At 40.8% G+C, this 144179-nt stretch overlaps 1 protein-coding gene across 1 annotated transcript; it reads left to right on the top strand.

Moving 5' to 3' along the window:
- The first annotated feature begins 19020 nt into the window (after positions 1-19020).
- Positions 19021-117977, top strand: LOC141199503 (fidgetin-like). Its single transcript, XM_073663222.1, has 4 exons — positions 19021-19206; positions 86857-86981; positions 107013-107114; positions 108384-117977. Exons 3-4 carry the CDS (start codon positions 107111-107113, stop codon positions 110567-110569), a joined length of 2190 nt encoding a protein of 729 aa, XP_073519323.1. The 5' UTR covers positions 19021-19206; positions 86857-86981; positions 107013-107110; the 3' UTR covers positions 110570-117977.
- Positions 117978-144179: the final 26202 nt, after the last annotated feature.

A 144179-nucleotide genomic window follows, 5' to 3' on the forward strand; every position in this document is an offset into this window, starting at 1 on the left:
ACCTCACTGGAAGGGCGTACAGATTTGGAAAATTATTCATATTGTTCCTTAGCTGACCCTGCCACTAAAAATATGTGTCCCATTATTATCGGAAGTATAGAACTTCCGATATTCCATATTTCGTGTCGTGCCAGCGAGACTGTAGATTTCTGTTGAGTAAATAGGGATGCCCTGGGGGTGAGTGAGAATTCTTTTGAAGCCAGGAACTGCATCCTTCTCTCCTAGGTGTAGATTTATCACAGGCCTGTACTACTACAACTACATTCATATGTTAATTAGAATGGACTATTGAGCTTGCCACTCTCCTGTGTATGGCGATTTGCATGGAGACAGCTCCTTAGATTGCTAGCTCCTCTACTCTGACAAATGGTAGATAGGGGAGGAGGGAAGAGAGAGAGGGAGAGATTACAGGGAGAGAGATTTTCAATATTTCTATGACACACAGGTCCATGACCATTACAGTATAAAATTTTATAATACAATGTGTAAAAATAGTTTATATGAATGTAAACATAGTATTGTTTTATCTTCTATGGCGTAGGTGTGCTTGCTCTATGATCCCTAGGCAATGTTCAATAATATTCACGTTTTTGTTGCAGACAATAACTTGGCGTGTAGGCAGTCAATACTAATATTTTACCATATCTCTATACCAGCTATAGAACTGTGCAAAAGTTTTAAGAAATTGTGAAAAAAACTGCAAAGTAAGAATACTTTAAAAAATATTTAATAGTTTATTTTTTATCAATTACCAAAATGCAAAGTGAATGAACAAAAGAGAAATCTAAATCAAATGTAATATTTGGAGTGAACACCCTTTTGCCTTCAAAAAAGCATCAAAGCATCAATTCTTATAGGTACACTTGCACACAGTTTTTTAAAGAACTTGGCAGGGAAGTTGTTCCAAACATCTTGGAGAACTAACCACAGATTTTCTGTGCATGATGCTTGCTCAAATACTTCTGGCTCTTAATGTAATCCCAGAAAGATTTGAAGAGGTTTAGATGAGGGCTCTGTGGGGCCATATCATCACTTCCAGGACTCCTTGTTTTTTTATGCCAAAGAAAGTTCTTAATGACATTGGCTATATGTTTGGGGTCACTGTCCTGCTGCAGAATAAATTTGTAGCCAATCAGATGCCTCCTTCATGGTATTACATAAAGTATAAATATGTGCCAGCACTGAGGACACCAAGAAATAGGCAATGTTGAGAAATGTAGATGCAGTGGTAGGCCAAGGAAACTTAGTGCAGTAGATGAAAGATATATTATGCTTACTTCCCTTTAAAGTTGAAAGATGTCCAGCAGTGTCATCAGCTCAGAACTGGCAGCAACCAATGGAACCCAGCTACAGCCATCTACTGTCTGGAGAAGTCTGACTAGAAGTGATCTTCATTGAAGAATTGTGAATAAAAACTATACCATCGACATGAAAGCAATACATAACAACATATACAAAAATATAGGAACTGTGATGCATAAAAATGTCTGTAGGTGCTCTGGAATGATGAGTCAAAGTGTGAAATATTGGGCTGTAGAAGAAAGGCAGTTTGTTCGCCGAAGGGCTGGAGAGCATTACAATAATGAGTGTCTGCAGACAACAGTGAAGCATGGTGGAGGTCCCTTGCATGCTGGGGTTTGCATTTCAGCAAATGGACTTAGAGATTTGGTCGATAGTAATGGTGTCATCAATACTGAGACATATAGGCACATACTGTACTTATCCATCATGCAAAACCAGGCAGGAAAACAACTCCAAATAAACAGCCAATGCCATTAAAGAAGTACTGCCATCAAAATTTTTACTCTCATAATATATTGCAGTCATCATAGTTTATGGCACTGTGTACTTACAATTGCTCATGTTGCCTTTCCACCCAGCTAATTCTTCTGTTTTGCATTAGGTCTATGACATCACGTGATAACAAACTGACTAGCTGAATCCTTCTAAGCGCTATGTAGAAATAGGAAGTCTCTTTTCCCTGCATGACTCATGAGTCACTGCAAAAGTCACTGGCAGGGGTGTGGAGTACAGTATATGGTAAGGAAAGTTTATAAAATTATATTTTCATTTAATTACCATATTTATATTAAAAAAAATCTCAGTCAATTTGTTTTCCCTAAACCCTTTCAGTTATATATGTGATTTGGTACAAGTGTATTAAAATACTTCCTGATCACCATCTTTCCCAGTTGCCAGCGCCACTCCAGTCCTCTTCTGACCCATATAACTGCTCTTCAGCTTTGCCAGCTCACAGTGTGCAAGGCCGTGTATCTTTTCCAATGTAAGTCTACCAGAACCAAAATGAGGCCCATAGTCCTACACTGAGAAAGCATTTCTGCTCCACAGATAAACTCCTGTTTGAGCTAGCTAGCCTGTATTCAAGTCACGTGAGCAAGCAGAGAACAGGAGCGGCGCAGGAAGCCAGAGAAAATGGCGAACAGTAAGTATTTTAGTACACTTGCACCACATGACGTACATAATTAAGGGGGTTTGGGAAAAAAATACTGAGATATTTTCTTTAAATTTCTTTTACTATATTTGGGATTTTTTTCTATAAGAAGTCAAAGGCTAAGAATCCTTGTTAAGGTGTGGAATTTGTGAAGAGAGAATTTTATCTTTTTTAGTGTTTGGTCTAGACTTGACAATCCTGTTATACAGCTTGCACGCTGAGGAACAAGATCCATGTCTAGGTTATTAACACACACCCTTTACCAAATGACTTGGTTACTCTTACTGGAAGGTGACGGCATTCAGAAGCTATGTTGATCTAGCATGTTCAGCATATACACAAGGAGTTCTCCAGACACACCTAGTCATAGACCTCCATTCACCTGACAGAGATCAAAAGTGTCTCCTATTTTAATAGAATGTTAAAAAATGAGTAAGCTTTCTTTTAATTGATCTTAATGATTGTGGCATATATAGAGGCTGATTCATCAAGACTAGTGTTTTGCACACCAGTTCTGTAAAATGAATGCATTTTTAATGGATATGCTGCAACATGCTAGCATCAGAAATGTATTCCAGTCTTGGAAAGGAGTACATTTGTGTCTTAATTTACACCACTTTTCTGTTAAATAATATGATGTATTTGTCAGGCCAAGCTCTTCTCAATTTACACTACTTTTCTAGCATAAATCATGATGACCTTAACCCCTCCCTTGAAGCTTTGCTCACTTTTCAAAAAGTTTGGGGAGCTATCATAAAAGCTACAAAAGCAGCTAAATTTTTGCACAATTTCAAGTTATGCAAAAATTTGTTAACATTTCAAACAATTTTATACCATATATCTGGCACAAACTGTTGAATGAATCAGCCTCATAATCTTATATTTAGGAATTGTATTGCCTGATAAGCCTACGACTGTAGTAGTTGTCAATATATAATAAATACAGACATGTCTTTTTGGCAAATATACTGTACAGTTCTGTGCAAAAGTTTTAGTTAGGTGTGTAAAAATGCTGCAAAGTAAGAATGCATTCAGAAATAGAAGGGTTACTAGTTTATTTTTCATCAATTAAAGAATGCAAAGTGAATGAAAAAAAGAAAGTGTAAATCAAATCTATATTTGGTGTGACCACCATTTGTCTTCAAAACAGCATCAGAGCATCAATTCTTCTAGGCACACTTGTACACAGTTTTTGAAGGAACTTAGCAGGTAGGTTGTTCCAAACATCTTGGACAACTAACCACAGATCTTCTTTAGATACAGACTTGCGCAAATCCTTCTGTCACTTCATGTAATCCTAGACAGGCTTGAAGATATCCAGGTCAGGGCTCTGTGGGGTCATATAATCACTTCCAGAATTGTTTGATTTTCTTTACACTGATAGTTCTTAATGACGTCAGCTGTATGTTTGGGGTTGTTGTCCTAGTGAAGAATACATTTTTAGCTAATCAGAAGCCTCCTTGCTGGTATTGCTTAATTGATAGGTATCTGCCTGTATTTCTTAGCATCAAGGACACCAGGAAATGCTCAACCTTGAAGACCGTAGACACGGTGGTTGACCAAGGAAATTTAGTGCAGCAGATGAAACATCATGCTTACTTCCCTTCGAAATTGGAAGATGTCCAGCGGTGTCATCAGCTCAGACCTGTGAAAATAAATATCACTGCACTCCCTTTGTAGGTGCTCGAGCAGGGGCCGAACCCTTTAGGACACAGTTCAAGAAACCTCGGCACTCAAAATGTCCTTTATATGTGAAAATGTATTTTAGCATGATAAACACACAGCAATATAACAACAAAACGTTTCGGTCATAATGATCTTCTTTAGTTGGCTGTAGAAGATAAAAAACAATGTAAGGTTTTGTCGGGAAATATGATTCATTATAAACAATAATGATAAGGACAAAACATAGCTTACAAAGATAATAGTAGTAATCACGAAATACAATTGGTAGTTGGAAAAACAACATAGTGCCTAAAGGGCATATTAGATAAATGAATAAAGCAATCTGATGATAAAAAAAGGGGGAAGGAAGGGAGAAACATATGGAAAAGAAGGAGTGGGGGAGGGGGAAGTTTAAAATGGGGAAAGAGATATTTTGTAGAAAGTGTGTGAGACCACGAGAAAGAGCAGGCAAATGTGATATCACTGGTACTGTGCAAGGTGAATATCAAAAGAAATTGAATGTTGCACACAGTACAGGATAGGGAGGACAGGATAAAACAAGGGGGAATAATGAGAAAGAGGAGGGATGAGGAAGAAAATAGCGAGCAGCTGTAGAAGAAAATGTGGAGGAAATGCTAGAGGAGCCGTAGTGGAGGGTATAAACATACCAAAAAGAACTGCTGGTGTAGTTAGAGAGGTAGGGTCCCAAACGGGCTGCCTGTAGATGAGGGGATAGGAAGAAGCAAATAAGTATTTAGGGCAACAAAGATTAAAACTAGCATATCCAGCAGTGGAGAGAAGGTTACCTTAGAGGAGCGTACGTAGGCTTCAGTTGTGCATCGCGGTGTCCACCGCTCGATGTGAGACCAGAGTGAGAGAGGGGGCGTATATAGGGGGAGAGGCTGATGAGTGAGCCAATGCAAGCGCGAGTACAAAAACAGGTGACCGCGCGAAACCGGAAGTGGCAAGTCGTGTGACCGGAAGTGACGGACTCCGGTCATGTGAGCGTTCCAGGAGGCGAAGCTTGCGTTCCACAATGTTAAGTATAGCCAGAGGAAGCGGCAGGATTTCCTAAGGTTGCGGTGGAGAGGAGGGGCATAAGAGGAGGGGAGGGGAGGACCGTAGAGTAGGAGGAGCATCTGTGGGAAGGGCACAAAGAGGCAGGTCACAAAACAATGAATGAGCAGTATGGCATGATAATACAAACACATGAGTGCACCGATGGTATGGACATTATAATGACATTATATGTTGTAACATACGAGAGAAATACAATGGTTATGACATTTGGTAATGGCTTCTGTGAATAGGCGACATAACAGAGATGAGACGCGGTCAGTGGGCTGTGATGAGTGTGAAAGGTGACTAACGGCTAAGGGTATACTATATATGGTAAAATAGAGGAGGCTGTTGGGATAAGGGGCAAGTATACACATGGGTGGGTACTGCAGACCTGTCAGCAACCAGTGGGACCCAGCTACCCCCATCTATTGTTCAGAGAAGTCTGGCCAGAAATGGCTTTCATTGAACTACTGTATATCCCCAACATGGAAACTAGGTCAATTGGCTCAACTATTCACCAAAACATAGGAACTGCATTATTGAAAAATGTCAGATAGTGTCTGCAAGCAACAGTGAACCTTGGTTGAGGTTCCTTGCAAATTTGGGGTGGCATTTGAGTAAATAGTGTTGGGGATTTGGTCAGGAATCAGATTAATGGTGTACTTAATGCTGAGAAATACAGGCAGATGCTTATCCATCATGCAATACCATCTTGGAGGCATCTGATCGGCTACAATTTTTTTTCCAGCAGAACAAAGACCTCAAACATACAGCCAATATCATTTAGAACTATCTTCAATGTAAAGAAGAACATGAGTCCTGGAAGTGATGATATGGCCTCAGAAAGTCCTGATCTCATCATCATTGAATTACATAAATAGGCAGAATGATCTGTGCAAGCCTACATCCACAGAAGATCTGTGATTAGTTATCAAAGATGTTTGGAACAACCTCCCTGCCGAGTTCCTTAAAAAACTGTGTACAAGTCTACCTAGAAGAATTGATGCTTTGATGTTGTTTTCAAGACAAAGAGTGATCAAACCAAATATTGATTTCATTTAGATTATCTTTTATTTACTCACTTTGGATTTTGCTAATAGTTAAAAATAATCTATTAACATTTTTCTTTTTGAAAGCATTCTTACTTTGCAGCAATTTTTCCGCCGCTGCCAAAAACTTTTAAAACAGTACTGTGAATAAGGATCATGTTCTGTTGAAAAGCATACACTTTTCTATACAATTCTATACAAAAAAAATATCTGTATAAAGCACCATATGGTGTATGTTTCTATTTAATGGGCATTAATGGGGACACAGTCTGTGGCATATGTCGAAAGAACCATTTGAAACAATCCTGTTAAATGTAATTGGCGAATGCAGTGCGCTCCTGTCCTAATAGACCGTTAAAAACAGTCTGTAGTTTTTGATAAGCTACAGAGAAGCCTATGAGAACTTGATTCCCCCACCCTCCCTCCGTGAATGTCCAAGATGTAGCGGCAGATCTCTCCTGCCTGCAGGGAAAACACTGATACTATTATGTTAGTGAATTGTACAGAATTCAGTTCCCTAATATGATATTGTGTATTTCTCCATTGGTCACTTTAAGAATTTCTATACTGGACCCCCATCCATAATTCTGCTTGATGTAGGCACCACCGAAACTTCATTCACGATTCATAACACAAGATTTTCCTCATATACTATGTCCTACCTTTTTATATAAAATGTAACAACTGACAGGTCAGCTTAGCGCAAGGAGATCAGGGTTTAATTCTAGTAATATTTTATTGTGCTGATCTGTCTTCACGTCTCTATATATAGTTTTGATACCACCATTATAATATTGTGTAATATTGGATTTGTATTGTGTTTTTGTTCAGGATCCATAGTGTTACAATGAATTATTTCCTAGAACCTTTTCTATAGGAACTACTCTTCTGGTAGAAAAAAAAAATCTATGGATTTCATCCATCCATCAAACCTGACTTAGCAGTTATTGTATATGTTTAATTTTGAGAAACAATGTGATAGTTGTGTGGGTGGGCTTGGGTTAATTATCTTTTTAATTAACGAGAAACTCCAGTGAAAACCAATGTTTCCCATTGGAACTATTGATTTGTGAGCCTTTCTGACATTAATGAATAATTTTCTGAATGCGCTGCATTCTTAGAAGAAGCAGAAATAAGTTAGACTAAACCAGCAGCCAAATTTAGGATCTATGGCACATAGATACAGAAAATGATGTATTGGCATGTTAATAGAGCCATAAATACCACCATATACAATTTGGATTCCATTAGAAGCCATATGTCAGACTGTGTTGTGAAAAATGTCCTTCCAGGCTGAAACCAGGTTATGGAACAGGAAACAATGCATCCCCAAATATGGCCAAGATGCATAGGCTCATCTGAATGATGCAAATCTTCAACACTCTTCTCTAAGGCTGGCCATACACCTTAGGCCTCCTTCACACATCCAAGCTTCCAGTATGGGTGGTATCCATTTTTTTCATGGATACCACATGAACCAATTATTACATACGGTGCTGCTCACATGTCCTTGGTTTTACAGCCATGCGTCCGTGCAAAACACTCTGAGACATGTCCGTGTTTTCCAGCAGCACGGATGACAAGGGCCAATACAAGTCTATGGGTCCGTGAAAAACACGTACAGCACACGGATGTCATTAGTGTACATTCTGTGGGCTATCTGTGTTTAACATTGAAAAGGATAGGAGAAGCTTTGTCATTTCTTTCTTTCTTTATCCATACCAGAAAAACACTGATGACACACTGATGGTAAAGAAGGACACACTGAAGACACACTGATAGAAAACACTGATGACACACTGATGGTAAAGTAGGACACACTGATGACACACTGATGGAAAACACTGATGAGACACTGATGGTAAAGAAGGACACACTGATGACACACTGATGGAAAACACTGATGAGACACTGATGGTAAAACAGACGCATTGATGACACACTGATGGAAAACACTGATGAGACACTGATGGTAAAACAGACGCATTGATGACACACTGATGACACTGGTACCGTTTTTTCACGTACGTGTTTAAACACAGACGAGTGAAGGAGACCTTAGATGCAGGTCCTTTGGCTGACAGTTCACATGTTCAGTATTTGGTCAGTATTTTACATCAGTATTTGTAAGCCAAAACCAGGAGTGGGTGAAAAATACAGAAGTGGTGACGTGTTTCTATTATACTTTTCCTCTGATTGTTCCACTCCTGATTTTGACTTACAAATACTGAGGTAAAATACTGGTGAGTGTACGTGGCCTTATTCCTCCCAAAAATATGCAAGTGTAGCACCCTGAGGATTCGGCTGCTACAGGGGTATTGCACCTCAACCCAGAGGTGTGGTATTCCACTCCCGGGTAAGGATGGAGTGTGGAACTGAGCTAGTAGGCTGCATGCACTACACACATCCCATTTCCGAGGGACAGACCGACGGTACTCCCACTTAATAAATGTGCAGGTACGACCGAGTCTGTCCTTGGCTGGAGTGGGAGGGGGGTGGAACATCCCAGTAGTGTAGGGGCAGATAGGGGGAGCAGCCTGGGTAAAGCTAGGAGCTCATTGGGTGCTGGTCACCTGAGCTCACACATAGAGGGAGTATATAAGGTGGGCACCATCTTAGATCAGGGTCAGTCAGTCAGTCAGTCAGTTGTCAGTCAGCCAGTCAGACAGTCTGTCTGAGAGCCTGAGAAGCAGAGCAGAGGAGAAGGAAGAGGGACCCAGAGGCGCAGGAAGAGGGGACCCCAAGAGCCCATAAGAGAGCTAATAGGGTGAAGGGTCGGCAACAGGGTACCGGATCCCAAGCTGGTGGAGGCTACAGCACCAATCCTCAGCCAGAGACCGGAGGTCGTGGGCAGGATCTGCCACGACCACCCACTAAATCCACCCAGAAGGCAGACCAAGAATAGGGTCAGGGAACCCAGAGACAAGGGTTTACCAACAAGAGGCCCGAGGGAGCCGGACTTAGGTGGATCCCTGGTGGGAACGGCCAGAAGAAGGGAGAGTCAGAAAGGAGCTCAGGACCACACTCCGGAGTTGCCTGGGAGTTGACCGAGTCCAGGACCTGGTGGACGCAGCACGGCTCGGGTGGTCACTGCTGTACACAGTGACCCGAGCAACACCAGTAAGTAAAACCCTGGAACTGCATTTTATGCCTCTGAGTCTCTTTGCTGCACCTTCACAACCACCATCCTCCACGGCTGACCCCCTGAGGCTATACCCCTCCCGTTGGGGGTTATACTACCCAAAGCTGCACACACACCACCAGCCTCAGCGGACCCTGCTGCAGCGGCGTCCGTAGTGACCGCAAATCAACGGGTGGCGTAGTCGACATAAAAGAACATCTAGTAACATCTATAAGGACTGCCACACACTGAGTTTGACACCCTGGGCACGGACCGGGTCACAGCCACTCGGAGACTACAACCTCCATCTGATCCGGCTCCGGGTATCCCTAACAGCACTGGCCCAGGGGGCGCGTCACAAGCATGGCCAGTTCTCAGTGGAGAGAGGGAAGTAAGCTACCACTAGACAAAATTGGTTTATCTTCACTGATGATAAACTGATTAGGCAACATGAGTGACCCGGCAGATATTCAGTGATTGTTGGAACACCCACATACACATTTAGATGATCTGCTGGACCCATCAAAATGGGGTTGTTCAGCTGCCATTCATATGATGTGCATGGTTACTGTAACACAAGAGAGGGAGCCACATACATAGTCTGTCCACTAGGAGCAATAATACCTTGATACATTAGTGATTTTTTTTAATTACTCAAAGAGGAAAACATATGCAGAAAAAAACAACAAAAATTACATACTTGTGAAAGCAATCTTTACAAGGTCTCATCTTCTTGTACAATGTCTAGGTCATACATGTCAAACTCTGGCCCTTGGGCCAAATCTGGTCCACAGGGTGATTTTATTTGGCTTGCGAAACCAGAACCGCCACCCCTATGTGGGCCCATTATTCTGTATGAAGGATTATGTGGGGCCACTATTCTGTATGGAGGACTATGTGGGGCCATTAAACTGTATAGAGGACTATGTGGGGCCATTATTCTGTATGAAAGACTATGTAGGGCCCATTATTCTGTATGGAGGACTATGTGGGCCCATTATTCTGTATGAAAGACTATGTAGGGCCCATTATTAATAATAATAATAATAATAATAATAATAGTTTATTTTTATAGCGCCAACATATTCCGCAGCACTTTACAAATTTTAGGGGGGACTTATACAGACAATACAGAATAAGCATATCTCATATCGAACGGAGTGAGGGCCCTGCTCGCGAGCTTACAGTCTATGAGGAAGTGGGGGAGACACAAAAGGTAAAAAGTACATATATTGTATAATGCAGCCTTGATATACTGAATAGGATAAATAATAATACATGGACTGGTCGCCAGCCAGTATGTGTGCAGTCCTGACAGAGGCTTTTATGTGCATGGTTGGTTTGAACCCGAAGTTGAAGAAGATTTTAATATGGGGGAAAGCTGGGATGGACAGAGTGTGTTTAGGTGATACGCCAGTCTAAAGAAATGTGTTTTTAGGGTTCGCTTGAAACTGTGGGTATTGGGAATTAATCGAACTGTCCTGGGTAGTGCATTCCAGAGAATTGGCGCAGCACGCGAGAAATCTTGGAGACGGGAGTGGGAAGTTCGGATTATGGAGGATTTTAGTTTCAAGTCATTTGCAGAACGGAGGGCACGTGTAGGGTGGTAGACTGAGACAAGGGAGGAGATGTAGGGGGGTACTGAAGCATGGAGCGCTTTGTGGGTAAGCGTGTTAAGTTTAAAACGAACTCTATATTGGATGGGCAACCAATGCAATGACTGGCACAGGGAAGAGGCATCTGAGTAGCGGTTGGCGAGGAATATGATCCTGGCTGCTGCGTTCAGGACGGATTGGAGAGGGGAGAGTTTAGTAAGAGGGAGACCGATTAGTAGAGCGTTGCAATAGTCAAGACGAGAATGAATAAGAGCGACAGTAAGAGTTTTTGCCGAGTCAAAGGTGAGAAAAGTCCTGATTCTTGAGATGTTTTTGAGGTGTAGATGACATGAACGAGCGAGTGATTTGATGTGAGGAGTGAAAGAAAGATCTGAATCAAAAATGACCCCAAGACAGCGGGCTTGTAGCTGGGGAGTAATGGTTGAGCCACAAACGGAGATGGCAATATCGGGCACAGGTAGATTAATGGAGGGAGGAAAGACGAGTAGTTCAGTTTTTGACAGATTCAGTTTTAGGTAGAGGGAGGACATAATGTTAGACACAGCAGAAAGACAATCACTGGTCTTTTGTAGTAATGCAGGGGTGATGTCCGGAGCAGAGGTGTATAATTGGGTGTCATCAGCATAGAGATGGTACTGAAAACCGAATCTACTGATTGTTTGTCCAATAGGAGCGGTGTATAAGGAGAAAAGAAGGGGGCCTAGGACTGATCCTTGAGGAACCCCGACAGTAAGAGGAAGTAGGGAGGAGGAGGAGCCGGCAAAAGACACAGAGAAGGAGCGGTCAGAGAGATAAGAGGAGAACCAGGAGAGAACCGTGTCCTTGTGGCCAATAGTGCGGAGCATAGTGAGGAGGAGCTGGTGATCCACAGTGTCAAATGCTGCAGAGAGATCCAGGAGAATCAGCAGGGAGTAGTGATCATTAGATTTAGCTGTTAGTAGATCATTAGAGACTTTAGTGAGGGCAGTTTCAGTAGAATGTAAAGAGCGGAAACCAGATTGTAAAGGGTCAAGAAGAGAGTTGTCTGAGAGATAGCGGATTAGACGGGAGTGGACCAGACGTTCCAGGAGTTTAGAGATAAAGGGAAGATTGGAAACAGGTCTGTAGTTGGCCGTGCAGTTCTGGTCGAGGGATGGTTTTTTAAGTAATGGTTGTATGCTGGCGTGTTTAAAAGAAGAGGGAAAGATACCAGATGAGAGGGAAAGGTTGAAAATTTTAGTTAGGTGAGAGGTGACAGCTGGAGCAAGGGACTGAAGGAGATGTGAGGGAATAGGGTCACTGGTGCAGGTGGTAGGGCGAGAAGATGCAAGGAGCCTGATCACTTCATCTTCCGTGACTGGTTCGAAGTCAGAAAATGAGCAAGATACAATGTGGCGGGGGGGAGCATGCATAACATTTGGGGATTGGGAGAAAATTTCCTGTCGGATATGGTCAATTTTTTCTTTGAAATAGTTAGCCAGATCGTCAGCGCTGAGGTCGGTGGTCGGGGCCTGTGCTGTTTGATTGAGGAGAGAATGAAACGTGTCAAAGAGTCGTTTAGGATTATTGGAAAGTGAGATGATGAGGTTGTTAAAGTAGGTTTGTTTGGAGAGGTGAAGGGCAGAGTTATATGTTTTCAGCATAAATTTATAGTGGAGGAAATCTTCGGGCAGATTTGATTTTCTCCACAGCCGTTCAGCGCACCTGGAGTACCTCTGGAGAAGACGTGTTTGAGGCGTGTGCCAGGGTTGTCGCCGTCTATGCCGAATTGTTCTTTGTGTAGGAGGTGCGGCTTCATCCAGGGTGCATAGCATTATTTTGTTATAATGCTTCAATGCAGATTCGGGACATGAGAGGGAGGAGATTGGGGCCAATGATGATTGCAACCTTTTTATTATTCTGTATGGAGGACTATGTGGGCCCATTATTCTGTATGAAAGACTATGTGGGGCCCATTATGCTGCATGGAGGACTATGTGGGCCCATTATACTGTATGGAGGACTATGTGGGGCCATTATTCTGTATGGAGGACTATGTGGGGCCCATTATTCTGTATGGAGGCCTATGTGTGGCCCATTATTCTGTATGGAGGACAATGTGGGCCCATTATTCTGCATGGAGGACTATGTGGAACCATTATTCTGTATGGAGGACTATGTGGGGGCCATTATACTGTATGGAGGACTATGCGGGTCTCATTATACTGTATGAAGGATTATGTGAGGCCACTATTCTGTATGGAGGACTATGTGGGGCCATTATACTGTATAGAGGACTATGTGGGGCCATTATTCTGTATGGAGGACAATCTGGGCCTATTATTCTCTATGGAGGACTATGTGGGGCCATTATGCTGCATGGAAGACTATGTGGGCCCATTATTCTGTATGAAAGACTATGTGGGGCCCATTATTCTGTATGGAGGACTATGTGGGGCCCATTATTCTGTATGGAGGACTATGTGGGGCCCATTATGCTGCATGGAGGACTATGTGGGCCTATTATTCTGTATGGAGGACTAAGTGGGGCCATTATACTGTATGGAGGACTATGTGGGCCCATTATACTGTATGGAGGACTATGTGGGGCCATTATGCTGCATGGAGGACTATGTGGGCCCATTATTCTCTATGGAGGACTATGTGGGGCAATTACTCAGTATGGAGGACAATGTGGGCCTATTATTCTCTATGGAGGACTATATGAGGCCATTATGCTGCATGGAGGACTATGTGGACCCATTATTCTGTATAAAAGACTATGTAGGGCCCATTATTCTGTATGGAGGACTATGTGGGCCCATTATTCTGTATGAAAGACTATATGGGGCCCATTATGCTGCATGGAGGACTATGTGGGCCCATTATACTGTATGGAGGACTATGTGGGGCCATTATTCTGTATGGAGGACTATGTGGGGCCCATTATTCTGTATGGAGGGCTATGTGTGGCCCATTATTCTGTATGGAGGACTATGTGGGCCCATTATTCTGCATGGAGGACTATGCGGGCCCATTATTTTGTATGGAGGACTATGTGGGGCCCATTATACTGTATGGAGGACTATGTGGGGCTCATTATACTGTATGGAGGTCTATGTGGGGCTCATTATTCTGTATTGAGGACTATGTGGAGCCATTATTCTGTATAGAGGACTATGTGGGGCCCATTATTCTGTATGGAGGGCTATGTGGGGCCCATTATTCTGTATGGAGGACTATGTGGGGCCATTATTATGTATGGAGGACTATGTGGGGCCCATTATTCTGTATGGAAGGCAATTTGGGGCCATTATACTGTATGGAGGACTATGTGGTGCCATTATATTGTATAGAGGACTATGTGGGGCCATTATTCTGAATGGAGGACTATGTGGGGCCATTATACTGTATGGAGGACTATGTGGGGCCATTATTCTGTATGGAGGACAATGTGGGCCTATTATTCTCTATGGAGGACTATGAGGGGCCATTATGCTGCATGGAGGACTATGTGGACCCATTATTCTGTATGAAAGACTATGTGGAGCCGATTATTCTGTATGGAGGACTATGTGGGGCCCATTATTCTGTATGGAGGACTATGTGGGACCCATTATGCTGCATGGAGGACTATGTGGGGCTCATTATTCTATATGGAGGACTATGTGGGGCCATTATTCTGTATGGGGGACTATGTGGGGCCCATTATTCTGTATGGAGGACTTTGTGGGGCCATTATTCTGTATGGAGGACTATGTGGGGCCCATTATTCTGTATGAAGGACTATGTGGGGCCCATTATTCTATATGGAGGACTATGTGGGGCCCATTATGCTGCATGGAGGACTATGTGGGCCCATTATTCTGTATTGAGGACTATGTGGGGCCAACTATTCTGTATGGAGGACTATGTGGGGCCCATTATTCTGTATGGAGGGCTATGTGGGGCCATTATGCTGCATGGAGGACTATGTGGGCCCATTATTCTGCATTAAAGACTATGTAGGGCCCATTATTCTGTAAGGAGGACTATGTGGGCCAATTATTCTGTATGAAAGACTATGTGGGGCCCATTATGCTGCATGGAGGACTATGTGGGCACCTTATACTGTATGGAGGACTATGTGGGGCCATTATTCTGTATGGAGGACTATGTAGGGTCAATTATTCTGTATGGAGGACTATGTGGGCCCATTTTTCTGTATGGAGGACTATGTGGGCCCATTATTCTGTATGAAAGACTATGTGGGGCCATTATTCTGCATGGAGGACTATGTGAACCCATTATTCTGTATGGTGGACTATGTGGGGCCAATTATTCTGTATGGAAGGCAATGTGGGGCCATTATTCTTTATGGAGGACTATGTGGGGCCCATTATACTGTATGAAGGACTATGTGGGGCCCATTATTCTGTATGGAATACTATGTGGGGCCCATTATTCTGTATGGAGGACTATGTGGGACCAATTATTTTGTAAGGAGGACTATGTGGGGCCTATTACTCTGTATGGAGGACTTTGTGGGACCCATTATACTGTAAAGTGGTTGGCCTGAGACTTTGTCAATGTTTTTCATTTTGGCCCTCTGTGTATTTGAGTTTGACATCCCTGGCCTAGAGTGTCCATATATTCCCTATGCGCTAAGCTTGGACATTGTAGCTAAAGCGAGATCTTTGTTTTCATCCATATGAATAATAATAAATAATGTTATTTCTATAGCGCCAACATATTCCACAACGCTTTACAAATCAGAGGGGGCATGTACATACTATATAAGACATTACACAGCAATACATTATTCAACAATTCAATCTAGAGGAGCGAGGTCGCTGCTTGCAAGCTTGCGATCTAGGAACATGATAAACATTGACATACAAGCATTTTGCATTGACACTCTCAATACTTATCGTATATGACTTTTTATTTTAATGTATATACATTTTTAATGCTTCTTTTTCTTTACTATTGGATTTACATGGAGGTTAAGTAGTGTAACCCTGGAATGCTAAAAAATGCAACGTAATTCTAGTATGCCAAATCTATTACATTTAATATTTTTTAATATTGTGTCATATAATTATTTGATCTCATTTTATACTGTATTATGTAACAGTGCGATGACTATATATTAATAGGAAGCATTTATATAACATGAAATCTGTGCATTTCATCACTGGTTACAAAACATTAGTGTTATATACATTCTGGTCCATCATTTAACTACCTCTCCAAATGGTTAAGTGTTCCTCCTATAATGCTCTTTCCTAAAACAGCACCTCAATTTGGTCCATTGTGCCTCAATTCTCAGAGGCATCATTGAGTGGTAGGGCCCTGTTGGTAACCAAATTAGAAAGCCAAGGAGCTCATTTTGCCTTCAGCATAAGGCAGCACCCGGACAGTGGTGTAAGGTTACTCTCATTTTTTGCAGCTTTGCCTCTTGCTGCCACCCCTCCTCCAATGCTATTTCACCCAGCTACCAGCCCAGCCCCTCCTAACAAAACATGTCCAGTTTTGGAAAGTAGCTGCAGGGGGACTGTCCACTGGATTCCTGAATAGGCAGAATACATTAGGATTCTGCTAATGCTGGAGAGCTGAACAATGTGTTTCATGTGCCTCCATCCATGAAGGCAATAACAGTGCGATCCAACAATGGGGAAAATTACAGGGAATATTAACATCACACCTGTCCTCGGCTGCATTCATTAGTGGATACATTGCTAGAAATCTATAGAAATGGGTGATCCTTTTTTGATTTAGTAATCAGCACAATTACACTTTTTTCTTGTAAGTTTTACACAGGAGAACATACAAACTCCTGACAGATGACGTTGTCCTTGGTGGGACTTGAACTCAGGACACCGGTGATGCAAGGCTCTAGTGCTAACCACTGAGCCACCGTGCCATTAAAATAGTCATCCATCGTTAAATTACATCTGGCAAGTGATCTTTTTGGTTGTGATGATCATATGTTTTGGATAAACTAGGGTACTTGTAGTGCTAACCACTGAGCCACCATGCCACTAAAATAATCATCCATCGTTAAATTACATTCAATGAGTGATTGTTTTGGTCGCTATCATCTGTTTTGGATCAGGGTACGTACAGCGCTAATCACTGAGCCACTGTGCTGTCCAGTCTCGACATTAAATATTCCTAATCCAATAGGAAAAATATTTCAAATGATCAAATTATATCAAATTGCAAGCTTTGGAGACTACTCAGGTCTTTTCATCAGTCATACATGCCTGATGAAGAGACCTGAGTAGTCATGAAAACTTATTATTTGTTACCATCTTTTCAGTTAGCCATTAAAAGGTATTAACCACTGAGGACTCTTAAATATATTTTTTAATCCAGTAGGTGAACTCTGTAAAATGCTAAATAGGTTAATTTGTGTCTGAATACAAGACATATAGATACTTTCTATTCTGCTCTATAGATCTGCGGTTTACTTCTCTATTTTGAAAATATTATTTCACCAATGAATCACGTGATATTTATATCATTGTTTTTCATTTTATCTGATGGCTGCTACTTTTACTATTATGTGATGATAGTATCTGACCATACAGAACAATGTACACTTGCAGATGCCATGGGCTAAAATATTTCTAATTAATGTAAACAGACAACGAAATACAAATATTGCAAAAGGGCAACATTTTTCTTTGCAAATATTTTAGCTGTGGTTTCATTGAGCATTTACTTGAAGCGCACAGTTTTAAAAGCCAATGAATTGTGTGTAAGCAATTAATACACCTAAGTATAGGGGGCATATTATAGACCCTTATACTCAGTGCTTAGCAACCCTAACAACTGTGCCCTGTGATCGATCACATAGTGTAGACGGTCCCATAGAGGCCATCAGTTACACAAGGATGAGACTATTAGTGATTAGACTCCTTCCATGGGTCACAATCTAGTCCAACTTATCCCACTTATATTTAGCTTTTACTCTCACAACGTATACACGAATGGTTGGATTTTCCCACCACCTATTCATTTGTAATCCTTCCTGATGAAGGAGCTTCTGTGCACTGAAAGCTTGCATATATAGTTTTTTTTTTTCTGGTTAGCAAATAAAGGTATCACCCCGAGAATACTTTGGTCATTTTTGGGTATAAAAGTATTTCCACCCACCGGCTATATCATTCGTGTTCCCTTTCCATCTCTCTACAATTTTAATTACAAATGAGCAATCTGTAATTTCCATACAATGCCGTACAGTTTTAGAACAAGTTTTGCATTGATTGCCCATCTGACAGCTATCATACAGAACTTGAGAGAACCAGGGAAGGGGTCAAATTTTGGAAGCTCTGCCTTGGGAGAAGCTTGTCCAGAAACTGTATAGCTTTACCAAAGCAATTCCTTATTATATATATTCTATTTTTATATATCACTGATCCTATTACAAATAGGAAAGAAACAGATCAGTGGCTCACAGGGCTGTGGGGGTTATAAATTCCCTTCTGTCGCCCTGCAAATCTGTCATCAGAAAAATAGCCTGTGTCTGCAATCCTCTCCCTCCATTGCGGTTTTCTGGCTTTATTATGGGATGGTCACCCTGATAATTAAGAGGACACATTACAACATTTCTATATTACTGATATTCTTCAGAATTCCAACAGTTATGCCAATGCATACATTTCTGAACCTTGTACAGTCTTATTTTACCGGACTCCCTGAACTTATTGTATGCTGCTGATAATGTGCTCTGAACGTAACTCGTGTTTAGTAGTCAGTGATCGCCCCATTGATTTCTAGCATTTCTGATGTCTCACCGTTGAAAAAAAAATCACAACTGACCGCTACAACTTGTGCATGCCCCAAGAGGCGGATTTAGCTTCCCTCCCATTCTTTCATAATACTCATCCTGCTGTTCCTTCCCTGAAACCAGCACTCAATAGGACCCTCCATATACCTTCTACATCTCATGTGCTGTCTTTAGGATACCAAGAAGGACACAGAAGACCATACTGTAGGGGTACAAGAGACAGGCGCAATGAATGCATGATTGGTCACTTTTTCTCCCCTGCTGGCTAATATAGTTTTGGAAGGAGTCAAAAGCTGGAGGGATGTGGTAGGGGGAGGGGAGGCAGGGGGATGCCCTAGTGATTGCAGTCCAGGCAGCCTGCTGTCACACTCTCCTCTCTCTCTCACACACATTGTCACAGTAAGAATGGTGAGTCCCACACAAGGCTTCGCTTTGGTCCTCTTGGCTTTGCACAGTGTGGATTACTAAACAGCACATTTGAAGCAGCATGTTCTCAGAACCAGGAGGTAAGGAGAGGCTTCGATCTGGATACATAAATGGTCTTTTTAAGGTCTGGATGTTCCCTGTTGCTTTAATGTGGAAGCAGCAGCTGTCCTGCATCAGCATGATCTGCTTTCAACCCTTTTGTTGCCAATGGGGCTAGCGGCTGCAATCCTACCAGAGGTCAATAGGCATGATTGCAATTGTGCAAGCTCTGGGATTTTCAAGAATTAACAAAGACTGGGTTTCCAGCCATTAGTTTCTGCGCTATTTATGGTTGCGACTTTGATTACCTGATTTATTTATTTTTTATTCCTGATCTATGTATAACATTGATTTTCTACGCGAGGAGTATGGAAAGTTTCAGCAAAGGATTCATTCCCTTAAGGTTTTCATAGTTACGAATACAACGTGAACATGTAAACCTCCTCTTTGCATTATGTGTCCAATGGAAATGTAGGACTTTGTTGCAATTATATGGTAGGCTGGACTGTGAACATATATGTATGATTTTTGTGAATGAGGGGTTGGCAATAGTTAAGAGGAGTGGCGTCATGGTGTACTTTGTACAGTGAGCGCTAGTTCTGATCAATATATTTAACTTTTTACATGTATACACAGCAGGAACAGCATGTATGTATGTCTGCGTGTGCGTGTATAATATGCAGAACATTATATATATGTGTGTGTGTATATACACATATAACAAGGGAGAAAATGTTCCCATAAATATATATATATATTCTCGTGTTTTTTTTATGGTACCTTTCCGTTTTGTCATTCTAAAATTGATAATTTGCTTGTTTTTTTGGGCTGTGTCCTACCCACCCTATATGCCGCCAGCATTTTAGACTGTAATTCTCCTTTATTTAATGTATAAGTTATTGTAAGCTGACTATGTAGTTAGCGCATTCATGGACAATGCTTTCTGCTGTGTCTGCAGGCTAGTGACTACCCCAGCATTGGATGGGGCTAGTTGTTATGGAACCAATACACTACAAGAAACAGTGAATTAGTGGGATGTTGTCATTTATATTTTTGCACCATTTGCAGCTTTGAGACATTTTGTATTATTACATTTAATAATACTACTTACTATTTTACAACATTTTGAAGCCCTTCTGTGTCAAAAATGTTGCAAATTTGTTCTTCATTCCTTATCTCAGGATACATTTTGCACAATTTTGTTAGAGTAAATATTATACAATTGTTTAGCATCCCTGGGGGAGATATCTATGGTGTAATAGTGAGATATATGCACTTGCTCACTGATCCACTAAGAGATTAATATCTATAAGTCCAATAGTGGATCAGTGGATTAATATATTATAAAGGGTGGCAAAAACATCTTTATTAAACCGCCTGTTCTAGGGCATCATTGAAATCATCAATGTATGCATTTACTCACTGATCCACTAAGGGATTAATATCTATTAGTCCCTTAGTGGATCAGTGGATTAATAAATTATGAAGAGAGGCATAAGAACCTTTATTAAACCGCCTGTTCTAGGGCATCAAGGAGATCATGGATATATCCATGTAAGATTTGGTCACAATGAAAGCCAACAGCATTTTTTCTTTATCTACTAAACATTTGGCTTTAATTTGTGACTACTATAATAGGCGACAGAAATTTGGGCCATGGCACATCTTTTATGGATTTTGGGCCACATTTTCGTAAGGTTTAAATGTGGCCTCAGAACCATGTGTTCAATAAAGGCTAAGAAGTTGTGAGTGGGTAGAGGATAGTACTAAGTAAAGCTTTCAATTCTCTGGAACATATAGATGTTTGAGTGATGGCAAGCAATGAATAACCTGGCTGGCTACCTGGTTATAGGGCTACCACACGTGTGGGCAGTGTATATATCCTCTCTTACCTATTCTTGTGAACTAATATGAGCTCAGCCATGCCTACATCTAAATATACTGCACGGATCCTAAGCGTAGGCTACCGATTACACACACTGATTACTCACACCGTGTCTTCTCAACTGTTTGCTTGTAGACGTCATAGTACAATCCTGCAGAACAAACATTAAACATTAGGAAACCGGATCCCTTTAATTTACATTCTGAAAATGTCATTCACAGCTTTAGTATATAATACTCAACGTTAACAACTGGTGTATATGACGTATAGCTATTTTTAGGTTGAGTTTAACTTTTATATCTTGAGGAAAAGTTTCAGGCTGGGCAGTGTTGATGTTGTAGAGTATGTTCTTGTACGCGAAGAAAACAAATATCATTTCATCACATTACACGTTGGGATCTGGAAGAAATCTTTTTATTCCCTAGGGAGATCTTGTGTTTCATATTAAGTCTCCAATTATTGCACACATGGTAAAATCTATTTATATCAACTCCTGTTAGTAAGGTCCTGTTGGAATTCTGAGGCCCTGTGTCACTGAGATTACGCAGATTCCACACCTCCTGCTGGATTATTTGATGTGGGAAAGGCTCAGGGTGATCGCTTCCATTTCCATTACAGCCTGAGACTGCACAGCTTGCTGTCCGTCCGTGTATATAATGCATGAATCGACACCACAAACCCTCCGCTCAGTCATCTGGACTATACCACCCATTTAACTTTACCTGTGCTGCAGACAGAGAACTTAGCTCTAGTAGGTGGACCATTTATGGGATACGTGAAAATCCATTTGTGATATGGTGCAATCCTATTACCTGGAGCATGATTTTACTTGGAATAACCCTATTAGAAGCCAAAGAGCCAAAGCTGAAGATAATGATACAGTCATATATCAAAGACGTGTCTCTTGGTAGGAAAAACGCTTCATAAAAAGCAATACGTTTTTGCATGCGTTTTTTTCTGCATTTTTTTCCCATTCATTAGAAGGGGAAAAAAACGCTGCAAAAATACTGAAAAGTATTGACATGCTGCAGATTTGAAACTGCCTCAAATCTGCAAAGACAAAAAATAAGCAATGTGTGCATGAGACTTCAGAAATTTCATTGACTTTGCAGGAGCAGTAAAATGTTACGTTTTCAAAAACGCGACGTGTGAACATGCCAGCATACTAGTAAATGTTTTCTTTGGCATAAAACTTGCTAAAACATTAGGGCCTGATTCATCATTTCTTGTTATCTTGTCTTTCTTTTTTGGCCTGTTATATTTTTCTCCAAATTCATCAAAATAGTAAATGATTTATTTTTTCTTAAAAGTTGAACGATCCTTTAAAATACTTTAAAAATAAATTTAAAAAATAACTACAAAAGATACGCCATAGGGTTAGTGGAGTACATTTTTTCGAGAAAAAAAAAAATGCTACTTTTAAAAAAATTGTTGATGATGAATTAGGAGAAAACTAAACGAATTAGCTAACCATGCCAACAATGGCAAAAAAAAAAAGAAAAGTGGTAAGGAGCTTAAAAAAGGGGCAAAAAAGTACCAAACAAATAATGGAAAGAAAATGCAAAAAAAAGGTATTAAATTATCCTCATGGATTCATCATATGAGACACATTGGTTCATATAATATTTCTGTATATAGTAAGGTCTGTATTATGGCCAAAACACGCAACCCCCATAGCACTACAAAACTAAACCTGGAGAACTCTAGGGTTCTATGAAGATTGGTTCAGTAAAACCGCAGGAGGTCCTGGCGTTGAGGCTGTCCTAATTACCCCTAAATGTGGCTGTACAATGGTGTGTAAGGAGAATTGTGAGTTAGGGGTACTCCTTTGTTACATTTAGAGTACAATCACATTTGTAGGCTTGGTGTGGATACCCACATTATATACTGGATGGTTTCCAACCTATAATGGTCATCAGTCTTGGATCTTGTTTTTGATTGTGTAGGGGTTGACATGAGATATTCATTTCATGAGCTGCTCGGGATAATAATAAAAATGTTACTGAATGGTGTTATTATAGCAGGGAATGTATTTTGAGCACCACTTGCTTTGCATCCCTTATAGGTTCAAGTGGCGAGTGTGGTAGATTTAATATGCTGAGAGTTGAAGTGGAATTAACCTGCACAAGACTGAGAGGGGCATCTGATCTCTCCATGGCTTTGTTTGTTGGTCTGTCTGCGCTGCGATTACTATATCCTTTACATGCCTTCCCCTGTGTTATGGCTAATTCATGCATTGCTGTCATCGGGCTTGTGCACTGACGGCAAAGAGAGCTAAATGCATAGAAGTGTACCAAGTGTTATGTATCAGCTACAGTGCAGACATGATTTGCTATATGATATATAGCCATGGGGTTCATTAAGTTTAGATGTTCACCTACAGAAATAGAAGTGCTGATGTAGGACAACTGAGTTTGACAGATGACGGTATTGAAATGTATTTGGATTTACATGGGACTCTGCCATGATGCAAAGACAATATATTCCCAAAGAGATACAGATTTGGCTCTGGTCCATCAGCGAGTTTTAGTTGAACAGTCTAAACTTTTGATCCAAATTCTTCTGCCCCCCTCTGCCTGGGAAATGTCTCTCTTTGTGAATTGATACAAACATTTACTATATTGTTCCAGCATTGGGGTGGGGAAAACATTGGGTCCAGGGTTGGACTGACCCACCAGAGAACCGGAGAATCCTCCGGTGGGCCCTGACTTCTCCTTCAGGAGAGTTGATAGTACAGTACAAACTTTGCAGCTGCTATGGGGCTCTTGAGTAGGGGAGAAAGGTGGGCTCTCAGAATCAAATCTTCTGGTGGGCCCAATGTTCTTCAGTCTGACACTGATTGGGTCTCATTAAAAAGATCCAACTGACGTATGGAGACCTACTGTACTTTACAGGCAATGGGCCATAGGGAAACAAGTATGCAAATCAGCTCTCCTACAGAAAGAATACTGGTATGGCTATAAGAGATCATTTTCTTCCTTCTGGATGGAATCTAATTTGCATCCTATATTATTTTACACTTTCAAACTTTGGGTATTCTTTTTATATGCCGACAGCAGATGTGTGATCCCTCCTGCCCCGCTGGTGCCACCACTGACATGTCTTTTTTTCACATTTTAACTACATTTACCCCATAGTAGAATATGCTAATAAGAATCAGCAGTAGCTTTTTGGTTGATATCCGGAGTCACAATACCCAATTCAATATCTTCATGGAGACTTCAGAATTTTCTTTACATTGATTATTAATGCAATTAATCATTATTGTTCACATTTCTTACTTTCTGCAATATGAAGCAATTTTACAGCCTACTGATAATTAATAGCAAAATATATAATGGAGGAAAGGAAATCCAACAGTATAAGGGCTAGTGCACATGACTGTATTTTTCGTTCGAGTGCGATCCGACAAAACATCGGATTGCACTCAGACCAATGTTATTCTATAGGGCCGTGCACAAGTCCAATTTTTTCCTCAGACAGACCCAGTCAGGGGAAAAAAAATCACAGCATGCCCTAGTTGGATCTGATTATTGGATCACACTCGACCATGCAAGTCCTTGGAAAACCTTGGACTGCACTCGGATGATATCTGAGTGCAGTTTGATTTCCACAGACTGACAGAATGGAGAAGATGAAGACATTTTTTCCTTCATCTTCTCCTCATCTGAGAGCATTGGATCACACTATACTGACACTCTGATCAGAGATTGAGCAGAGTGTGATTTTCATAGTCGACCCGATTCTCTCTGATGAGAGAATACACGTCCTTGTGACCCTAGCCTAAGAGTTCTGAAATGTTGAAGTGTTGTCCCTCCACTTTATGTTTTCTCTACGTACAGAATGTGAATTAGAACCTGGTTGCCTTGCACATTTTCAAATATGACATTTAGGTGTAAAATTAGCACTAAACAGAGCAACCAATCAGATGCCTGCTCCCATTGTGTACTTATTATTAGACACGTTAACTGTAATTGAAGATTAGTTGCTGTAATTAAGTGAAAACTTCACATCTAATTGCAACTTTTAATAACTAAAATGTATTAGGTTGCAAAAAAAAAATCTCAAGGTTTCTTCACTCGTGGGTGGGAGAGTTTTATCTTAGGTTCCTTGTTCAATTATTTTTATTGGTTTTGTATAATATAATAGAGACCTAGGCAAAAACTCTACTATATTGTGTCCATTGTATAGTGACCTACTTGTGATTGACTCTGACAAGAACAACAGAAATTACAGGATTAATGTTTCAAAAGTCGTGCAACTTATTTATAAAGTAGGAGGTTTCGAAACCTCAAACAATGGTCATATATGGGCTCTCGAGTGTTCCCAAATTTCAAGCAAAATACTCATTGAATATCGTGGTTATTTAATTGAAAAACATATTTTTGTACATTTTTTTTACTTATTTCTAAAAAGAGGACACTTGAAGATTTTTTTACGATTTATTCTCTTTGTTTTTCTCACACCAGTTACTTGGTACTATGTAAAGTTCAATATGTTGGAAAAAAATTGGGAAATGCATTATCCAGATTTTTCATGTATATGAATGAGATTTACAAAGTAACTCATTCCCATTTTGCATTTTTAAAACACATTTTTGTTTTGTTTCACCGGTTCCATGCTGCACCAGAATGCACAGTGTAGACTTATGCCACCATCTATCCAGACTGACACTTGCTCCATTTCCCATGACTTGTGCAGTTGTATAATCTTGTGGTAATGAAGTGGCAGCCACTGCGATGACTTATGGAACTTATTTAACCTAGCCGTACAGAATCACTTTAATTCACCCTGGAAACACGCTAATAGCGGAGGCTGATGTGTCATTTGGGCTTTTCTCAGAGGAGGTATATGTTATGAGAGCCCATTACAGGAAGCCTGTCCTGAGGGACAAACACAGAAAGCGAAATTACTGTAAACTATGAGTGTTCTTTCTTTATACTGGAGACAGTATTTAAAAAAAAATCTAATGAATGGGATTTTCTGATCCTTTTCCAGATGTACAAATATGTGTAGAAAGGAAATTAATTAAAAAGAAATCAGAGAGCAGGATAAGAATATGTGGAGGATATACCAAAGGACTTGTGGTTTCTTTGGTTTTCATAAGGAGAATATTAAGGCCCTCATACAAATTAAACTAATGTCTGAACCTGCCGATATCAACGGGTTTTGCCTAAGGGCTTCTGTGTATGAGGCGCCGGCCGACCCATGGTCGGGGGAAGATGTTGATCGCGCATGTCCGATTTTGGAATGCCGATTGCATTGTTCTTCTGGAGATAAGCCACCGGTCAACGTGTTAGTAGGCTGATTTCTCTTAGCAAACACAGGAGCCCTCGGCCAAACACGTGCTCCCGTCTAAGAGAGAGTCGACTGCGATGGCTGTCAGCCAAGTGATCAACTGAGGTATCATTTGGCCAGCAACTATCTAATGTGTAGACCTGCTTTAGAAGTCTCTGTTTTGGACAATCTCTGCTTATTAGGAGGATTCCTTTTACAATAAGTGGATCACAAAGTGTCCTCCTGCTGGGACTCTCAGTGATGGGCTGTTACCTATTGGGAAACCTACCAATTAGTGTTTTTTTTTTTCCTTAGTAGCGCCACCATAGGAAAAATGAAGCAAAACATAAAGTCCAATCAAGTAAATGGGATGTCTGTATACTGCAGGACAGGACTGGTCCTCAAATGTGAAAGACACTCTTCACTAGTCCAAGAAATGAGGATCTTGAACAGGGTAACATAAAGATGTATATTCTATACAGGCAATCACTTTATGGAGAGGGGAGGCTTTCTTCAGTTAAACCCATCCTGCCCTCTCGTCTGAACAGTTAAAGCAAGAACAGGCCCAAGACTTAACTGTATCTCCAGGATGGGGATTGGAGGCCTATATTTGGTGACCCCTCTACATTTCGGACACTTCTGTTCCAATATGAGTTTGCAATATAATAGATTAAGAGGTTATTCTTGCTCTGCTCACTCCTGCTTCAAGATGTGAGCGTGCGTGACTGGCAGATATCGTTCACCTGTCCCATGCGGAAATAAGTGAGCAGAACTAAGCCCTTTAATAACAATAGGACAGAATTAACAGTAATTATTATTTCACGTCCATACATAAGGATGAATAAGTCAGGATTTATAGTAAAGAAGATCCATAGGCCCAGGACCTTGGAAGCAGATTGTCAGGGGCACCAGGACAAATTGATTATTTTACAGTGATATTTCAGTGGTCTATGCCTAATGCTGCATTTATTTCATTATTTAATGGCCTTTATATGAATGATACATAACTGAGTGTACACACACTAAGCTTTCTAATTTAGTGCATAGAAAACTGTCCAGTCTGATGCTACATATAGTAAAACAATAACTGATTAATTCTTAAACTGAGGGCAGCCATGGCTCTGTTTCCACAATCTGTGTATTCTGCGTTCAGCTCCTTATTATAGTTTGTTCCTGGGTTTTCTATTGCACTTAGTAGACAAACTTCCCTACGCTTCATGCGTCATTCCTGCCTTCCTCTTCCACGTGGCCTTTTATCTCTAAATCTGTTCCAGTTGTCCCTGGAGCTGGGAATGCAGGAGATTACAGAAATGCTCCTGTATTTTCTCATTTGTTTGTGCGCCACATACCAGAAAAATTACAATGTTAAGGGTAATCTATATGTGAGCTGCTCACATAGCGCCAAATTAGATGATCAAGATCTACATTTCTAGGGAATCTCCTTGCATTTAGCTTTGTTTTTATTATATATGAATCTGTATTTCCCTGGATAATAATTGAATACAGTTATATTTGTATCAAGGAGAGCTGGTTACTATCCAATATGGCCACAGCTACAGTTCTCATCTTTCTTGTACTCCTCAGTGGTGAATCTGCCTAGTTAGACCAATATCCATTCCTTTGGTCTTGTGTTAAAAGCCTTTTACATGAGCCAATAATCGGCAAACGGGTGTTGGTCAGCATAGTAGTTCCCGACTATAGGCCCGTGCAATTTTGGCAATTACTCAACGAAAGACCCAAAACCTTGTTCATCGGTTGACGTGATTTTTATTCATACCTAAAAATCATTGTCATCACATAGCACATGACAGTATAACATGTATACACTATACAAAGTACTATACTAAAAAGTTGGTGAATTCCTTGAATCGGTGCTCGTTACTGGCTTGAAATCAGCCAGTGTAAATGGGCCGTGACTATAAGACTAAGCTCACATCACAATCTCAGTATACTCTGGGCACATGGTCGCACAAAACTCACAACGCATGCACCCATAGACATTAACAGGGGTGTGCCCATAGACATGACCAGGTACCTAAATACCAAAAAGGATCATACAGCCCCAACTATATTGGGAAGTGTCATTTCTAACATACTCCTGACTTAGGCAGGCCATACACCTTAGATGGCTGTCGACCAAAGATGCTTTGGCCAACTCTCCCATACAATGAGCGCTAGCTTGGCCAAGGTCTCCGCTGTCCTCTATGAGAAGGATGCAGGATATGTCAGCTGGTGGCTTGTTTCAAGGAGAACTGTGTGATCAGCAGGCCAAAATCGGACATGCGCGATCGACATCTCTCCTGACCATCAGCTGTCCGGTGCCCCTATACACATTAGACAGTTGGCCGAACTCTTCGATATCGGTGGGTTCAGCTGACATCAGTCTAATATGTATGGGGGCCTTAACTTGGAAGACTTTTAATTTACAGTTTAAATAGATTTTTTTCATTAACTAGTGCTTTAGTGATGTTAGAAGCACATGTTCTATAGTAAGAATATAGTATAATTTCTGTGCTTCGTTCAGTGTGGACATGATGTCAGTGAGGTTTATCAGCAGCTATTAATCCAAGCGTTGTGGGATGGGACAATAGTTTGGCTTTGGTAAAAGTTTTCTTTGAGTGTGCACATTTCCACATCTCAGTGCTTTCGGTAATGACAGTTAATGAGGCTTTTTTGTTTTGTGGACTGTTATTGTGAATTCACGCAGTCACCCCAGCGTTAAAAATAACCTGAGACAGCATCTGAAAGCAGCAGTCCAGCCTCATTTTCTTTTCATTTTTCCACATCAGCGGGTAAAAACTCTTCATCTAGCCTCCCCCCGGAAAGCCAGAGCAGAGAATACAGTTAATGCCATGTTCCTCAGCTTTGTATTACATGAGGTTGTGAAGTGCTGTCTCGGGGGTATGGCACCTCACGGTGTCAGCATGTGACACAAAGTTCAGCTTTCAGTGACATGCTCGTGCTTGACATAGGCATCAGAGGGATTTTTGTAACTGCTGTGCTGCAAATCCCATACACAGTGTGAAGCTTTCTATCAATTGTTCGGCAAGCCATTGCTGGGCTCCATCCAAGCATTGTTTGGCATTATTTGCAGTAGAGGCGCGTTGTGAAATCTCCATAATAAGAAATTTTACCATAGAACCACCAGAAACAGATCAGAATCTGTTTTATTCCAGCCTTAAAGTACATTGACAGTCTGTTTATATTGGCCAGGCTTTCAGAATGCATTTGACGTCTTGTATATTGTTTAAGTGTCACTAGTGATAAAATAGGGTTAGTGCCAAGTCGGTCCTAATTCAACAGAAAGAAAATCTGGCATTGCCTTCAGGAGAGATTTGTCAGACATTTACATTATATTCCTATAAGGCACGCTAACATATGCATGGTTCCTCTATGGCTTAGTCCCTGTATGGCAGCATACAGAGCCCATATAGTGTCTCTGTGAAGTGTCATATTCTCCCTTATGACCATGAGGTCATATTTTAATGTGAATGGTCTTGGACTAGAACCTCCATCTTCAGAAGTGTATGTAGGGCAATCATGGGTACATTTGAATTTTGCAAAAGTCCCAATATATTTCTATATGTTAAGGCCCCCATAGAAATTAAATTAAAGGGAACCAGTCCGCAGGATTTTGATAAGTAAAGTACACATGGCAACGGCAATATTGGTGCTGTGATACTGATTAAAACGATACCTGTGGTGAAGAAATCCATTCCTCCGCTGCTCCTGTTGTCTTTATCATCCTCCTCGCTAAAACTTGGCGCCTGCGCCGTCCTAGCCGCGGGCAGCGGTTCTACACATTAATATCCTGGCAGTCTTCAGGAAAATGGCACCAGTGGCCGCATATGCGCAAATTGACCTCCCAACGGTCTTCAGTAAAAATGTGCCGTGTCAGCGCATGTGCAGATTGAGATCTCAGCTCATTATTGAGCTGAGATGTCAATCTGCGCATGCGCCACCATCAGTGCCATTTTCCTGAAGACTGCCAGGAAATCAATGTGCACAAGCGCCGCCCACGGCTAGGAAGGTGCCGAGGAGGACGATAAAGATAACAGGAGCAGCGGAGGGGCCGTGGCAGAGCCCAAGACCCTACCCACAGTTCCGCCCCACAGTCCCGCCCTGATGCACAAAGCTATAATTATAAGAGAACTTGATTACACAAAATCCACAAAATGGATTTCTTCACCACAGATATCGTTTTCAACAGTATCACAGCGCCAATATGGCCATGTTTGTACATTATTTAGAAAAATCCTGCTGACAGATTCTCTTTAATGTCTGCCGATTTTGGTTACTCTTGCCTGATGATGTCAGGAAAAAGATCATGAATTCTGATACTTGATTCTTTTGTTCTCCCTGAGATAAGCTGCCACCAGATTTACTTGGCAGTGGCAAACGTCCTTCTCCCTATTGAAAACATATCAATGCTTGGCCGAGTGTTCGTGTGTTTGGGGGATCGCGAGGATTGAGTATTCAGCCAACAACTATTTAAGTCGTATGGGCACCTTAAAGACGTTATCCAGCGCCTTACACTTTTGCATTGGAGGCGAGAGGCACTATTGACGTGGAGTCCATCAGCTGCTTGCTGTGTATTAACAGGTATTGTGTATGTCCATCAGGTATCATGCATGTATCCAATTCTATGAGCGATAGGCAGCATGATGGCTCAGTGGTTAGTACTGTAGCATTGGGGACCTGGGTTCAAATCCCAAATCCCAACAAGGACATCTGCAAGGAGCTTGTATGTTCTCCCCGTGTTTGCGTGGATTTCTACTGGGCACTCCAGTTTCGTTCCACACGCCTAAGAAATATTTACAGGGAATTTTGATTGTGAGCCCCAATGGGGACAGTGATGATGTTTATAAACTGGTGTGGAATTAATGGCGCTATATACTGTAAGTGAGTAAAATAATACATAGTTAACCTGAGGTCATCGCTTTTCCATCACACCCAAAAAGGATTATTTGATTTGCTTCCTATTTTCATTTTTTTTTAGATTTTTCCTAGAATTGTTCCCATAGAAATGCACATTTCTGTTAATGCTATATAATTGGGTGTGGGTTTCAATGTCCATTTGGATTTTTTTTTTGTGGACTGCTAAATGGTACAATAAGTAAAAAAAAATCACATGAAAAATGCAAGATAAAGTACGGTATATGCATATTTTCTCTAAATTAGTTACTTGGCGCTTTTTTTTCCTCCGCTGACATCCTCCATTATGACAGCTGACATAGTTGTTACTTTATCACCCTCATTGTGAAAGTGTGCAGCGGTTTAATATGTTATAGATAGTGATTATAGTGATGAAAGACATTTCATGGAAAAATAAACCCAAGGTAAAGGCTTAATTCTGAAAACTGCAGTAATGAGCGCTTGGCCTGGTGATCGTCAAGTAGACTTTTCCATCTCTTTTCATTGGGTTGCCTATTACATAGGGTTAAAAGTGGACTTGTCGGGCTGGGTGCAGAGTTGCTAGTCCTGGTTCTACTCACAAACAGCCTGTGAGGATTGACAGTGGAGGGGGAGGGGAGGCCCTATCAAAACTTTTTGAGATGCTGAATGCTGTGTGTGATCCTATACTTTTAGAGCTGCAATATTATTCAGTTTCAGGACTGCTTGCAAACAGAGAAAGATGATAGCGTACTGACGTACATAGGAAATGTGTAATCATTATGCCATTTCTATATTTGTAGTTTCCTTTCACAGTTCCATAAATTCATTCTCAAGGTTTGCAGGGGATGAGTTTCCTGTATATTCAGCATTTCTGTTTGTATGACGTGGCTTGTTCACGTGCCCGTATTTTAAGTTTGGCTTTAGTTGGCATATTTGTTGCCAGTAAGGGAAAGAATCCCAATGAATGGAAATAGGAAAACCTATTGTAACGGCCTTCTATCTGTGTCAGCTCAGAGAACCACTGATATGTAATAATGTCAACTCTGACCCATATTTAGAGGTCAGCTTGGACTGGCCCACAGGAGAACTGGAGAATCCTCTGGTGGGCCGGTGTGCAGGAGTGGGCCACCACCCTCTTATATCAGCAGTACTTGGCACTATATACTTGAATCACTATTTACAGACAGAGGCAACATCTTATTCATTTAGCAATCTACCCAGTTCATTGTTACATAAATTTGTGATTGAGGATAACGTCACATTTGCATGTAGGTGAAAAGTAGGGCCCTGGAGATGGTTACTGGTGGGCCCTTGGCTCCCTAGTCCAACACTGTTTAGAGGGATCATATATGTATGTAATGGTTGAGAATATAGTTGAGAACCTTTAACACTTTCAGAGCAGGAATAAATGTGTCGCATGGATTTATGTCATTCTACATCAACTAAGGAATGTGCTCCTCAGACTTGTGAGGCCTTCATAACACTGGACCTAGTCACAGGACAATAAAACCTTCACACTCCTTATCTATTAACTGCTAAAATATTTATAGCCAGAACTGTTTATCTCTTCCATAATAACTCTGCTTTTCATCACCTGTCTTACCTATTGCATTTTTTGTGTCTTATTGTGTATAAATATGTGACTCTTTAGATTTTGTGGTATACTAGCCTGATGAAGAGACCTGCGTAGTCTCGAAAGCTTGCAATTTGTTACCATCTTTAAAAGGAATCAACCACTGAGGACTTTCAAATCTAAATATTTTTCTAGTGAAGAATCAAATTCTCTGATTGTGTCCTAATAACGAAATGGGATCTTCTGATGTACAATTATCTTTTAAAACTATGGTTATATATTCAGTTATGGGGCACAATTCTTTTGCATATACCGAGCTTTGAGTCATTAGGAGAGTATAGATTGGTGAAAAGATTGCTGATGGTCTGCGTAGGCCTGGATTCACGTGTCCAGTCTCAATTGGATGGCACACGGATCGAACACAGATGGCCTCTAATTGGCCCAAACCTGAACTTACCTCTGCTTTTTTCTTTTGTAGTCCATTGGTCTACCCACAAATAAATGATGTGTCAAAAGGGCCATAAGCTGTCTATGTCTTATCTGTTTAATAAACAACGCACATATGGACCTATTTCTGAGTCATGTACCTGGTGTCCAGTGGTTCCCTCCCTTTCTCAGACTCCTGCATTGTTTCATTCCCCAATCACTAGTCTATAACTAGGTCGGCAAGATAAGAGAAAGCAGGGATTGTGTTATAAAGACATCATTTTCGAGGTGTGATAAGCAAAACCTCAATTTTCTTTAGCTTATTTCCACTATTTACATTTGCCATACTGGCAAACACCACTAACCAATTGTGTTCCAATCACAAGAAGGAGGGAATATATCCTTCAGTAAACACCAAGAATAATGGATCGGACTCCACAATAAACAGACTCAAAAATAAGTACTGATACCCCCCCAAAAAAAACAAAGATCCCAGATGTGAACCCAAAATAGACCTCCAAATAATTAAAGACCTAAGAGCCCATAAACAGGGGCCTCTAAATACAAACCCTTGGCCAGTCCCCCTCTGAATAATACATACTCCAGGTGTGACCCCTAAAATAAACAGATCCCCAAATAATTAAAGACAGCGGACCCCTTAAATTAATAGATACTGTATTCTACAAAGGCAGAATTCGGACACTTACACAGCACAACTCACACTCTCCTGCTCTGTGACCATCTCTTTTCTGTTTTTTTCTATAGTAAAAAGCCCTGCGCACATTTAGGATCTTTATGGTTTTATCAAGCTTTTTGCCATGATTTGCCTCAAAGACATAACAAAAATATCATCTGCATTAAATCTGTGACTATGCCCCCAATATAAGTTGCCACCCTAGGTAGTTGCTTATCAATGTCTAACCCTTGGCCTACTTAAAGGGAATCTGTCAGTAGGATCAACCCACAGAGAAAGGTCATTGAAAACTGAATACAATGATACCTTTATACATTAAAGAGATTGGCTACTATAAGGACTACCCCTTCTCAATCTGGATGTTTGCCCTCATTAAAATAAAAACACCTCCAGTGTCTGTGCCCTTCCAGAGATGTCGGCACTCGCTTTCACGGGGCTCATGTGAGGTTGTTATGTCACGTGAGCCTTGGGCCCAATCAGCGCTGGCGTCACTGTCCTCGCCTTCGGAGGTATAAATAATCAAGAGGAAGTGCATGGCCACCCGCAGCTCTGACTTCCTCTTGATCCCACTGACAGATTCGCTATAATGCATTCTTTTTAGTGAGCATTGGTGAAAAATATTATTGTTTTGTGAAACAAATGTGTAACTCCAGACTAATTGCTGTATTTTGTGGGGATGACAACTGACAACAAAGCTTTTAGATTGTGAGGCTTTGGTGAGATAAGGAAACACTCCTCCCATCAAAGTTTTTATACTGTTAATATATTGCAATCATCATATTATACAGCACTGTGTACTTACAGTTGTTTATTTTGCCTTTCTACCCAGATAATTATTCTCTTTTCACTATGTAGAAATAAGAAGACTCTTTTTCCTGCCTGAATCATTCCTCTCTTCAACTCCTGAACCAGCTGCTCCCTCCTTCCCCCTGCCAGGGACTTTTGCAGCTACTCATGACTCATGCAGGGACAAGAGACTTCCTGTTTTTACATAGAGCATAGAAGGATTCAGCAAGCCTGTTTTTAATCATGTGATGTCACAGACCTATTAGAAAATAGAAGAATTATCTGGGTAGAAAGGCAAAATGAGCAATTGTAAATACACAGTGCTATATAATATGATGATTGCAATATACTAAGAAGGTGAACATTTTGATGGGAGGAGGAGGAGTGCTTCTTTAAGATAATGTTGTAAGTCAGAGCACATTGTCATCCGTCATATTGCATCAAGATGGTATTAGACTTTTGGATATGAGATCGGACTGTACCAAAGCTGTACCAATGGCTTTAAAAATATTCCTGCATATTATGGCCATGTACGCAGAGCCTTACACAACTCTTAAAATTAATGTGAAGTCTTATACTCTGTTTTTTTTTTGCAAATGACAAGCTTGGATCTACCCCATATACTTTATATGGCTTGCTAATATCCATTGCAATGAAGCAGGGTATTTTCAGCGGTGCTATACAATAGAATATGCAAATAGTAACACATCAACCCAAATTTAAAATAACCTTAATTTGACAAAACTGGGACCACTGGAAGGAGGAATCTTGCCCTGCCAAATCAGAATGAGATGAGTCTATAGAAACAGCTACAAAACTCTAGTAAAATGTTGCATACATTCCCTTATGTACCTGAAAGGATCAGTTTTATATTTACAATGCAATGTGTAATGTACGCTTCTATTATATAATGCAGTGGTAATGTAGATAGATCGATGATGTATCTGGTAAACGTATCCTTAGCACACACTGGAGCCAAGCTGGATCCGTTCCAGATGCATCTGGTGCTTGAGTGTATATTAAAGACTCATTCATCACGGAAATCCATGATCTCTATGATAATGGCGCTTTAGCTGTATTTACCGTTCAATGAGCATGACTCAATGAAGCGCATGAAAAATGCTTCCAGGGCATGAGAGCTTAGACTGGTATGTAAAGGGGCTCTATACCTTTTACAAATATGCCTCTTCATCACTAAGTACTAAAAGTGCCAAACCTATTGCAGGGTGAAATCCATGCCAAAAGTGAGCATCTCAGAGACCGATGCTAAAGGGTGACACAAATCTACACCGTGCAACATTCTTTGTACAATCACAACCCATAAATGAAAAATCTGGGAACGTAGTAATAGATGAAGCGCTCTGCAGATCTGCAGCACTGATATTACATGATCGCTCTCTTGCAGGGATGGTTTCAATGTTACTGGGGGCAGCTTGTCTGGGTCAGCAGCTACAATTACCCAAGAGCTCCAATAATGCAGATGAGTTATTGTTCATTAAGATGAATTGGAATAACAAATGTATTCCGTTATATGGATGTCATCCAGCCAGGCTTGAAAGCATACCTTGCATTATTGTTCCATGGCTCTGGCTGGAAACTAGAGAGATCATATGTTTTTTTAATAAGTTAAGTAGCTGCTGATATTTGGAGACTACTCAATCTGCTAATATGTAGTGAACAGGAATAATTTGTAGCAATTTGCAGTGTTACATAGAAGATAGTTTTTAATACGAAATTGGATAGGATGTGACACTACTGTATATACAATCAATTGACGGCACTATTCAAATAATAAGAGATTGAATTAAACTGACTACATAAAATGCTAAAATGCATTTATTCTCCAGAGAAGAGGACTGGAACTCTAGTGCCACCTATTGGAAGTAGAAATCCTAAAAATCAATATTATAGGGCAAGATGAGCCAAAACAGAAACTTAATTTCAGGGTGTTTGCATCTCATTAGTGCAAAGTAAAAGGGAGAACTTTTTTTTACCTGGGTGAGAGGCCTCTGGCAGGGGGTATAAGCAGTAGAGTTTTTTTCGTTTTTTTTTTAATATGCAAGTAACCTCTTCAGAGAGGAAGATGACTAGAACTCTAGTGCCACCTATTGGAAGCAACAATCCTGAAAGTCAATTTTGACCAATTAAAGAGCCTTGCTACATGATATTAACTAAGAAGCCAAACCAGAAACTCTGTTTGCAGACATGTGTTTCTGGGTGTTTGCCACTCATCAGTGCTAAGCAGGAGAACTGGTTTGGCTGGGTGAGAGGCCTCTGACGAGGTGTAAGCAGTAAAGTTTCTCCTTGTGGAGCATGCCAAATTCGGCATAGGGAGATTTATAGACTTATAGTCCATGCAATGCCCCCCTTAAATATGCAAGTAGCCTTTTCAGAAAGAGGACTGGAACTTTAGTACCATCTATTGGAAGTAGCAAAATGAAGTACTAAAACATGTCCACTGCATATATAAAGGCATTAAAAGTGCAGACAATCAATGACCTTACTTGTTAAAGTAACCAATCAGATTGCTCTTTTAATTTTTGTAGTGTATGTTAGGACATAGAAAGAGTTATATGATAACAGGGGCAGATTAGGAGTACCTAGGGCTCAGAGCTGTTTAAACAGTTGGTTTATTTTATTTTCATAAATCAAAATAAGTAACTTTATAATATTTATGTATTTTACTCACTTATATAGCACCATTAATTCCACAGCACTTTACAGACATTATCACTGTTCCCATTGGGGCTCACAATCTAGATTCCCTATCAGTGTGTCTTTGAAGTGTGGGAGGAAACTCACACAATCACAGGGAGAACATACAAACTCGCTGCAGATGTTGTCCTTAGTGAGATTTGAACCCAGAACCCCAATGCTGCAAAGCAACAGTGCTAACCACTGAGCCACCGTGCTGCCCTAATATATATCTTATCAGAGAAATCTGCTTCATTCTGCTTCTGCACTGATCATTAATCCTAACAATTCTCAATTCAGGGGTAAAATATGTATTCAGTGAAGACAGATTCTTACATTACTGAGATAGGAGATGACAGTTACTGCTAATAAAATTATGCAGATGAAGGGGTAGCAGGAAGAAGGAGTTCTGCCTCTAGCTCTTCCCTTCTCCTTCACTTCCCATTTTCCATCTACATGGAATCCTATCATTAGTAACTGCCATCTCCTATCTCAATGGAGGGTGAGAGGAGACAGTGTATAATGGAGGGTGAGAGGAGACCATGGATCATGGAGGGTGAGAGGTGACAGTGGATAATGGTGGGTCATAGGAGACAGTGGATAATGGTGGGTGAGAGGAGACAGTGGATCATGGGGGGTGAAAGGAGATAGTGGATCATGGAGGGTGAGAAGGGACAGTGGATCATGGAGGGTGAGAGGAGACAGTGGATCATGGAGGGTGAGAGGAGACCGTGAATCATGGAGGGAGAAAGGAGACCGTGGATAATGGAGGGTGAGAGGGGACAGTGGATAATGGGGGGTGAGAGGAGATATTGGATCATGGAGGGTGAGAGGAGATATTGGATCATGGAGGGTGAGAGGAAACAGTGGATCATGGAGGGTGAGAGGAGACAGTGGATCATGGAGGGTGAGAGGAGATATTGGATCATGGAGGGTGAGAGGAGATAGTGGATCATGGAGGGTGAGAAGAGACAATGGATCATGGAGGGTGAGAAGAGACAGTGTATCCTGGGGGTAAGAGGAGACAGTGGATCATGGAGGGTGAGAGGAGACAGTGGATCATGGAGGGTGAGAGGAGACAGTGGATCATGGAGAGTGAGAGCAGACAGTGGATCATGGAGGGTGAGAGGAGACAGTGGATCATGGAGGGTGAGAGGAGACAGTGGATCATGGAGGGTGAGAGGAGTCAGTGGATCATGGAGGGTAAGAGGAGACAGTGGATCATGGAGGGTGAGAGGAGACAGTGAATAATGAGGGGTGAGAGGAGACCGTGGATCATGGAGGGTGAGAGGAGACCGTGGATCATGGAGGGTGAGAGGAGACAGTGGATCATGGAGGGTGAGAGGAGACAGTGGATCATGGAGGGTGAGAGGAGACAGTGGATCATGGAGGGTGAGAGGAGACAGTGGATCATGGAGGGTGAGAGGAGACTGTGGATCATGGAGGGTGAGAGGAGACAGTGGATCATGGAGGGTGAGAGGAGACAGTGGATCATGGAGGGTGAGAGGAGACAGTGGATAATGAGGGGTGAGAGGAGACAGTGGATAATGAGGGGTGAGAGGAGACCGTGGATCATGGAGGGTGACAGGAGACAGTGGAGACTCCATCACACAAGATTCTAATAGGGACAGTCTGGGTTTGGGGGCCCTGAGCCCTGGGCAGTAGCCCAGATTATAATCTGCCTATGTATTGGTTGCCACAGGTCAGACCTCCACTTTTGGTTTCAAGGCTATGTTCTTACGATGAGCATTTGGTGAGTTTTTGATGTTGCAGATTTTCTGCACCATTTGTGCACCCATTAGGCTTCGTTCCCACGATGAGTTTCTGGTGAGTTTTTACACTACGCATTTTAAAAAAAAATGCAAGGAACTTATTTTACTTAATAGGTGCAAAAATGCTGCTGAAAATCTGCAAAATCAAGGACTCACCAAAAGCTCATCGTGAGAACGTAGCCTAATCGTTTATTATAAATGATCACCCCATCATGATATCATTAAGTGTTTGATCACACTGACATTCTTACCTGGCAACCACTTGTTCTGGAATATAGTCGGCAGAGCTATTCTTGCTGTCAAAAATATGTAAACTCCAACAGAGATCTGATGAACCCCATTATCAGTCATATATGGGGGGTATGATATAAAAGATTTATTGTTATCTCTTTGACAATGGATTTGTCATAAAGTAACAGTGGCGGTTCCTGAGTAAGTGAAACCCATGATGCTAATGTGAACATAGACTAATGTGTTTGTTAATGACTCATTTATACATAGTACTGGCATTCTCTACACTCGTTATTATTATCACCCTATGGAGTATATTCTTTGTGTATATACTAGGTTTCCCCTGTAAATACATGCTACTGTGATCCAGAATACCTGGTGCTGAGCTGCAGATTACAGGCCAGGCGTATCTGCCTTCTGTGGTGGTTGTGTTTTGTGGCTGCAGCTCATGAACAATTTATGGCAGTAATTTGTTATGGAGTGATGGAGCAGGAATGAGCAGCCTCCTTAATGAGAGCACACATGAGAAGATGATTGTTTCATATCCTCCTTTTGGCTGATTACTAGAAGTCATTTATCAGTTCCTTATATCATCACTGGCTGGTGATAAGTCATGTTCGGCCTGACTTCATGTAGACCAGAAATGATACTTAGAAGAACATTGGTTTCCTTAAAGTGGAAGCTTTTTTTCCAATTAAAGTGATCATTCTTGATGACAAAAATGCATGTTACTTTAATTGTTGGTATTGAGTCGCTATAAGACATGAAGTCCTGTCCTGAAGATCTGTTTAGTTACTTAACACATGTTAGATTGTAAGCTCTTAAGAGCAGGGACGTCATTATTTTTGCTTTAATTGTATCATCTTTAACTATGTTACTCATGACTGTTGTATATGAACCTCGGAATTGTAAAGCGCTGCGGAATATGTTGACGCTATATAAATAAAAGATTTTATTATATTATTAACACATGGTCAATCTATTAGTTTTATACAGAAGTGCAGGAAAACCAATTCAGAGCATTGTGGCTAGCCACAGATGTCAAAAGTGCTAAACGACACATTTTACCTCTGCTTTAATAAAGATTTAATAATGATTATATATATTTCCAATGTTGTAAACTCCCATTTCATAGAACAACAAACTATTTTACTGCAATGCTCATGTGCTCAACATCTGCTTATATCAATATTATAGGTAAAATCAGTGGGTTATCAGAATGTACAAACTTATGTTTTATGGAGTACAATCCCTTTTAGGCTACGTTCCCACGATGAGCTTTTTGATGAGGTTTTGATGTTGCAGATTAAGTAAAATAGGTTCCTTGCATTTTTTTTCAAAAATATGCAGCTTAAAAAATGTACCAATAACTGATTATGAGAACGTAGCCTAAGGCTATGCGCCCACGATGCAGAAATGCTCAGGATTTTTTCCTGAGCGTTTCTGCATCTCCCTGGCAGAAAAAAACGCATGTGGATTGTACATGCGTTTTCCTGCCAGGGACAAGCGGATGTGAAGCGTTCTTCACATGCATTTCCGCATGCGGATTGACAAGCGCTTTCCAAGCGATTTTAGCATCACTTGGAAAGTGCTTGACAACTTGGTCACACTATATAAATCCATGCAACCGGCATGGATTTATATAGTGTGACCCGAGAGAATGTCAAAAAACAAAAAAATAAATCTATACTTACCTTCCGATGGCCCCCGCAGTCTTGCTTCACTGTCCCGGCTGCCGGTAGATTGCGTTACACTGAAGGACCTGCCGACGTCAGCGCAGGTCCTTCAGTCCATCACAAACTGCCGGCAAGTGAAGAGAAGGAGAGCGGGGGTCGCCAGAAGGTAAGTATATATTTATTTTTTATTTTATTCTTTTTTTTTACAGTTTTCTATGGTACCCGGGTCTGGAGGAGAATCTCCTCTCTTCTAGACCTGGGTACCATCTGCACATTAGAACGCATGGAATGCGCATCTACATATACAGTGATGTGTAGTCCATGAGTTGTAATGCAAGTCATTGGCGGCGAAAACGCAGCGCTTCCGCAAAATAATTGGTAGTGCTGCGTTTTTTTTCCGCAATGATAATCCGCAGCGGAAATTTCCGCAGCATGTGCCCAGCACATGCGGATTATCATTGGGGGACATGACAGGCCTTCTACCATGCGTTTTTTAAGCATTTCTGCAGCGTTTTTGCCGCTGCGGAAACGCTTAAAAAAAGCATCATGGGCACGCAGCCTAAGGCTGCGTGCCCACGTTGCGGATTACAAGCGTTTTTGATGCGGAATTTCCGCAGCGGAAAGGCTTGTAAAACGCTTGGTAATCCGCACCTCATGGTCCCCAATGAGAATCCGCAAGTTCTATGCCCATGCTGCGGATTTTTCAGCAGCATTTATGCTGCGTTCAAAAATCCGCAGCATGTTCATTAATTTTGCGTTTCCGCAAGCGGATTTGCCTTATTTAATGCATGAAAAAACGCAAGGCAATTCCGCATGTCGAAAACGCGTGATAAACGCTTGCGGAATTCCGCATGCGTTTTTCCGGGGGAGGACTTGCAGAAATGAAGCAGAAATTTTCTGCTTCATTTCTGCAACGTGGGCACATAGCCTAAGGGTTTGTCCACAAGGATTAGATGTGCTGCAGATTTTCCTCCTGAATTTTCGGGGAAAAAAAATCCACAATGTATTACCAGCATGGTGTATGAGATTTACGAAAACTAATCCACACTTTGCAAACTAATTCTGCTTCAAAAATTAACCTATTTTTTGTTTTGTTTATTTTTGTTTTTTAATTCCCAGCTGCAGCTTTCATACAGGGTAAAATGTGTAAATCTGTAATATTTTAATATCTGTAATATCTGTGTAAATCTGTAACATTTTCACAAAAAAATGGACACAGTTTGGTGCAGCTTTTGGTGAAGAATATTCACATGATATTTGATCCCTGTGGATTTATCCTAATGATGGAACTTGAAATGTATCAAATTTTTATCATCATTCTTTTTTTAAAACAACATTCTCTGAGAAAAATCTTACTCTTACATGAAAGGGGACAGAGCATTCAGCTCCACAGACAATATATCATGTACTGATACATTTCCCCATTGATTCTCACCCCACAATTTCCACATTATACTATAGTCCTTTGCTCAATTATCAGACTTTTTGGATTATGAAATATTAGATGAAAGGAACTATTATTCTCCATCCCTTATACCTAGCTGCTGTTTCTGTACTGTGCGTCATCTCATTGGCGCACCCCTTTTATTCCATATGCCCCCTGCAATTACAAGAATACTTTTTACATAGAAGTGAATGGATCCAGTAAGAGGAATGTGACTGGGGCTCTATCTATTAACCACATGTGCTGTTGCCTCTATTTTATTGCTGTTTATTTTCTTACAGTGACAGTAAAGCTGACAAATAGCAGGCGCTGGGCTGTGAGAAAGTAGAGGAGAATACCTTTAGACAGGGTGCAGCCATGTGGAAAGCAACTTTTGCTGCTTTTTTTTTTTTAACCTCCTTCCCCCAACCCCCAGCTTTTCCTCCAATTGCCCTTCCCCCTATTTAGTGCCCCCCTTGCTCTCTTTTCTTTCCCCCCATCTTTTTCTGCAGCTTCAGGGCACAAGGCTTTGTCCTTCCCTCCTGCGCAGAACACTCCCCGCTTTGTTTTACTTTTCCTCTGTATCATTGGAGCTAAATGGCAATGCAAGTGGCACACCATATGGATCAACTTAGCATTTGCTTATCTTGTAGTATTTTTCTTTTTATGTGAACCATCTGAACTCATAAACAGGCAGGCAGCCGAGAGTGGGGGAGGGGAATTAGCTGTGGACATTAATTGTGTAAGCAAGAAAATGCTTTCCTCGGGGTCGCTACTGCTATCCACTGCAAAGGATAATCTAGAGATAATGAATAATGCAACATAGTACCATATTGGTCCAAGCAATCTGATAATTTCATAATTGAAAAATATTATTATTATGACATTTTCACTTTTATTAATTGTTATCATGGATATGAGACGTGTTTTACATTTCTTTTGTAAGACAGAGGATCTTCACAATGTTAATATAAGACCATTTTCACCCCTGTGTATTGCGGCATTTTTCTTCAGCATTTGTGGAACAAAAACTATAATCAGACGGTTTGCACCTCTCCTTTGTTTTGTACCCACTCCTAGTTATGACTAAAGTTTAATTCACTCATCAGTATTTTTGATCAGTATTTCATCAGTATTTTTATGCCAAAACCAAGAGAGTCTCCAGAACACAGAACAGATGTCAATCTTTCAATTATAGTTTTTCTTTGTAAGTCCCACTCCTGATTTTGGCATATATACACTGATGAAAAATACTGACCAAATACTGAACGTGTGAATAAGACCTTACAGATACTGATGCAAAATACTTACCAAAATACTAGCAAGTAAAGTGACCTTAACTGATTCATTTATGGAGCACAGAGTTAATATTCTAAAATAAATCAGGTCACTTTTAGGCCTGATTTCAACATACATTTTTCACATACGTGTTCTATCCGTGGTTTTCTTGTATGCATCATAGTCTATGGGGCTGTTCACATTTCCATGTTCTTTGTGGATCATGGATCACAAAGACATGTCCATTTTTTTACTAGCATCACGGATGAAAAATACCAATCCAAGTCAATGGCTTTGTGAAAATCACAGATGGCATCGGTGTGCAGTCCGCGTGCTGTCCGTATTTAACATTGTAAAGGATAGAAGAAGCTTTGTCATTTATTTATCCATACCTGAAAGTCACTGATGGTATAAACTGACCCTGACCAAACACTGATGAAAGTCCAAAATGCTGAACCATTATTTTGTGTATGTGACCACACAAGGATGTCTGAATGAGGCCTTAGAAGCCTAATATGCAATCGGCTTGAGTGGAGGTATACAGAGTTGGAAAGATTACTTATATGGATCAATAGGCACCCTTTGTGCAACCATATAGTGCTTATGTATGCCAGTACTGTATAAGTATGCAATACTGCAGAAAACTTTTTTTTATGTTGGATTTTCTTTCTAGATCAGCCAGTAGATTTCTCATTATGCAATATAAATTCGTATATTAATAAAGTAATATAATTTTAGAATATAAGTATAGCTTAGGTCAGGTTGAGATGAATGTATTTTCTGTACTTGTTCTATCTGTGTTAAGCACTCCACTGAAGATTTTTTTTACTAAATCTGTGTATATGTGCGTGTACTGTAGTGCGAGTGTATTAATATACTGACCTACCGCCGCCTTCTCCTGGATCCTGTGCCGTCCCGCTCCTCTTGTCAGTGATGTCACCGCTCTTCAGACTCTCCGGATATCCCACCGCTTTAAATGGCCCCAAAGAGGCTTAAATAATGTAAGGCCACGGGCACAACATCAGTATTTGGTCAGTATTTTACCTCAGTATTTATAAGCCAAAACCAGGAGTGGAACAATCAGAGGAAAAGTATAATAGAAACACGTCACCACTTCTGTATTTATCACCCACTCCTGGTTTTGGCTTACAAATATTGGTGTAAAATACTGACCAAATACTGAACGTGTGAATGTGGCCTACAAGAGGCTTCCAGCTCACGCATAGCATAGAGTGATCCGGAGATTCTGAAGAGCGGTGATGTCACTGAGAAGAGGAGCGGAATGGCTCAGGATCCGGGAGACGGCGGCGGTAGGTGAGTATATTAACACACTTATACGACACTACATACAGTACATATGTACACAGATTTAGTAAAAGAAATCTTCATGGGAGACCTTCTTCAGAATCAGATAGCACACATACAGCACATAACAAAATGTTATTGAATAGAGCAGTTCAGATGACTTTTTCACACAGACCCATTGCCCATGTGAAAAAAAATTGCAGTATGTACTCATTTCTTCCACTTTGTCAAGTCGCTGTGGAAAATAAAAAAAATGGATCCTTCCCATAAAGGATCCATCCGTATCGCTTCCCTTTTTATGGATACAATGTAGTTATTATTATAGGTAACTGTATTTGATCTTATATATTTTTTTAAACTGTTGACATATAGAATATAGAAACAAATGGCATACAGATGTAAACGCGAACATACGGATGGCACACAGATGGCACATGGATGGAATTCGGATGAAAATCACTAGTTTTATCTTGTTGACAATGGATGATTTTTTAACCACTCCTCTGCGCGCGGCGCTAGGGCTCTTTCACGCGTCCGTATTTTCATTCCAAGTGTTTGTGAAAAATAACGCACTCGGTCAAATGTTATTCAATGGGGCAGTGCGAATGAGCGATTTTTTACACTGACCGAATCTGCGTGTGAAAAAAAATCGCAGCATTCAATAGTTTCTTCAATAAATCAGATGTACAGGGCCACAGTATAACATCCAATTTTTAGGAAACTGTAAATGATTAATAGCTGCCTCTGTAAAAAGTGGATTGTACATCGATGATAAGTGAGAATAAAATCATCTGAGTCTTCTGGCTGAAACTGAACGATTTTTTATCTGCTCGTGTGAACCTACCCTTGAAGGGGTTACCCTGAATAAGAAAAAATAGGCTTCTTTTTTTCCAAAAAACAGTGCTATACCTGTGCACAGGTTGTATGTAGAATTGCAGCTGAACCCAATTGACTTATACAGTATATAATATATAAGCTGCAATACCAGAGACAATCCATTGCCAGCTGTTTCATATCTTTACAAAACTTCCAAGCTGTATGGAGCTGTAATAGGGCACTCACAGTCTTGCACAGGGCCCTGCTTTACCTATGTATGCCCCCAATTCAGTATGGAGCTACAATTGGTTAAAAAAAAACCTGTTGCATGTTCCATTGAATGTTGTATTACAGAAAATATTTGCCCCTCCAGTCATTGAGGAGAATTTCTCTGACATACAGCACTACGTGGAACATCATATAATATCCATATAATATCTATATAAAAATATGTTTATTCCAATGTAATTAAAATAACAAAAAGCAATAAACCAGAAACAGTAAAATTTAACTGTACAATAGTAACAAGTGATTTTAAACAATACATTCGTATCTTTATTTAATTTAAAAAAATTGTATTTATCTGCAGCACGGTGGCTCAGTGGTTAGCATTGTTGCTTTGTTGCACTGGGGTCCTTGAGTTCAAATCCCACCAAGGAGAACATCTGTAAGGAGTTTGTATGTTCTCCCCTTGTTTGTGTGGGTTTCCTCCAGGTTCTCTGGTTTCCTCCCACACTCCAAAGACATACCGATAGGGAATGTAGATTGGGACAGTGATGGCAATATCTGTGGAATATGATGGTGCTATATAAGTAAGCATAATAAATGAATAGTATATGGCATGTTGGTGAAGGCAAACCATCATGTGTTCCATATAGATATTGTAGAAAGTAATGTTTTTTTTTAAAGAATGAATATACATTTTCACCTTGCGCTAAAATTTCTGATAGAACAATCTTCTCTCAGGTATAACATTTCTGTAAACTCCACCATTGGGTTTTGCTGTAATTAGATTGGACAGACGTGGCTAATACGTATTAAAGAGGTTGTCCACGTTAACATTGATGGCCTATCCTTAGGATAAGTCATCAATGTCTGATTGGTTGGAGGGGCGACACCCGGTAGTCCCGCTGATCAGCTGTTCCCGGTGACGGAGGCTCAGGTACAGAGCTTCTCCGTCTACTGATAGTGGCCTCGGTCGGGTACTACACATCCGGCCCATATTGATTTGAAAAGTAGCGGACAACCTTTTTAATATTATGGATAAATTGAGTAGATCCAGTGGAGCTTCTTATGTCCACGACGACATAAATTCATTTCATTTCAGGCAGATGGCTGGCAGTAAATTAGCTGAAGAGCTCAGTGTGTCAGCAGCTTTGGTATCACGACTATTACAGCCTAACAGTACTTTCCTCAGATGCGATAACCAGCACTGACGACCCGCTGCCCTATTTTGGTGCACAAATCTAATCAGGTTGTTGTGACGTTTTCTGTTGTCCATGTGTTGGCACATGTATCAGATGTCAAAACACAAATTTGCATAAGAGGCAAAGGAAGTCTAGTATCGGTCCTTAGAAATTGAAAATCTAGATATTTATTTATTAACTTTTGCTTAAAAAGATCCATATTCTGGGGCAGATAAGAGCTTGCCATCAGTCACATCACTTCCTGTTCCCAGTCCCACCCACAATCTAATTTCCCTCTCACGCATACTGTAGACACTGGGGTCAATTTTAAGCCAATTAATTTATCAGGACATTTTTGGAGCATGGGAGAAAATCAAAGTAAAACGTAGATGTTTCCCTTGGTCTGATTCAAACTTAAGACCTGTCACCAGTTTTTACTCTTATTTTATTTCTGCCTCTCCCCCTGAGTTTTCCTTTTTATTTTCTTTTTGAAATTTGCCGTATGGTTTCAAAATAAAAATTTACTGATCATTTTTAAGGCGGTGTTGCTCACAGATTAATAATGCAGAGCAGCCTAAAGACAAACCCCCAGAGAATCCTGTGGGCCACGCCCACTTGGTAAAGACCATAAAAATTAGCGCTAAATAAAAAGGCCCATATCTGTGGAACTGTATAACAGATTACGAAAAAAAAGGAAAACTCATTGGAGCAGCTGGAATAAAATGAGATCTAAAAATGGCCACTTTTGACCTAGTGACAGGTTCTCTTTAAAGATGCCCATAAGTATGTGGGGCAGTACTGGGGCTCTGTGGTTAACTCTGTGTCCTTGCAGTTCTGGGGTCCTGGGTTTAAGGAGAACCTGTCAGCACGGTCTTGTAATATATAGTAAAGACATGGCTGTAATATCAATGTAACACAGAATAAATTGATACCTTTGGTGAAGAAATCCACTCGGTGGTTCTTCTTTACTCGTCATTTGAAGTTTTCTGCTAATTAGATTTGGGTGCACAGGGGCCGGACTGTACACAGGGTCTTTCCTCCCTGTCTGTGATTCCCGACCCCTACGCCGGCCTCCGGTCTTTGAATGACCTGCATCTCAGCAGTGACCTGTCATTCATAGACCACAGGTAGATGGAGGGGCTGGAAATCACAGACAGGGAGGAGAAGACCCAGTGTACAGTCTGGCCCCTGTGCACCCAAATTTAATTAGCATAAAAGTTTCAAATGGTGATTAAAGAAGAACCACAAAGCAGATTTCTTCACCAAAGATATCAATGTAATCTGTATTATAGCCATTACAGCCATGTCTGTACTTTACATTACAAAATCGTGCTGACAGGTTCTCTTTAAGTCCCATGAAGGACAACATCTACAAGGAGTTTGTATGTTCTCCCCGTGTTTGCCTGGGTTTCCTCCGGGTTCCCTGGTTTTCTCCCACATTCCGAGTCATACTGATAGGGAATTTAGGTTGTGAACCCCAAAAGGGACAGTGCCCATAATGTCTGTAAAGTGCTATGGAATTAATGGTGCTATATAAGTGAGTAAAAATCTTAGATACTTGCTGGCTGGCAGCTATATCTCCCAACTTCCCTACACACCTGAATAGTGAGCTTGACCGAGCAGCCAAGGGTTCTTTGTAGGGTAAATGGAATCCATCGCTGCCAGACACCTCTGCTTGTCTCCAGAGAGAACAAAAGGACCCGACATCTGAATTCAGAATCACCGAAGTTTATTTCCAGTGATTTTCTGTCGGGGAGAGTCAGAAGGCCGTCATACACATTAGATAATACTGTCAATGGGTATGGCTAATTTCAATTTAAAGTGAATCTGTTATGTAAAAAAAAACAACACTATTAACCTGCAGATATGGAGTTAATCTACATGTTAATAGCGTTTTTAAGCTGCCCGACGCCTGCACTGAGAGCCCTGCTGCCGGGAGGAAATTAACGTTATCCCTCCCGCAAGCCTCGGGCTTTCAGTCACAGGGGGGCGGCTGGCACGGCTTCAATCACTGCTCAATGCATAGTGAGCAGCAGCTGAATCCAGCCGGTTGTCACTCAGTGGCGGGGGCGTAGTTACAATCTATGCAGTGAAGGGTGACTGAAACCGCACCGGCCGCCCCTCTGCAACTGAAAGCCCGAGGCTGCCAAAAGGAATAAAGCTAATTTCCTCCCGGCAGCGCAGCTCTCATTGCGGACGTCGGGGAGCTTCAGAACACTATTAACCTACAGATTAACCCCATATCTGCAGGTTAGTAGCATTTTTTTACATGACAAGCTCCCTTTAAAGTACATGGAAGTCCTTACTAAGTCCTACCAATGTTGCAAGGCAACAGTGCTAATCAATGAGCCACCATACTACCTGTGTGTTTATAAGCCACTGATCTGCTATATGCCAAGATTATAAATTCATTCTGGTACTGGCAGAGGGATTAACACAGAAAGTAGAGGACCCCTGTACAAGAACAGTATATGGTATGGACCCCTCATTCTACAATAGCTCATCTTAGAGCACAGCATTAAGTCTCTTAAATGAACCACTAGTAATTTTAAGCTATGAAATTCATTATGTAAGTCCGCGACATGCAATTTAACACAGTTGGCACAGGTGGCACATGGGGTATGCCCAACTCTGCCTCCAACATTCCCCCCACTCCCTCTTCTTTACTCATTTTCCAGATTGGATGTTAAATACAGGCTATTTTATAATCATACACACCAAGAGCTTCAGCAAGGTTTTAAGAGCTGACAGGCAATGGAACGTAGCACAGCATAGCCATGATTTATAGATGTAATCAAGCACTTAAAAACCCTATTACTATTGTGTTGCGCTTATCATGATAATAAGACGCTGCGGCTGAGGCACTGACCTATGAAACAGTAGACCCAGCTATGCCATCAGCACAAATCTGTGTAACCTGTTTTATCCGATGACCTAGCAACATGACACAGTGTCTTGTTTGCATTAGCAGCCACATTCCTACACAAAAGACACTACGAAAGAATGGAAACTTACAGCCAAAACATCGAGCCCAACACCTCAGCGTCTGAAAATTCTGCTGGTCAAGATGCAAAATAAGAAAATCAATTCAAATACAAGCAAGATCATCTAGCTTCTCTGCATGGAACTGGATTTAAAGGTCTAAATATGGCAGTAGAAGCATGAGAATTGTAGGGCTGAGGCTTAGACTTCAACACTGTGATATTCTTAGTAATGATCAAGTTATCTTCATCCAAAAAACACATATTTACAGGTGCTTCTCACTAAATTAGAATATCATCAGAAAGTTAATTTATTTCAGTTCTTCAATACAAAAAGTGAAACTCATATATTATATAGAGTCATTACAAACAGTGATCTATTTCAAGTATTTATTTCTGTTAATGTTGATGATTATGGCTTACAGCCAATGAAAACACAAAAGTCATTATCTCAGTAAATTAGAATACTTTATAACAACAGCTGAAAAATGTTTTTAAAATCCGAAATGTTGGCCTACTGAAATGTATGTTCAGTAAATGCACTCAATACTTGGTCAGGGCTCCTTTTGCATCAATTACTGCATCAATGCGGCGTGGCATGGAGGCGATCAGCCTGTGGCACTGCTGAGGTGTTATGGAAGCCCACCAGGTGGCTTTGATAGCAGCCTTCAGCTCGTCTGCATTGTTGGGTCTGGTGTCTCATCTTCCTCTTGACAATACCCCATAGATTCTCTATGGTGTTAAGGTCAGGAGAGTTTGCTGCCAATCAAGCACAGTGATACTGTTGTTTTTAAACCAGGTATTGGTACTTTTGGCAGTGTGGCGAGGTGCCAAGTCCTGCTGGAGAATGAAATTTCCATCTTCAAAAAGCTTGTCAGCAGAGGGAAGCATGAAGTGCTCTAAAATTTCTGGTAGACGGCTGCGCTGACTTTGGTCTTGATAAAACACAGTGGACCTACACCAGGAGATGACATGGCTCCCCAAACCATCACTGATTGTGGAAACTTCACTCTAGACCTCAAGCAGCTTGGATTGTGGCCTCTCCACTCTTCCTCCAGACTCTGGGACCTTGTGGAGTGTGTCAATGACTGCCTTCTGGACATCTGTCAAGTCAGCAGTCTTCCCCATGATTGTGGAGCCTACTGAAACAGAATAAGGGACCTTTTTAACTGCTTAGGAAGCCTATGCAGGTGTTTTTTGTTAATTATTTTAATTTACTGAGGTAATGACTTTTGTGTTTTCATTGACTGTAAGCCATAATCATCAACATTAACAGAAATAAACACTTGAAATAGATCACTCTGTTTGTAATGACTCTATATAATATATGAGTTTCATTTTTTGTATTAAAGAACTGAAATAAATTAACTTTTTGATGATATTCTAATTTTGTGAGATACACATGTATATCTCTAATGGAGAATATTGATTTCTTGGTCTAATCTCATCCTACAAAGAAGAAACTCAATAGACAAAGGTAAAGTTGAGAACATATTGCTCATTGTACATGATGGTCAATCTAGATTTTTAAATAGCAGCAGAGTAGTCAGAGCACTCTAACTTTGTTACCCACAGATGTGAGTTGCCATGCGGGGAAGACAGTTGAATACCTTATTTGACAGTTCAAGGGTGAACATACCATATGTGGAAGAGGGCCCAACATCCTTAAAGCACCACTCCAGCATTCTTTTCTTATTGCAGCACTGGAGTGGTGCAAGTTATCGAAGTTCCATGCCCTTAACCAGCCACCATCTTCATCTTTTATTGGCACCACTTCAATCGGTCTCCAGCAGTTTGTGACCTGCCAGATCGCTCCAGTGCTTGCTGGGCGATCCGGAAGTCACAACTGAATGTCAGTCTATAAGAGCCAGAACAAGGCGAAAACAAGGCTCTCACTTACACTAAGAACTTGTGACCATTATCTCTGGTTTCCAGTCAGTCAGAAAGTTGCAGTCACATGTTGACGGTGCCGGACCAGAGCGTTGCTGGGAAGAGCTGAAGACGGCGGCTGGTAAATATAAGACTAGATTCAGGAAACTGTAGCCGCTACTCCCGTGCTGAAATAAAAAAAATGCTGGAGTGGTGCTTTAACCCCCCCCACCTCCCTTGACGATGTTCCATTTTTGTTTTTTGCTCCCCTTCTTCCCAGAACCATAACTTTTTTATTTTTCTGTCAAGATGGCCATGTTAAGGCTTTTATTTTGCAAGACAAGTTGTATTTTTGAATGACACCATTGATTTTACCATATAGTGCACTGTAAAGCGGAAAGTAAATTCCAAGTGCAATTCCACAATTGTTTTTTGTTTTTTTTATTTACCATGTTCACTAAATGCTAAAACTGACCTGCCATAATGATTCTACAGGTCATTACGAGTACACAGATACCAAACACGTATAGGTTATTTTTTAAGTGGTGAAAAAAAATCCAAAGTTTGTATGAAAAAAAGGTTGCCATTTCCGATCCCAGTAGCATCTCCATTTTTCAGGATCTGGAGTTGGGTGAGGGCTTATTTTTTGATCGTTGAGCTGACATTTTTATTGATAACATTTTGGGGTAGATACAATGTTTTTATTGCTTGTTGTAGCGGTCAAAAAAACGTAATTCTGGCTTTAAGATTTTTTTTTCTTATTACGCCGTTTACCGATCAGATTAATTTACTTTATATTTTGATAGATCAGGTTATTCTGAACGCAGCACTACTAAATATGTATTATTTTTTTTTTACTTTTTACTGGCTCAATAGTTCCCTTAGGAAACTTGAAGCTGCTTCAACCCTGCTATGTGTAGCATAAATCTTGATCACCTATGAACACCGGCCACAGGTCAGCGTTCATAGGAAATTTACAGTGACAGGCACGGGGGTCTTCTGAAGACCCCTGGCTATCATGACAACTCATCGGCGCCCCACTATCATGTGACAAGGGCACCGATGGGCGTGTCTTGTGATGTGCTTCCGCCGGGCACATGTTAAATGCCGCTGTCAGAGATTGACAGCGGCATGTAACTTGTTAAAAGCCGCGGGTGGATCGCGAATCCACCTGCAGCTGTTAGATGCACATGACAGCTGATCAGATCAGCTGTCATGTGCAGGGAAAGGTGCAGGCTCAGCGCTGGAGCCCGCATCAAATGCAGGGACAAGACTGATGACTTACCTATACGTCATTGGTCGTGAATGGGTTAAAGAAGCTATCCCACAATTACAACCTATCATCTAATTACTATCTTTTTATCACTATCTACTATCACAGGAGAGGTGATAAGTTGCTGATTGTTGTGGATCCCAGCAAGTATGTGTCATAAGAAAATGACCTATTGTTTAAATCAAATTTGTGTTAAACATATATACTCTCATGTAGATTGTGAGGGTTCTCGCTCCTCCTGTACCAGTCGCCGTCACGTTTTGTTAAAGATCATTGTAATTGTTTTTGTATGTATACCCATTTTTCATATGTAAAGGACCATGGAATAAATGGCGCTATAATAATACATAATAATAATATTTTTTTATTTTAGCACTGTTTATATTTTCATATCACAAACTTTATTACAATTAAAAATTAGTAATGTTATGCATTTTCACACTGGCCCTGGGGCTTTTTTTCAACTCCAACTTCCTGCTGTTTCAGGAAATGCACACGTACATTAGCTGCAGTGAACAAACTCAGACTCTTGTCTTTTGTACTGAAGCATCTAATGAGCATGTCCAAAGGTTATTGGTAATGGGTCAGCTGTAACATCACCTGTTGGGAATGGTAAATCTTGCATTATCAGCTGTGAATGAAGGTGTCTTTTAATCCTACTGAAAGGACAGGAAGTCTAAGTCTATAAAAAAAAAACAGAGGCCACTGAGGAAATTGGAAGATGGCTAATTTTGTTTATTAATAAAGATCAGGACATTTAAAAAAAAATACATGAAACAAAAAAACTTGATTTAAATAATAGATGGTTTTCTGACAACACATTCCCTTTACTGACCAGACACTTTTTAGTTATTTACTGATTTATCACCACTATCCTTTTTTATTTCTTGGGCTAACAAAATAATTTTTTCACAATTTTTGTGAATCGCAAGGCTTTACAGATATATTTATTTCATTAATAATTAATTAGGGAGTAAAATGTATTAAAAGTAAACAATTCTGTTTTCATTTTGTACATTTTAATTATTTCAATTTGCAGATTAAGACAAAATAAATGGTTAAAATGGGTTTCCTATTTTGCTTTGTAAGTTTTTTACGTCTTGAATACCGGTCAGACACCTCTCACCCAGCCAAACCATATCTCACACTTTGCACTGACGAGGGGCAGTACCCTGAAACACAGTGTCTGCAAATTGAGATTTTGGTTTTGGCTATTATCCTAAGTCATGTGACAAGGCTCCTTGAAGAGTCACTGTTGACTTTTAGGATTGTTACTTCCTATAGGTGGCACTAGCGTTTTCCTACTCTTCCTCTCTGAAGAGACTATTTGCCTATTTTGCTTTGGTCATTTCGATATGTAATATGTATTGTCTTGGGTGAATCGATCCTGTGCAAGCCTATATAGGTCCACCAGGGCAGGGCCGGCGTCAGCACCCTGCCCTGGTGGACCTATATAGGCTTGCACAGGCAAGCAGGCAGAGGGGCCCACTGGCAGTCGCGCACCCCACCGGGCTATGGGCGGAGGAGAGCGGTGTCAGCGCCCGCACCTCTCTCCCTCTTGTTCAGGGCCCCGGCAGCCGGATACTTACCTCTCCCCGTGCCTCCGCAGATCCGTTGTCTTCCTGCTCTGAGCTCCCTGTGACGTCTCAGGTCAGAGGGTGCGGTGACGTCTTTCCACCGCGCACTCCCCTGAGCCGTCACAGGGAGCGCAGAGCGGGAAGATACCGACGACGCTGGAGTCCGGACCCGAGCAGCTGCAGCAGGTGAGGAGAAGTGAGGTGAGTATTTGATTTTTTTTTTAATGCATGGGGCATAATATGGGGGGGTGACATCCTGCATGGGGCATTATAGAGAAAGGGGGTGACATCCTGCATGGGGCATTATAGAGAGAGGGGGTGACAGCCTGCATGGGGCATTATAAAGGTGGGGGGGGTGACATCCTGCATGGGGCATTATAGAGAGAGGGGGTGACATCCTGCATGGGGCATTATAGAGAGAGGGGGTGACAGCCTGCATGGGGCATTATAAAGAGAGGGGGCGACAGCCTGCATGGGGCATTATAGAGAGAGGGGGTGACTGCCTGCATGGGGCATTATAGAGAGAGGGGGTGACTGCCTGCATGGGGCATTATAGAGAGAGGGGGTGACAGCCTGCATGGGGCATTATAAAGAGAGGGGGTGACAGCCTGCATGGGGCATTATAGAGAGAGGGGGTGACAGCCTGCATGGTACATTATAAGGGGGGGGGTGACATCCTGCATGGGGCATTATAAAGAGAGGGGGGTGACATCCTGCATGGGGCCTTATAAAGAGGGGGGGTACATCCTGCATGGGGCATTATAAAGAGGAGGGGTGACAGCCTGCATGGTGCATTACAATGGGGGGAACAGCCTGCATGGGGCATTATAAGGGGGGGGACAGCCTGCATAGTGCTTTATGTGGGGGGGAACAGCCTGCATGGAGCATTATAAGGGGGCGACAGCCTGTATGGGGCATTATGTGGGGGGTAACTGCCTGCATGGAGCATTATAAGGGGGGGGGCAGCCTGTATGGGGCATTATGTGGGGGGTAACAGCCTGCATGCAGTATCCTGTATGGTGCATTATAAGGGGACCAGTATCCTGTATGGAGCGTTATATGGGGGCCAGTATCCTGTATGGAGCTTTATAAGGGGACCAGTATCCTGTATGGAGCGTTATATCGGGGCCAGTATTCTGCATGGAGCCTTATATGGGGGCCAGTATTCCGTATGGAGCCTTATATGGAGGCCAGTATTCCGTATGGAGCCTTATATGGGGCCAGTATTCCGTATGGAGCCTTATATGGGGGCCAGTATTCCGTATGGAGCCTTATATGGGGGTCAGTATTCTGTATGGAGCCTTATATGGGGGCCAGTATTCTGTATGGAGCCTTATATGGGGGCCAGTATTCCGTATGGGGCCTTATATGGGGGCCAGTATTCCGTATGGAGCCTTATATGGGGGCCAGTATTCCATATGGAGCCTTATATGGGGGCCAGTATTTCGTATGGAGCCTTATATGGGGGCCAGTATTCCGTATGGAGCCTTATATGGAGGCCAGTATTCCGTATGGGGCCTCATATTGGGGCCAGTATTCCGTATGGGGCCTTATATTGGGGCCAGTATTCCGAATGGAGCCTTATATGGGGGCCAGTATTCCGTATGGAGCCTTATATGGGGGCCAGTATTCCGTATGGAGCCTTATATGGGGGCCAGTATTCCGTATGGGGCCTCATATGGGGGCCAGTTTTCCATGTGGAGCCTTATATGGGGGCCAGTATTCCGTATGGGGCCTCATATGGGGGCCAGTATTCCTTATGGGGCCTTATATTGGGGCCAGTATTCTGTGTGGAGCCTTATATGGGGGCCAGTATTCTGTATGGAGCGTTATATGGGGGCCAGTATTCTGTGTGGAGCCTTATATGGGGGTCAGTATTCCATATGGAGCCTTATATGGGGGCCAGTATTCCATATGGAGCCTTATATGGGGGCCAGTATTCCGTATGGGGCCTCATATGGGGGCCAGTATTCCGTATGGGGCCTTATATTGGGGCCAGTATACCATGTGGAGCGATTCGCCGGTTTCTGAGCTATTGTGGAATTTACAATAGATATCGCTCATGTAATGTAAGAAGTGAAATCTTTGCATTGTACTATATATATATATTTCTCTTCGGTATCTGTGCATCATGAATCGTGGTATGTATTAAAGGGACCCACTGAGACTCTTTCGCCCGGGGCCCAGAAAAACCTGGAGCCGGCCCTGCACCAGGGTCTTCTCTGCCATTATCTTGACAGTATCAAGCCATTGGGTTACAGGTCTTCTTCTTTGCCTTGTTCCTTCCTTCTTCTGACCATGATGTCATTGTTCAGTGATTGCTCTCTTCGTATGATGTGTCCAAAGTAGGCAAGTGGTAGTTTGGTGATCCTTGCTTTGAGTGACGTGTGTAAACATATAGAAGCTTTTATATAAACTAACCATAGGGATTGCTAAATTATGGTTGTGTGATTGATCTACACCTGTGAAATCATCTTTGCACATAAGACATGGTCACACCAGATTGTGTAGTTCTGACTCAGTGCAGAGAAGTTTCCAATCTGTTGACACATATGTCAAAAACGCACAAGCAAGTACAGGCATTGGAGGCCCTGAGATTCACAGGCTAATCTATGTCAGGGGTGTCTTATGGAATTTTCTCCAAACAACGGTTGTTCCTAAACCAGGTGTACAAAACCTGCTTGTTTAACATATCTCTAAACTCATCAAGATACTGAGGAAACTCTCAGAGGTGCTGGACTTATCCGTGTCTACATGTCAACTTGAGCGCTACATACCCAAACAAAACATTAACTCCTTATGTAAAGGCCCAAATTACATTACTCTCCCTATATAATGACATGATGACTATGCACTATAGGTTTCTGCCATCATGTAATTTCCAGCTTAGTTTCTGTGCCGATTTCAGACAGTTTTGTTAGTCCCTAAGGCGCTCCTGAGGCTGCTAAGTGGTGCCTCCATACCACACTGTGTTTGTCCCCAAGAGCAACGCCTTTAGATAACTGCACCTGCATAATATTGCATACAATTGAACATACTATGTATACAAAATCACATCTAGGCCTGAGAAATAGTACGGACCTATAGATATCTATATATGCAATAGTGAGTGTGAGTCATCTTTTAACATCTTTACACTGCAAGAAGGCACAGCACGTTAAAATAAACATTTAGGTACTGTGTGGTCTTAATATTATTGGACTTTGGTGGCTTTTATATGTCCAAGATTCACAGTCTGACTATGGACAGCCATGTCTGGACCAAGTATAGGTCTCTAGACCGCATCTCAACAGCCTGCTGGGTTCAAGACTGGAGATCCACAGTACAGGGAAGCTTACACTGTAAGATAATCGTGAACGAGCATTGTTAAAAACGTTTTTTTCATGATTATCTTGCCGTGTAAACTGGTTGCCGATCACTTGATGAACAAGCAAAACGCTTGTTCATTAGGTGACATAATCTTTTGCACAACGTAAAAGATCATCATTATCGGTGGTGCATCATCCTGCGTAAACAGGACTCGTACTGCTGAAAACCATGCCAGCCTGTGTACAGAGTGAGCTAGTATAGATTGCTTGGTGTGCATTGTTTGCTTTAGTATGGCTGTGTTAACAGGAAATAAAACATCCGTCAGTTGACTAAAGTTTACCAATCAGCGGCCGTATTGTGCCACCAGTCAGTCTGTGTAAACAGTTCTTAAGTCTGTGCTTGGATCGTGAATGTCTTAAGTGTGAAATGGCGCTGCCGATGATTGTTCATAACAGTCTTCTCCATCTCCAGTCCTCCTTAAGAGCCACCAACAGATCATGTTTTTAGGATTTTGTTATTATAATTCTATCACCTTGGCAATGCTAATGAAATCCTGAAAACATGATCTGTTGGTTGCTCTTGAGGACTGGAGTTTGGGAACACTGGGTTATAGAGATGTCATTTAAAAAAAATGAGGGCCCTTTTTTTTAAACCAAGTAAAAATCAAACATTTTTCATACTTCATTATGCTTGTAACATACTTTTTTTTCCTCTAAAAGTCTTATTAAGATTGAAACTTGTGGGAAAAACACAGAAAAATAATTTTATTAATAATTTTTATTTATATATTACCAAGGTGTTCTGCAGCACTTTACAATTTAGATGGTACATGTACGAACAATATCAGACTTTAAAGAGTAACACGTTATTCAGCAATTAAAAAAAGGAATGAATGCTGTGCTCACAAGCTTACAATCTATGGGATATATTGAGTAACAAGCACTGCAAAATAAAAAGTGACAAAAGCAAAAATGTGTGTAGAATTTTCTAATAAGTTGCTATAGACTTCAAAATAAGACTATGTTCACATCACGTTTTCTACACTCATCAGTGACACAGTCGGGGTTTATGTCTGAAGTTGCATTTGGACATTTGCCCTGATCGGGCCATTGAATGTAATGGTATAGACAGAGTCACTGTATGCTCTGTCGGACATATGTGTTTTGGCAGTTTCCGCCTATTTTAGGTAAGCACCAAAATGCAGATGTCCAAGTTTGGGTGTCCATTCGAAATAGTTGGATACTGCTGAAAATTATGTCCGGCAGAACACAAAGTGACCCCATCTGTATCATAAAAGTAAGTAGCTCCATCAGATCAAATGTCCGAATCACATTTTTTAGTGCTTCCAACTTAAGCCCTAATGAAGCGACAGATAAATTGTGATGGATAAAACTGGTAAAACGTGATGTCCACATACGCTAACATGTGGCCGTAGCATTTGTGACCTAAAAAGATGCTAAGAAATGCTGCAAAGAACGCTCCATGTTAATCCAACCCAAAATGGTTCCTTTATGGCATTAATTGGAGTCTGATATTTCCAGACCCACATTCCTAAAGAAGATAAAACTCTACTTTCCACATTTTGGCTTATCTGGCATTATTTTCAGCATTCTAAATTCATAACACTTTCTCTGATTATCACGTACTGAAAACTATGACTACATTTCATGTATTCTGTATAGAACAATTATTGCTGCGCTAGGTGAAATAGGAAAATAATGTAATCACTGAGATATTGAGATTACACCTCAAAAAAATAAATATTCAGACATTTAACCTGGAATTCCTTTCCTTAGGTTTCCTTATGCTAATGAAAGGACATTATTCCTGGAGACAGACAAAGGCATTCTTCACCCTGTTCACTAATTAGTGACAGACGACACACACACTCATTGTTCTCAAGGTTGGAAAGTGAAATCTATAGAGGCTAATAGAATAAAGCTGCTAAAGGGGACGGTCCATTGAGAACTTAACTTGAAAAGCAAAATAATAAAAAAACAGTAACAGTGGAAACAAATTATCTACGTATCTAATTCATGAATTTTATCCGATTATCCATTTATTACAGTAAATAAGCGCATGCTGTGAGCCATTTACCGTAATTGTCATTTTGGGTGGAAAGAAGAGGTACAATGGTTTCTGACATTGTAATCTGGCTCTGCCGGGAGGATATAGAAAAGCTGTAGGAAATTTAAATAAAAACATGGCTACTTTTTTCCCAGCAAAATAATCACCCTTGGGGTAGGTTCACACAACAGTATAAAAAATCATTCAGCGTTTCATCCAGAAAAGATGGACGATTTTTTCTCACCTGTCATCTGTATGCAGCAGATATTAATCATCAAGACAATTTACCATTTCCTATGTTACAGAACTGCAACGCATCTGAAAAATTTGGATGCTATCCTGTGGCTCCGTACGGCATTAAATTTTTTTCTTCCACTCACAGACTTGAATGGGTGATTCTCATCCGATGTATGGAGGAAAATTATATATGCTGCGATTTTTTTTCAGATTCAGTCATTGGAAAAAAAAATCGCTCATCTGCACTGTCCCAACAACATTGGTCCGAGTGCCGTCCTTTTATATAACGGATACCATTCTGACCAAAAATATGGTGGTGTACACGAGCCCTCGTTCATAGGCTTTGTCTGCAAATGTAGCACAATACCACTTGTGAAACTGGAGAAGAACCACGTGCCATCCAAAAAACTATTGTCTTCTTATAAGGAGAGGGGCTTTCGGGACCCCTCGGGCACCAGGACCTGGTGCGACTGCCACCATTGCAATCCCAGAAATTTAACCCTTCTGTCTTAAACATGTAAAGCACAAAAAAAAAAGAAGTTGCAAGAGGTGTTTTCATAATGAGAAAATGAATCTGCCTCATAGAGATACAAGGTAGTGTTTATGCAAGCATTTTCCATAACTTCATCACTTTATTTAAGAAAAAAACAGATTTAAAAGCCAGAAACTGCATGCACCTTATCTCCATTCAGCACTACGTGTTTTACATTAAGATCTTTACATTGAAAGCAATTGAGTCAGTTGATGCTTAAGCATTATTGCTGACTTCATTTCTGGAAAATTGGCTTATTTGAGTGTTTTCTGCTCCACTGCTGCCAATTTTGCTCAGCGTCTCCCCTAGTCTCTGGAGCAGTGACAGGGTTGTACTGGTCAGACTTGCAGGCTGATTGAAATCTTTCCCTAGGCTGCCTACAGTCTGCCCCTCACCTGCATTACCTCTTTTTTATTACTTTAAACTTTAACCAGTTGTAGGTTGGCAGCCTTTGGAGAATTTTGGTTTTCCATGCAAAGCTATGGTGGTGATTCAAGCATTACTTTTTCGTGTTGTATTTTGAGCCTCTGCCTTAGGCCACGGCCCCACTATCAGTATTTGGTCAGTATTTTTCCTCAGTATTTGTAAGCCAAAACCAGAAGTGGAACAATCAGAGGAAAAGTATAATAGAAATAAGTGCAGCAATTCTGCATTTTTTATCTACTCCTGGTTTTGGCTTACAAATACTGAGGAAATATACTGACCAAATACTGATAATAGGGCCATAGCCTTTCCTTTAGGCCACGGCCCCACTATCAGTATTTGTTCAGTATTTGGTCAGTATTTTTTCTCAGGAGTGGGAGCCAAAACCAGGTGAGGAACAATAAGAGAAAAGGTATAATAGAAACAAGTCACCAATTCTGCATTTATTACCCACTCCTGGTTTTGGCTCCCACTCCTGAGAAAAAAATACTGACCGAATACGGATAGTGGGGCCGTGGCCTTACTATACTTTACTCTCATTTAGTGCTGATTTTTATACCATGATTCAGGCTAAAACTATGTGGACATATCTATTGTGCCTATATATAGTATAGGAAGATGATCATGTCATAGCAACAGTCCATTGGATCGTTGGAAATTGACAGCAGTATCAAGATTTCAAGTGTGTTCCAAAGTAGGAAAAAGAAAGTTGCTTATGTCAAAGTCTCAAATCACACAATTTGTATGTCGATGACAAGTTATTTATTAGTAGTCTAGAGCTGGGAAAACACATTGGATAGCTGTCGGATGAACTACCATTTAGCTGACAACCATCTCTTCTGACTCCCTCATACACATTATTGCTCAACTTGGTCAAACATCCCTGTGTTCTCTATGAGAAAGAAAAGGCTGGAGCACTGGACTAGGACAGTAGGCGGAGGCCGGCATGACGGGGGTTTGGAATAGGTAGGGACAGGGATAGTGAGGGTTGGGTCTGGGATGTGGGGTCATTTATTAGGTCACCCTGGGAGGGGTTCTGGTCACTTTCCCGCTCCCAGGGCACAGTGCAAGTCCTGCCCGCCCTCCCTGTTTTGTGAGTATTTTATACGGGTCATAGTGGCTTTAGGCGTGCTTTAAGGTCCTTGAAGTTGGTTATAAATTGGTATGGGGGAGTCCACAGGACATGGATCCCTCGGTTCTAAGTGTTTTTTGGGTCTGGTGATTTATGGGACTTACAACAAAGGAATGTCGAGTCCCGGTTGTGGCGGTTTACCCGTTTTTATGAACCCTTTCGGAGTTTTTTTGGTGCTCCTGAGCCTGAGGTTCACGGCTGAAGTAAGTGTGGTTGTTTTATCTTGCGTCACCAGATTCTTGTTAGCTTCAAGGACCTTAGCACGTTTTAATATAGCACTGTTTAAATTGTTATTTGTTATAATAAAAGGCCACTGTGGCCAATTATATCCAAGCCACGGTGTCTGTCGTTTTTTTGGGTTAGAGATAAAGTTGGAGGTGTTTAATTAATTGGGAGGAACATGATGGGTGGGCGACCCACTGAAGAATTGACAATACCAATGTCAAGCCTCAGGAAACATCATCTGGCAGTGGCTTTTCTCCTTGCCGAGCAAAAGGATTGGGCAATTGAATTGCAACCACCCGATCCTTATATCCCACAACATAATCTGTCAAAGGACAGTCAGGATGCCCCCATACACAATAATCAAGTAGATAGGAACTACCGCACTTCCTGGAGTAGAGGTGGTGCTCAGGTAGGGTTACAAGCCCGTAGTCGTATAGAGAAATGACCTGGCACTCAGGAGACTCATGAAATCTCCTGACAAACGGTGGACACCGTGTCTAGCTATCACACTGCTACAGAACCTACGGAACCTAATAGGCTCATACTTAGTTTACATCCTTTCTCACAACCTGTACACCGATGAAGGTCTAATATGACCGAAACGTCTGTTAATTTTTTGTACTTTATTAAAAATATAAAAAAGATTTCATGAGTCTCCTGAGTGCCAGGTCATTTCTCTATACCCATACACAATAATGGTCATCCGTTCCCTCCAAAATTGTCAGGATTGACAAAATTGTATTTACTGGGTATGGGGGACTATGTTACAGGGGTTTATCGCAGCTGAATTAGCTTAAAAAGGTGATCCACTTCTTCCGGACCCATATCCAGCACGTTCTTTCCCTCTCTCCTCTGCTTTCATTGGCCGCAAGTGAGCGCTGGATACTGGGCTATGCCGTGCAGAGAAACACCGCCCACAGCCCAGTCAGTTGGGGGAGGGGTGCGCGCGACTGGGTCAGGCCTGGGTGATGCAGTGGGTCTGGAAGTTTACATGACATCAGTGGATGCCAACGGCAGCTGCAGCCAGGGTCACGTGATGCGGATTGAGCGAGCATCGATAGCACCCCTCACAGGCAGATATCAAGAAGTATTTGCAAAAATACTTCTTTAAAAGGTTTAAATCTTTGGGCGAAATATATATTGTATTGGACCATCTTTTTAATTAAAACATTATGTTATACTTTTTGTATAAATTAAAATACCATAGTGTAGTATCTTAATCCTTAATTAAAGGGCCTTACCAATTTTAGCACAAGGAGACATATCACTTGCCGATCAATGGAGTTCGAACAGATATAGTCTCCAATGATTGCTTGAATGATGGGTCTTCTTCACCCCATTGTTCTTATGATCACTGGGGGTGGTGGACATTTATTCTCTAAAGTGATAAATCACGTTGTCTATCCAAAGATATAGAACCAACTGTAAAGTTTGGTGTAAGAAGAAATAAATGATCATGAGATTTAACGCTGTATGTTGATTTATAGTATATATGACATCCTAGCGCATGTCTGGGACAGTTGACAACTATGATAATTCTGTGCACAAAAAAATAAACAAAAGTTAGACATAATTAGTTTGGAGCTTGACTTGCCTGTACAAAGTCCTCACCTTTACCCTTAATTTATCCAGCCATATTTGCTTATGAACAGCTGGTCTTTTGACAAACAACAGGAATAACCATTGTTACTAGCTTTAAGATGAGAAAGAAAAGTGCACAAGCAAACCAAAAGGATTTCAATAGATTACCTTATAGCAAAGATTATATAAAGGGACATTTCAGGATGCATCTATGCATTGGGGGTGGGGGGGGGGGAGGGGCGGCTGGGGAAAGTCACTATAAAAGTGTAATTAGGTCACTGTACCTGGAGAGTAGTGGATTATGAAGGGATAGCATGGAAAATAAGATTTAAAGAGAACCCATCATTAGGAGTTTATGCCCCAAACTAGTGACATGAATATAAAGCCACTTTAATGCTGAGTAAGTTATTACCTTGCTTTTAGAAATCAGTTTTGCTGTTTTAGAGAAATCCATAATTTAATTTATGCTAATGAGTTGTAAGGGGAGTGGGTGGGCCTTGCGCCTACAGCTCTGCTAGTTCTTTGCCTTTTCCCCTCCCGCTGCCTGCCTCCTGTCTCTGACTGACAGGTCACTGAATCATGAGTGACCTAGAGACAGGTGCAAGCAGAGAGCAGGGGATATAGAGGGAGACAGGAGAGCTGTCAGTGCAGAGCCCGCCCACTGCATGTACAACTCATTAGCATATAACTTTAAAGGGGTTTTCTCATAAACAAAAGTACATCTTAATCAATAGATCTTGGAATAATGATAATTTCCACAATTGAATGTGTTTAAAAAAAATGTTCCTGTGCTGAGATAATCTTATAAATGTGCCCCTGCTGTGTACTGTGTAATGGCTGTGTCTGACTGTGTACGTAACATGATCTGATCATACCACATCTCCTGGGTAGGGGGGAAGCAAAAGTGTATACATATATTACAACACGGGATCACAGCTGATTCTTTCATGTGAGGTAAAACATTTCCCTGCCTGTTTTTAAACAATGTTTTACTTCAAAGAAAGAATAATTTGCTATCCAGTGCTGTAATATCTGTATACCCCATCCTCTTCTTTCCCGGCCAGGAGCTGTGGTATGATCAGACCATGTTCCTGTATAGTCAGACACAGCCATTACACAGTACACAGCAGGGGCACATCTATAAGATTATCTCAGCACAGGAACATTTTATTTAAATACATCCAATTGTGGAAATTATTATTATTCCAAGATCTATTGATTACAATCAACTTTTGTTTGTGGGAAAACCCCTTTGACTATGGATTTCTCTAAAATAGCCGAACGGATTTCTACAAGCAATGTAAGGATTTACTCAGCATTAAAGCTTATTTACATACATGCCATCAGTTTGGGGTATAAAATCCTGATGAGTTGTTCTCTTTAAGGGTATGTGCCCACGATGCGTACCAGCCTGCGGCCCCGATGCTCACGAATAGCCGCGCGGCTTTCGCTCATTATGAAATTGACATGCTGCAGTCTGGAAAGACGTGCCACATCTCAGTTTCTGAGGGTGATCCACAGGTGTACAGATACACAGAGTGGACAGGGGATTTCGACAAATTCCAACCACTATGCTGTAACATCTGGCCTCTGAGGGTTTAACGCTGCATAACACGTTGAGTCAAACCTGCAGCGGCTCTGGATCGTGTGCACATACCCTAAAAGTTTGTTCTTCTACTTATTGAGCAAATCTTGTATATATCGACTCAATTTACTTACAACAGAAACATCATTTGTATATTAACTCCCTTGCTACAAAAATGCAATGGTTTAAACCATTGTTTGCGATGGATCTGTAATTAACACTTCTCTTTTTATAGAAAAAAATATAATTACCTTTTCGTTTCAACAAGACAATAACACAACAGTTTTTCATTGCCGTACATTTCTGACACAAGATATTTTTTGCATTATGATCGACATTTCTTAAAATGTTTTTGTCAGAAGTGTCAGAACAACATTGACCACGGACTTGCTCTCCATACACTTATATTGAGTGAGGCTGTGCCCTCTAGTCGGCCATGCCCACTGGTTGGCCGCATCACTAGACGGGGCGCCATACAAGTGTATGGAGTGAGGCAATGCCCACTAAAAGGGCCCTGGCCAGGAGGATGTATAACTCATACATACCCTCCGTTCCCAGCTCAGAAACCGACGATTCTTCGCTTGGCACAATGCGTGAGCTGGGGGATTCATAAGTCTGCAGTCACATCTCTATCACGTGCATAAGAAATAACAGTAATTTTTTTTTATTGATATGTAATATAACTTGTTAGCCCTAAAACGCAAATTATGGTACACATCAAAACCTTAAAAGAAAACCTTAAAAGGATAAAAGCAGAAAGGAAGTTAATCTTTTTTCTATAGATGCAAAGCTTTTGATAATTTTTAGAAATAAATAACCCAGCCATGTATGAGTTTATGTGAATTTATAACAATAAGATTAAGTTATTAATTGCTACAACTATTACATTTACAGCTCCTAATGTTTAGCTACGGTAATTTGTAGTAGAGCACATTTGACTCTCAAGCACTTGACTATATTGATGATATGAGAAATATCAGGACATAGTCATCTACCTGTAGTTCAGGCATCATAAAATGTAGCATATTCTTGCTTGACTTATTTATTTAAAGGTAACCTGTCATGTGAAAAATCACTATGAAACTGCGAATGTGAGGTTAATCTGCATGTTAATAGCATTCTATAGCCGCCTGGCTGCTGCACTGGAAATTTATCCCATCCGGCAGCCTCCGGCTTTCAGTCATAGAGGTGTGGCTTCAGTCACTGATCAGTACAAAGTGAGTGACAGCTGTAACCATGCCTCTGCAATGACTGACAGCTCACTTTGTACTGATGAGCTGGCTGCCAGTCAATGCCAGTTATGTGGTTACAGACGAGAAGTGACTGAAGCCACACCTCTATGACTGAAAGCCCGCAGCCGTGCTTTCAGTGCACATGTCCATTTAGGAAATTTCTTTAAAACAACACCATAACACAAAGACATGTAAATAGTAAAATTCTCATTCATGTATGTATTGTATGTTTGGATATAATCTAGTTTATTCATACCTATTGAAATATAAAGATTTTACAAGTTATGCATCAGCAAGTCTTCCAGTACGGCCATTATGGACAATATTCTAAATGTTTTATTGTTCACAAGATGCATAATAAAAGCAATGCAGGTTGGCTTGTTTTGTCAGTGCCAGAGGCATAAACACGGATGGGTATAGTTACATTTTAGATAATTGTCATTTTTGACATTCCACATAGAGTCTGAGCATGTGTCCTTCTTGTGTCTGATAATGGTTTGCATTTTTTCAGTTTTACTGATATACACACATGGTCAGTTGTTTGCTGGTTGATTCATGAATATTTGAAAATGTGTCTGATTATTGCCATCTACCGGGAACTTCCTGGCAATGATTCCTTTGACTGCATCATAACCAAGGGCCATTGATGACTTTGTGTCCAGAACAATTTCACCTAATGTGAGACTCATTCAAATGGTAAATAATTAATTGCCAACTCAAATATTTTGGGTTTTATGAAAACGTATATAAATTCCAAACATGTTTTCTTTAGGTCACTCTCTGAGTTAATGGGCTAAAGAGCAGCTAGATATAGGAAACTTTATGGAAGGCTTTAGAGAAGAACAATCTTTCCCTTCTTCCATTTCTGTTGGTGTTTTTTCGCTGCTTGACCTGTGGCTCGGCTCATTATCTTGTCAGAGCCATATTAGAAAATCTTCTAGATGTTCCCTTCATTTCTAGATATAGAGAGATCACTGCTAACAATCTTATGGCTATTCATAATTAGACCTTTATTATCACAAATATGTTCTCCCTGCAGTCATCCTGCCCAATTGATGCAGGGAAATGTATGACACTGTATGACATAACTGCCTGAATACTGAAACATCAACTTCTGCATGTGAGAACATATCATTCACATTGAGCCCAGTATATGGTGATTTTAGTGACAATGAACTGATTACTTTGGATCCCTGTCTATTTACAAGATTTGGACTTTCACTGTGACAGCCAAGACCAGGGGTGGCAGTGCGCTATACATGGTGACCCACACTTGTAAATGTATTTGCACTTGCCTGCATTGCAGGGTAGACTAGAGAATGGATGGAATTAACTCCTTATGGATTGAGCCAAAGGACTAGGGAAATCTTTTTGATTTTTGTCTCCATAACATTTTTGAGACTACATAACTATTTAAAGAGGTTGTTCACCTTTTAGAGACATTTTTTTACTTAAATGCATGAATTTGGGGCTTAAAAATAACTTTTGCAATGGAGTTTCATTAAATTCATTTGCACTATATTGGTTTTACGGGATCTCTGTTTCCCTGCACACTCAACTTTGATGTGGAATGTGGTCATAAATCAGCAAAGAGAAAGATTGATAAAAGAGATAAAAACTCCCCATCACACCGTCACAGCGGGCTGACTGAAGGATTCTCAGCTAGTTCATTCTGCAGCCAGCAGTAGAGAGAGCAACACCGAGGCTAAAAGACAAGCAGTGCAACATTTTTTAATGAAACCAGAAAGCAAAAATGATTTTTAGTCCCAATTACATGATATTAAGTAAAAAAAAATTGTCCCCAAAGGTTTAACAACCCCTTTAAGACCCTTTTTTTTGCCTTAGACCATGGCCCCACTATCAGTATTTGGTCAGTATTTTTTATCAGGAGTGGGAGCCAAAACCAGGTGTGGAACAATCAGAGAAAAGGTATAATAGAAAAGTCACCAATTCTGCATTTATCACCCACTCCTGAGAAAAATACTGACCGAATACTGCTAGTGGGGCCGTGGCCTTAGGAAGCAGATTTTTTATAGGCTTCATAACTTTATTGTACAGATCAACTATGCTGATTCAAGTATATGTTTTTGTAATTTTGAAGACATAAACTTGATTATAAATATTTTTGTCATTTTTAAGAAACAAAATTAATTAAAAGAAATGCTTTTAATTTATTTGCATTGTGGTAAATTTTATCTTATTTTATTTTAAATTTGGAACACTTTTTGCAGTGCCATTTGGGAATTTTTAACTATGTTATATATAGTTTTTATTATTAAATGGCCGGTTTAGAGTTTTTTCTTAGGGCTCATTCTCATGTCTGTGCTTAAACATGTACAGTTGAAACCAGAAGTTTACATACACGATATAAAAAGACACATATGCATGTTTTTCTCAATATCTGACATGAAATCAGAATAAGCCTTTCCCTTTTTAGATCAATTAGGATTACCATAATTTTTAATATTTGCCAAATGCCAGAATAATGAGAGAGAGAGAATACAACACGTACATGCAACATAGATGTCTGAATGAGGCCTTATTTAGGAGGTTAGTGCAGGATGGTGACTGTCAATCTCATTAGCAATGACGTACAAATAATGCATGATGATGAAATATAAAAAAAATGCACAAAAAGTCTGCCAGGCCAAACGATACCTGTTAAGATTGTTATCGGTGTAAAGCAGGAAACTTTATCAAAATAACTAATTTATGTTTTTATTGGATCCATGACTATTCTGTAGCTAATGATTTACTAATGAAGTTAACTCTGGCAGTCAATGATCATTCATGTGCTCTTCTATAGATAGCACTAGTGATGAGCGCAAGTGCTCGCTCATCAAGTGTGCTCGGGTATGCCCCGAATCGCGGGTGCTCGAGTGACATGTTTGAATTCTCGCGGCCGCATAGTTCGCGGCTGTTAAACAGCCACAAAACATGGGGGGATTGCCTGACAAACACAGACATGTTTTGTGACTGTCTAACAGCCTCGCAACATGTGGCTGCGGGGACTCAAACATGTCAGTCGAGCACCCACTATACTCGGTGCATACCTGAGCACCCTCGGCAAACTCCAGTAACAAGCACCTGCGCTCATCACTAGATAGGATGCATGCACACACTGAATAGAGATACTTTTGCTTTGCGAGCAGTATTCAGGCAGAAGCCATATACTGTACTACACATGCGTAAGGTGAGTTTCATATGTCCGAGCTTCACAATTTGTGTATGGACAGTGATTTTCGGACCGAACGCTGGTCTCCCAACCCAAACTCAATAGTCCTATATATTCCTATGAACATCTGAGTTTGGGTCAGTCTGTAAGTTGTGGGTTGTGTTCAGACCCAGAAACATGGACATGTGATTTCTAGAATTCCTGAAGCAGCCTCATTTAGGGTATGCACAATGTACACTATTACAGCACGAAAATATATATTGTCCTATATCATATCAACTGTAACAATATATCTCATATATTTCTGAATACACGGGTTAGTGCCTGTTTGTTCGATGCAATTGTAATAATAATAATAATCTTTTTATTTATATAGCGCCAACATATTCCACAGCGCCTTACAGACATTAATTGGCACTGTCCCCATCGAGGCTCACAATCTAGATTCCCTATCAGTATGTCTTGGGAGTGTTAGAGGAAACTGGAGGACCTGGAGGAAACCCACACAAACATGGGGAGAACATACAAACTCCTTGCAGATGTTGTCCTTGGTGGGATTTGAACCCAGGACCCCAGCGCTGCAAGGCTGCAGTGCTAACCACTGAGCCAGTGTGCTGCCCTAACTGTAAATGAACAATTACAGATTTGTGTCATCTTGTCCAAATGTGTGTAATTATAACATTCCTATTCTCACTATTAAATGGCTGTTGCAACTAAACAGATAAATGGTAATTTATCAGTAATTAGAAGAAACACATTAAAGCTGACTCTGTTTTGTTGCCTATAGCAACCAATCACGGCACAGCTTTTATTTCATATAATGGTTTAAAAAAAAAGAAAACTGCACTGTGGTTGGTCACTATAGGCAACAAGGACATTTTTCTGTTAGACCGCTTTATAAACTTGGTTGTGCCCAAAATTTCTTCCATTTGTGTTGCTAAGAAGGATATAATCCTGTAGTCACATTTTTGCTAAACATTACCTAAACAATATAAGTCACTTTACACCTAAAAATTAGTCTGTCATTTATGTAATTTTTCTTTGTGACAAAAATATACGTCGAAAAAAGCAATGTTAGGTTTATTTTTCCTTTATGTTTTTTTACTGGTCCCGTTTCACAACATGTTAAATAAATTCTCTGAGTTATTATGGTCGTGTGCATATCTATTATGTCTAGGTTTAATTTTTTATATGTTATATGTATGTAATAATATATATGTCATATACAAAAACTGATATTTTTGTATTTCTTATTAGTTTGTTTTTTTGCAGATGTTTCATAAATGTTTTTACTTTTTACATAATTTGTCTCCCCAGAGGTCATAGAAGATCTCTGGGGAATTATTTTTTCTTCTAGTGTTCATTTTTTCCTACTGTAACTGGAGTTTCCATAAGAGTCATAGTTACAGGGGAAAACAGGCGTCACGGGCAGATCGGATTTGGGTCTACTAGGACCCAGCAACTCTGCTATGTGATTGACAGGTCCTACAGAAGCTTAGTCAGTGATGATGCTTCTGTCTCCTGCATAGAATTCACTGAGCATTATTTACCTGGCTAAAAAGAAGACAAGTGGTAATACAACGCTTTTTTCATCTCTCCAGGACCTTTTGAGGAAGCCAATGCGAAACGCGCAATGCGCATCGGGGGTGCTCCTGGTGGCACATACTGAATGTTGTATTTAAGGTGGTTCAACATATCCTTTAAATCCTTTTATTGTGACATCTATACTAGTATGCAGTGCATGACCTGCTTTGTGCTACCCCATCTTGGTGAGGTTTTATTGCACTAAGCACTGTTTCTCCATTTTTATGACTACTATTGTACCTTGTGGAAGAATCCAGCAGGCACCTTGTGTGAGACTATTGTTGCACTTTATGGACGAGTATATATATAGGCATATGCACTTAATCTGTTGACAGAAAGTTAGTTTATTGGGAATTAACTGACCTATGCTATCATATATACAATTGTTATTATTGTAATGTTTTGCAGACTGCCACCTGATTTTGTTTTTCCGCATCATGTATTTTTCCTGATTTCAATATGATTTTATTGCAATCATGTTTTGACATTTTTTAAATTATAAAGAGTTATTGTCTTTGATGAAATAGTCTTTTTCTATATTGTATGTATTTGGAGTAGATTATAGACTCTCATTAAGAATAGGGCCAATTTGGTTGATTATTGTTGAGGGGAGTTAATATCAATTTGGCATGTCTGATTACGGACTGACGATCCTTTTATTCTCTCTCCTAGAGAACGCAGGAGCACTCGGCTGAAAAGTGCTTCTTTCTATGCGAGAGCCTGACAAGATGGCTACCAGCTGGACGACTGGCCAAACCAGCCAACAGGCATATAATGTGTATGGCTGGCTTAAAGGACTGGCCAATTTTTTGTTATTTTACTTTTGGAATTTTTTCTCTTATTCCAAGAGCTGTAACTTTTTCCTTTTTCCATCGATATAGCAAAATGAGGTCTTGTTTTTTGCAAGACATGTTGTAGTTTTGAAAGATATCTTAATTTCACCATATGCTGTAGTGAAAAACATGTATGGTAAAAATGACCAGGCAATGTGATTTCTCAGGTCTGACTTGATAAGATGACCCCAAATTGCATAGTTGTTTTGTTATTATTTTAGCAGCTTAAGATAATTCAGAACTTTGTAAAATAAAAAAAAAATGTTGTCACTTTCTGAGACCCATAACTTTAACCATATGGGTTAGTTACTTTTATATTTTGATAGATTAGACTTTTATGGATGCAGCAATACCAGATATATTTACTTTTATAATTTTTTTAATTTCTTCATGTTTAAACTGGGAAAAGAGGAGTGATTACAATTTTCATATTTTTTTAGTCCTCTTAGGGGATTTGAACTGGCAATTCTTTCATTACTTGTTCTACAGTATTGCAGTATATAGTGTAAATGATGGCCAGCAGTTAGGCTTCATAGGACTACTAAGATGGCAGCTATGGGGGCATTCAGCAGGCCCCCAGTTGCCATGCTATCCAATCAGCGCACCAGCGATCGCTCATTTAATTGCTGCTGTCAGTGATTGACCGTGGAATCTAAATAATTAAACAGCGGTGATCTGATCTAGGTCCAGTCTCTGTTCTTATCTATAGGTGTTGGCTTTATAACGCAGCCTATATCTGCCGCGCGTGGTGCAGGCTCAGCTCCTGAACCCCACACACTTGTGAACCCCAGCACAAGTCGAGAGCAGATGTACTATTACTTACATTTGCACTAAGGGATTTTAAATACTAATACAAAATACTGTGGTGTAGCCATATTTTATACAGGCATGCTTACTTATGCATATTCACTACATTTACATACCGTACAGTACATACATGCACACATAGTCTCATTTACTATATGCAGACATACGCATACACATACATTTCATACTCTCACTACATACAGTCAAGCATATAGTATACGCTGACTTTGCACATGGACACAAATAATAAATAGTGGCAAATTTTTTTGAAAATATGAAAAATCTATCAAACATATTAGCATAAGATAGCATTATTTGTTCCCGTTGTGACTGTTTTGGCCCACGTCGTCATATTATTAGAATTTTGCCTTTTAATCTTTTTAACACATGGAATCATGTTGTATTCTGATGAAAGAATAAATTGAGCCTCTTCGTCAACATTGTGCTAGCCTCTTCAAGGTCAGTTTCATTCCAGCATATTATCAAGAAGGCCTAGCACAATGATGCATGGATATAATAGCAGAACTGTTTATTACTGGCCTTAATTCCTTCTGGGCTAGTTTTCTGGGGGGAGAACATTATGCTCCGGTAAGACAGATGATACAATATAGGTAACACATGTGTCCCTTACATTATTGCACAAAATAGGACTTTGTTTTCTTCTCTGTAATAAAATTATTTTCTTTTTCCAGTTTTCAGTGGAACATGTTATCAGATCCCAGTTATTGAGAAGCACAAAGTTTTAAGCAAATAACATTGCCAGTTCTAAATTGCCCGATTATCAGATACTGAATGAAAAATGAAATATGCAGCGTAGGATCTGTGTTACTCCGGTCACTCTCACACCTCCTAAGCGTCGCCCTACTCACTGCGTGTTTCGCCCTGCTCCATCCAGTACCTGACCATCACTGTGAGCTGCCTGGTGCTTCTCCTCCAGCTCTGATGTTTGTGAGTAATAGGGGGGCATGGCCAGACTCTGCAGGAATTTGTATCCATTCTGTCCTGCAGAGTTCTGCTTTCCTGGCCTATCACCTGCCAGCAGGTGATATATCAGGCAACTCCATCCTCCATTCCTCATTTGAACTTAGGTTCTTTGTAGCTCTGTCTTTGGATCCTGTATTGGCTTATTCCTGTTTAGTCCTACCTGTTTCGGCCCGACTTGCCTTCTCGTTTATCCTGATCTCTCCGCTCCTGGCCTTGGTTACTAACAGTGAACCTATGCTGCCTGCCCTGACCTCGGACCGTCTGACTACACTTTTGTCTTGCCTACCTTTACGCCTACCCAAGTCTCTGTCCCTCCGGTCAGCTGCTGCAGTCCAGGGGAAGTCCTGGAGTTGGCCCTATTGTCTACCGGCGGCCCAGCCTATCCACACAATCAGAGACTCTAGTGAATACCCAGTAGACACTTAGTCGTGCCCCTCCAGGGTAAACCTGGCCCATGGCTCAGTGGGTCCACACCCATCAGTGTTATAATCTGAAGATATCACTAGTCTGTTACATTTACTAGAGATGAGCAAATCTTTAGTAAATAACTTGCCAAATTTTTCCCAAAAATGTGATTCTCAATTCTGCAAAGTTTTAATTGTCCAGAAAAGAAGTGCATAATACTCTGAGCTCTGCCAGGACTGTATAGAAGTTATTTTGTGGTTTAACACAAAATCAGCCTTATTAATGTACTTGTGACCTCAACATATCTGGCTAGGAGAGAAAGGATGGTAACTGGTGGTAAATAGCAGCCTATTTACAATTCACTACTTTAACAGACTTTTTGGGCTACTTAAATTGTAAAAACAGTCCAAAAATTATCCCTATGTGAAGGTAGAAGCATGCCTTGCTGGTATTTAAACACAGGCACTGGAAACGGAAGAAGCTGTTTACAAAAAAACACAAACAGCTAGATCGATTCACATTTCAAAATCTAGCATCAGCAACAGGCCGCTGTATTTGGGTGGCATGCACGGGTGCAATATTCTGTTACAAGTATGTGTGCAAAAAATGTATTTTTTTATAACATGCATATTTGTTAAGATAGACAGTTACATTGACATTTCTAAAATGTGTAGATTTTTCTTTTGTCTTTAAAAGAAAAATTACAAAATGGCAAAAAAAAATTAAAAAATATTGTTTATGGCTTGTCCATCACACAAGCCAAGAAGCAGACTTTTTCTGATACATAAGCCTTGGTTTTAGTATTTGTCTTCAATAGCAAAATTAGGACAGAATGATATTAAACTGTCCTCCTTGCTTTCAGTGTGTGAAGAATAAAATAAATTCACAGTCACAATGACTATACAGATCCAGCACCTCCCTATATCACTTGAATCTTTGGATTATTATTCACAGACTGAGACTAGCACTTCCATGCTAAATGTGCTTCAACACTGCTGGAGTATATCATAATCAGATTAGGCCTTTTTCTATTCCTATCTGTAATGAGCTGTGAGCTCTAAGCTCCTATTCCTAGGCTTTAAAATCCTAAATTGGCCATTGAATTCCCTAGACTCTTTTACAGTCCCTGTAATAGTCCTCCCTGACTGACTGCACTAGACCACGTGATGGGATAGCTGCAAGGTATTATATGGAAGCCTGTAGTAATGGCACCGATCTGGCTGATGCAATCTTCAACAGTGTGTGACATTGCACTGGTCTTTTTTTTTTTTTTTGCAATCCTTGCAAATCAAATCACAAATTGTTTGAATTCATTGGGACCTGCAAATTTCAGTAAATTTGAATTGAAGTAGATGTGCAGAAAAGAGATCTGCTCATCTTTAAAGGGGTTGTCCACTACTAGGACAGCCCCTTCTCGATCTGAATGTTTGCCCCCGTTAAAATAAAAATATCTATACTCACCTCCCGTGATAGCGCTGTTCAGGCGGTGTCTGCACTCGCATTCCGGGGGTTCAAATGATGTTGTTACGTCACGTGAGTCCTGTACCCAATCAGCTCTGGCATCACTGTCCCCGCCTTCGGATGTATAAGTAATCAAGGGAAAGTGAGCGGCCAGCCTCAGCTCTTGCTTCCTCTTGATTGCTTATACGCTTGAGAAAGATTCATACCTCAGAACCAAACATTGTCATTTCCACTATGGGCTAATAAAAAAACACTTGTTTTTTTTGTCATATTGCTTGTTGTGCTGCCTCCATTCATTACTTTTTAGATAGATAGATAGATAGATAGATAGATAGATAGATAGATAGATAGATAAAATGTTTTTTGAGTCTTACATTTATCATGAAAAAAATTATCTTGACTGTTTTTGTCATTGTAAAACAATTTAACAGCAATTCCCTGATAGAATTTTGTAATATTTATTTGATTTGAATGAAATATGGTGTTTTATCTTATTAGTTCATATAGATAGATAGAAAGACAGACAGACAAATAGAGATATAGCCAAGCTTACATTAAAGGGAACCTGTCACCAGCTTTTTGCTTATAAAATATGCCCATCACCTTTAAGAGCATGTGAATTGGGTCCCTACAACTCCTTCATATCCACAGTTATGCCACTGCATACCTCAGAAAAAGTGTTTTACACTTGTCCCGCTATGGTCCGATGGGTGTCTCCAGATTCCGTCTGTGCAGTGGAATCAGAGACCTGCCCAGTTGCGCGTCACTCTGCCCTATTGAACAGCCAGTGATTCCACTGCACATGCGCGAGACTTCGAGCACTGTGTGGATGACGGAGAAACATCATCCACTTACATGTAGTTAGAAGAGGCAGCATTTGAAGGGACCACTGATCAGCGACGCTGATCACAATCTGGAGATACCCATTCGATAGGACAGCGCAATTTACATACAGCGTGGGACAAGTATAAAACACTTTTTCTGAGATATGCAGGGACATTTCTGAGGATATAAACGTGTTGCAGGAACCCACTTCATATGATCTTAAAGGTGATAGGCATAGTATATAAGCAAAAACACGTGACAGGTTCCCTTTAACATATATAACACAGCATGGGATATCACGGCAGAAAAAAGGTGTAATTTGACACCTAAAATGTCATTGATCAATGGCTTGTGCAATGTTAAATTATCTTAATCCTCTTAAGTGAAATAATAATAATAATAATCTTTATTTATATAGCGCCAACATATTCTGCAGCGCTTTAACCTGTGAGGAGTTATAAAGATGGTGCGTCATTTGTCAAGTTAAACTTTGCTACATCTTTAGGTAGATATTAGAAAGGCAGACACACATACAAGCAAATATCAGATAGATAGATATTAGATAGACTATATAATACAGTCAGATATTAGATAAACATATATAACACCTACAAGATGGTATATATATAACCGATATCTAGATATTAAATAGAGATAAAGATTTTAGCTAGATAATACATAGAAGAGATGATTGAATCTCTTGAAAATTGAATTCGCTGGGTTCAACTAATTTTGCCTAAAAACTCGATCTGTAGTGAGTCACAATGCTACAAAGCTTTCAATTGCCCTGGAAGGATATATGTAACACTCCGAGGTCAACTACAATTTCAAAAACCCCTTTAAAGCCTTACTAATGTCGAAGTGACCTGACCATAGAAATGGATAGTAACTCAGTAGTAACCTACAGCCCATTTAATAGCACTGTATACTGACAGAGTTTTCATGTTTTTTTACATTGAAAAAGGTCTAAAAATTATACCTCTTATTTGTGATCAAACATACCATTATGTGTAGAACATTGGCTTAAACTGTCAGAGGTAACCATCCTGCTGTGACTGAGAGGAGCCATGTGCCATATATTCCATAATGCCCTCCCCTTCCTCCGCACTAATACGCTGGCTGGAGGCAAAGGAGGACAATTCTGACCTGTACTTAGTAGTGCTAATGCCAAGACGGCTAGTTCCAGTGGTGGTGGGGCTTGTGCTGCTGCTAGAGAATCCCACATTTTTAGATGTGATATTTTTTTCTGTTACTTTTACACTACCCTGCCATTGGCATTTTTTATTTTACCCTACATTATATAACACACTATAATTTACTTTTGACAATCATTTCAACAGCAATTATTCAACCCTTGCCAAAAAGGCTGTAGCAAGAAATGCTAGGTAGGTATGTACACGTAGAGAAAGGTGTGGCGTGTATTGTCAAATTATACTGGTAAAACAAGTGTGCAAAAGCAGACATGCACAGCTAATGTTTTACATATTTTTAAACTTTTTTTTTCCATTTTTTTTTTATATTCAAATCCCTTCCCAAAAATGATATGATAAGAAATTCTAGCTAAGTACACCTGCAACAGGGCGCTGCATTAGTTTGGAGTGTACAGATGTAAAAATTTGACTAGTAAAACAGGTGTGCAAAAAAAAAAAATTATTGCGACGCACACACCTTGTGAGGTAGACAGTCACTGTTGAGTATATGAATTTTTGGGAATTTTTTTATGAACTCATAGAAAACAATTATTCCCCTTTCATAAAAAGGATTGCACAACACATGCAAAAGTCACTTATGACTAGCAAGTACATGTTGTCTGTAACTACTACCAGACTACTACTATCATTTTCTTCACTGCTGCAGTTATACAAAACATTACTGTCTGGAGTATTCATTCAATGTTTTAGGGCTTTCTTTTCCTTTCATCAACCTAAAAATGGCCAGTTTTTACTATTGGTTTATTCCCTCTGCTCCCCTAAGGAATCCAGTTATTGTTTTTTCCAAACCTGCCATATGGGTTCCAGGGATATTGGTCTTTTTATTTAGTGCTAATTGTTATGATCTCACAGGGTTCTCTGTAGGTGTGTCTTTAGGCTGTTCTTCAGTATTACCCTGTGAGCAACACTAATTGGTAAAGAATATAAAAATTACCACTAAATGCGAAGGCCCATATCTCTGTAACTATAGGACGGATAAAAAAAAACTGTATTACTCAGGGGAACAGCAGGAATGAAATAGGAGCAAAAACTGGTCACTTTTGACCTGGTGAGTGGTGACAGGTCCTCTTTAAATCCTAGAATGACTGCTGCATTCCATACGTAGGCTTTTATACAGCCTATCATAGTCCCTCCTGTTTGGCTGCACTGTACCATATGATGTGATAACTGTAACACTATGAGAAAGCCTTTGCAGCCGTGCTTGAGGTTATGTCAGCCTTTTGTGGCTGATGCAGTTTTCTGTAACATGTAAAAAGGCCGAGGCCTTTTTTTGATGATTTGTGCAAATTGATTTACAAATTGTTTGAATTTGCCAGGACCTGAAAAGTTCATAATATTTGACTCAAATTTGACTCGCATTGAATCACTTCACTCATCTCAGATAGATAAATAAATGGATAGATAGATAGATAGATAGATAGATAGATAGAGGTTTTATATACCCATATATAGCCATCACAGTGTAGACTTCAGCTAATAGTCAGGAGAAATGCACAAGATACTAATTTTTCTTATTAGATGAATTATATTTTTGTTTTTCAGTAATAGTTACTTGATCATGATGTTGAGTGATATCGATATTCATTTTGCATGTTGTGTACCTCATTTAGGTTGGTTCCATGGATAACTCAATGTATATTGGTCCCTCAGTAAAGATATAGCCTTACTCCACAGTCATGCATGTTATAAAGCTGGAATGCTCCTGTTTCATGTATAGATTAATATATTACAGAACCAAAAAAAAATTAAAAATGACCCCATCTTATTCAGAAATAATACTTTCTTATTTTCCTTCTTCGAAAGTGTTACAAACAATGAGGCAAGCTGAACTGCCCAATATGTGTAAGGTCATTGATAGTTGAAGACTTCTTTCCAGATCATAAACTAGCTGAAAACTTGAAGCCATAGCTCTGGGCAGACCTTTCCATTTGTTGTTATAATAGGGGCCTGTAGGGGTCACCAGGCAGAGAGTGTAGAGGCTTCTATGTGGAAGTGGTGGAGGAATTTACCATATGTTATGTACATATTCTACATTCCAGCTATACTCTTTTTTTAAAATGTAGGACATTCCTCATCTCCTTCACACTAACTTTTACAGCCATGTCCCAGTGTAGCTGCAAAGTTACGACCAAGTAATCCCTTGATGGGGTCCATAAGGCCCCCATTGACACAAAACTTCTCTCCTAGGGCGGATCATTGAAATACCACATGAAGTAAGACTGGGAAACCTTGGAATTTCCATCTACCAATTTCAGAGCATGACTGAAATAGCAAAGGATCAATGACGGCTTCTATTAGCACTGCATTTAGTACCACGCATCAAGCTCATATATTCTCCCTATTCTATTTAAAGCCTGATGATTGTGCACTTTATTTTCTTACATAGTAATAAGTAGTTCTTTATACAGAATGCCTAAAAGCAGTGAGTTAATTCATGAGATTTCTAATATTTCACATACGTTGGTATTGGATGTCCCTTACGCTTCCGCATATATAGAGCTTCAATGATTATAAGACTGATTCCATTCATGCTCAATACCAAGAGGGATGGTGTAATGTTTTCCCCAGCTTGATGTTCTACGACTTGTGATTGTTCCCTTGATATCTTGATATACTTGTTTATTTTTGTAAATCCATATTAGAATGGCCGTATTAAGATGAGTCCAACTATAGAATAAAATAGCTCATGAGACCAGGTGTAATCAAAATGAAATAGCTCAGGAGGCCAAGTGTATTCAATCTCCACCCACCCAGCCTGACTGACAGCTGCAGCTTGTAGTGAGCAGGGTGAGATTTCAGTGGCAGCAGGGAGGTGGAACACTGAGGAACTGTCAATCAGGATAAATGAGCAGAGATTGATTTATACTTTCATAAAGGCATATACAGCTATTCTGCGCTTTGAGTTTATTGTGAGGAAATCGCAAGACAAGTGTTTTTGTTATTATTATTCTGACATGGATTGTCAAAATAATTACACCAGCCTCATCAATTGTAAGGTAATCTATGAAATATTGTACTCCATTTGTATTGTGAAATCTAGTGACAGATCCACTCTGAAGACTCTTGGCATCTTGACCTGATGCCTTCCTTCACTGATAATTTCTATGAAAAAAGTTACGTTTCTGTTGGTAGTTGCAATGTGGAGATAGAACTTCATTGATTTTTTTGTACTTGGATATGTTTATAGTGTTACTTTTGGGATTTTTTGTTTCAACATCTTTTTCCAGTGACTTTTTGTATATATTGTATCTGCAGAATTAAGGAAAATGAACCATGGATAGAAGGCAATGTATTACCATTCTCCCAAATGCTGACAGTTACTTTTATCAAAGTTTAGTGCGAGTCTGCAGCAGAGTCTCCTTCAAGTCTTCCTGTATCTCTTCTGCCACGGGGAACAGATGGGTGATGCTCAGCTGTCCTCAGTCAGCTCTGATACATATTCATTTTCCCATCCATGAACTGTGGTCCTGAAATGGCACAGATGGAGAATGGCCTGTTGGCTGGTCTCTATTTCCTAGTGATGTCCAGCTGCTCAGTATATCATATATGAGTGGACAGAGTGGACATGGATTGCACTGATTTCAGGTTAAGGTTTTGCTATGGGAAAAAGGCAGAGGGCTTTGCTTAGGGGCGAGTGGCTATTCTTAAATCTTGGGGGATGGTAATGGGCATTTTTCCAGTTGAGCACTAGATTACATGAGCAGCATGTCTAAAAGCATAAATACATGTATACTTCTAAACACCCATAGAGTGAAGGAATGGTGGTTCATGAAATATTCTTTTACTGATCCTAATTAGTGTTAATAAATCAGTAATTAGTAAATTACTCAGAGCCTTTTCCAGTCTGGAATACCATGTAGTAAAAAGGAATGGGTCATTTATGACTTTGCTTTTAAGTAAAAAAAAGTATATACAACCATCTAAATAATAAAAATAATGATGCCGATAATAACATTTAGTAACACTGCTAATAATACATAAATATTACTATATTTGTTATTTTGTTACAATGTTTTTATTATTTTATCGCTACTGTATTTATGTTTTATCCCCCATTTGTTGATAACTTTTATACTCCTATAAGACTTTTTTACCCCTTCTATTTGCATACTAGAGTTTTCACTATACATATATAGAGTGTGTGCATATATATATATATATATATATATATATATATATATGTATCTATATATATATATGTATCTATATATAGTGAAAACTCTAGTATGCAAATAGAAGGGGTAAAAAAGTCTTATAGGAGTATAAAAGTTATCAACAAATGGGGGATAAAACAGAAATACAGTAGCGATAAAATAATAAAAACATAGTAACAAAATAACAAATATAGTAACATTTATGTATTATTAGCAGTGTTACTAATTGTTATTATCGGTATCATTTATTTATTTATTTATTTATTTTACTTACTTGTATAGCGCCATTAATTCCACAGCACTTTACTGACATTATCGGCACTGTCCCCATTGGGGCTCACAATCTACATTCCCTATCAGTATGTCTTTGGAGTGTGGGAGGAAACCGGAGAACCCGGAGGAAACCCACGCAAACACGGGGAGAACTTACAAACTGCTATCATTTCATTATTCTTATTATTTAGATGGTTGTAAGTAATATACTTATCGTATCAATGTCTCAATATTGTAAATCAATCAACATAAATTGTAAGCTCAAGAGAGCAAGGCTGGATCTCTTATTTTATCTAGTTTGATATATATATTTATTTACCATAAATTTTTGAATTTAAACATATATATGTACAGATACACATATACTATACAGTTTATATATGCATAAGTTCATGGTGTATTAGGACTAGATATAATAAGAAAGCTAGCCTTGCCCATATGAGCTTACAATCTATATATTGATTGATTTATAACATTGAGACATCGCTGATCCCTTATTCATGACTATCCCTAATTCCACATCTCTGGTTACAGAACTGGTTTCTTAAATGCAGAAGAGCCGCATGCTGAAGTCTTCAAACAGTAAGCTCACTTTGTTATACGACAGAATATGACACCCAAGGGGAAACATGAATTCAAGTCTGACACAAGATTGAAATGTTTTTCTGCCTCGCCGAGCGAGCCGCACACTTTCCTTCATAATCAAATTTTGCTATATTTGCTGCAGTTTTTTTCTAACTTTGTTTTCATCATTTGAGGGGAAGCGCAGCACAAATAAACAATTATGGTAGTTATAGCAAATTAATAGAGTGTAAGGGCTACTCAGAGAGTGCGCTATCCACTTATTTAATCTCTGTATGGTAAGTTACAATTAAAGTAAACTAATTTATAACCATGTTTTTTTTTCATCTTTACAGTTAAAATTAGTCAAATGTGTCATCTTGATTTCCAAAATAAATCTAAAAAATAGAATTATATATATTGATTCGTTTTTTTTTAAACTTTTTGTTGTTTTCCAAAATCAAATTACTTTTGGAATGACCATTATGCCTCTTACCAAACCATAGAGACCTGATTGATTTTTCCTTCTCACATAGCTAGAACGCTGAATTAGCCTCCTACTTCTCATTAACATAACAGCAGCCATTGACAGTGGGCATGAAATGACAGCTGGGAAGGGTGCACATAGATTATATCGTGCTAAATGGCTAAAAAGTGCTGGAGCCACAGGCAGGGGCAGGAAACGGGAGCAAGAAAGGGGGCAATAGATTAAATAACAGTAGATAACCTACGAAGTAAGGAGGTCTTCTTTGCTGTCCAGTGACTTGTAAGTGACATCTACTTCATGGTGTCAGCTAAATTAGTCTTGGGATATCCCCTGCAAGATAATATATCAGTACAGAAGGAATTGTTTCTATATTTATCTGTGGGCAGGATGGTAACATTGCTGTGATTTACAGTAGTATCCTCGGAGTTGTCAACGCTTGTCATTAAAGACACGTCTGTCCATGAAAAAAGTTCTAATTGCCAACCAATTTTATCTACAAAAAAAGATTTGTAGGAAAACTCACCTACGATGGATTCCTGGTATTAAATTACATTGGTTGGATAGCAGTCTTCTATGTATTGAATGGCGGCATGTTTGCTTGGCACCGATTGCAAAATTACAAGTTTTCCAAATTTTTACCTTGAATTGCGGTGTATTGGAAATCTTGCCTTTTACATAATCTTTATCTTTTTTAAGCAAAATCCAAATATCAATGCCATTAAATGTCATTAATATCACTGAACAACGAAAAAAACAAAAGTACCAAAACTTTTTGATCTGCAATAGGATAGACAATGTGGTAGCAAAAAGCAGCACCAGCCAGGGGCAAAGATAAGAGAAGAGGATGCCAGGATTTTTAGATATATGGCAGAAAACTAAACGATTGCGTGAGTGAAGAAGCCAACCAAACTCTGGAACCAACAATAGGTCCCATCTTGATTTTTTCTATCTGGTCCACACTTTTTTTTTTTTTTTTCATTTTTTTACCAGCCACCCATGTACTATTCTGCCTTTAAAAGACATAAAAACCTGAAGAAGCAGGGCTAAACGCGCGTCGGGGTGGAGGGACGCGGGACCATTACACTCTGCAGCCATTATCATTTTATACCATCAGGTAATACTTTGTACCATCTATTGAACACATCGCTCACTGCAATCCCATGCAATCTTATTGCAGAGATTACACCTAGTACGGTTAACTATACTTATAGGTTATCACGGTTGATCCACTGGATACCTGGTTATAATAACACCTCAGTTGTAATTTCTTTATTATTATCTAATATACATTCTTATTGGACATCTAGCCATTTCCCCAGTTGTACAGGCACCTTTTCTGACATTTTAATTAGTTTTTAGTCATTATTCAATAAAATATTTAATTTTATTTTTTTTATAGTATTCACTTATTTAGTCCTGAAGGTTATTGTTTTCATATAAAAAGACCTGAAACATATTGTTTTATATAAAAACCTGTGCTGTATACACACTTATGTATGTATATATCATTATTATTACAAACACAATATATGTGTGTGCATATATATATATATATATATATATATATATATATATATATATATATATATATATATATACACATATTTATTTATATTTCAGTTCTATCAGGGTGATATCTTTCCACAGCTGTGGTTTAGTGCTCCTTGTAGTCCTGGCATCTCCCACTTATTCTTACGTTACAAGTACACCCAGTAGAGGTGATCTCATATCCCAGGCTTCCATGACTCTCTCGCCTTGCTGCAGAGACAAATTGTCAAGAAATCAGATGGTTGTGCATGACTCTTCGGATGCATGCTATCAAGAAGATTAAGTGTGTGGGTTAAGGATGCGATTTCCCATTTCTCCTGGGATGCAGGATTTAATCAGTCTGAATTCTGAGGCTGTATAAACAAGCTCTTAGCATTTCTACCTTTTAATCTTTTGACCGTAGTGTCTGGGTGTTCTCCTAATATCACAGATATAATAAGGGTGCATTTCCGTATGGTACAGTGAACCTTGTTAAAAATGTCAGTCCTTAGTCATCAAAATGACTGGCCTTTTATTTCCCCTGGTCATTAGAGAGGAGAGCAATGGACTAGCTGTCCCTGTCAGAAGCCTGACGTTCAGAGTCTATCACCTGTTCCGAAATGCATCTCCTTGGCAAGTTGTGTGCTGCCAGCCCATATATTTTTGACTACTGTATATGTCAACCAGCTGCCATATGGATAATCATTCAGTCCTCTGTTAACCCATTCTCTACACAGCGATCTATTGTGGTTTTGTGTTAATAATCCTTGTGCAAACCACTCGATTCCTCAATAGTGAAACTTTAAAACTTATATGAAATATTAATAAATTGCATATTAATTTTTTTGTTCAATGCAAGTGAAATTTTGACTGCAACTTCAAATGTTGCTGACATATTACATTGTAATCTGCCTTCATTGTGGATGTAATATATTATAAAAAAATTTCACAGCCATGTTAAGCAGTAAATGGTCCAAGCAGTCACACATGGTGTGGTTCACATGAGCCTGTGTTAAAGTGTCAATCATTTCTTGATGGGGACGGCTGTGTCTTTGCTGTATGTGTCACATTGGGGATACAACAGGCTGTGTGTATGTTGTAATTAATCCACTTACGCTTAGTTGCACTTGGCTGTTGACTATGATTGTTAAAGTTGGAAATTCATTCTTATTTAACCATCACTGTATTTTTCTTTTAAATATAATTCATCATATTAAATTTTCCTTTTCTTTTCTGATTTTAGCCACATTTAGGACAATCCAGCAATCCTGCCCCCAGAACTGTGAATCCATATGTATGTATGTAACAAAGTGACTCTACTTACTTGGGCATCATTTGTTTGGAGTATGAATCACAGTGAATTACAATGTGAGTAAATGGTGCCAATAGCAACTTACATATTTATCTGCGGTACATGCTAGTAGGTATATATATATATATATACATACATACATACATACATATATATATATATATATATATATATATATATATACAGTATTACACATATACAGTACAGACCAAAAGTTTAAAGATTTTTCTGTATTTTCATGACTATGAAAATTGTACATTCACACTGAATGCATCAAAACTATGAATTAACACATGTGGAATTATATACTTAACAAAAAAGTGTGAAACAACTGAAAATATGTCTTATATTCTAGGTTCTTCAAAGTAGCCACCTTTTGCTTTGATGACTGCTTTGCACACTCTTGGCATTCTCTTGATGAGCTTCAAGAGGTAGTCACTGGAAATGGTCTTCCAACAATCCTGAAGGAGTTCCCAGAGATGCTTAGCACTTGTTGGCCCTTTTGCCTTCACTCTGCGGTCCAGCTCACCCCAAACCATCTCGATTGGGTTCAGGTCTGGTGACTGTGGAGGCCAGGTCATCTGGCGTAGCATCCCATCACTCTCCCTCTTGGTCAAACAGCCCTTACACAGCCTGGAGGTGTGTTTGGGGTCATTGTCCTGTTGAAAAATAAATGATGGTCCAACTAAACGCAAACCGGATGGAATAGCATGTCGCTGCAAGATGCTGTGGTAGCCATGCTGGTTCAGTATGCCTTCTATTTTGAATAAATCACCAACAGTGTCACCAGCAAAGCACCCCCACATCATCACACCTCCTCCTCCATGCTTAACAGTGGGAACCAGGCATGTAGAGTCCATCCGCTTACCTTTTCTGCGTCGCACAAAGACACGGTGGTTGGAACCAAAGATCTCAAATTTGGACTCATCAGACCAAAGCACAGATTTCCACTGGTCTAATGTCCATTCCTTGTGTTCTTTAGCCCAAACAAGTCTCTTCTGCTTGTTGCCTGTCCTTAGCAGTGGTTTCCTAGCAGCTATTTTACCATGAAGGCCTGCTGCACAAAGTCTTCTCTTAACAGTTGTTGAAGAGATGTATCTGCTGCTAGAACTCTGTGTGGCATTGACCTGGTCTCTAATCTGAGCTGCTGTTAACCTGCGATTTATGAGGCTGGTGACTCAGATAAACTTATCCTCAGAAGCAGAGGTGACTCTTGGTCTTCCTTTCCTGGGGCGGTCCTCATGTGAGCCAGTTTCTTTGTAGCGCTTAATGGTTTTTGCAACTGCGCTTGGGGACACTTTCAAAGTTTTCCCAATTTTTCGCATTGACTGACCTTCATTTCTTAAAGTAATGATGGCCACTTGTTTTTCTTTACTTAGCTGCTTTTTTCTTGCTATAATACAAATTCTAACAGTCTATTCAGTTGGACTATCAGCTGTGTATCTGTGACGCTCGCAGCCCTGCCCTGGGAAGATGGAGGTGGTACTCGGAGACAGGTCAGATGTCGAGGGGATGTAGCCGTGGCCCAGACCCGTTCCGTGCCCAGGGCCGTCACATTTAAAAAATAATGGGCTATCGGTGTTGGTGAGGATGAGTGGTGGAATTGAGACTATGCCACCTGCGGTGCCTGGTGATGCGCCACCAGCGCTGCTAGCAGTCCTCTGAGGCTGGATGTTAGGGCAGCTTGAGATGTCATGACTCCCCACAGGCGGAGCAGGGCCTCAGGGCAGAGGAGCAGGAGGATGGAAGGAGTAGTTATAGGAATACTTTGGTGCTGTGTGGTGCGGTGCAGAATAAAGAGTCCGGAGGCCTTAGGGGTAGTCTTCCAGGTCTTTTACTCACGTTATTGTAAGCAGCAGCAAGGCTTCTCCCTGCTCTTAACGGATTACTGCGGTCACCAGAGACGAGGGCTCAGCACACCCAGGATATTCAGGCACTCCGATCAGGACCCTCTGAGTGTTCCTAAACTGTCCCTTTTGACCTCTCCTGTCCGCGTACGTGCAAAGGCTGGGTCTCCCTCTGGACTATGCACAGATTTGGGGCACGGCGGCAATTGCTGTTCCATCCGTCCCGCGACGTGATCCACTGTAGCCTTCCGGGCTTCTCTGACAGAGACGTGAAGTGGCAAAGTCAGATGTCGGGGGCCGGTACCCCACTTGCAGCAAGAATCCCTCTGGCTGAGCCAGAGTGGAGAGTACAGGTGGCGTACGCCGCTCCGTCCGTACTCCCTGGGATCCTTTTGCTTGTGGAGCTGTTTCACTATAGCTCCCGACCTTCTTGAGCAAGGGAACTTGACCGGGGTAGAGACACTGTTAACTCATACCCGCTCCTTGTGTCAAGGTCAGAGCACGAGGACCGTGCATCTACAACATGCTGCAGGCTCCAACACATGGCCGCTCCATCAGTAGGAACTAAGAATCAAGAACGGAACCAAGAACCTTGTGCTCAAGATGGCTGGCAATTATATAGCAAATTATGTGTGCAAACTAAAACTGTGTTCTACCATTCACCCACTACATGTTTCCCCCTACTTTTGGGTCCCCTCACTTGTGATCCTGCTGAGGCGGCACTATGGTGCATACTTGCCTCCCATAGGTCAGGAGTGTGTGTAGTGTTGAATGTAGATTAGGGTCCTGACCAGTGCACCTTCCTTAACTGGGTGAGGAGACACTACACCTGCTGACAGGCTGCAGTATCCCCCCTTGTGGCGACCGAACCCTCAGGGGCGCCACATATCCCCCAGACTTCTGCACAACACAACTGATTGTCCCAACCCCATTTATAAGGCAAGAAATCCCACTTATTAAACCTGACAGGGCACACCTGTGAAGTGAAAACCATTTCCGGTGACTACCTCTTGAAGCTCATCAAGAGAATGCCAAGAGTGTGCAAAGCAGTCATCAAAGCAAAAGGTGGCTACTTTGAAGAACCTAGAATATAAGACATATTTTCAGTTGTTTCACACTTTTTTGTTAAGTATATAATTCCACATGTGTTAATTCATAGTTTTGATGCCTTCAGTGTGAATGTACAATTTTCATAGTCATGAAAATACAGAAAAATCTTTAAATGAGAAGGTGTGTCCAAACTTTTGGTCTGTACTGTACATTCAGAATAAAACTCATTTTTGTTATACGTACCCAGAAATGACAACTAATACCATTGCTGCCTAATATGTGGCATCTACATATGAGGCACGGACACACATACACTGTCCTGTACATAGCAATATTAACAATAAACCTCTAAAAATGCAAACAACAGCCATTTGATTATTTAATTTTGGAAAAATATTTTGGCCAGATAGATAATTAGACATCCATGGTTTGTGTCATGTCTGATTAACCTTATTACCCACAAAATGTACCCTGTTCAGTAATCCCATTTCACAGATTGTATTGTCATTTAAAAATGTCTGTCAAGCTGAAGACCTACTGCTAACATGGGTACAGCTGCCTCCCACAGAGATATGGAGTCCAGGATGGTGTCTATTGCCTGACAGAATAGAGCAAATATTTGCAGCCTGAATTTTGTTTTGCCCGTTGGATGGAGATAGGAGTTGATGAGCTATAGCAAGTCCTTCTGTCCCACATACTGGTGATTCACCGAGACTCTCCTTATATAGCTTTTAGGAGAACCTGGAACAAAAGACCAGTTTAGGACGCTGTTGAATAGATTAACAAGATTTCCATAATTAGGGGCCGCTTGGAACAATGGAATTCACCCCTCCCCATCTTCTAGCGGTCCTTTGTCTTCAGCAGTGGATAATGGACGAGCAGCCAGGGTGGGAATCTGAGATGCCATTTGGTCACTGAGCAGGCATTTTCTCACACTGCCAGGGCCGCGCATTCAAACATCTGGCCTATTCCAAAATTCATTCACTTTTCTTTTCATCTTGGGTCTTGCAACTCTTCATCCACCTGTCAGGCTGCTCTTCTGGTACATTTCATTTTTCCCTTTTGCTTATATGCATGAAATACTGTTAATGGCTGTAAACACAGCAGCTAAACATTCACCATCGATCCAAAGTAGACATTGCTAAGCTTGTCATGGCCTAGGCCAAAAACATGTATTGTCCTTTTTGTTGCACTATGTGCTGCAATTTAATATTTTTCCCTAGTTTAGCTCTTGCCTCATCTAATTAATTATGCACCAATGGCTGCTTGGTGGTTTGGCAAGCCTCTATATTTTATACAGTCATGGCCAAAAGTGTTGGCACCCTTGAAATTGTTCCAAAAAATGAAGTATTTCTCCCAGAAAATTATTGCAATTACACATGTTTTGTTATACACATGTTCATTTCCTTTGTGTGTATTGGAACAACACAAAAAAACAGAGAAAAAAAGGTAAATTGGACATCATTTCACACAACCCCAAAAATGGGCTGGGCAAAATTGTTGGCAGCTTTTCAAAAATGTGGGTAAACAACTTAGTTTCAAGCATGTGATGCTCATTCAAACTCACCTCTAGCAAGTAACAGGTGTGGGCAATATGAAAATCACGCTTGAAACCAGGTAAAAAAGGAAGGAGTTGACTCAATGTTTGCATTTTGTGTCTGTCGCACACTAAGCATGGAGAACAGAAAGGAGAAGAGAACTGTCTGAGAACTTGAGAACCAAAATTGGTCTCAAGGTTATAAGTCCATATCCAGAGATTTTGATGTTCCTTTGTTCACGGTGCTCAACATAATCAAGAAGTTTACAACCCATGGCACTGTAGCTAATCTCCCTGGACGTGGATGGTATAGAAAAATTAATGAAAGGTTGCAATGCAGGATGGTGGATAAGCAGCCCCAATAAAATTCAAGCTGCCCTGCAGGGCCATGGGCATTGCTGTCAGCCCAAACTATCCATCAACATTTGAATGAAATTAAACGCTATGGCAGGAGACCCAGGAGGACCTCACTGCTGACACAGAGACATAAAAGAGCTAGACTGCAGTTTTCCAAAATGTACATAAGTCGAAATCCTTCTGGGAAAGCATCTTGTGGATAGATGAGACCAAGTTAGAGCTTTTTGGTAAAGCACATCATTCTACTATTTACCAAAAACAGAATGATCCCTACAAACAAAAGAACAGAGTAACCTACAATCAAATATGGTGGAGGCTTAAAGATGTTTTGGGGTTGTTTTACTGCCTCTGGCACTGGCTGCCTTGACTGTGTGCAAGGCATCATGAAATCTGAAGATTACCAAAGGATTTTGGATCGCAATGTAGTGCTCAGTGTCAGAAAGCTGGGTTTGCATCCTAGGTCATCCAGCAGGACAATGACCTCAAACATATTTCAAGAAGCACCCAGAAATGGATGGAAACAAAGCTCTGGGGAGTTCTGAAGTGGCCAGCAATGAGTCGGGATCTAAATTCCATTGAACAACTGTGGAGAGATCTTAAAATTGCTGTTGGGAGAAGGCAGCCATCAAATATGAGAGACCTGCAGAAGTTTGCAAAAGAAGAATGGTCCAAAATTCCAGTTGAGAGGTGTAAGAAGCTTTTATAGGTTATAGGAAGTGATTGATTGCAGTTATTTATTCCAAAGGGTGTGCAACCAAATATTAAGTTGAGGGTGCCAACAATTTTGACCGGCAATTTTTGGGGTTTAGTGTGAAATTATGTCCAATTTGCCTTTTATTCTCAGTTTTTTGTGTAGTTTTTGTGTTGTTCCAATACACACAAAGGAAATAAATGTGTATAACAAAATATATGTAATTGTAATAATTTTCTGGGAGAAATACTTCATTTTCTAGAACAATTCCAAGGGTGCCAACACTTTTGGCCATGACTGTATATATGAAAGCCCACCATTATATTATTACTTGATATTATCATTTTTATATAGATACCACATGACATGGAAATTACAGGGCTAAGTAGTAAGGTTAAAATAAGAGTGAAGGAATTAGCAAGAGTTGCACTTAATTTCTGGCAATGGTCTATGGGGGATTTCTAGGGAAGTTGTTACCCTCTAAGATAGGTCATACCATTTAATTGTAGGTAAAAATTGCTCAACAGATCTCATTTAATATATTGTAAAAGATTGCATTAGTCACAGAAGGCTCACATTACATTAGGTGCGGCCGCACGGGCATCCCTGTTTTGCCTTGCTGCTGGAGGAGGAGCATGTGACCAGACCAGTTCATCAGCCTCCTCCAATAGAAAAGCAGCTTTCCCATGTGAGTTTTTTAAATTGGACTAGGCTGATAGACAGGTCTGGTCACATGCGCCTCCATCAGTAGCCATTTTATGGACTGGAGGGCTGTGGAGTCTGTGAGGAAAGTGGCACTAACAAGAGCAGGAGGAGAACCTGTAATACTTATATAACAGTACGTGCATACAAAATCATGTCCCCAACAAATCTGTTAAAATAAAGATAATGTGGCCAACCTCGTTGAAAAGATTCAGCAGCCAGCAATAGACAGTGCAACACAAAGGCTATAAAAGGCAATGGGTGCAAAATTTTTAATGAAAGCCAAATGCAAAAGTTATTCTTAGAATCAATGTCATGCATTTAACTAAGAAAAAAATTATCCCCAAAGGTGGACAACCCCTTTAATTACAGTGGTTGTACAAAATGTATGGCAAAAGAAAAATTGTCAATGGAAATGGACAGAGTAGAGTAAAAGAAAAAAAAAAAACATACCATAAGAATGTGTGAGCCGCTAGGGGCAGCACCACCTCCTCCACTGTTACTTGTCGTCGAGGCATTAGAACTACCAGTGGTGATCACAATTAGGCTCATTTGCCTTTGCAAGCCTGCTCGTGGGAAGAAAGTGGAGGGCATCATGGAATACATGGCACATAACTCGTCTTAGTCATAGCAGCATTGACAGCAACACCATCAGTTTGAGTCTGTTTTCTGCCCAGTTGTCGTCCACCACCGCCGCAATCAACCTTTTACATTGTGGACTTTCAATTCTATCAATGATACCTCTATCTGTGAGATGTAGAACATGATTCAATTACCTAGCTGTGTTGGATACTCTGTCAGCCGTGGTAGTAGATACATTGGTAGTGGCAGCCAAGGTGGTAGTGGCACTCTGGTGTGGGCATTCATTATCATCTTGTTGGAGGGACAAACTAGTTCAGTTTTCAGGTTCTGCAGTAGGAAAATAAGCAGTTAATGTCCTTGTACAAATCGACAAGGAAATATGGTTCTCTGTCAGCAGGTGAAGAGGATCATCTGCTTTCACTGGATAAGCAAACTGACCTGCAATATGAGCAAGGCTTAAGCTGTCCTTCCTCTCTTTATCGTCTCTGGTAACCAGACTGCATCCTCAATTAGTGCTGGTTGTTATCATCATCACCACCTCATTTACTGCTTTCCGCACTCTTGCTCTGTTGTGTCATTATTTAGCCATATCTATGCTTAAGAAACGCGCATCCAGTTGTGCATTATGTGGAAACTCAATTCCCACCTGTCCAAGTTTGCCACAATCAATGTGGCACCAACCAGATTGTATTGGCTTTTGCAAAATTATGACGTATGCTCATCCTCAATAGGTGTGAAGAAAAGCTGGAGAAACAATAGCGCAATAGGATCCTCCTATCCAGATATAAGGAGGATCATGGTGCTGGGAATTGCTCACCTGATGGAGTTGTGTGAAATACAACTCAAACAACTTGAAAATGTCGGCTGCTGAAGACCCGCAAGTTAATTTGAGGAGAAGAAACAGTGGATAGATGGAGTTCACTGCGCTGCTGAAGATACCAGTAGATGAAACAAGGGTATACCAGCAGATGAAACCAGGAGACCAGGGATATTTCTGTGTGGTTTATTATCAATGCGTTCAAAGTTAACAAACTTCTTTATGAGGACAAACATGTCCTGATGAAGGTGACGCGCCCCCTGGGCCGCGTGTGTGTGGGGATACCCGGAACCGGACCCGTTGTGGATGCTGGGGGTTGTAGTCCTTGCGTGGCGGGGACCCGGTCCCGTGGCTCAGGGTGGTCAACCCAAATGGCGTTCTATTTATAGGGTTTTGTGATTAAGTGTCCGACTACGCCACCCGTGGATTGCGGTCAGAGTGAACCGCCGCTGCAGGGCAGACCGCTGAGGCTGGTGTTGTGAGTGCAGCAGAGGATAGTATAACTCCCCACGGGAGGAGTATAGCCTCAGGGCAGCAAGTGTGGATGTTGGGGGTGATGGTGCACGGGAGCAGCAGTAACAACACAGAGTCCTGTAATGCAGTCCAGGGTATTTACTCACAGTTCTTTATCCACGTTACTACAGCTGGTCATAACGTCCCACGGCGCACTGTGTTCACCAGGTGAGGGGCTCGGCCTACTCCCAGATAACTTTGGAGCGTTTCACAGCACCCCCTTTGTGTGTCCTTTCTCTGGCCTGTCATACCCCGCCAGTGACCTCGCTTCTGTCTGGCTGCCTCAGGCCTTCTCTGGTAAACCTTGGCGCCGTTTCCCTGACCCTATGTGGTGCCTTCCTAGCGGGTGTAGCGAGGGGCTGCGCCACATAAAATGTCACAGCCTCCGGTTTCTAGCTAAGAGTAGTTCCCCGCCTCTACTAGTTTCGGGGACCGGTCTCCCCCTTTGGTCTGACCCCCCCTACGCAGGTAGATTCGGGCGTGCGGTGGCGACTCGCGGGTCCACACCCCTGGGGTCCCTTCGTTCCTTGTTCCTAGAGCCTCCTCCATTCCTCTCCTCTCCTTTCTTCTCCTCCAGGCTCAGGCCTTGTGACTTGGCCTGCCTGTGGAGCAGGGCCCATGCAGAGCCTGTGGTCCCAGCCTCCTGCTCTCTCTGCTCTCAGTCCTGGTAGGGCCTCACAGGCTAGGCCCGCCTTCGGAGCAGAGCTCCACAGAGGCCCTGCTCTGTCTCTTCTTCCCTCTGACTGAACACAGAACTAAGATGGTGCCCACCTTTTATACCTCCCTCTCTGTGCACCCAGGAACTGTTCTCTCCCTCCTATGCACTACAGGGTCCCCCCTTACTCGGTGTTCCCTCCCCCCACTCCAGTCAGGGACAGGGACTGTCATGCTCTACTTGGAGCATATCGGTCGCCCTGCCCCCCGGAAATGTGGTGTAATGCATGCAGGTGTCAGGGTCCTGATCCACACTCCATCCTTACCTGGAAGTGAGATATCGCACATCTGGTTGAGATGCAATACCTCTGTAGCGGCCGAACCCTCGGGGTGCTACAAAGGAGTTTGTTAACTTTGAAATGCATTGGAAATAAACCACACATAAATATCCTTGGTCTCCTGTTTTTATCTACCACTATTTCCTGGTTTCATCTACTGGCATCTTCAGCAGTGCAATGAACCCCATCTCTACATTGTTTCTTCAGCCTAAATTGAAGATGCTTAGCTGCAATTAATTCTTGAAGAAAGCTGTCTCTGCTTCACCATAATTTTTAGTGAAAATAACAAGTTTTGGGGTATCAGCTTAGATTAATTTCCTTGACCCGCACAGGATTGGGCCCCTGCACGCGGCTGGGTGCAAAAGCTAAAAAAAATTCTCAATCAAAAATTAATGGGCTTCCATTGCTACACTTTTTTAACGTTTCCACTTCTTCATTTTTAGTGAAACAAAGATTTTAAGCATCAACTGGGGAGAGTTCCAAAGGTATGACCCATCACAGAAATGAGCTCTTGCATGGGCTGGGCACAAAAGCCTAAAAAAATTCTCAAACAAAAGTTCGCGGTTCCAAGATTGCAGTATTCTTTACCATGTCCGCTTCACCATTTTTTTTGTGTAAATAGGTTTTAGTAATCAGCAGGGATGAATTCCCCCAGTAGGACCTCTATGCAAGGCTATGCATAGAAAACAAAAAATGTCCTCTAATAAAAATTCATGGGCTTTCATGACTACAATTTTCTTCATTTTTAGTGAAATAAAATTTTTGGGAATCAACTGGGTTGAATTTCCCAATTAGAACCCAATTGGGTAGGATTGGGCCCTTGCGTAAGATGAACATTAAAAAAAAAAATTCTGAGTCCTTCGTAATTACAGTTTTCTTTAACCAAATTATAATCTCTTGTAATAGTGAGGATTTTTTGTGTTTTGACTGGTGTGAAGTTCCCCAGTGAAACACTGCCATAATAGTGTTAGATTTCATCGCTAACTCACATGGTTGGAAAGGGTGATCAACCAGGAATCTAACCCTAATGCTGTTTCCTGTGGTCTGCATACCATGTTAGGCACAAAAACTAACATACTGTGTGTCCTATTAACATTGTCATAGTTACCACAGGCTCTAACACAGTATAATGGCCCCCACAACCCCCAACATACGGTATTATGGCGATTACAGCACACAAACACAGTATTATGGGATCCACACGTACAGTCCTGCTCATCGTTATTGGCACCAATGAAGTATAAGTACATAATGTGGAATAGCTCCTGAAAAAAATGAATCAAGTGAAAAAAGTTTTTTTGTATAGAGCACTCGTGTTGAATACAAAAGAGCAAATGATATACAATAATTTAAAACAAAAAAGAATGGGAGGGAAAAATAGAAAAACCTAAAGCTTGTTGTGCTACTGGTATTGACACCCTTTACATTAATTTAGTATAGAAACACATTTTGACTCACCTGTGATAAATCACAAAAAGATTCACCTGTGATTAATTGTCTTTGCCCATTTGACATGAATTAGCCAATGAATGATGACTTCAGTGCTTTTAAAAGCCACATGGTAGGCCCTGTTCCTTTGTCACAATGGTGAAGACAAAGAAGCTGTCTGAAGACATCAGAGCTGCTATTATTAGCAAACACAAGACTTCCAAAGGGTGTAATGCCTTCTCCAAAGACCTTGGTATCTCAGTTTCAACAGTGCGCAATGTTAAGAAGTTTGCCAAGCATGGAACCGTCAAGAACTTCCCTGGATGTGGGGGAAAGAGGAAAATTTACAAGAGATGTCTTCGAAGGTTGGTGCGAACAGTCAAAAAACACCACGTCAAACATCCAAAGACCTGAAGGCCAACCTGAAACAATCTGGGGTCATGGTTTCAACAAGTACCATATGCAGCACACTAAACCAAGCCGAGCTTTATGGGCAAAGGCCAAGGAAGAAACCATTGCTGAAGGAAAGACATAAAAAGGAACGATTGATCTTTGACAAAGATTACCTTGACAAACCACAATCTTTCTGGGAAAATTTTGTGTAGACAGATGAAACAAAAATAGAGCTTTTTGGCAGTGCCAAGCAACAGTTTGTTTACAGACGGCGCAATGAAGGTTATAAGGAAAATAACACATTACTAACAGTTAAGCATGTTGGAGGATCCATATGCTGTGGGGTTGCTTTGCTGCGTCTGGTACTGGAGGCCTTGACCGTATCACAGGAATCATGAAATCTGAGAATTATCAAGATATTTTAGAGCGAAATGTCCTACCCAGTGTAAGAAAACTTGGTTTGAGTTGAAGATCACGGGTCCTCCAGCAAGACAATGACCCAAAGAACACATCCAAAAGTACGCAGGAATGGTTGTAATACGAAAAAATTAACTGTTTTAAAATGTTCAGCAATGAGACTTAACCTCAATCCCATTGAAAATCTTTGGGGTGAGCTGAAATCTGCCAGTGGGAAAAAGAACCCTGCAAACATTCAAGAGCTTGAACAAACTACAAAGGAAGAGTTAGAGAAATTTCCAGCTGAGAAGTGCAAGAAGGTTTTAGATGGCTACAAGAAACGTTTGGAGGTTGTCATCAGTGCCAAAGGGTACGCAACCAAGTATTAATTATGGGTGCTTTTATTGCTGAATGTGCTGTTTATTCTGTTTTTTCTTTGAAATTGCAACATGGAAGTTGAAAAACAATGTTTTATTTTTGTATTACTTTGGGCCACTAATTAAAAAATCCTGACAATATAACTTTGGTACATTTACATTTATTTCTGAAGATATTGTACAGTCTATGAAAAAAATGAAGGGGTGCCAATAATGGAGAGCTGCACTGTAGTATAATGGCTCCCACAGTCCTCACACACAGTATCATTGCCCCCATATTCCCACACACACAGTATCAGGTCCTCTGCAGTCGCATACACACATTATCATCCTTATATCTCCTAGTGACTGTAAAAAGTGTAAGCAATAAGTATATTAGTGATGAATAAATGGGTAGAAGGTGCATTTGCTGCTGTGTTACGATATGTGCATATGGCATATTTTTCTGGCAGATTCCACTAAAAAAATGTAAAAAATAATTAATATATGTACTGCAATGTCAAAACAACATTGCTGTGCATGTTTTCCATATTTTGTAACTTTTAACCACTTCAGGTTTCAAAAGCCATGAAGTGGCTAAAAAGTTACCTGTACATTCTTCAGGCAGTTTGTACTTGGAAGCCATCACTATAAATAAATGAAAAAAGACACCAGCGGCAAAGACACCATAAAAACAACTACTAAGATGGCAAAGAAGACGCTCCAGGAAAAACATGCGGTGTTCACATACCCTTAATGAGGTTACAGTATCACAACAATTTGTTAATCTACAATGCAGTGTCCATAGTATTATATACACCTACAAACAAGGGCAGATATTTTTTTTCAAAGATTTTGAGGTACTCCCCTAGAGCCCTAGAGATTGCCAGGTTCACACAACTGTATAAAAAAATCCTCAATTTTATCCAGAAAACAGGGATATTTTTTTTCTCAATTGTCATCCGTATGCAATCCTTTTTTAACGGCAGCAACTATTAGTAATTTACAAGACCATTTACAGTTTTCTTTATTACAGAATTGCAATATATCGGTAAAAAACGGATGTGGTACTATGGCATACAATTTTTTATTTACGCACCCATAGACTTGAATGGGCAAGTGTCATCCAACACACAGTAAATACTAGTAGATGCTGCTTTTTTTCACACACCGATTCAATCAGTGAAAAAAAAATGCCCCATTTAAAAACATTAGTCCTAATGCTGTCTGTTTTTTTACAAACAGAATTTGAACCAAAAATACGGATGTGTGAACGAGTCCTTAGGGAGAATATGCCAGCCTACAGAGTGCCTAAAGATCTGTCAAAATAACTCATAGGCATATGTGCCACCATACAGATTTTTTTTTAAAAGAGAAGCATATGAGCCCTGGAGGGACTTTACGCCATGTCATTATATTCATAATATTTATGAACTCATGGTACTTATGTAATAGGATAAGCCAATGAAAACATTTCATGAAGCTTATGCCTTGTAATAAACTTGTCAAGGTAGTAAGAGAACATACAGGTATGCTGACTTGTTACATGTTGAGATGCTGAATATATTTCAGAGGGGGGAGATGAGAAATGCTCTTAAAAGGTTCAATGGCATGCAAGAGGTAAAATCCAAGGTTGCTCCTCACATGATCTCAATCTCTTTTAAGAGGAGAAGTCTAAGACACATGGTTGTCGGTTGTAAGTAAAGTCTTTTGTTCAGTTAAATTACTTTACTTTTCCTCATTCACGTCTACATGGAAAGATTGTACCAATTTTCTGGAGTACAATCAATGTAGACTCTTGGACTATGGAGCCTTGATTCTGCTTTCTACTCTTGTTGAAAGCTCCTTTCATCTTGAACTCTTATGTAGCCTTACATTTTCAGAAAAAAAATGTCTTGTAGTATAAAATTAAAGCCAAACCAAAAGATTAAAGGTGGTTGACTTGGATAAGGAATGGATGCTATCAACAGCAACATGTTGAGTTGTCTTCAAAAATTCTCATATAGCATTTTAAGGTCAATTAGAGCAAACAAGGAACATTACTCAAAGGCCCCATAACATTTAATAACTGAATGTCTACATTTCTAGTAAGGCTCTGATAACCGTATTAAAAATGAGTATTGAAAGAGGGGTAGATGTAGTGTATTTTGTTTTTTTCACACTATAGATGGGATAAATAATTTATTCTACTAGATTCTAAAAGTAATTTATCTTCCTAAATGTTAAGTAAATATATAGTACATTATGAAATATGTATGTCATATACATTTAGGGCTATATTTTCATATGTTTAAAAACACATTGATGACACTACATAATCAAAGACATACTAGTAGATTGCTTATAAGATAGTCACAGGATTTTATGTTTTTTGAAAAGGTATGTTATAAAAAGTGCCGTGCTTGGCCTTTGCAAGTAGTGATGAGTATATCTTTTGAAATTTCGAACTTGCCAAATTTTCCCAAAATTAGAAATTGGTGTGAATCTCAATACTGGAAAATTTGTAATTGTTCCAAAAATACACATGGGGAAGAGGAGAGAGAGGACCCTACTGGCTAAAAAAGCATACACGCTACGAGAGAGTGAGGCGCCCCCTGGGGCCGTGGAGTACTCGGCGCTGGGCCGGTCGGTTCTTTTAGGATAGTCACGGTGGCGTGACCCGGTCCGTGACCCTGGGCAGTCAATAACAGAGGGGAATAAAGTTTTAGGGGATAAAAGTTTTGTGACGCCACCCGTGGTATGTGGCTATAGGTGGCCGCCGCTGCTGTTCAGATCCACTGGGGCCGTTGGTGACGCAGCAGAGATGGTTCAGCTCTCCACGGGTAGAGCTAGGCCCCAGGGCAGTTAAAGAGATAGCTTTGTTGTTGGTGTAGTGCAAGGCAGGTGACGCAGCAATTAAGTCAAGGACACAGCGGTGTGCAGTCTTCAAGTTTTTACTCACAGTTCTTATGATGTTCCAGGTTACAACTGCCAGCAGGTTATAAGAGCCCACTGAGTCCTGTGTCCTCCGGGGAAGTGAACCAGCCAACTCTCAGATAACTTGGGTGCACTTGATCGGGACCCCCTTCTTGTGTACCTTTCCCGGGATGTCTCTTTCTGCGCTGGCTCTCACCCTTCTGCCTTGCGCCTCACACAGTGTCCCGAGCCAGTGGCCGCGGGCCTTGTCGGGCGACGTCCTCTCTGTCCCCTTGGTCCTATATGGCCACCTTTTCAGCGAATGTGTGTGGTTTTGGCTACGGCACCGGTTTGCTAGCTGAGTCTTGCAGTCCTCCATTAGTCTGGGGCCGGTCCCCTCCTGCGACCTGATCCCTTCTCCCGATTATGGTCGGCGTGAATTCGGGCGCACGGATGGACTCCTCACTTCCCGTGCCCCTAGGATCCCTTCTCTGTCTCTGGAGCCCTTCTCTAACTCCCTCACTCCTCTCGTTCTCTCTCCTACTGGGCCCCTCTGACTGTGCCCTGTCTCTGTCTGGACCCTACTCCTCAACGGTCCTCACTCACTGGGTGCTTCTAGATGTTTCTACCTGTCTTTTTATACTGTCTGTCATGTGACCCAACTGTCACTCTACGTGGTCCCCTCTACCTTCAGTCCTTCCTTGTGTGCTCCCCTAAACTACTTCCTCCACCCACCCCCTACCTAGTTCCCTCCTCCAGACAGGGACATGGACTGTGCTCTCCCTCAGGAGCAATCTCTCCCTTCCCTACTGGAGTGATGTGGTGTTGGATGTGGGTGTGTGGGTCCCGGGTAGTGCTCCCTCCTTACCCGAGAGTGGGGTACCACACCTCTGGCTGAGATGCAGTACCTCTGTGGTGACTGGACTCGCAGAGGCGCCACAAGAGCATCCACCTGCCCATAAAAGCTTACACGCCACAGGAGAGAGAGAGGACCCTGTTGATCATAAGAGCTTACACTCTACATGAGAGAGAGAGGACCCCACTGACCATAAGAGCTTACACTCTACAGGGGAGAGAGAGAGAGGACCCTGCTGATTATTAGAATTTACACTCTACAGGAGAAAGAGATTACTACCCCCATTAACCATGACAGTTTACACTCTACAAGAGAAAGCGACTTATCCAGTGACTTTGGAGTTGGAAAACGACTCTGCTGCACAAATTGTGCTTCACTGGGAACTGCTGATCTGTGATTTCACAGGTACTGACCATGGGGTTGGGACTATCAGTTGTGTTGTGCAGAAGTCTGGTGGATACACAGCTGATAGTCCTACTGAATAGACTGTTAGAATTTGTATGGCAAGAAAAAAGCAGCCAAGTAAAGAAAAACAAGTGGCCATCATTACTTTATGAAATGAAGATCAGTCAGTGCGAAAAATTGGGAAAACTTTGAAAGTGTCCCCAAGTCCAGTTGCAAAAACCATCAAGCGCTACAAAGAAACTGGCTCACATGAGGACTACCCCAGGAAAGGAAGACCAAGAGTCACCTCTGCTTCTGAGGATAAGTTTATCTGAGTCACCAGCCTCAGAAATCGCAGGTTAACAGCAGCTAAGATTAGAGACCAGGTCAATGCCACACAGAGTTCTAGCAGCAGACACATCTCTACAACAACTGTTAAGAGGAGACTTTGTGCAGCAGGCCTTCATGGTAAAATAGCTGCTAGGAAACCACTGCTAAGGACAGGCAACAAGCAGAAGAGACTTGTTTGGGCTAAAGAACATAAGGAATGGACATTAGACCAGTGGAAAACTGTGCTTTGGTCTGATGAGTCCAAATTTGAGATCTTTGGTTCCAACCACCGTGTCTTTGTGCGACGCAGAAAAGGTGAACGGATGGACTCTACATGCCTGGTTCCCACCGTGAAGCATGGAGAAGGAGGAGTGATGGTGTGGGGGTGCTTTGCTGGTGACACTGTTGGGGATTTATTCAAAATTGAAGGCATACTGAACCAGCATGGCTACCACAGCATCTTGCAGCGGCATGCTATTCCATCCGGTTTGCGTGAAGTTGGACCATCATTTATTTTTCAACAGGACAATGACCCCAAACACACCTCCAGGCTGTGTAAGGGCTATTTGACCAAGTAGAAGAGTGATGGGGTGCTACGCCAGATCACCTGGCCTCCACAGTCACCAGACCGGAACCCAATCGAGATGGTCTGGGGTGAGCTGGACCGCAGAGTGAAGGCAAAAGGGCCAACAAGTGCTAAGCATCTCTGCGAACTCCTTCAAGATTGTTGGAAGATCATTTCCGGTGACTACCTCTTGAAGCTCATCAAGAGAATGCCAAGAGTGTGCAAAGCAGTCATCAAAGCAAAAGGTGGCTACTTTGAAGAACCTAGAATATAAGACATATTTTCAGTTGATTCATACTTTTTTGTTAAAGTATATAATTCCACATGTGTTAATTCATAGTTTTTATGCCTTCAGCGTGAATGTACAATTTTCATAGTCATGAAAATACAGAAAAATCTTTAAATGAGAAGGTGTGTCCAAACTTTTGGTCTGTACTGTATATAGAGATGTACACTATGTGAAACACTAATGATTTTGACATTTAACATAAGACACAGAGGAAAATTGTTTTTTTTTTATAATTACCCCTCTCTTCCTCTGCTGTATTTTTGGGACATGGTCCTCAATCTATTCTCTTCCTAAAAGAGCTCCTCTGTGTGCGATGTCCTGGTTTTAGAAGCATTGAGGACACTTTCTATAAGATTTTACTCTCCCTCCCTAAATCATCCCATATTTGGAGAGGACATTTCAATAGGAAAATCTGGCCTCATTTTCATGAAAAAAGATCTATTGGGTTAATACCCTTTGCCATCACTAATGACCGTTTACCTATCTGTGGCACTTTCAATAATGGCAAGTAAACGGTGGCAGTGCTGGATAAAGCTTTGCAGAGCTGCAGGTTAAATCCTCTTGTGTAGTTTTGATATCCAAAATGGAAGCTGCGATGCTTTATAAGTCAATTAAAGCATTAGGTAATCTAATTGTGCTGCAGCCACAAAGTAGCTTAAAAGCTGTACTGCCAGTGAATAGTACACGGGCGCTTCCCAACCCCCTTTAGTTTGGCTATCCCCCATGGTCTTTATGAAAAAGGCGAATGGAGAAAATACACAGAAGGACAACAATAGGCCCAGAGGGACTTGCTCATGCAGATGTTGGGAAAGCCAGTATTCCTAGCCAGAGGGCAAGAAATACTTTGTGCATAGGGACAGATCTGTATGCCTGTAATATAATCAACAAAGTCAAGGGGGGAGGGTCTTGCCAGCACTGAAATTTTGGAATTTGTTTTGCCCTCAGCAAGTCTCTCAATCTTGTCTCTGTTCATTACTTGTAGGGGGGAAAACTGATCAGCAGAAAAATTGTGCAATTAAAGTTACTTATCCTGCAGACATTGATGTGTGATTAACATTCTTCCATATTGCTTTCATTAGTTGCTTTGTTCAGTGTGCGTGGAAAGCAAGCAGGCAAGAATTTCTGCCCGATTTTTTTTTTCTTTAGTAGGCAATAAAATAGAAACAAATGACACAAACCAAATTATGTGCTGGACACTTTCTGCACTTTAGCACTCGTTCAAACATCATTTTTCTTGTATGCAAAAAAACTGTCCAATTCTCATTGGCGTTTCGTCAGTATATCCATTTTTCCTATCAGTGTTTCATGAGAGATTTTCTTCTATGCAAAAAAAAAGTTGCAAAGCTTCTCCTGCCCGTTGCAATATTTAGACCAGACAAGACCAGAATGGCGCACAGATTACATCCCATAGACTTGTATGGATGATTATGATTGATACCTCGGATCAAATCAGGTATTATTACTCTACTTTCTTATGTAAGGGCAGCACAGTGGCTCAGTGGTTAGCACTGTTGCTTTGCGGTCCTGGGTTCAAATCCCACCAAGGACAACATCTGCTAGGAGTTTGTATGTTCTCCCTGTGTTTGCGTGGGTTTCCTCTGTTCTCCGGTTTCCTCCCACACTTCAAAGACATACTGATAGGAAATCTAGATTGTGAGCCCCAATGGGGACCATGATGATGTCGGTCAAGCGCTGTAGAATATGATTGTTCTATATTTATTTACTGTCTTATATAGTGTCATTAATTCCACAGCGCTTTACAGACATTATCAGTACTGTCCCCATTGGGGCTCACAATCTACATTCACTATCAGTATGTTGTGGGAGGAAACTCATACAACTATGGAGAGAACATACAAACTCCTGGCAGATATTGTCCTTGGGATTTGAATGGGATTTGAATCCAGAACCCCAGCACTACAAAGTCCTATATCTCTCCATGAGTCCACAGTCCACAAAAAAACACAGACATGTGAATTGGTACATGGGCTATACCCAGTAGATATTCTATCCATGAAAAACACGAACAGAACATGTATGTAAAAAAAAATGGTCATCTGAATAAGAAGCGTGCCTAAGAGCGGCAAAATGTGCTACTTTTTTTTAAAGGCGTTCATTTATTTGCTACAAACTAAGTACATCAACTATAAGTTAATGTATGGAAAAAATATCCAGCTTGCCCATTGGGTTATGGCAGATAAATAATTATATTTTAATAACTTTGGCTAAACGCTAGTGATCAATCTTCCTCAATGCAAAAAAAAAAAAAGGAATATTTGTGGACTCATAATTTTTCTATTTTAGACACCTCTAGAATCAACAAGAACCTCTAGATTTTTTTTTAGTTTTCCAGATGCACTTTTTCTGCTACAAAGATTAGGTCACTGAAAAAAATTGCTCATCTGCATTGCCCTATTGAATAACATTAGTCTGAGGGCGGTCCGTGTTTTTTTCATGGACAGCACTCGGACCAAAAATACACTTGTGTGAGCGACCCCTTAAAGTAAGGAAGAAAAATGCGTCTAAGATGCCTAACAGTTGCTCCACATTGATAAATTTGGCACTTTTTACACCGATTTGTAAATTCATGCGTCCTACAAAACTATTGATGAATTTTATCCACTGCGTTAAGTTCAAGCTTCATGGTCATTGATCAATTTGCATTTTCTCTGCAATCAAAGCAAAAGTAGTAATAAATTGACGTCCTACTTGCTGTATTAACTGTTTCTTTGTAGCCATGAATTTTGGTGGTGAACCCTATTGACTCCATTGATCTCTACTTGTCATATCATAAGCTTTATCAATTATTTTTTATCAAAATATTTAAAAGATGCACCAGGAAAGAGTAAAAACTATTTTATCTTCCATTATTTCACAGTAAGAAGGTCATGACCCTTTAGTATTAATCCTGATGATTCCACCACAAAAAAGCAATAAGCATCGTTTTCCTGGTCACTTTTTATCTACAGATATGTTTGTGCTGGAGTTAGATGAGGAGTTGAGTGCTTGTACGTTTTTCTGCAAAAGTCAAATATGTATAGTGCAATGTACGCAAAGTGCTGGGTGTACTTATTAAATCCATCTATACTTCCCTTCTCTTTTTTCAGATCTGTGGTTTGCAGCTGACGCCAAAGTATATGTGATTTAGGAGCAGATCGTTTTTCTCAGGAAATGCACTTCAACCAGATAAATAAATATTGATTTAATGGGTAAGTGTACTTTTTCAATGCCATTAAGACATGTTAATTATGCATTTTGCAGGGCTTGCTATGACAGTGATGCCTGAGTTTACTAAGCAGAAACTTTGAAAATGTTTTCTCATCAAAAACTTTTCCCTGTTTCATTATCCTTTATAATATAAACTGTACTATTCTATAGCCCAAATTTCTTTTTGTTCTGTATTGATGTAAAACAATTGTCAGACTTTGCAAAACACCAGATTGTATACTAAATATCGACACACATGACTGTGAAAATCCAGAAGACGATTACTGGGAATTATTGGAGATGTGATTGTACACGTCACCCTGACGTGTTTCGGTAGAGGTAAACGCGCGTTGGGGTGACGTGTACAGCGGTGCCGAGCTGCCAGTGGCCGTCCAGGTAATTACTGTATCAATATACTCCATAAATGCCTGGTACATGTTTTGAATATTAGCATATCCAGTATGAGACTTGTGATTATGAATCCCAGATGGCATGACTTTATATATGAGAGCTAATGGTATCATGAGAGTACTATGTCTATGCATTATGCGATATATGAATTTTGAATGTTGATAATAATTCTCTCTGAGTCTCTCTTAGTCATAAATGAATTCTCTATATACTGCTAAATAGGCTAGCTACGTGTTGCCGCTGTGTCACATGTTTTTATAGTTGTATTATTGTCCTTAGCATCGTGTTCCTTCACTGTGGACTGCTTGTATATATATGAAATCTACATGTATGTGTTAAATAAAAAATATTTTGTATAATTTCTAAATGGACTCTAGTGGCCGTCACTTTTTTCTGCAATGCAGAGACTCCCCAAAAGTAGCCTTAAGGTAAGGAGTGTCATGAATAAACACTTACTGCTTGAATCCTCCAACAATCTAGGTCTGCGGCTGTGGCAGTCTTTGCTGGTGCTGAAAGTGATTTCAGGTGACTGATGGATGGAACATTGTCATTGTTGGCACAAGGGGGACCTGGATTGGTGGATTCATGGAATAAATGTCGTTTTATTTTTTAAACACTCCTCACCTTAGGGTAACTCCAGGAAAATCCAATTAATGTGCATGTTCTCTGTGTAAACTGGAGCTACTGGCATTATATGCAGCCACTTTGGCTATTAAGGCAACAATGGGTGCCCAGGAGGGAAATTCTGCTTTGCCTGTATTTCCTTCCTAAAGCCCTTTTTTCAGCTAAAATTGTTAACATTGTGCTCCTTTCCAAAATATGCTACCCAGATTTTAAATGTGCATTTTTTTATGTTTTAGCTCTCTTGAAGATGCACTGGACACCAGATCATGCCCAGCCCCTGAACCAGTGGCCAGAGCAGCACCTTGATGTCTCTTCAACAACTTCATCTCCAGCACACAAATCTGATGTGTTTCAAAGTAGTAGACAAAGGCTCAATTACGCCTGGGCAAATGATGACATATCTGCACTAACTGCTTCAAACCTCCTGAAGAGATATGCAGAAAAATACTCTGGAGTCTTAGATTCACCATATGAGAGAGCACCACTAAGTACCTACACAGATGGGGCATTTGGACCTGTTAATGGACAAAAGGGTGACCTTGAACCTTGGCAAATGTCACATGGCTCTGATAGCTCTTATACTGTAAACTCTATACATGATAGTTTGGCTGGCTCCAAATCAGGCAATGGACATATTGGGTTGGGCAGCCCAACAATTGCATCTGGCAACTTGCCTGAACCACTTTATCCAGGTAGTACATGTGGAGCACCTAATCCTGCAAGTAGTCTTGTGGCACCTCAGGATTATACTTCCACTTATGGTGGTACATACCTCCCATCTGGATATTGTAGTCAACCAACTGCAGCACTTCCAGCAAGTCACCCATCATCTCTTCATAGCTCAGGACTTCAACCTACACACCCTTCACCAGCTTTAGTTCATGGATACAGTTCTTCTGGCACAATATACAATTATAGCTCAAGCAGCTACGCAACCCAACCTGGATATGGAGGGATGCATCCAGCACATCCTTCTGGTTATCTGCCTTCAGGTATTGCTGCACCTACGCCACTTCCACCCCATACAGCATCCTCAAGGCCTACTGTGGTCCCTGGATACACTTACCAAAGTTCTAATTTAGCACCAATCTCAATCACTCCTCTGAGCACGGAGTCGAGCAGTTCCTTAAAACGGAAAGCTTTTGATATGACAGCAGAGGAGAGTGAGGGGAAATACAGAAAATATGGCTATGAACAACCAAAGACTACCTCAGATTCATCATTTCCGATGTCTGACAATGTACCAAATGAATGCAGAGGCAATGGCTTCAGTCGCAATGTGGAAACTCCTCAGATGCCCTTTAAACCTGGAAAGCACCCATCAGAAGAAGAACAGATAGGAAAGTACAACAGTCAGCCTATGAAGGCATTGATCTCACCTACATACAATGAAGAGGCCCCGTTAAGATCTGGTGAGGCATTTGGTAAGTTCACACCACCAGTAATTAATGGTGAACGGAGGGGGAATGAACAAGGACATGTCTTTACACAGAGAATGCAGATTTCAGGGATTAAACCACCAGGATTTTGTAACCCATCAGAGGATCAGTTAAAAAATGTGGATCCTCTTATTTTAGAACTTGTCAATGATGAAATTGTGGACTGTGGGCCACCAGTACAGTGGACTGATATAGCTGGCCATGTATCTGTAAAGGCTGCAATTGAAGAAGAATTAGTGTGGCCTATTTTAAGACCTGGTGCGTACACTGGAGCCAACAGACCTCCAAAAAGTATTTTACTGTTTGGCCCTTCAGGTTCTGGAAAAACCCTTTTGAGCAGGTGCATTGCAACCCAACTGGGGTCTACGTTTTTGAAGCTCAACAGCGCTGTACTTGTCTCTAAATGGAAGAACAAGAGTGAAAAAGTTTTGCAGACTGTGTTTTACATGGCAAGCTGTCATCAGCCTACTGTGGTTTTTATTAGTGAAATTGATCTGCTACTTTCTGCCCATATAAGTGAGGAAAATGCTCACCTGAGTAATCTGAAGTCCCAGTTGCTTTCCTTCTTGGATGGCATAGCTACCTCAACTGATGATAGCATTATCTTTATTGGAACGTCACAGCGGCCAGATGATATTGATGAAGCTGCTCACCATAGGTTTGCTAAGCGGTTTTACATAGCTCCCCCTGATAATCTAGCAAGACGGCAAATCCTGCACCACACTTTGGCTCAACAAAACTATTGCCTTAGTGAAAGGGAAATGGCCCTACTTGTTCAGCACACAGAGGGCTACTCTGGCAATGAGCTCATTCAACTCTGCCAGCAAGCCGGAGCTAATCACCTCCATGGTATTTCAGGTCAACTTCAACCTACATCCTACAAAGACTTTGAGGGGGCATTCTGTAAACTGCGAGCCGGTACTTCCCAAAAGCAATTAGACTTATATGTGGAATGGAACAAAATGTACGGCTCAAGACATTAACTGTGGAATGAAATCGGTTTAATACTTTGACATAACACTGGCATTGTTTTTTGTTTTTTTTTCTTAGGGTGCGCGTGTTGAGTCCTTAACATGAGTGGAGACCTTAAAGAAGTGTTTCTTTCCCTGTAAACTTAAATGTGACAATTTGATGTCAAGCAATGGGCATCTTTTTTACATGGGCGTGTGTACATACATATACATTGACATATTTGTATAGCAATGTTCACACCATTGAATGTTTTTGAGAAAAAAAAAAAAAGATTAGACATTTTTGTTATTTTCACATTTGGAAACCTGTAAGAGAAAAAGTAGCTCTTCACTGTACTCAGGATATCTTCTATTTATTGCCAAATCATGGCAGTGCCACTGTAGTTTGGTGATTAGGAATTCAGATGTTCTGCAAGTATAACATGATCTCAAGGACTTGTTTCCACTGGCACATCACAGCCGGTCCGCTCACATGTTATTGTTTTTATCAGCAGAAAATGATAGCCCCTTCATGGCACTTTGGGGAGCCAAGATCATACTTATTGTAGATTAGGTGGCCAGGAACAAGCACTCAATTGCATTGTGCAAGGCTCAAGAACCGACAACTAAGAAGGGATGGGAAAAAAAAGTACACTGCTAGATAAGTATAGGAACCATTTGTATTTTTTTTACTTGTTTTTATGTTCTTCATGTTTATTTCGAAATACTCAGGAAAAGTTTACTTCCAAAACGAATGTTTATAGGACTCATTTTCAAGATCAATTGAATTAGAGACCATAAAAGTACTTGAAGTTATTACCAGGATTGAATGTATTGCCAGTTCTATCACTCCGGTCATCAGGAACACAATGTCCTACAAAGGTTTTCACCCGGTTCTAATGTTTTTCTTAATTATTATTATTATTATTTGATTGTTACTGTAGTGTTTATGGAGTAATGTGATTTCAAAATGTCAGTAGCACGGTAGATTGGAACACAATGTCAGTACCACTTTTTGGATAATATTTGCTGTATTTCATTGGGTTTATATTGGAATTTCACATATGTCTTTCTGCTTTGGCAATGTTTACAACTGTAATATAGTATCATTTGGTACCTAAAAACGAAATATATAGTATTATCCACAAGTGATCAAAAAGTGGGTGATCCCACCCTTATAAAAGAATTTAGCCCTCCAGCAAAGGTGCCCTAATATGAAGTGTTCTGGTTGGTTACCAACTATGGAAGAAGCGATTTTATGAGCCTAACCAATGTTCACATTAATGCTTTACTTTAATCTGGTCATTGACTCCTAAAATGCCTGCCTCCATTAATAATTGCCATTGAAAAATAAAAGAAATAGAATATTTATCCATATAGTTTTTAGTTTTGTTCCACAACTACCCACAGCCCCAATGATTTATAAAAAAAAGGGCGAGTGTTTAAAGCGGGTCATTTATGTTTCATCCAGGTCAAAAACACTCTTGATACCACATAAAGCATATGAGCCCTAATGTATATATCGGCCCCCTAAACTATCAAACTTAATTTATAGTTTTTGGTCTGTGCATATGAGGCAAAAGGACCTTGTGGACCCCCTTGAGCGCTCTCTGCACCCACAATAGCTATACCTCTCTTACTGTTGATAAGCATGAATAAATATCTTGTTCAGATTATGCACAGAATACAGGTTATATCTTTTAATTTATTTATAACATAATAATTCATTAGTTTACTAGTTGAAAGATTTCTAAAAGCATCACCTTGTTCAATGACCAAAGATCTCGAAGCGTTTGAGTAAAAAAATGAATGTAAAAAACCAAAGTGTTTAGAGATAAGGATTACTGTTCATTACACTGAATGCCAAACCACAGTGCTGTCCACCCATATCTACTATATACAATGTTCATTCTTCTAACAGATTGTTTACTGATCACTGGTGGTCTTGTTTGTCTCTTTATGTATGCCTCATTTTCATGTGAATATATGTTCTCTTTAAACCAAAGTTTGTTAGTGAATGATATTTTGAAATATTGTAATAGAAAGTTTTATTAGTTTTATAGTACATATTTAATCGCTTGCCTCCCGCCTTCTCTGTAACTCAGTCTGGAGTCAAAAATGATTAAAAATTATACTTTGTTTTCATTTTGATTTAAACCAAAGATGCTACGATTTTCATTTTGTACAGTTCAACTTTCTAATGAGTTGCGATGTAATGTATGTAATATATTTGAACTAGTGTGGTTAAAAGTTTGCAATGTGCTATGATGTTCATTCACAAATATCTTGGCATATTCAGGGACTGTGCACAGCTCTTGAGGATTAAAGATTTCACGTTAGTAAGCCTATGAATGGCTCCCATGTAATGTATAGTAAATTGGCAGTACATCAAATCTAGGTAAGTAGTCTTGTGACATTCACAATCATCCTGACTGTATATTGACAATATCTTGTAGTGTCATTCTTACAAATGTCAATGCTATTTCTTGTATAAAAACCCTCCTTGATAGAATTCAATAGCATGTAAAGTTTGGGATGGCAAACATATGCAGATCTCATATTTGTATTTGCCCTACTAAATCCTAGTGTATTCATTTTATAATGTAAAGTGGCCATATGGATATAATTGCTCCTGCATATTCTGACCTCTTTCGGTCTTCTCAATGTCATTTTCATAATATCTATCTTACCATCCATTGTTGCTAATTGACCTCTTTCTCTTTTTTTCAACAACCCTTCTAACGAGTCTTTCCCAATTAGCTATTTCTTCAAGGGACCTGTATTAACCTACTCAGATGCAAATATGAATTAATCGAATCAAAATTATCTTCTGATATGTGAGAAGATGACATTGGTGGACTCTGTGATCTTAGATCACCATTAACTTCTACAGATATCCAGAAACTTCTGTTTCGCATCTCACACCTTTCATGGGCTTCTAATATTGTCAGAAACCCGTGAAGGAGTATGAAATGCGAAACGGACTTTGCCTCAGTTTGGACGCCAGTTCCCTCCAATACTAGGAATACATGACGTGATAATGTTTGCGAAATAAGCACTATTAAAGAAGAGAACAACTACTTTGGTGTGTGCCATTGTTCTTATTCACTTCTTGGATATCTGTGGAATCTGCTATGTAGACACTGACCATCACCTTGTTTTATATTAAATCACCACCCCCGGAGAAATAAATGCCGGTGAATTGGAACTTTTACTGTTTTTGTACCATTGATTTCTATATTGAAAGGATCTGTTGAGCCTTCATGATCATTTGGCTCTGCTAAAAGATTAATTCCTGGAAATAATGAAATTCTCTATCTATCTCTGTCTATCGCCACTGTACATGCTTTACTAGAATATCATTAAACCCAAGCAGAGAGCCCATTCTCAGCAGCTCTGACTCAATCTGTCCATATTTTATATATGTGGCCATTCATCTGATTATCTTCCATGTATTACATCATTACCCCTACATTGTTTTTTTGTGGGGAAATATCTGCCTGGTTTCTGCTTTCCTCGACTATAGCAAATTTTTGACGTGGGTTTCATGGGCTGATTCTGGAGCAATAAGCTGATTACTGCATGAATCCATTTGTAAATGGGTTGTTGTAATAAATTACATATATATGCAAAAGGGACGGACACAGATAGAGGAGGGCCCCTGTGTAAGAACACTATATGGACCCTTTTCAGTTTAATAGCTCATGATAGGTGATAGTTGACCTCTTACCTGTTGGGCCCCTGTACAGCTGCACAGGTTGCACCAATGGTTTGTCCGCCTGTTAAACAACGGCTTAATGAATTCACCCATTTATGGCTCATAGACAGCACAGAAAAAAACACATTAAAGTTCACTTTTAAAGTGTTCATAAGGAAGAGAAGATTAGATAATCTATGAGAACATTCTCTCAACTCTTCTGTGAATATGATACTCATTTTACACTGATTTGACAGTGGAGCATTAGTAAAAGCCTCTTAATCCTAATTTAATGGCTAACCACAGTCAAACCAAACCATCTTTAAATCTACTAGAAACCCTTAACTGTCAATTTCTGCTTCCTAATACATTCACATGGTTTAATTACGGCACAGTTAAAATTCTTTTAGCAAGTAGACTTAGGATTGCTTTGTGCTAATGAATTGCACCCTATGGTAATCCTACAATGTCGAGCCTTCATGTTTTCTCATTAGGATGCCACAACATAACTGGGGTTTGTTCCACATGAAACCCGTTACTTGTTTTGGTGCCAAAGTCATTTTCTCCTGACTACCTCAAGTAAAGGAATGCTCCTGCAGACTCCCTAATTGTTAATAATGTATCATTGATCCCTGATAAAGACATTGCTTCTTCTCACATCCATTGGACAACTGTCGTGGTTAATCATTAAGGATTTTACGACTTAACGGTATCTTTCAAGACCTTGTAACTCAACAGCGAGGTAAAATAGACGCAGCCTATTTATAGTGGTTTGTGAAAGCCCTTCACAAACTCATGTATAGGAACACCATGGGGTACTGATACAATAGAGAGGGTATTACTAAGGAGATCTGAATGAAGTCTATTCATTTCATTAATTCTCTTGAAAGTCATTCGATCTGATATCTAGATTACGTATCAATAGCATTATTAATTTTTGATTAAAAGAGGCCAAAAAATTAACCAGCTCAAAATTAAACATAATGCATTTACATGTATTTTAAGGTCACCCAAACATACCCAACATCTAATATCTATAGGAGCCTCCTGACTTGCCCCCGACAGATGATGTGAGGGGAGAGAAGGATCAACCGTGTTGACTTTCAATGCCAAATGCTTACGATTTTCTCTCTCACCCATATAAAACACTTGCACGCTCGGCCGAATGTGCATGTGTATGGGTGAGCCGGTAGAGATAACTGTTGGTTGAAAAGGTGTTCATCTGATTGCTATCTACGGTATATTGGCACCTTAAGATGGCCAAAGGACAGATTTCTCTATATAGTCACCAATGCTTGGAGCAGATAACTGGCACATTAACTACATACCCTGAGGATAATAATTTTTGCATACTTTTGCCCATTTCTGTTGAAAACAAGTCGATACTCGAACCCCATTTGCATCAATTCTTTTTAGAAACTTTTCTTAAACTCTTAATTAATGATTTGTATCTTAATTATTTGCCTCCTGGATTCTCTTTTACAACTCAGTGGAACATAACTAGTGTTAAGCGTTTAAGAATGAATTAGCAAATAATCGTGATTGATTTTAGGGAAGTCTTAGAAAATAACATATTACAAATGGCTTCATTAAGTCGCTAAAAAATACCATCATTTTTTGCGTTAGGCAATGACTACACTTTTGATAGGCCTGGTTCACACCACGTTTTTGCTGTGTACCTGACGTATCCGTTTGTACAGATAGGTTTTTGTATATATGGAATATAATAGAGAAAACTTATGGAGGATTGGTATCCGCTTGCCATTACTTTGTGCACATATCCATTTCAATCCGATTTTACAGGATGCAAAAAATACAGTCTGCTGTACTCTTTCATCCTTTAAAAATAACATAGGAAAAATGGATCCATTTTTTTATAACATTGTAGTCCATGGAAGACGACTGTCATAAGTTGGCATTCGCTTTTTCATCCTTTCTTTTTCTCATTTTTTTTTTACAGAAAATAAAATTTATGATTTATTAGCACTTCTCCATGTCATTTAAAAAAAATATCCATTTTTTTTTTAAATGGATACAACGTACATATTAAAAAAAAACAGATATACTTATATAATGTATAATTTTGCATGAATTCAACACAAGATCATTTGGGGGGTGGGCACAATCCAAAAATGTGAAGACTGTTAAAAATTAGAAAAACATGGTGTGAAACAGTTTTTTTCTTCATAAAACGCCTGCCACCTTAGGCCGATGTGGCATATCAGACAGACAACTGGGAATAACTCTTGTGGTATGAACTTGTTCTATAGGCCGCAGTAGGTTGTGGCCCTAGTCCAAGACATTGAACATTTTTTTAAGTAAATTACATATTTTACTCTGATCCATCAATATGATGAATATTATGTAAACATTGGGGAAAAACTATTTCAAAAACACATTTCCTAATACCGTATGTCTCCCCATCTTTCCGATCAAATTAAACCTAATGAATGAGTGATACACAAGAAGAAAATCCCAGTTGACTCAGTAATAGAGTGGCCTGAGCCATGGATTTGGCTCAGGAAATGAATGCATCAAAATAAAGAATTCTCCACCAGCATAAAAAGGCTTATCTAGCACTGAAATACAAGCTTTCTATGTTACTCATGGGGATGGTGTGTGAAGCATACCACTTACAAACAATACTCTCTTTGTGCATGTAATTATTTCCAACTGTTTTAGGCTAAAGCTACTAAATCTGTTCTAAAGAACCCCCCACACTCTTCCTTCTGACAATATCACCTTGTTTATTCTCAGATTGGTTTGCATCTTACATTTTTTATTTAGAATTTTGACTTCCATATTTATTCCATGAATGTCATTCTTCTTTCGAGACTTTGAATCCTGACAAGTCGAGACACTGTCTCGGACATTAGACAAGGACACTCCACTTATGATACACATCTTTCTTCTTCCTACTTACTAATTGATAGTGAAATACTAGCTGGCCATACAGTAGGAATTTTAGATGGCTTTCTGAAAAACTTTTCTTTCATGATTGGTTTGTAAAGGTTGAAGTTTTAGACGAGAATGTCAGAAGTTAAAATGACAATGGAGCTGATTTACTAAGCTAAATGCAGCAGAAATCTGGATCTATTTGTACCCAAAAAAACTTATCTTTCATGATTTGCGCCATATTGAATATGTGTTTTAACATGCTTTAGATACATTTTGCACATATTGAAAAAAGGTTGGCATAAGAGCTTGACTTAGATCCTAAGGCCCTGTGCGCTGAAATTGCATAAAAAATTATTGTAACTTTGTGGGCTAAAGTAAGGCAGCTATCAAATAGTATAAACTTAGACCAGACAGTGTAAAGATATGCCAGATTTATCAACCAGTAGTACAGTAAATACTTTAATAAAGTTGGTGCATTTTAAAGAAGCACTCCTCCCATCAAGAGTTTTCATCCTCTTAATATATTGCAGCTATCATATTATACAGCACTGTGTACTTACAATTGCACATTTTGCCTTTCTACCCACTTAATTCTTCTCTTTTATCTGCTCTATGTAGAAAGTCTCTTTTCCATGAAGAAATCATTCCTGTCTTCAACTCCTGACACAGTCGATCCCCTCCTCTCCCCAGGGACTTTGTAGTGATGACTCATGTAGGGAAAAGAGACTTTATGTTTCTACATAGAGCTTAGAACGATTCAGGTAGGCAGTTTTTAATCATGTGATGTCATAGACCTAATGAAAAGAGAAGAATTAACTGGGTAGAAAGGCAAAATGAGCAATTGTAAGTACACAGTGCCATATAATATGATGACTGCAATATGTTAAGAGGATACAAAGTTTGATGGGAGGAGTGCTTCTTTAAGTCTGTCTAGTCTAAGTTTTAACTGTCTAAAAAATAGACAGCTTTAGTAAATCAGTTCCACTAACTCTTCTGTAATCTGCAGCATAGTCTGGGTTTCCACTGCTGTAATTCAGATATGATGATTTATAACGCCCAACATCAGCCCCCAAAAAATTCAAGACGGCAGATCAGGTTTTAAAACTGATATCTACCATTGGTCTGTACCTGTTACATTAGCAAAAGGTCTAAGTAGATCTCATGGGCCGATCCAGAGTTTTGATATTATGTACAAACATGTTGAAAATAGATGACATCTCAATAATGGTTTATCATCGCTATCAGAATTCAGATACCCAGACTGATGACATGACAAAAGTGTCTATTCTGTCCATACACATTTATGTCAGAAGTATCACACAGTACATTGCTGTCATTACTTGATAATAATCTAACCATGGAATCCTCAAAGGTCATGGTGACAACATTAAGCTAGGAATTCTGGTTTCATACGGTTTAAGAAGTGTAGTTTGCTGCTGCCCTGATTAATTCATATTACATAAACCGATACAAAGCAGAAAATATATGATTGAATTGACTTGACAAAGGTTGACAAAGGAATAGTGTATCAAAGAGTCCTGGGGTAATAGTGTAGTTATTGTCCATTGTGAAGGGGGTTGAAGCTCATACAATAGGTTGATGCAATACGACGCTTCAAAGAGATGATGAGTGGGTGATGGAGTCTGCTTGCCAATGCATTTCTTACTCTTAATATGTAGGGACTTTAACTCTCAGAATGGTTTGGAAGGTATTTAAAGTGTACCTCCACATATTCTTATAGTAATGGTTTGCATAATATATAGGATAGATAAATAACTCACCAATCGAGTGTTCATGGAATGGCAATGGAGCTATCAAAAAAATGGGCAGGACACCTAGAGGAATTCCAGATAGCTTTATGGCCATCTATACCATTAATCCCCAACCTTTGGCATGGTGTATTAGTATGCATCAGTTCTGTCTAATACAACTAGAAGGAGAAACCTCATTTCAAACTTCTACTAGTGCAGCTTCATTTATGTGTTTCTGTGGCCCCTTTAAGCAAAACCTGTTTAGCAAGTTATTTTATTACATGAAAATGAAATGGTGAATTGAGATGTGTTCAGTCATAAATTATTAGTAACTTGTTAAACATTTTTAGATGTCACTGTGGCATTTTTCTCGGACCACCCCCAAAAAACAAAAATAAATCAATGACTCGAAATATAGGGACACACTTGGGTTCCATAGTTTATCAGGATTTAGATGGAGCTGTGAAAATCACTGTTTCTTCTCATGATTCATCAGGTTTAATGGATTAAGGGATCAGACGAGCGTATTGTATGGATGTTTGCTGTCTGAGTATAAATTGGCAGCACACTGACCAATGTCATTCAATAAGGCTGTTCAGATGGCAAGTTTTTTCACAATGATCGTGTGACCATGTGAAAAAAGTCGCCCCATACACAAGTCTATGGGTGCATGAAAAAGATGATATGTATGGAATCCGATTTATCTAATATCTGATTTTTACTGATACATTGCCATTATTAACCTAGAAAACGGTATGTGATTGAGTACCTTTTAAAATGTTGATGTATAAAAACAGATGCCACGTTGATGTCACACAGAAGTAAAAAACGGACATACGGATATCACATTGATGTAAAAAAAATGAACACAAGGGTGGCACATGAACGTAAAGAATCCAAGACATACAGGTGGCACATGGATGACAATGTGAACGAAAATTGTCCTATGCTTTCTAGACAATTTTTCATACACTCGTCTGACCCTGGTCTAAAGTTTAGACCATTAATTTCTGATCTGTGGTTTATGGCGACAGCATAAAAGGACAGTGTCAGTCCAGGGTTTGTCTTAGCCACTTCTTTCTGATGAATGAAGGAGATCCAGGACTTCAGCCCTTAACCGATTAAAGGACAGGCCATAAAGGTTTTAGTCCTGGTAACCACCTTTATGACTACAGCTATAGGTTTTGCACACATAATTGAAGCACTTCACAAATGATGTAATGCATGTTGTGAATTCTAAGAAAAATGCATGCATGTTTGCTTTGTCCTGCTAAATCATGCTTCATTCTCAAAATTGTTGGACGTAGATATATATGTTGGTGACAATATCTGCAAGGACACAACACAAAAAAAACTCCTCAGCAACTCGCATGCGTATTTAGCAACCTTATATATAAAACAGTTAAAAAAAAAAGTCATTGAATGTAATAAATAATCCTACCTGTCCTAACGGTATTTTATTATAACATTTGTCTTAGTAATTGCAGGCCTCTCCAGCTACTGAAGAAGTGCATTTTCCAAAAAGTGGTACTGTGTTTAACGTAAAGGTTTTCATCTGACCGTGTCACATCTTCTGTAACCATTTCTACCTCATTTTGCAAAGTATTGTACATGAAGTATTTATTTCATGTCCTTTTAATGTTGGGATACTCTTGAGCTGTGATGGTCTACCTCAAAAATACTGTATTTTAAAAGGAAAAGTATTACGCAGTATTAAAGAGATTATGTGAACTTTCTCCATGGCTGATGTTGTTCTTTCTTATTTTCTACAGATTTTGCACACTTAACACCTTTCCGCAAATGAATGTAATTGTACATCCAGATTCCAGTAGATTTTCCGCAATAGGGAGTACAATTCTGTTAGATGGATGGTACGGGCTTGGAAGTTGTGCCCGTGCCACCTGCAGCAGGAGCAGTTATACACAGCCAGGCTACTGCTGCATGTAAAGACTGGACATAGTGCCGACTCCAGCACTTTAACCCCCTAGATGCCACTCTCAGTAGTGACAGCGATATCTGAGGGGTTTCATAAAGGGCGATCACTTCCTTTGTCAGCCCATTGGTACCCCGCAAAGTGATCATGGGGTGCCGAAAGATTACTTTGATAACCGAAGACCTGACAACGGCCTCTGTATCTGCCAAGTTGCACAGTGTATGATTAATGGATCACATGTTCATGTCCCTTTGTGGGACTAGTAAGTACTGTAAAAAGAAAAAAATGAAGTCTTATAAAAAAAAAATGTAAAAGTAAAAGACACAATCACAGTGCTAATAATAAAAAATGGTTTATTTGCTAAAAAAAATATAACCACCCCCCCCCTCCGCAAAGAAGACAATTTTGGTATTGCTGCATTATGAACAACCTGTACTATAAAACTATATAATTTTTCAATCTATTAAAACTAAAATTAACTATATGCAAAGAACCGCGCCTCTAAATGGGGCAATAAATGGAAATCTGGTGAAGGGGGAGAGGGGTGATATCCACCCAATAGCAAAGCAGCAGAAGGTATGATACACATCTGTCAATAATGTACTTCAAAAGGATTAAAAAAAGAATTAATACCCCGTGCTGTGGCTGGACCTTATAAAGTAACGATTCTTGCACTAAAGTATTGCAAAAAAATGGTATGTAGAAAGCGGTATAGGTCAAATCTAAAAAGTAATAGTAATAGCAAGCTAGATTAGCAGCAATACGAGATCATTAGTATAGTAGACTATTTGGGTAAATAAATAATATGCACAAGAGCAACATTAAATCAATGGTATAACCACAGACCGTGATTACATAAGTGTAAATAGTAGTCTGATAAACATAGGCCGTCAGAAGTAAACACTTATTCGAACATACTACAGTAGGAACCAATAGTTGGCCAGACGTGTGGTCTGATAGAAGTCCCACTCACCACACACACGGTGATAACAGGTTCCGGGATCTGAAGCTCAAAAAAACGTGCATCCAGGGGATGAAAATCAAGGGGTGGTTGAACGTCTGAGAATTGTTAGAACACGGAGATGACAGCGTGTACAAGATCGATACATCAACCAGGGAACCCCGGCCTTGGCGTACCTGCCGATGGAAGCAAGGCCCTGAGCCGAAGACATCGTGTGACATCACACAGTCTTTAGGTTCGGAAGATGAGAGAGTCCACACTTCCTATCCTTACTCGTTTTGGAAACTCGGGTTTCCTTCGTCAGAGGAGACTATGATCACGCTGCAGAGATCCTAGCTGCATGGCAGTTGCCTCCTGCATCCGAATAGGCATTCCTTGGAATGAATGACACCAAAAATTCACATTAGTGTCAGTAACAGCCCAAGACATTAAGAACTTAGTATACAGTGCCTACAAGTAGTATTCAACCTCCTGCAGATTTAGCTGGTTTGATAAGATGCAAATAAGTTAGAGCCTTCAAACTGTAAACGAGAGTAGGTTTTATGAACAGAAGCATAAATCTTACAAACCAAAAAGTTATGTTGCTCAGTTGAATTTTATTAAATTTTAAACATAAAAGTGTGGGTCAATTATTATACAACCCCTATGTTTAATATTTTGTGGAATAACCCTTGTTTGCAATTACAGCTAATAATCGTCTTTTATAAGACCTGATCAGGCCGGCACAGGTCTGTGGAGTTATCTTGGCCCACTCCTCCATGCAGATCTTCTCCAAGTTATCTAGGTTCTTTGGGTGTCTCATGTGGACTTTATTCTTGAGCTCCTTCCACAAGTTTTCAATTGGGTTAAGGTCAGGAGACTGACTAGGCCACTCCAACACCTTGACTTTTTCCCTCTTGAACCAGGCCTTGGTTTTCTTGGCTATGTGTTTTGGGTCGTTGTCTTGTTGGAAGATGAAATTACGACCCATCTTAAGATCCTTGATGGAGGAGCGGAGGTTCTTGGCCAAAATCTCCAGGTAGGCCGTGCTATCCATCTTCCCATGGATGCGGACCAGATGGCCAGGCCCCTTGGCTGAGAAACAGCCCCACAGCATGATGCTGCCACCACCATGCTTGACTGTAGGGATGGTATTCTTGGGGTCCTATGCAGTGCCATCCAGTCTCCAAACGTCACGTGTGTTGTTGGCACCAAAGATCTCGATCTTGGTCTCATCAGACCATAGAACCTTGAACCAGTCTGTCTCAGAGTCCTCCAAGTGATCATAAGCAAACTGTAGACGAGCCTTGACATGACGCTTTGAAAGTAAAGGTACCATACAGGCTCGTCTGGAACGGAGACCATTGCGGTGGAGTACGTTACTTATGGTATTGACTGAAACCAATGTCCCCACTGCCATGAGATCTTCCCGGTGCTCCTTCCTTGTTGTCCTTGGGTTAGCCTTGACTCTTCGGACAAGCCTGGCCTCGGCACGGGAGGACACTTTCAAAGGCTGTCCAGGCCGTGGAAGGCTAACAGTAGTTCCATAAGCCTTCCACTTACGGATGATGCTCCCAACAGTGGAGACAGGTAGGCCCAACTCCTTGGAAAGGGTTTTGTACCCCTTGCCAGCCTTGTGACCCTCCACGATCTTGTCTCTGATGGCCTTGGAATGCTCCTTTGTCTTTCCCATGTTGACCATGTCTGAGTGCTGTTCACAAGTTTGGGGAGGGTCTTAAATAGTCAGAAAAGGCTGGCAAAAGAGATCTTTTATCCACACATGTGAAGCTCATTATTCTTGGTGCCTGAACTACTTCTTAATACTTTAGGGGGACCAAACAGAATTCTTGTGGTTCGAGGGGTTGAATAATAAATGACACTCTGAATTAACTTTTAACGTTTTTAAAAAAATAAAAAAAATTTGCTGCAGTGATTTCCCACTTCCAGGCTGATCTACAGTACAATTGTCACAATGCCAAGTTAATTCCGCATGTGTCAACCAGCTAAATCTGCAGGGGGTTGAATACTACTTGTAGGCACTGTATATATAGAATAAAGAATATATTAAAAAAATTAGGAAATGCTTTATTAAATCAATGTGTTAAAAAACTAGAGTATTTAAAATACAAGTAATTTAAAAAAGAGGCTATGGAAATTTTCTGGTTTAAAATAAACAGTATAAAAGGAGGTGAGCTGAAAAGTTTTCCTTGATATGGTGTATGTGTCTAACACACAGAAGGAATTGACCCATTGTGAATGAAATGTGTTCCTACAATTATTGCAAAAAATGGGAATATGGTATGAATAAATGAATAAATCTATAGTGGCATAAATTGTATGTATGGATACGGGGACAAAACAGGCATGTATTCCATACTGGAATATTAAATGCAGACCCCGTCAACCGGCATGATAAGAGACTATCCCATGCGCATCCACACATGGTACCAAAAACACGAGTTCGAGTACGGCAAAGCGAAAACAGTTCAGGCCGTACTAAAAAGTGTCTATCTGAACGCATTAGGTAACATTTCTATAACATCAAAAGAGGCTTCAAAGGCCACCCCCTTTCTTGATATTTTAGTGTCAAACATAATTGCTCGCTTAATGGTACCAGTTTCTTGGGCCTAGAAAAAATTCCAGTGGATTATATTGCGAAAATGTCTCTGGCAGGATCCAAATGGATTTTTAATTTGCATACCCTGGTACCTAATGGTTTTAAACACAACAATGAACTGTTCACATTTTATTAGGACTGCTGGCACATTGTACTGACTGGTGTAATGACCTTATTGTTTTTCACTGTTTTTTAGCTGTTTTAGGGTTACCATACTTCACTAAAAATTGTGATAAAAAGCGATCAAAACGTCTTATGTACCCCAAATTGGTATCAATAAAACCCTCAGCTCAGTGCACAATAAACAAGCCATCACAGAGCTCCACTGACAGAAAACTAGAAATGTTACAAGTCTCGAAAACTGGCGACATAACCCCTTTCCGACCATGTCAGTAATAGTACGTAGCTGTGCCCTGGGACTTATGGACCAGCTAAGTATTATTACGCGCGCTGCGAACGCGCCCGCACACAAGCGGTGCGGGGCGATCGCCGCTGGGTGTCAGCTGATTGTCACAGCTGACACCCGGTGCTATGTGCTGGGAGCTCCCAGCACATTAAACCCCGCAATGCTGCGATCGAAGGGGGGAGGTGATCAGTATACTCACCTCTCCTGCCGGCGTCCAGCGATGTCTGCGGCGGCTTCCGGATGTTGCCATGACGACCCGATGTCGTCATGACAACATCCGGGTCACCAGGAGGCAGGACGTTACTTTGGTCATGCGACCAAAGTAATGTCTCCCTTGTGTGCAGCGCTGACAGGCTTCATGGCATACGGAGCTGCTGCTCTCTATGCCATGCAGCCGATCAGGCTGCCAAAAGTGAAAGCCCCATAGTGGGACAATGTGTAAAAGTAAAAAAAAAAGTAGAAAAGTGAAAAAAAAAAAAAAATTGTAAAAATATTTAAAAAAAAAAGAAAAAAATAATCCCCAAAAAATAAAAATATATTGAACCCATAATATTTATTTATTATGAAAAAAAAACCCTGACCTATAAAACTGTCCCACTAGTTAACCCCTTTAGTGAACACGGTAAAAATAAAAAACTAAGCAAAAAACAATGCTTTATCATCATACCGCCAAACAAAAAATGGAATAACACGCGATCAAAAAGACGAATGTAAATAAAAATGGTACCGCTAAAAACGTCATCTTGTTCCGCAAAAAAAAAGTTATAGCTCTCAGAATAAAGCGATACAAAAAAAATATTTTTTCTAGAAAATCATTTTTATTGTGTTAAAGCGGCAAAACATTAAAAGAAACTATATAAATGCGGTACCGCTGTAAATGCACTGACCCGAAGAATAACACTGCATTATCAATTTTATCACACGCGGAACGGCATAAAAAAAACCACAAAAAAACAATTCCTGAATTGTTGGTTTTTGTTTATTCTGCCCCCCAAAAATCAGAATAGAAAGTCATCAAAAATTGTCACGTGCCCAAAAATGGTACCAATAAAAACGTCAACTTGTCCCGCAAAAAACAAGCTGTCAAAAGACTCTGTTGGCCAAAATATGGAAAAATTATAGCTCTCAAAATATGGTGATGCAAACACTAGTCTTTGCAAAAAAAGCGTCTTTTAGTGTGTGACAGCTGTCAGTCATAAAAACCCGATATGAATCTGGTATTGCTGTAATCGCACCGACCCGAAGAATAAAGTAGTCTAATTACTTATACCACACGAGGAATGGTGTAAAAAAATAAACTCTAGGGTTACAGTTGTGCTAGGGTTAGGGTTGGGGTTGTATTAGGGTTGGTTTTTTTTCAAAAGTAAAGAAAAAAAAAATGATGACAATATGACGACCAGTGTTGAGCGCAAGTGCTCGCTACTTGAGTTTGCATCGGGTACTCGGATATGCACTGAGTATCGCGGGTGCTCGAGTGACATGCTCGAGTCTCTGCCCCATATGCTTCGCGGCCCAAAAAAAAGTTGCTGGAATCGCCTGCCATGCACGAGCGATCCCCGCATGTTTTTTTTGGGTATCTAACAACCGTGAAACATGCGGGGCGGGGACTCGAGCACGTCATTCGAGCACCCGCGATACTTGGTGCATACTCGAGTACCCAATGCAAACTCAAGTAGCGAGCGCTTGCGCTCAAGACTAATGACAACTTTTTCAATATGATGACCTAATGTTATCAAATTCTGTCGTACCTTTGGGTTCAAGATGTACACTATACCCCTTGATAAGATTCTTGAGGGGTCTAGTTTCCAAAATGGGGTCACTTGTGGGGGTTTCCACTATTTCAGCACATCAGAGGCTCCCGAAAAGTGACATGGCGTCCGCTCTTGATTCCAGGCAATTTTGCGTTCATAAAGTCACACAGTGCTCCTTCCCTTCTGAACCCTGACATGCGTCCAAACAATGTATTTTCCCCACATATGGGGCATTGGCGTACTCAGGAGAAATTGCACAACAGTTTTTCCATTTTCTCCTCTTACCCTTGTGAAACTAAAAAAATTGGGGCAAAAAGATCATTTTTGCGGAAAAAGTTAGATTTTTTTATTTTCACGGCTTCATGTTCTGTACTTCTGTGAAGCACCTGGGGGTTAAGGGTGCTCACTACACATCTAGATAAGTTCCCTCAGGGTTCTAGTTTCCAAAATGGTGTCACTTGTGGGGATTTTTCACTGTTTAGGCACATCATGGGCACATCCGCTAATTATTCAAGCAAATTTTACATTCAAAAAGTCAAATGGCGCTCCTTCCCTTCCGAACCCTGCCGTGCGCCCAAACAGTGGTTTCCCACCACATATGGGGTATCGGCTTACTCAGGAGAGATTGCACAACAAGTTGCATGGTGCAATTTCTCCTGTTACCCTTATGAAAATGCAAAACTGGGGGCTGAAAAACATTTTTTGTGGGAAAAATTTGAAAATTTTATTTTCACGGCTCCATGTTATAAACTTCTGTGAAGCACCTGGGGGTTAAAGATGCTCGCCACACATCTAGATAAGTCCCCTTAGGGGTCTAGTTTCCAAAATGGTGTCACTTGTGGGGGGTTTCCACTGTTTAGGCACATCAGGGGCTCTCCAAACGCAACATGGCGTCCGCTAATTATTCAAGCAAATTTTACATTCAAAAAGTCAAATGGCGCTCCTTCCCTTCTGAGCCCTGCTGTGCGCCCAAACAGTGTTTTTTCCCCACGTATGGGGTATCCGCGTACTCAGGGGAAATTGCACAATAAATTTTGGGGTCCATTTTTTCCTGTTACCCCTGCAAAAATAAAAAAATTGGGGTCTAAAGTAACATTTTTGTGAAAAAAGTTAAATGTTCATTTTTTTCTTCCCCATTCCAAAAATTCCTGTGAAGCGCGTAAAGGGTTAATAAACTTCTTGAATGTGGTTTTGAGCACCTTGAGGGGTGCAGTTTTTAGAATGTTGTCACTTTTGGGTATTTTCTGTCATAAAGGCCCCTCAAAGTCACTTCAAATGTGATGTGGTCCCTAAAAAAATGGTTTTGTAAATTTTGTTGGAAAAATGAGAAATCGCTGATCAACTTTTAACCCTTATAGCGCACTAATAAAAAAAAATTTGGTTCCAAAATTGTGCTGATGTAAAGTAGACATGTGGGAAATGTTATTTATTAACTATTTTGTGTAACGTACAGTACAGACCAAAAGTTTGGATACACCTTCTCATTTAAAGATTTTTCTGCCTTTTCATGACTTTGAAAATTGTACATTCACACTGAAGGCATCAAAACTATAAATTAACACATGTGGAATTATATACTTAACAAAAAAGTGTGAAACAACTGAAAATATGTCTTATATTCTAGGTTCTTCAAAGTAGCCACCTTTTGCTTTGATGACTGCTTTGCGCACTCTTGGCATTCTCTTGATGAGCTTCAAGAGGTAGTCACCGGAAATGGTTTTCACTTCACAGGTGTGCCCTGTCAGGTTTAATAAGTGGGATTTCTTGCCTTATAAATGGGGGTTGGGACCATCAGTTGTGTTGTGCGGAAGTCTGGTGGATACACAGCTGATAGTCCTACTGAATAGACTGTTAGAATTTGTATTATGGCAAGAAAAAAGCAGCTAAGTAAAGAAAAATGAGTGACCATCATTACTTTAAGAAATGAAGGTCAGTCAGTGCGAAAAATTGGGAAAACTTTGAAAGTGTTCCCAAGTGCAGTTGCAAAAACCATCAAGCGCTACAAAGAAACTGGCTCAAATGAGGACCGCCCCAGGAAAGGAAGACCAAGAGTCACCTCTGCTTCTGAGGATACGTTTATCTGAGTCACCAGCCTCAGAAATCGCAGGTTAGCAGCAGCTCAGATTAGAGACCAGGTCAATGCCACACAGAGTTCTAGCAGCAGACACATCTCTTCAACAACTGTTAAGAGGAGACTTTGTGCAGCAGGCCTTCATGGTAAAATAGCGGCTAGGAAACCACTGCTAAGGACAGGCAACAAGCATAAGAGACTTGTTTGGGTTAAGGAACACAAGGAATGGACATTAGACCAGTGGAAATCTGTGCTTTGGTCTGATGAGTCCAAATTTGAGATCTTTGGTTCCAACCACCGTGTCTTTGTGCAACACAGAAAAGGTGAACACATGGACTCTACATGCCTGGTTCCCACCGTGAAGCATGAATGAGGAGGTGTGATGGTGTGGGGGTGCTTTGCTGGTGACACTGTTGGGCATTTATTCAAAATTAAAGGCATACTGAACCAGCATACCTACCACAGCATCTGGCAGCGGCATGCTATTCCATCCGGTTTGCGTTTAGTTGGACCATCATTTATTTTTCAACAGGACAATGACCCCAAACACACCTCCAGGCTGTGTAAGGGCTATTTGACCAAGAAGGAGAGTGATGGGGTGCTATGCCAGATGACCTGGCCTCCACAGTCACCAGACCTGAACCCAATCGAGATGGTTTGGGGTGAGCTGGACCGCAGAGTGAAGGCAAAAGGGCCAACAAGTGCTAAGCATCTCTGGGAACTCCTTCAAGATTGTTGGAAGACCATTTCCGGTGACTACCTCTTGAAGCTCATCAAGAGAATGCCAAGAGTGTGCAAAGCAGTCATCAAAGCAAAGGGTGGCTACTTTGAAGAATCTAGAATATAAGACATATTTTCAGTTGTTTCACACTTTTTTGTTAAGTATATAATTCCACATGTGTTAATTCATAGTTTTGATGCCTTCAGTGTGAATGTACAATTTTCATAGTCATGAAAATACAGAAAAATCTTTAAATGAGAAGGTGTGTCCAAACTTTTGGTCTGTACTGTATCTCTCTGATTTAACAGAATAAAAATTCAAATTTTGAAAATTGTGAAATTTTCCAAATTTTCGCCAAATTTCCAATTTTTTCACAAATAAACGCAAGTGATATCGAAGAAATTTTACCTCTATCATGAAGTACAATATGTCACGAAAAAACAATCTGAGAATCAGCGGGATCCGTTGAAGCGTTTCAGAGTAATGACCTCATAAAGTGACAGCGGTCAGAATTGTAAAAATTGGCCTGGTCATTAACGTGCAAACCACCCTCGGGGTAAAGGGGTTAAAGACTTCTGAAATTTTTTTCACCACTTAAATAAAAAAAGTTTGGTATCACCATAATCGTACTGATCTGAAGAATCATACTTATAGGTCATTTTTACAGCACAATGAATGGCGTATAAACAAAACCCAAAAAACATTTGCATAATTGAGCTTTTTCGAAATTTCACCACACTTGGAATTTTCTCCCTACTTTTCAGTACATTGTATGGTAAAATGCATGGTGTTATTCAAGACGGCAATTCTTCCCACAAAAAAAGAAGTTCTCCTATGCTATGTTGACAGAAAAATAAAAAAGTTATGGTTCTTGGAAGAAGGAGAAGAAAAGGTGAAAGCGCAAAAAATGAAAAATCATTGTCTTTAAAGGTTTCATATCACAGAGTACAACAAGGAAGGCATGAAGATTAAGAGAAGATGATCTCAATTTCACATCATTAGAAATGGTGCAAGGAAAAATATTAGTGACTGCCTATCACACCCAGGATCAAATTACAGAAGATATACTAACATTCGATTAATTTATACAAATCTAGAGATTTCCTTTAATGTAAGTAGGAAACCATACAGTACATGACTTCTAGATAAGGGATGGACCCTCATTCGTTAACAGGGACAGACGGGCGGGAAATGCTTCTGCCATTTCTTTTGGTGAGAGAAAGAGGAAGAGGCAGTGAGACAGGAAGTTCTATCTTTCCATAAAAACCAGACATACAGACGGACTCTTGTTTCTAAAAGGGGAAACATCCAGCTTAATACAACCATTATAAATATAGATGATAACTACTACAGTACTTTGTCCCGTTCGCTTATGACTCCGAGGAGTTCAGTACTTAGATGACAAAGACACTCTGAAAGTCAATGTGAAATACTATTTTGTGCATCCAGAGTTAGAATAATAATTCTACTCTACATTTAATAACATTTTACACATTTTACACAATAGCCACCATTAGGATTTTTACCCACTATTATATACACTCAGGTTTTATATGCCAGTCTTGAACAAATAGCCCGATGAAGTAAGATGCGCCAATTTTATTAAAAAGCACATCTTTTTTGGCCGCCCCCAGCTTTCATGCATAAATCATACATCTATTGCACAAATTTCTACAGAGCCCCAACTACTTTTATAAAGTGCTTGGACAAGAGCAAGAGTAAAAAGTTGCAAAATTTTTTAGCAAAAACATCTTGTACTAAAAATATGGCATGAAGGAAACGTGAATGGTTGTAGTCTCCAAAATAGCATAATAACAAGTGAATGCGAATATACTGTATGTAATCTGACTAGAGGGCATCCAAAAAATTGTTCCATATCATGTGGTCAATCTCAAGGTACAAAACAATCCTCATAGGATGGAAAATAGAGTTGCATGAACCAATTTACTAGTGTTGCTCCTTATTCTGAATCCATAACTAGGTTGCGAGTGTGGGACTCTTGAGACACCATTACTATGGATGTCCCTTTGTACCAGTACTCACACGAAGTGCAGGAGGCACATAGGAAGATTCCAGAAGTAGGTTTATTTTTAAGCTGAACTCTTGCAGATGTGTTGACTAAATCTTATCTGTAGACTTAGGGGTTATTCAACTGCTGCAGATTTGTTACAAAAGTTTCTGTGATGGTTCCACTCATCTACTGTAAATGAAGCTTGCAGAAATCCATGCACTTGCAGCAGAAATAACCCCATTCGAATAAGGGCTCTTGAGACACCATTACTATGGATGTCCCTATGTACCAGTACTCACACGAAGAGATTTCAGCAGATAGCTTGACTCAACTGCAGGAGGCATGTATGAAGATTTCAGAAGGTTTATTTTCAAGCTGAACTCTTGCAGGTGTGTTGATTAAATCTTATCAGTAAGAATTAGGGTTTATTCACCTGCTGCCGCTTTGTTACAAAAGTTTCTGTGATGGTTCCACTCATTTACTGTAAAGGAAGCTTCAAAATATGACTGAAAGAGCACCACAGCAACAAAATACTCATATGTAGTACATTGATAAACAGTGTTGTAACTATATACATGTTGCTGCTCAAAAGAGAGGACTGATAATTAGTGTTGAGCCACCCCCGTAGTGTTCGAGTTCGGTTCGGTTCGTCGAACACCCGTGTGTTCGCCGAACTGTTCGTCGAACACCGTTAAAACCAATGGCAGGCAAACAAAAACACATAGAAACACATAGAAAACACCTTCAAAGGTGTCCAAAAGCTGACAAACTGCTCAGAAGACATAACTAACACATGGAAAAGTGACAAGTACATATAGTCATGCGAAAATAAAAGAGGTGGAGGAGTAAAAGGAGGGGGAGACACAGATATAGGCATGTCATGCCCTTCTAAAATCCAAAAAGTGAGAAGCCGACACGGCCAGTCCGCTCCTGCCCGTGCCACCTCCGTGTCGCCGGGTTTGTGCCAGAGCCGCGGTGAACCCTGACGGCCAGCCCCCCTCTCCCAATACTGGTGCCTGTCCGCTGGTGGGTCGAGCGAGCCCCCCTGTGGTGGAGGCAGCTCTAAGCTTTTTAATTTAAATTGTCTCTCTAATTTGAATGAATACACTTTAAATCCATTTACAAGGATCTATTGGAGGGCAAGTCTCATGCCAGCAGCCGCGGTAATTCCAGCTCCAGTAGCGTCCACTAAAGCTGCTGCAGTTAAAAAGCTTTTATAAGGATCGAGCTCGGCTGTCTACCGCAAGGCATCCTACTGCCAGTCCCAGCCCCTATGCCTTGGGGTGCCTCCTGATGCTCTTCACTAAGTATCCCATGGTCCCGAAGCATTTCCTTTGAAAAAATTAAGTGTCTAAACTACAGGTGGTGCGGCTTGCTTAACAGCCGGGATAATCCGCTCACTAGCAGACACTGCTACTAGGCACAAAGTATTTCCTGGGCTAGATGCAGTTAAAAATTTGTAATTAGATACTCTCGTTGGATGCTGAGAAAGCATTCCATAGAGTCTCCTGGCACGCCATATATGATTCTCTTAAAAATCTTGGGGTAGGGGTCTAGGGGACCCTTTTATAGCCAAAATCACGGCCCTGTATCGCAATACGTCACCTAGGCTGAAGATAAATGGAACTGTAGCACCCTGAGGGCTCGGTTGCTACAGACGTATTGCACCTCACCCAGAGGTGTGATATCTCACTCTCAGGTAAGGATGGAGTGTGGATCAGGACCCGACACCTGCATGCATTACACCACATTGCCGTGGGGCAGGGCGACCAATATGCCCCTGAGATGGGCACGACAGTCCCTGTCCCTGGCTGGAGTGGGGGGAGGGAACACTGAGGAAGGGGAACCCTGTAGTGCAGGAGCAGGGAGGAAGCAGTTCCTGGGTACATTGAGAAGGGAGTATAAAAGGTGGGCACCATCTTAGTTCAGTGCAGAGAAGTCTGAGCAGAAGTGGCAGGGAGCAGGGGCTCTGCATGAGCTCTGCTCCGGAGGCGGGCCTAGTAACAGACGCCCAGGCCTGGAAGAGGGAGAAGGAAGGAAGAGGAGCGGAGAAGGCTCCAGGAACGAGGAATGAAGGGATCCCAGGGGTGCGGACGGGCGAGTCGCCACCGCACGCCCGAATCCACCTGCGTGGAGGGGTCAGGCCAAAGGGGGAGACCGGTCCCCGAACCAGTGGAGGCAGGAAACGACCCTCAGCTAGAAACCGGAGGCTCTGACATTTTATGTGGCGCAGCCCCTCGCTACACCCGCTAGGAAGGCACCACATAGGGTCAGGGAAACTGGCGCCAAGTTTACCAAGAGGAGGCCCGAGGCAGCCGGACAGAAGTGTTGGTAAGAAAGGCCAGACAAAGGACACACAAAGGGGGTCCTGTGAAGTGCTCCAAAGTTATCTGGGAGTTGTCTGAGCCCCTCACCTGGTGAGCACAGTACGACGTGGGCAGCCGTTACCTGCAGACGTGGTCTGGATAATAAGAACTGTGAGTAAAGGCCCTGAACTGCATCACTGACTCCGTGTCGTTACTGCTGCTGCCCTGCACCATCACCCCCATCCTCCGCATACACTGCCCTGAGGCTATACTCCTCCCGTGGGGAGTTATGCTACGCTCTGCTGCACCCACAACACCAGCCTCAGTGGTCTGCCCTGTAGCGGCGGTTCACTCTGACCGCAATCCACGGGTGGCGTAGTCGGACATTTAAACATGAAAACCACATAAATAGTTCCGCCACTGGTTTGACCGCCCTGAGCCACGGAACTGGGTCGCCGCCACGAAGACTACAACCACCAGCATCCACCAAAAAGGGTCCGGCTCCGGGTGTCCCAAGGCCCAGGGGGTGCGTCAGAACATTTTCATCACCTTTCACAATCACCAATGGGACAAGGCAGTGATGTCCTCTGTCCCCTCTCTTATACATCCTAGTGACGGAGCACCTGCTCTCATCAATTCGCCATAACCCCAATATTAGGTGGATTGAGGTGGGAGGCACCGAGTACAAGTGCTCTCTATTTGCTGATGATGTCCTAGTATATATCACTCAATCACATATATCCATCCATGCTGTTATGGCTGAAATAGATCACTTTGTTACATGGTAAAATTTTAAAATCAATGCAGCGAAGTCTGAGGCCCTCGATGTCTCCCTCCCCAAATCCATATAGGATTCCATCCAGTCCAACTTTCCCTTTGCCTGGCCCTCACAGGGTATCAAATACTTAGGAATTCCTATTCATAGAGACCTCTCCCATCTATGTTATCTTAATTTTGGGCCCTTTATTGAACAACTCCATACAGACCACGGTTGGCAAGTTAGAACTGTAAGATTCACTACGTGAACCACTGGTGTTTTGTGGAAAAGCACATGTACACTGCGTTCCAAATTATTATACAAAAAGTGTTTAGGAGTGATAAGGGAAGAATTTGTTTGTTTGTCAGTTAAACTCATTGATGGTGATGTGTGTCAGGGCTCTTTATATCACTGTAAGCAATTGCAGACACCTGTGCTAATTAGTTTGGCAGGTGTGTCCAATGAAAGGCAAGACTACGTAAGAAGGCTCTCTCACATTATTAAGCAGCCTACATTTTCTGCCAAAATGGGAAAGAAAAAGGATGTGTCGGCTGCTGAGAAGCAACAAATTGTGGAGTGTTTAGGTCAAGGCATGACTACAATCAACATTGTGCGATGATCAGGATGAAGTGTCTTGGCAATCAAGAAGTATGTAGCTGATTCACAGTACACACGTGTGCGTGCTGATAAGGGCAAATTGAGGACTCTTTCCTACAGGCAATTACGTCAGGTTGAAAGAGCAGCGGCAAAAAAGCCTTGTCATAGCAGCAGACAAGTTTTTGAAGCTGCTTGTGCCTCCAACGTCCCCCGAACAACAAGATGCAGGGTCCTTCAGAGGTTTGCAGCTGTGCATGCGCCATCCTGTCGACCTCCTCTATCCACTTCACACAAGCAGAAACGGCTCCAGTGGGCCAAACATTACATGAAGACTGATTTCAAAACTGTTTTGTTCACGGATGAGTGCCGTGCAGCGCTCGATGGTCCAGATGGATGGAGTGGAGGATGGCTGGTTGATGGACACCCCACGCAAACACGGCTACAGCGCCAACAAGGAGGAGGTGGAGTAATGTTTTGGGCTGGAATCATGGGGAGAGAGATTGTCGGCTCCTTTAGGATCCCTGAAGGCGCTAAAGATGAACTCCATAATGTATGTGGATTTTCTCAAACAGCACTTCCTGCCATGGTTCAAGAAGAAGAACCGTGTATTTCACAGCAAGATCATTTTTCTGCATGATAATGCACCATCTCATGCTGCACATAAAACATCTGCATCTCTGGCTGATATGGGCATAAAAGGGGACAAACTTATGGTGTGACCCCCATGCTCCTCTGACCTCTACCCCATTCAGAACCTTTGGAGCATCATTAAAAGGAGTGTCTATGATGGCGGGAGGCAGTTCACATCTAAGCAACAGCTCTGGGAGGGTATTCTGTCCTCATGCAAAACAATTGAAGCAGAAACCATCCAAAACCTGACAAATTCAATGGACGAGAGAGTTCAGAAGCTCCTTTCGAACAAGGGGTCCTATGTGAAAATGTAACATCACCTAGAATAAAGTTTTGAGTTGAAAACTGTTTGATTTCAGTTTCTAACAACCTGCTAATGCTTATAATTTCAAAAATGACCATTTTTTTGGTCTTTATTAAAATGAAAAGGTTGATCGAAAAGTTTGGGGGATCTAAGAGTGTGGCAACCCAGTAGTCATGATTACTTCGAATTCTGACAATATGAGGGTCATGCTGCAGGTAGTGCAGCAAGAAGGCACTTATGTGCCTTGCGCATCTCGGAGCCCCAAAATTATTTTCAGGGCTAGATGCAGCTAAAAATTATTTTTAATTTTAAATCTGGTGAAGCTTTAGTATAGATGGCCTAATAGGATCAGTGCTGCACACTGCTACAAAGCCCAAATTATTTTCCAGTCAAGATACAGATAAACATGATTAGTAACTTGAAAGCTTAAAACGGTTGGTAGGGTGATTTTAACCAATCATCAAGCTTTTACTCTCCCCAGGATGACACAGGGGTAGAAAAGTCGTTTCGGATCCATGATTTGTTCATCTTTATGAACGTGAGTCTGTCTACATTATCAGTGGAGAGCCGCGTGCGCTTATCTGTCAGCACACCACCAGCAGCGCTGAACACACGTTCAGACAGAACGCTGGCTGCGGGGCATGACAAGATCTCCAAGGCGTAAGTGGCTAGCTCCGGCCATTTATCCAGATTGGAAGCCCAAAAAGAGCAAGGGTCCAGTGACACAGTCGTGGCTTCAATGTTTACTTGGAGATACTCCTGTACCATCGTCTCTAGGCGTTGACTATGTGTCAGACTTCTTGTCTCCTGTGGCCTTGCAAAGGATGGGCTAAAAAAGTGGTGAAATGATTCCGCAAAATTGATGTTACCAGCAGATACTGTGGTTCTGTTACGGTTTGAGTGCTGAACACTTGACGGTCCCACGGTTGGCAAGTTGGAACTGTGAGATTCACTACGTGCACCACTGGTATTTTGTGGAAAAGCACATGTAAGATTCTGCAACAGTCTCTGCTGATACTCCTGCATGCGTGCATCCCTTTCTATGGCAGGAATAATTTCTGCAAATTTACTTTTGTACCGGGGATCTAACAGTGTGGCAACCCAGTAGTCAGGATTATTTCTAATTCTCACAATTCGAGGGTCATGTTGCAGGTAGTGCAGCAAGAAGGCACTCATGTGTGTTGCGCATCCAGGAGCACCAAGTCCCTGTTGTGTTGGTGGCGAGGTAACAATCATGCTTCCTTCCTCTGTCCTCTCCCCCCAACCTCGCACAACAGAAATGTGATCAAGGTCTCCCTCATCTGATGAGTCTTCCATCAGTTCGTCCTCCACTTCTTCCTGGGCTCCTGCACCTTCCTCACTAGTTTGGCTGCTACCATGCGCCCTGGTAAAACCATCTCCCCCACCCTCACATGCCTGCCGCCTTGGTGCTGCCGACCGTCTGGACCTTGCAGATGTTAGCCCTTCCGCATACAACTCCTCCTCCTCTACTTCCTCCACCTCCTCTTGTGCCACCACCTGACTCCGAATTCTGTTTAACATGTGCTCCAGCATGTAAATCACCGGAATAGTCATGCTGATAATGGCATCGTCAGCACTAAACATCTTCGTCGCCATTTCAAAACTGTGCAGAAGGGTGCATAGGTCCCTGATCTGAGACCACTCCTCCAGCGTGATTTGCCCCACCTCTGAATCTCGTTGGCCCAGGCTATACGTCAGAACGTATTGCACCAGGGCTTGTCGGTGCTGCCACAGTCGCTGCAACATGTGCAGAGTTGAATTCCACCGGGTAGGCACATCGCATTTTAGCCGGTGAAGTGGCAGGCCCAACGACTTCTGTAGAGATGTAAGTCGCTGAGCTGCGGGATGCGAACGGCGGAAGTGAGCACACAGCGACCGTGCCCTCTGCAGAAGGCCATCTAGTCTGGGATAGTGGGCTAAAAATTGCTGGACAACCAGGTTCAACACGTGAGCCATACAAGGCACGTGTGTGACATTGCCCCGGCGAAGGGCCGCACCCAGGTTTGCAGCATTGTCGCACACGGCCTTCCCTGGTTTCAGGTCCAGTGGAGACAACCATTCATGAAATTGGTTCTCCAGAGCTGACCACAACTCCTCAGCTGTGTGACTCACATTTCCCAGACATTTCAATGTAAAAACCGCCTGATGACGTTGAGCCCTACTGCCAGCATAGTAAGGAGGTGTGCAGGATCCCTTCTGCGCAGTTAGAAAGCTTGTGGCATGACCAGACAGGCTTTGGGTGCAGGTGGAAGACCGAGAGGAGGTTGAGGAGGCAGAAGCAGTGGAGGAACTTTGACATAAAGAGGATTAACGCACAACTCTTGGGGACGGCAAGACTTGGACAGCAGCCCCTTGTCCTGCTGTCACCATAGTTACCCAGTGCCCAGTCAGCGACATGTAACGCCCCTGTCCATGCCTACTCGTCCAAGTGTCTGTGGTGAAATGCACCCTGTCACACACAGAGTTTCTCAAAGAAGCGGTGATGTTGTGTGCGACATGCTGGTGGAGCGCAGGCACACCTTTCTTTGAGAAGTAGTGCCGACTGGGCATCTGGTACTGGGGCACTGCGACGGACATAAGGTCTCGAAAATCCTCTGTGTCCACCAGGCGGAAAGGCAGCATTTCTGTAGCCAAGAGCTTGCAGATGGTGAAATTCAACCTCTTAGCTTTCTCATGGCTAGGAGGAAATGGTCTTTTACTTGTCCACATCTGAGGGACCGAGGTCTGGCTATTGTGCTTAGACGGGGTTGAAAAGGGTGTCCCCGGCAAACTGCCGGTCTGTGAGGAAGATGCAGGCGGACATGTTAGGTTGCCTTGATCCAAAGGTGGTGCTATCGATGTCGGACAGCGCTCAAGACCAGCTGGTGTTACCACCTCCAAAGAAAATGATGACCTGCCAATCACGCTGGCTGTTGCGGGTAAAGAGGTGGCAGGTCTGCGCCCCAAAACAGGTGTGACTGCTGTCCCCCCAGTCACAGAGGATGAAGAGGCCGCGGATGCACAAGATATGGCAGACGGTGATTGGCCCGGCCGGCTAGGCCGCATTGTAGCACACTGAGCTTCCCACTGCAACTTATGCTTCATGTCCATGTGCCGGTTCATGCATGAAGTACTCAAACTATGTATTTTTTGGCCTCTACTTAGCTTTTGCTGACAAATGTTACAGATAACACGAGTTGGGTCATCTTTATCGATCTGAAAAAATGCCCAGGCTATGCAAGGCTTAGCACCCATGCGACCTGAAGAGCCACCACGACTTATGGTGAGAGGCAGAGTTGTGTTTGAGGATGCAGTTGTTGACGTGCTTCCAGTACTACGTCTCTGTCCAGGAAGGCGCAACCTGACCTCGTCGTCACTAGCATCTTCCTCCACCTCCTCTGCTGACCTCATCTCTTGGCTGACTGTGGGTTGACAGTAAGTGGGATCTCCGACCTCATCATCATCACCCTGTGCGTTATCACACCCGTCGTCCTCAGAGCCAACCTGTTCCTGCTCTGACAAAAAACTAAAGTTGTCGCTCCAATCAGGTATTTGAGTCTTATCATCGTCTTCCTCATTGTCTCCACCAACAGGAGTTACAGTTTGGGAATGAGGGTCTACATTATGGTCAGAACCTTCTGCGTCTGGTCCTGGATCCGACTCATAAAGATTCTGGGCATCAGTGCAGATCATTTCCTCGTCTGGATTCACAGAAGCGCTGGAGTCGACCTCTGATTCCCAGGCTATAGTATGAGTAAACAGCTCTGCAGACTCAACCATCTGTTCTACCTCATACTCAGACGGGCAGCTGGAGATTTGGGAGCTGTGAGGAAGCAAGTGCGATTTGGGTGACACCTTTGAGGACTGGAGTATTTGTGATGTTGAAGTTGATGTGGAGGAGAGCCCACTTAAAGGAGCACTTGATATCCGTTGAAGCACCTGCTGTTTTTGTGCCTCATCTGGAATTTGTAGCGATTGGCGTGGCCGTAAGAAAGGGATCTTATCACATTGTCCGCTAAAAGAAGTAGACATTTTAATTTGGCTGGAAGATGGTCTTTCTTCTGCAGATGTTACTGTTGCTTTAACACCTACCCCACGGACACAACCTTTTTTCCCCTTCCCAACACGCCTATTCCCTTTTCCACCAGCAGCAGGCCTTTTTCCACTCATTTTGGTGGTTAACTAATTCACAACTCTGGAGTTGTTTGCACAAAAAAACAATGGATGGTAACCAAGCAGAGCTGAGTGGCCAAACTGTGGTATTAGGCCAAAACTATTGGCTGGGTTAGATGCAGAAAAAAATTATTTTGAATTTGCAACCTGATGGAGGTCAGTATAGATGGACTAATACAAATAGTCCCACACACTGCTAGAAGCCCAAATATTTTTTAAGAGGTACTGTAGATGCAGATAAAAATTATTTTTAATTTGCAACCTGATGGAGGTCAGTATAGATGGACTAATAGACCAAGTCCCACACACCGCTAGAAGCCCAACTATTTTTTCAGAGCTAGATGCAGAAAAAAATTATATTCAATTTGCAACCTGCTGGAGGTCAGTATAGAAGGACTAATAGAACAAGTCCCACACACTGCTAGAAGCCCAAATATTTTTTCAGAGCTAAATGAAGAAAACAATTATTTTTAATTTGCAACCTGATGGAGGTCAGTATAGATGGACTAATAGACCAAGTCCCACACACTGCTAGAAGCCCAAATATTTTTTCAGAGCTAGATGCAGAAAAAAATTATTTTTAATTTGCAACCTGATGGAGGTCAGTATAGATGGACTAATAGACCAAGTCCCACACACTGCTAGAAGCCCAAATATTTTTTCAGAGCTAGATGCAGAAAAAAATTATTTTTAATTTGCAACCTGATGGAGGTCAGTATAGATGGACTAATAGACCAAGTCCCACACACCGCTAGAAGCCCAACTATTTTTTCAGAGCTAGATGCAGAAAAAAATTATATTCAATTTGCAACCTGCTGGAGGTCAGTATAGAAGGACTAATAGAAAAAGTCCCACACACTGCTAGAAGCCCAAATATTTTTTCAGAGCTAAATGAAGAAAAAAATTATTTTTAATTTGCAACCTGATGGAGGTCAGTATAGATGGACTAATAGACCAAGTCCCACACACTGCTAGAAGCCCAAATATTTTTTCAGAGCTAGATGCAGAAAAATATTATATTCAGTTTGCAACCTGATGGAGGTCAGTATAGATGGACTAATAGAATGATGCTATGCCCAAAAGATTTTACTTCACTAGGTGCAGTAAAAAAATTGGTATTCTATACACAGGTGGTATATCTTGCAACACAGATAGGCTACTCCACTGACTAACACACTCTGCAATAGGCCAAAAAGGATTAGCTTTGCTAGATTCAGCCAAATGCTGTGAAAAAAACTTGCACAGCACTGGCACAGACCTGCCTGGCAAAAACTGATAGGAACTCATGTAACCTAGTCCTGAAAAGGACTCCAATTACAATTAGTCTTTACTCCCACAACCTATCTATTTAAGAGCACAGACCTCTCTGATAAAAGTCGTAGGAAATGCTGTAACCTAGTCCTTAAAAGGACTGCAATCACAACTATTCCCTACTCCCAAGCTATCTGTAGATTTGTGCGAAAATTGGCTTGAAATTAACAAGGTATAGCGCACACAGCAACAGCGGTGCCGTCTAACACGCAGCTGCAGCAGTGAGAAAATGGTGGCGATGGGGAAAATGGCTTGGTCTTGTAGGGCAAGGACATGTGACATACACTGCCAATGACACATGCCCTTGCTTGTGTGAAAAAAAGCACTTCGCTCCGTGTGTGCGCTGCTGATAGGCTGACAGATTGCACCTCCCCACTGCAAATGCGGGAAAGAGAAAAAAAAATGGAGATCTTCATTGTTCCTGCAGAGATCCATCCCCTGCCCCTCCCCCCGCCCCGCTGTACACTCAAACTGCGTATTAACATTAATTTTCATCATTACTGAGAAAAAATCCAGTTATGATTTTGGTGCATGAACAGTTATCGAACATAACCTCGAACAGCCGAATTTTTCTCAAATTGTTCGTGTTCGCCGAACGGCTCGAACACCGCCCAAAACAGCTCGAATTTGAGATTGGCGAACAGTTCGAGTAGAACAACGCTCATCTCTACTGATAATACACCAGTCATCATACATAATATATGGGGGGGAATGGCCGAAGCCAAAATGGATGACAAAAACAGTGATATTGTCACTTTAAAAATGCTTTATTAAACATGCATCATAGAAAAAGGAGATGATACAAAAATAGGATACATAATATAAAAACAATCTCAGCAGCCATCCAGGACGGTGGCATATAGCATTTTAGTTATTATGCTCTACATAAATATTAGGAATAGGTACCAAAGATTGAGTCTAAATAGAACTCATATCAACATGTATCACCATATGAAAAACCAGAGGAACTAGGAGTTTCTTGTACAAAAATATAACAAAATCTTTATTAAATAGACATGTATACATATTAGAAAAAAGACAATATGGATAAAAGCAGTGTGCAAAAGAAACAGTATCAGAAGGAACCCCCCTAGGAAAAAGGAACCCGGCAGAGGTTATCTGTAGTTATATAATAGGTATGGGCCGGGAAAAATGGAACATATGAGGCTAGTGATGACTGGTGAATCCAGGTAGTGTGTATAGGGCAAGTAACAAAAATATAAGCACACAGTGTGCCACTAAACTACAAACTCCCGGAGCCACCATCAACAAATTTGTAGGAGCCAAAGTAATGGACCAAAGAGCCCAGGTCCGCTTACCCTAATTAAAGTATCCCAAAGACCCTCAGACCGGTAGCTAGGGTGGATTGGCATCTTCCCAACGTACGTTTCACGTTGCCTGTGCCTTGCTTTCTCAATAGAAGTGTATCACCATATATCTAATGAACCCATTACATACTTCCCAGAGCGTTATATGCCAGACCACCGCGCTGAGGCTTTCCCCATCGCGGTGGTCTGGTATATAATGCTCTGGGAGGTATGTAATGGGTTCATTAGATATATGGTGATACATGTTGATATGAGTTATATTTAGACTCAATCTTTGGTACCTATTCCCAATATTTATGTAGAGCATAATAACTAAAATGCTATGTGCCACCGTCCTGGATGGCTGTTGAGATTGTTTTCATATTATGTATCCTATTTTTGTATCATCTCCTGTTTCTATGATGCATGTTTAATAAAGCATTTTTAAAGTGACAACATCACCGTTTTTGTCGTCCATTTTGGCTAGGGCCATTCCCCCCCCATGTAAATGAAGCTTGCAGAAATCCATACACTTGCAGCAGAAACAACCCCATTCGAATATAGAAAACTTTTTTTTAGTTGCAGAAATTTCTAGCTAATCTGCTATATGTAAAAACACCATTGTGCACAAAGCATCATAAAGAGTTTAGGTTTATAATATCTTATGTAATATTCCAATATACTCACTGTATCAATCTCTTGTTTATTTCAAAATCTCTGCTTGCTGTTAGTGAATGGTACCTACCTAGTTTATAGCAAAACCGCACAGACCTAATACTTCTTATAGTGTTTACTCCTAAGGCATACATCTGTTGTACACATATGCATTACATATCCCTGTAGTGTAAGGATAGCTCGCTAGCCAAAAATATGTAAAGTGTTGGTTAAATGTATAGACAGCCTGTTTGCGAGATTTTTTTTTTGACTGATGTTAATTGTAGCAAACCGTTAGCAGATAGGCTGGGTCTACATAGATCCATTGCTTCGGGTTCAGTTTTTGAAGCCAACTCAGCAGGATCCCAACTGATGCAAAAAAAAATGCATCTTTAGCAAGGATGCCTCTTTCACAGTCAGGGCTCATTCAGACATCATTTTTTCACGTACGAGCTTTCTCCGTACGTGAAAAACTTCTACCTATTATAGTCTATGAGGCTGTTCACTTGTCTTTGTATTTTTGTGGATCGAGTTGTCAGTACAAAATGATGGAGACTTGTCTGATTTTGACCCAAGCCATGGATCAAACTCACCAATGCAAGTCTCTAGGTCTGTGAAAAAATCTGACAGTACTTGTGTAGCGCCCTGAGGTTTTAGTCGCTACAGAAGTATTGCATCTCACCCAGAGGTGTGATATCTCACTTCCAGGTAAGGATGGAGTGTGGCTCAGGACCCTAACACCCACATGCACTACACCACATTTCCAGGTGACAGGGCGACATTGCTCCCAAGAGTGAGCACAACAGTC

This window comes from Phyllobates terribilis, unplaced genomic scaffold, assembly GCF_046119375.1.
Source record: "Phyllobates terribilis strain yellow unplaced genomic scaffold, ASM4611937v1 Scaffold_2__4_contigs__length_985480577, whole genome shotgun sequence".
Lineage (NCBI taxonomy): Eukaryota > Metazoa > Chordata > Amphibia > Anura > Dendrobatidae > Phyllobates > Phyllobates terribilis.